General features: G+C 37.8%; 5 protein-coding genes and 1 long non-coding RNA gene across 6 annotated transcripts; 1 reads left to right on the forward strand and 5 right to left on the reverse strand.

Annotated features, from left to right (window-relative positions):
- The first annotated feature begins 7,101 nt into the window (after positions 1–7,101).
- Positions 7,102–37,974, forward strand: LOC145768340 (serine protease 38-like). Its single transcript, XM_082579818.1, has 8 exons — positions 7,102–7,159; positions 7,467–7,615; positions 20,885–20,999; positions 21,658–21,785; positions 21,980–22,175; positions 22,893–23,049; positions 30,310–30,463; positions 36,992–37,974. Exons 1-8 carry the CDS (start codon positions 7,102–7,104, stop codon positions 37,184–37,186), a joined length of 1,152 nt encoding a protein of 383 aa, XP_082435944.1. The 3' UTR covers positions 37,187–37,974.
- Positions 37,975–41,360: 3,386 nt separating this feature from the next.
- LOC145769282 (uncharacterized) lies at positions 41,361–46,859 on the reverse strand. The gene is made up of 4 exons (XR_014288997.1): positions 46,765–46,859; positions 42,701–42,814; positions 42,274–42,387; positions 41,361–41,845 (listed from the first exon to the last, which is right to left on the reverse strand). It is a non-coding gene; the product is annotated as an uncharacterized LOC145769282 (long non-coding RNA).
- Positions 46,860–47,858: 999 nt separating this feature from the next.
- On the reverse strand, positions 47,859–68,049 carry LOC145768341 (uncharacterized). Its single transcript, XM_082579819.1, has 11 exons — positions 67,968–68,049; positions 67,635–67,820; positions 65,701–65,898; positions 65,070–65,234; positions 64,410–64,574; positions 60,132–60,296; positions 57,968–58,351; positions 56,733–56,846; positions 56,078–56,194; positions 48,989–49,083; positions 47,859–47,912 (listed from the first exon to the last, which is right to left on the reverse strand). The coding sequence occupies exons 1-11, from the start codon at positions 68,047–68,049 to the stop codon at positions 47,859–47,861; spliced, it is 1,725 nt and encodes a 574-aa protein (XP_082435945.1).
- Positions 68,050–69,118: 1,069 nt separating this feature from the next.
- On the reverse strand, positions 69,119–82,593 carry LOC145768342 (E-selectin-like). Its single transcript, XM_082579820.1, has 6 exons — positions 82,562–82,593; positions 81,104–81,282; positions 77,438–77,548; positions 77,117–77,326; positions 69,633–69,824; positions 69,119–69,234 (listed from the first exon to the last, which is right to left on the reverse strand). The coding sequence occupies exons 1-6, from the start codon at positions 82,591–82,593 to the stop codon at positions 69,119–69,121; spliced, it is 840 nt and encodes a 279-aa protein (XP_082435946.1).
- Positions 82,594–107,862: 25,269 nt separating this feature from the next.
- LOC145768345 (uncharacterized) lies at positions 107,863–113,460 on the reverse strand. Its single transcript, XM_082579823.1, has 2 exons — positions 109,995–113,460; positions 107,863–109,733 (listed from the first exon to the last, which is right to left on the reverse strand). The coding sequence occupies exons 1-2, from the start codon at positions 113,458–113,460 to the stop codon at positions 107,863–107,865; spliced, it is 5,337 nt and encodes a 1,778-aa protein (XP_082435949.1).
- A 14,475-nt stretch (positions 113,461–127,935) lies between these two features.
- LOC145768349 (acrosin-like) lies at positions 127,936–134,874 on the reverse strand. Its single transcript, XM_082579827.1, has 8 exons — positions 134,808–134,874; positions 134,477–134,622; positions 133,035–133,161; positions 132,681–132,805; positions 132,100–132,304; positions 131,734–131,875; positions 128,805–128,955; positions 127,936–127,974 (listed from the first exon to the last, which is right to left on the reverse strand). The coding sequence occupies exons 1-8, from the start codon at positions 134,872–134,874 to the stop codon at positions 127,936–127,938; spliced, it is 1,002 nt and encodes a 333-aa protein (XP_082435953.1).
- Positions 134,875–144,179: the final 9,305 nt, after the last annotated feature.

Genomic DNA, 144,179 nt, shown 5'->3' on the forward strand with positions numbered 1-144,179 from the left:
ATTCTTTTTCTCCAAAGTGGTTTGTCACTAGCAAGTAGTTCCCATGAATCCAGATCAATTTTGCATGATTGAGGGAGACTTTCAGCTGATCTTTGTAGCTCATTTTTGGTTTTCCGGAGGGTCTTTTCCCTGTCTCTAGTTCACCATAAAGCATTATTCGTGGAAGCCTCGTTGGGTCCATTCGTATGACTCGCCCTGTTCAGCGAAGGCGGTGTTGCAATATGGTGGCTTCCAAACTGGGCAGCCTAGCGCAATCAAGGATTGCATCGTTGGTAAGACAATCTTCCCAACGAGTACCTAGCATTTGCCTCAGTTTCCTCTGCTGGAAATTTTCAAGACGTTTGATGTCACGGCGGTATAATGTCCAAGTTTCACAAGCATAGAGAAGGGTAGATAGAACGACTGCAGGGAAGACCATAATTTTTTTACGGATGGATATGGCATGGTTGTGGAAAACACGATGGTTAAGTCTTCCATAGGCACAGTGAGCTGCTTTTATACGTTGTTCAATATCCTTTGCACATGTTGGTGCTGTTGAAAGTATGCTACCAAGGTAAGAGAAGTAGTCTACTTCACCTAAAGGTCTTTCGTTAATATTGATCTCTGGGAAGGTGTGGTCAGGTGGCGTTTGGTTGAGTATCCTAGTTTTATCAGTGTCAACTTCCATTGCAAAATGCTAATAAGAGTTGTTGTAGATGGTGGCTATCGTTTGAAGGTCATCAGGAGTCGAAACAGGTGTGGCATTGTCATCGCCAAATTGTAACTCATGAATTGTATGAGCAGAGGTTTTTGACTTAGCACGGAAGCGAGAAAGATTGAAGAGCCCTCCGTCCATGCGACAACGCATGTTGATACCAGGAGAGGTTTGTGGGACTTCATTAAGCATTGCAGCCACATATAGTGAAAAACATGTAGGTGCAAGAACGCATGCTTGTTTGAGTCCGCCTGTTACGGGGAATGGGTCGGAGAGGATGTTTTGGTAACAGACTCTGCCAAGCATGCCATCATGGAGCGCACGGATCAGGGTAATAAAGTCGTCAGGGCATCCAAATCGAGCAAGAACAGACCACATAGCAGGTCGAGGAACTTTGTCAAATGCCTTCTTCAGGTCCCAAAAGATAAATGAAAGGTGTAGGTTGACCGCTATTTGGGTAATCCGCGAGCCGCGGCAAGCTGGCCAGATGAGATTTGCGGTGTCCGATGTTTACCCCACCTTTTCTAGGGGCTTCCCCATGTGGGGTGGGCTGCGGGAAATCGTAGATAGGCCAGCCCAGACACGGGTCTTGCTACCGGAACCCAATGTCACCGCAGTTCATTGGGAGACGATCATCATAGGTCCTCCGCCAATGTGTGAGACCGGGCTGGAGGCTTCCAACTCTACCAAGCTTGCCCCCGTTACCCGTAATATCATCGCCATTAGGCTTTGTTTGGTCCTGGTCCAAACCCAAATTTGAGACAAAGGCCATTCGCTTGTGTGGTTGTTTAAGGTGGTCGTGACTACGCGAGGGCTACGCACACACTCTTGGCCAGCTCCATGTTCACTGCGGTCCAATAAGATCGGAACGTGCAGATTCAGGGGAACCGGTTGCAACGGGCTGCCGGGTGCTCTGTTCATTGAGGCCCGCCTTGCAGGATGCCTACTCGTCAGACATTGCCCTCTTCCGCCAAAAAGAGATTGCCGTTGGGGACTTTTACGTGTGTCTATTAGCCCCAGGAGTTGCTAAGAATGAGCCTAGTTTTCAGCCTGGGTTCACCTCTACACCACGTTAGGGCATCTCCATAAGATGGGGGCTGAACAAAGTCAGCTCCCTAGACACTCCGATTTCGTAGAGGTTATACTTTGTACATAACAAATTCATCAAATTAAAATTGGATTGGGGTAGAAGTTTTGTTTAAAATGTTAGCCTACCATGTCAAAAATATTTTATTCTCAATCATAGAAAGATTTCAATATTTTTTTCTCTTGAAAGTTTGTTTAGCTTAGTGTGTCGTTGCCTTTCAGAAGACTAGAACTTTGAAAATTTTACCTGAGGTGCCCACGCCTTTACAAAATCATTTTCGCTTCATCACCTATCTCGATTTACATAGAAATTTATCAATTTAATTAATATTCACTAGGCTAGTTGAGTGAGCAGTGTTTACTTTGAAATATTACGCTTGCCTAATATGCCGCTTTAACTACGCTTGCCCAATATAGCTGAGATGAACAAAATGTGTGTGGGCCCTTGTAGTTAGAGGTAAGCCCCGTCGGAGGCTTGGAAGAACTAAATAAGGCCTTGCGTGCTTTAATTAGCTATTGATTATTATCGACCTTCTGTAGTATTTTTTTTTATTTTAAACAGTCAAAAAACATTAGCCTAAAATGACTGGGCCCTTAATCAGCGTGCCACCCACCTCCGGCTGGGGAGTACGGGAGGCGGTTTAATAGGACCCTAATTCAAGGTAAAACTTGAGGACCAAGGTAAACCTTGTACTCCTTACAAAAGTATACAAAACCTGTGTAAAGGCAATGGTGTTGTGGAAAAAATAAACTTGAAACTAAGGTTTGAAGGGAACCAGAGAATCACAATACTGACTGTTACTTTTGAATAATGACATTATCACTTTTAAATCACTACACGAAAGAAAAAAGAAATATTCTTATGTAACATAAACCTTCAAAGATCTGACAGTAAAGAACAACATGAAATAACATTCTCTTCTTCTTGCGTTTGAGGCCTCCACAGATCACGTTGTTACATCCAGGCGCAGCAGCCAATGGATTGTGTATTCATCGAGCATTGTTAGGTCCATATGTCTATCTTGTGGTCGGTATACAGGACATTGATAGATAATGTGGTGTGCAGTTTGAAAACCTGAGCCACACGCACAAGATGGTGAATCGGCGAGGCCCCACTAGAACATGTTGCTGCTAAAACGGCCCACTCCAGTCCGCAGGCGATTGAGCTTCACCCATTTCTTCCGGGGTAGTTCTGCTCCAGATGGGGTGTTGGTATTGGGAAGGACTGTGAATTGAGTTGGTCTCGCAACTTCTCTCCATTCACGGTTCCAAACTTCAGAAATGTGGAAGTTCGATTTGCAGATAGCTGCAGCATGTCTGGAGAACGGGCGTCGAGATTTCAAGCGCTGGGGCTTTTGGGAGTGCGATGAAATAACATGTAGCCTTGTGAAGTCAGCAGTAGTATTTGCAACTACTATGCCGGGTGTTTAACAACTTGTGAATCTCATTTACTCAAGTCATTTACCCAAGGTAAACTTAATCACGTCATCACAGATCTAAACTTGTCAAAATAAAAATCTAAGGTGTTTGCATCGACGCTGAGACAATAACTTTATTAGCCGTTCATCATCATTAAATTTCTTCATCGTATTGAGGCTTGGATACAATGCACCATTGTTATGAACCATGAGCTGTTCGTACTGCACTATCATAACTTAATTTTGTCCATTTAGTGATGTTTGTTGTCCAAATCATTCTTGGTCTGCTTTTGTTTCTGTCACCGTTTATCTTTTCTTCTATCGGATTCAGCTTGTGGTAGCCCAGTGCTGAGCGGAGGCCTTCTTCTTTTCTTACCAGTCCAGTTGATTGTGTATTTTTATGCACGGGACCAGTTTGTTGTGTAATAAATTATGCTTAACCCTTTAAAGTCACTTTGCTTTATAAGTTAAGTTAGTTTTAACGTAACTTAAGGGTGTTTGTTAACCCTTATTAGCACAGGGATTTTAGGTAACTTAATCGGCACAGATGTTGACAAATTGTCAACATGGCATTTCCTTGTGTTTTTCGATACAAATGCGCTGGTTTCAAAGTGAAGTTGTTATTTTAGATGATTTGATGTTGATAAAACCTTAACAAAACAATCATTAATCCTAATTTGGAGGTCTGCTTCCTACCCAGGACATAGTTTTAGCTTACTAGCTCAGAGATAAAATGCAAAGAAATCTTACCAAGCGACGTTTTGCCACGTATATTTCAAACACAAAAACGAAGAAACGTGGAGCACTACAACAAATCGTTCAGCATTCCTAGCAATATTGGTTCTTCTGAAGTTTTTTGTGTCGTGGGCAAACCCGCGGCTACAAGTGACACATGCAGATCGAGTATGCTTTGCACATCTGTAGCATCTTCCCCGTTTGATGCTTTGAACTGTGCGATTGAAAGTGCTTGAAGTAGCAGCATCGATGAACCCCGACTTTTCGGCAAGTAGTTCAGTTTTTCCAGCCAATTTTTTTTTGTTGACATACGGTTGAGCAAGCTGAAAGCTAAGTTGTTTGTGAAAATCTGTTTTTTTGCTACTTTTCCCATTGCCCCTCATTATGAGAAATGCGTTGTTAACGGCAACATATATCAAGTTGTAATTTATATTCATTGGCCACCGATTTGTTTTCCTCAAGTAATTGAATTCTTCACAGTTTTCACCAAGAGTGTCAACTCCACCATTATGCTTGTTATAATGCATGATAACTGTAGGTTTCTTGTGAGAGTCAGTGATGGAAACAGAAGAGTGTGAAGAAGACATCATGAGGACATTCCTGTTTCGTTTTGGTGCATATGACAATAGCAGAATCTTGTTCAAATGGTCATACAACGCTTCAATACTTTCCACCTCTCTTCTCTTGCTGATTTGAGCTGCGATGGAACTTCACGGCGATTAGCCATTACTTTTCCTACCAATGTAAGATTTTGAAGCAAAAGATTGCAAACCAAACTATGAGATGTAAAACATCTGACAACGTATATATCCCGACCACTACCAAAGTAAACAGAACACAGGTTCACCACTATATCATTTGCAAGATTTCTGTGAGGAACCGAGTCGGGTTCACTTCCGGAATAAATAATGCCACTTAGAGCAAAACCTGATGTGACTTCACACAGCCAAAAGAACTTTACACCATATTTCCTTGGTTTTGATTGCATGTATGTTCTTCAAGGAATTTTGCCTCGATATCCGACCAGTTGTTCATCCACAGTCTATGCTTCTTTAGGGATGTAGGCGTTGCGCAGATTGCTGTTTAATGTTTCCCATACCTCTCAAATAGCAGCTAACCTGTCGTCCCTTTATCTTTCTGGTCGATTGTGATAGTTATCAAAGCGCATGCATCGTAGCAGAAATTTGAAATCTTCAATCAATTTAGTGCCATAGCCACTCCATAAAATTGCCTACTATCAAGAGGATCCCAAAATCGACGTAAATCGGTGAAGTTGTCTTTGTCCAAGCCAGCAAGTATCATAATTGCAAGACCTGCCTCAACTTTTTCAATTGTAAAGTTTTTGTGTTTAGAATTAGGCAACAGCTTACATCCGTGTCTCACGTCCTTTGCTTTTCTGTTCGTCTCACGTACTATCTGAAGTATAATTTCAGGTCGATAAAATAATTTGAAGGTATCCAATTCAAGTTCAGGAGCAGCATCAATCCGAGGCTGTTGCGTCAATATATTTCTTCTTCTGAGCTTTCCTGGAAAAGGATTTGCATAATAGGTTGCATTGCCAGCTGTTATTGGTACTTGATCTTCATCTTCTGAGGAACCATCGTTAGATTCTTGATCTGCATCATTACCAGTCTCGTCATCTTCACTTTCTTCCTCAAAGACATCTATATCGGACAGTTCCTCTTCTTCCAAAGGCAGTTCATCAACATCTGGTATGGACTCAAATTCACTACTACTTTTAGCCTCAGCATGAGAGTCGCTATCAACATCATCAGAAGTTATTTGCAGTTGTCTTAGGGCCTCTTGATATGAAAATCTTCTCTGTCTGTCTATCAGTAAATTTGCACCTTACTGTAATTAACCGAAACAACCTTTGAATTTCAAATAGTTAGCATTTCATGTATGAGCTAATACACATGTAAAGTCTTGTAAGGGCTAGTTAGAGCTAAGGCAACCTTTCCAACACAACTGCTTAGGCAGTATTTTTCTTCTGAGTTATATTAACTGGCAGTTTAACTCCTCCTAAACTGGCAGTCTAGCTCCAACTGGCAGTCTAACTCCTCCTGGCAGTCTAACTCCAGTCTGACTAGGACCTACTCAGACAGCTATTTACTAAATACACGTGCAACTTTCCTGCACGTCGCCGGTTATCACTTTGTAATAATAGCTAGCTACTGTATAATGGCTTAAAATTTCAAACTCCTATAGTTTCTGATTGTTGACATTTCGTCAACAGATGTGCCGATTAAGTTAAAACGCAAATAACTCATTGTGGAAACAATTTAACGTTTTGAAATCGCTACAGCAGTAAGCTACTTAGAAGTTCTCCTTCGTCACTGAATGTTGTTGAGCTAGTGCATAAGGGGCGAGAGCAATCTCACACAAAAACGTCGATGTTGACAAAATGTCAACGCATGTGCTGATAAGGGTTAAAAGCAAGCTAACAAACCAATGTAAAACAAAAATAATGATTCGAAGATTGACCTTTTCGGTATGGTTGGAAAAGCGGAGTTTCGAGTCCAATCAATTGATAAATTTGCTTTAAACTTTAGCCATAATATGTGTCGCGGTTTCTTTCTATCTCTTACCAGGAAAGAGACTTGGAAAGATTCAATGACGTATTTAATGAGATATTACTGAAAGGCAGTCGATTAAATGTCGGATAGTTCTGCTGGTGAAATAATAATGAAAATTCTTGAAGGACTTTAACGAACGGCTTCTCAAATAACTCTAACTTCGAACACAATTTATATCAACACCAGTTCTCATCTACTTGTATTCAATTACTTCAAATCTCAATCAACAATAATCTCTGCACCTATTACCAATTCACAACTCATAACACAACTCTCACAATCAACTCATAATAATAATAATGATTACGCAAATTACACCACCATTTATAGAATGTTGTTCGGTCTAGTTACTTTGAGAAGGTTACGTAATGTTACACCATAAGGACTCATTGTTCTGTCAAGTTGCACTAAATGTAAACAAGCAAGTTTAAACAAGCTTTCAGATTTTTACGTAGGGTAGAAGGTTCTAGAAAATATGTTACATAATAAAGATTTTGCAATCACAGATCTACTGATAAACATCCTTATGACGTCATGACAAATGACATTTGGCAATTGTGAAAAACAAAAGAACATTCCAGGTTTGTTCTGAATGAAAGTTCTGGAAATACATTACATAATAAAGACTTCGCAATCAGAGGTCAGTACAGGTCAGTGACAGATAATAACACATCACTCAAGGATTCCACAATCAAAACAGCACGTTCGTTAAGATACAAAGCAGCCCGTCGCGAGACCTCGCAAATTGATTGTGACAATATGCCAGATTAGCCAATAATTAGCATCGAGGCTGTACTGTAAGAAAAAACTATCTCCAAATGTGCCACGAAGCCAATCAAACATGTATGGGACAGAAATTGTGTTGGCCAGTGTAATACTTGTAGCCTACTCACGAAAGCTATCAATTAAAATGGAAATGAATTTAGAAATTGCTTTTGAAATATTATTTTTTCAAAGACTTCAGCAAATGTGGTCAAGGTGGAGATGTAAAAAGCATCAGACGACAAGCCTCCCCCGGACGAGTGATCGGTGGAACACGAGTAGTTTCTACTCGAACGTGGCCGTGGCAAGTTCTTATTACTCTCTTTTCTGAAACAGTTGTTAAAGTAAGTACAATTATCCATTCCTGTCACAATATCTTAGAAAAACTCACTTATAGTTATACAACTCGAGAAGAGCGTATGAAATTGCTACACAAAGTTACTGCAATAATAACAAATCTTCAAGGACAGCTTTCAAGTTGCGCCCATAATATGAAAAGGTTACAGACCACAAAACTTCAACAACAACAGGAAACTTCACTTTGTCAATTTTGCTGACCGGGCCTGCGTCAGTGGTTTAAAGTCTCTACCAGTATGCAGAACTTCCTTCCAAAGGGTTTTTGTAATCGGCGAATATACCCATTATGAACACAACCATAAGAGACTAATATTTAACGTTCACCATATCTAATTTTACTTGTCTTAAAATTCAATGATGTGAATTTTGAAATGTTCGACTATACGATTGATGTGATGCAAGCTTATATATATCACGCAGCTAACTTTATAGGTTAAAGCAGTGGTTCCCAACCTTTTTTGTTACGTTCCCCCTTTGCCCATTGTGGAACTATTCAACAAAAAAGGAAGTCCTAAATTTTAGAAACCCAGCATTTTAACTAAATGGTTTATCTACAATTCCCCCAGATTGTAGTAGAAACCATTATGCTAGAGTTCTAAGCCTCCTTCCTCATTCCGATCGGAGGTAAAAACAGGATCGGGGACCGCACAGCCGGCAGTTTATAAAAATTATCAGCTAAGCCAGTTTTTGGTTTGGCTTATCAAAACCATTACTCGAGTCGAAGTACGGTAGTAATTGGCCGACTTAAAATATACCAAATTACAAGTGAAATTGCCCATCGAGTCAATTATCCTCATTCTACGCAAGCTGTGCCCAGGATGTATGAATTTTTTTTTTAGTCACGTGCAAGCAGCCCACATAACCCACTTCGGTTATTATTCTTATATTAGTCAATACTTGATGTTCACGGGCAATGACATAACGAGGCAAATTGTGCAATATTCCGAAAGAGTCATTGTAAGCAACAAGTAGTAGTTTTATACTGGAAGGTCTGAACTTGTTCTACAACTGGGATGCGTAACACGACATACAATAAGAGCAAAATACAATGTTTTTTTTTACAATGAGTGAGCATTTAGCAAATAGAATTTTGCATTGTATGCAGCACAGTACTGAGAGCGTACCTGCTTTGAAATATAATTTTCATCTCAGAGAGATCTCTCAATAAATACAACCAGGCATTTTATAGAGTCTGTGAACACAATTTCAGATTTACCTAGATAAGTTTATAGCAGAGGAGCACGTGAACAATAAAAGTTTTAGGGGGAAAATAACATACCAAATGACGTTTTAGAATTGGAAGTAATTTCATGTTCAACCGCATACTTGTGGCAAAAATCTAACAAATTTTGTAAGCCACACAAACTATGCGAGATGCAGCAAATGTCATCAGCAAACATAATGAGATTTAAACAAGAGTTGCTGACACAGCAACCAACTTTTGTTTTATTGAGCTGATTAGAAAGCTGATCAATACAGTATATACGGCAAAACGATAGGGGCTTAACACTCCACCTTGTCTGACACCATTGGACACAGTAAATGATTGGGACAGGTGACCTCCCCACCTCACTTGTATGGTTTTTTTACTATACTAGTATTCCAATAAACGAACAAAATACATAGGCACGTTACGTGGGATAACGTTTAAATTCTATCTGTAGCGACACGGGGCTTTATGAGGACGCCCCACCCTAGTAGTGAAATAGTTCTCAGAAGGATATATTCTAGAAATGTGAAATTTCGTGACTTTTAGTTTTTATTCTTTGCGAATTTTCTAAACCTACACTGGTCATTTTTCTACCTTCCTGCCTTTTACAACAAGCATTGCGTCTCAGGTGGCTAGACATTTTTGTGCAATGCCAGATATATGTTATAGTCGTCATCTACGTTGAATATATGTAACTCGTGACCAGCGTCACTACATAATCACCGTTCAGCGTTTTCTGGTACAGACGTTGGAATTGATTACCACCGCACTGCGCGTTAGGGTGGGTCGATTTCTCCATTTCTCATATAAATTTGAACATAGGTGCGGCTTTACCTTCTAAACATTTCCTAAAAGTTTAAAATCGTTCTGTGCACAGCAACCCATTACCCCAATGACCCTCTGTTTCTATAACAGGGTTGCCAGATTGGGCGAAAAGTTGCGGAAATTTTTGTCATTTTATCTCATTTTTTCGCCCAATCTGGCAACCCTGCGCAGTGAGCAAACTTCTAATAGTTGTGCGGTTTAACACGCCACAAAAAAAACTTTGTGAAACTGATTCTTTATTTTATTCATCCGATAATGATCCGAGTTTCATGGAGAGTGTCTCCACAAGTAGTGCCTACAATACCATCCCAATCCCTTGTGTTGCAAGGGAAGCCCATCAAAAGATGGTTTCTGACGAAACAGTTGCTGCTATTGCCACTGCTAATTTGCGGGATGTGTTAGGAAAAGACTTCTCCACAGACATCATTATTGACCCACGGAAAGTGAGACATAGCCGAGTCAAGAGGCGTACTGGATTGAAACCAACCCAACATGTCGTCAATAATTTTATATCGCTCTATTTCGATGGGAGAAAGAATGAATCATATGTCTTTGATGACTACCACCACAGGAGAAAAATAAAGAATACGATTACGTTTTACTGACACAACCTGGTGACATCTAGGCTACATCTCTCATGTCACAACACCAAGTGGTCGTTCAGTTGACATTTTAAAATGTATGATCGACGAGAATATGAACATGGATGGAATTCGAATAACAGGTTGTGACGGAACAGCAGTGAACGCTGGGAACCGTAATTGCTAGAATAGAAGATCATATCCATTATGAAGTTCAGTGGAATATATGTTGGCTTATGCTGCCCATCAATGAGTTACCATTGCAACATCTATTTATATTATTTGGAAAGACATCTGGTCCAGAAACATTCATTGGTGAAATTGGCGATATTCTGGGGTCAAACCTTATGGCCTTGGAGATCGCATTGTTTGATAAAATTGAAACTCCCCATTTGCCAAAATTGGATAATTCAAAGATCTAAGCACAGACCAGATGTACCTTTTGGAAATCTGCCATGCAATCAGTTCTGGGGAATGCTCTGAAGCACTCTTACAAAAAGATCCTGGGAAATATAATCATTCACAGGAGCAAATCGAATGTGCCGCTATTATGTTAGTCAAACGCATCCATCAGAAGCTGTTAAGACATTGGCACGATTTATTGCAACTGTATATGGGCCTGTATGGTTTGCACTAAGATGGCCACAGCCCACAGATATCAGCGATGCTCCAGCAGTAGGCTATTTTTCCTTATGATAGGCCTACAACTCAGTCGTGGACTTGAGCCAGTAGAAGTGCAATCTGTCATCGACAAATCGATCAAGCAAAATTGTTATGCAACTCACTCCGAAAACTTGCCATTATATATGCCATGCTTCTTGACAATACACCTCCCATTCGTGAAGTAGCTGTTAGGCGAATTCTGAAAGCACGAAAGCTTTCATCTACAATAATATGAAGATTCCATCGCCCTGCTGATCAACTAAATCAATGGATTATATTGATATGATCGACTGGACACAGATTGAGGATACTGAACCACCATTATTATTATCTAAGAACTGAGAGTGAGGATGAACTTTGGGATGCAATAAAGTTAGTCCCAGCAAAGTCGTCATACACACCACAGACTCAAGCCGTTGAAAGAATGATTTGTGTAGTCGCTGAGGTCAGCCTCAAAACTGTCGGAAAGGAGAAAAGGAACTCTATGAGTTATTCTATCTTAGATGCAAGGAAGTAGCGGCCTATATTTGAATCAAAGAAAGACTGTGTTGTTTAGTTTAACATCCAGGTGTGGCTTTAACTCATTGCAGTTCAATTATGTTTCGTTTTCACTGTAGCTCACCTATTGAATATAATTTACCGTGAAGTAGAAAATTGTATTTTTTCATACCACCTGGGGTAAGTGGTTAAGAGCACACCATCACATTGAAATTTTAACACTTTATTTAGTATGGCAAGCCTCACCTAAATACCGATTTATGCGACAATCAGACAATTTTATGTAAAAAATCGACCCACCCTACTGCGCGTGTAATCAATTGAGCGTTCTGTACCACGTTCCTTAGTTGATTGTTTTGCGTTTCTTTCTTTCTATATATTGCGTTGATTTCATACACTGAATCAGTAAGTAACAAGAGGTAAATGGTTTTCACACTTGGTTGGCTATCGCTACAATTATTATTATTGTTTATTTTATATTAAACGTCTGGAAATACAACAGACATTTAACTGGCGTCGCCGGCAGGATCTTTACAGAATTTCTACAGGATTTTAGAAGCATGGAGAAACTGATCGAAGTTCTGCAACAACAAATTGCCAACCAAGAACGCCAGACGAAGGAGCAAATTGCCAGACAAGAACAACGTCACCAGGAACGTCAAGAAGAACAAGAAAGGCGCCACCAAGAACAACTACGAGAAATACGAGCCCAAACTGCGAGATCACAGCCAACAACAATACAACAACAGGTATCTTTACCTAAGTTCGTAGCGTTCGATGCCACCACTGAACTATGGGCAGACTATTGGAAGAGGTTTAACACCTTTGTAGCAGCACATTCAGTCGCACAAGACAAAATGCCGCAGGTTTTTCTCACCGATCAATCACCTACAATCTACAAAATGTTAACAAATTTGGCTGCGCAGGAAACAAACCCAAAGGAAGTCAACGATCTCACCATGACGGAAATTACAAATTATATGGCTCAACAATTCGACCCAAAACTCTTCATCGTAAGAGAGCGATTCCGTTTCTGGAGCGAAATGAAGCGCAAGCCCGGTGAAACAGCTCAAGAACTAGCCATCCGCATACGCCAGGCAGCTGCCACCTGTGACTTCTCGTCCATTTCAAATCCATTGGACGAAGCTTTACGTACTCGTTTTATTTGTTCAATAGGTAACGAGGCGGTGCTTAAGGCGTTATTCAAAATCAGAGCTGATGAACTTACTTTCAAACGTGCGGTGGAGGTTGCATCAGAAACCGAAGAGGCAGCCAAGGTGGCCAAAGAAACTGTTTACGGCACTCCACCAGCACCAGTTGCGAAAGTAAGGACCATCAGCAAACCTCCAAAAACTAGGCAACTTACAGGTACTTTCTTTACTTCTAAAAATAAAGAATGCTATCGTTGTGGTAATTCCAACTACAACGCCAATGACTGTAGGTTTAAGAAAGCCACCTGCCATTTCTGCAATATTTCGGGACACTTACAGAGTGTTTGTCGAAAGAAAGCTAGACAGTTCAAACCTTCTAAGGTAAAATGTATCGAGGAAATTAACATGCTCTCTAATTCTTGCAGAAAGCCTCGAAATTCAAAGTTGGAAGTACCGATCTCTATTAATTCGGTAACTACACACTTAGAACTGGACACTGCTACAAATGGACATTTCCTTTCCAGCGACGTCTGGACTCGGGTAGGCGCACCTCAATTGCAAGCACCAGTGTCGCAGTTCCAATCTGCTACCAAGCATCTAGTACCAATCACGGGTTCTTTCACGGCCCAGGTAACTTGTTCTTCCACGGGAAGGTCAGATAATATTCCTTTTGTAGTCACGACAGTCAAAGGACTAAACTTGCTAGGTCGTGATGCAATCTCGTCTTTAGGAATTTCTATCGATAAATTCCTTCTATCTAACTATTCTACTTTACAGAGCATCCAGTCATACGACAAGCCTGATAAGAGTTTGGAGAAAGCATGCTCCCTCTTATGTGACGAGTTCAAAGATGTTTTTAAGCCTGAAGTCGGGTGCTTACGAGATTATGAACTAGACATAGATTTTAAGTCTGATGCTAAACCTGTTTTTCTCAAACCTAGGCCTGTACCTTTCGCGCTAAAGGAGGACTTAGCATAAACCTATGATTCGGGTATTGCACATGGTGTATGGACACCAGTCAAGTTTTGCGATTGGGGCACACCGGTTGTTCCAGTCCGTAAGCCTTCAAACTCTTCAGAAGCGAAGGCCAAGTTACGCATATGTGGCGATTATTCAGTCACGGTGAACCCTTCCCTGGAGACCCATCGTCACCCGTTACCCTTACCAGAAGACTTAATGCAAAAGTTGGGTGGTGGGTATGGTTTCAGCAAGATAGACTTGGCTGATGCCTACAATCGGATTCGACTTGGTCCTGACAGTCGAAAAGGACTCGCATTATGCACTCACCGTGGCGTACTTTTACAAAATGTTTTACCTTTTGGCATATCTTCTGCTCCAGGTTATTTTCAGAAAATCATGGACGACCTTCCAGGGGTCGCAGTCTACCTAGACGACATTCTTGTCAGTGGCACTACTGCTGAGGAGCATCTCCAGAATCTTAGACGGCTCCTCGATCGACTTCACTCAAAAGGCCTGAGGTGTAGAAAGGACAAGTGTAAGTTTGCACAACCTCAGGTAGAGTATCTCGGACACATTTTGTCCAGGCAGGGCATCTCCAAAGATCCTAAGGTAAACGCCATACTGGAGATGTCTGCCCCCACTGACGTATCTTCTCTTCGTTCATTTTTAGGTTCCTTACAATTTTATTCGAAGTTTCTACCGTTGAACACTTCTACTGTAGCAGAACCACTATACCATCTCACGAAAAAGGACATTCCTTGGAGATCGGGAAAACAAGAGGAAAACTCTTTTGTTCAGCTGAAGCAATATCTATCTACTGATGAGGTTCTTACACATTTCAATGCGTCACTTCCGGTAGTTATCGCAAGTGACGCTTCTAGTGTGGGCATTGGTGCTACTTTGTTTCACCGTTACCCAGATGGCACAGAACGGCCTATAGCAAACGTTTCAAAAAGATTAACAGCTTCGCAGAGAAACTATAGTCAAATTCAGAAAGAGGCTTTGTCGATAATTTTTGCGCTAAAGAAATTCTATCAATATCTTTTTGGTAGATCATTCATTTTGGTCACAGATCATAAACCATTGCTTAGTCTTTTTGGCCCGACCAAATCGACACCTTCTTTGGCAGCAAATCGTTTGGCTCGTTGGGGTCACTTTTTGTCGCAATTTACCTACACTATTGAGTACAGGAAGACGAAGGATCATCAAAACGCTGATGCTTTACCAGATGATGATGCAAAACGCTGATGCTTATCGCTTACCAGCAGGAGGGGATAAAGTCTTCGATGAAGAGGAAAGTGCGGATGACATTGATATCGTCTGCGCTATCGATGCTTTGGATTTGCAGGTCCAGACCCCGAATGCTGCCTCACTACGTAAAGAATCTTCTAAAGATCCTACCATTTCCATGGTAATGCGTTTCATTCATGAAGGATGGCCGGCCAAGTCTTCTCCACAAGACCCGGTCGAACCGTTTCGTAAGTACGCAGACTCTCTTTCTACTTGTTACGGATGTCTACTTTACGGTTCCAGAGTGGTCATCCCGTCCAAACTTCGTCCTTCCGTCCTTCAGTTGCTTCATAAAGAACATTTTGGCATGAGAGAATGAAGCAGTTGGCAAGAACTTCAGTTTACTGGCCAAACATCGATCGAGACATAGCGGAACTTTGTCACAAGTGCAGTACCTGTGGCGAATATCAACCGCAATCTAAAACCCAGGTCCAATCATGGACGGTTCCAGAAGCACCGCGGAGTCGCTTGCATTTAGATCATGCGGTAGAATTCATGGGTTACCATTGGTTACTTAGCATTGATGCTTTTTCTAAATACCCATGTATTCATGCTACTACTTCTTTATCTTCAACAGCTACTATCAACCTGCTAGAAGAAGATTTAGCTCATTTCGGCTATCCCCATACTATAGTTACCGATAATGCTACTACTTTTAAATCCACAGAATTTCAAACTTTCTGTAAGGAGAGGGGTATGGTACACATCACGGGTGCACCTTACCATCCGGAAACCAATGGAGCGGCGGAGCGCCTCGTACGTACGTTCAAGCAAGCACTTCGCAAATCTTCCCTACCCCCGAAGCAGGCCGTCTTAGAATTCCTACAGCAATATCGACGCACGCCCACTCCGAGTGGCTACTCTCCAAGCCAATTACTCAACAATCGTCAGATTCGAACCAAGATCGACACGCTTCTCCCTACACCGTCTCAAGTGGTACCCCGACAAAACCCTCACAACACCGACGCCTCCGAAGGTACCAAACGACATTTCAAACCGGGAGATCCCTGTTACGCGCTATCATTCACTCCACGACGGAGCCAGGATCCTCGTTGGGTTCCAGCCGAGGTGATTAAGCGACAGGGTAGCCGAATCTTCCTGGTACGTCTGCTGCCACATGGTCCGACGTGGAGGCGCCATATGGACCAACTGCAACCTCGCTATGCATCATCGGAGGACCAGGAGCCGGGAGATACTCCTGCACCAACAATCGACTCCTCCGCTGTCTCCACCTCAGCCCGAACGAATTCGGACGACACACCGACTGTACCGGAATTCGGGCCACACAACCCACGAAGGTCGAGCCGTCGCCGCAGACCTCCGGCTCGTTTCGGACTTTGAGTTTTATTGTTAATTCGGTGTCTTTTTCATTTTTTATGTTTGTGTATAACAAATTATCGGGGAGGTGTTATAGTCGTCATCTACGTTGAATATATGTAACTCGTGACCAGCGTCACTACATAATCACCGTTCAGCGTTTTCTGGTACAGACGTTGGAATTGATTACCACCGCACTGCGCGTGTAATCAATTGAGCGTTCTGTACCACGTTCCTTAGTTGATTGTTTTGCGTTTCTTTCGTACTATATATTGCATTGATTTCATACACTGAATCAGTAAGTAACAAGAGGTAAATGGTTTTCACACTTGGTTGGCTATCGCTACAATTATTATTATTGTTTATTTTATATTAAACGTCTGGAAATACAACAGACATTTAACTAACTTAACTAACATAACTTAATGATAGCGCAATATAAATGTTAGAGCAATTACTTTGAAATGTGAAAATGTGAAACGACCAAAAATGCCTTATATTTATGAGAAAAAGTAATTTTTTGTTTAGTTCAGCATTACTTTTTGTTAGAATTCAAAAAATTCTATTTAGAAGCTTTTTTCGGGAAATTAGAATAAAAACCGATTTTCAGAAGTATTTTCATCTCAAACACTTTACTTCAATAAATTTGTTGGGTAAAAATTTAATTTCTATACGCACAATACACATTGCTATCATCCTGTAAAATATTTTGGCTCTATGACTTTCATAGCTCCAGTTATTAGCGATTAATTTGCACGAGGCTGAGATAGCCCGTGACGTAGCCTACTTTCCGCTTAAGAAAACAGCTCGTATTAAGATAAGGTTAAACAATAAATGATGATTAACTTTGTCGAAGGCTTTTGAAGTTTTCAAAAAGACCAAATTAATAAAATTCTTCCCCTGAACTCGTTAAATTGTTCCCTAGGATGGAGTTCCTCCCCGGTTGGGAACCACTGGGTTAAAGCGTTGCTAGAGAGTAGTGATGGCGCGGGCAGGAAAAATCTGCCCGCTACCCGCACTGCACTGCAAATGTCTGCCCGCACACTGCACCGCACCGCAAAAATTCTGAAAATGTCACACTGCGCCCGCACCGCACCGCAAAAATCTGAAACTAAAAGTTTCAAATAACTCAACCACAGAAGTTGGATTAGTTGTTCTCACCTGTAAATGAATACCGGTAACTTTTTACTGCTACTGTAGCCTATTTAAATAGCAAGATGAAATAGGTTAATTGCATAAACTGTGTTATCCAATAAGGTTCCTAAATTTAAAATTAAAAGATAAATAGAAAATTTACAAAATCGAAAATTAGGTACGCAATTATGTGTGTGCCTGTATCTGAAAAAGGAAGAAGCAAAGTTATGTCACTGAGTTCCCTGGGCACAAATATGGCTAGAACAAGCTTTCTACTTTCTGAAATAACTGTTACACTTTACAGATAAAATATAATGAAGAAAAGCTCCTACATTCTCATAGACCTCCCATTTACTTTTTTCTAGACTTCTGCTACGTATTGTTTTCATTGTGATGGTTAAAAAAATTCTGAAATAAATACTGACAAATGACAACTGACAACAGGATTTTTTCTGACTGGTTTGACAAGGACTCAACAATCAACATTGCATTGAAGAGTGTTGCCAGTAACCAGATTCTCATAAATGAATTTCCCTGTAATTTTCCAAAAGATTTACTATTTTTTCTTATTATTATCCTGATTTTAACTCTCCAACGTGTAATGCTGAGCAAGGCTCATTAATTCTACAACCTTTGATTTACTAAAAGGTCTTAAATATGCCAAATTTATGTAATTGCGATTTTATTTCTGATAAAATGTTTAAAAGTTTAAAAATTTGGCAAAATAATTCATCTGGCAACGCATTTTTCATGATGCTTTTCTTTGGATTTACCAAATTTCCACAACCTGAACCTGTTATAAACTCGCTAGAACAGTTATCCCACTGGAATGTTCAATGATACAGTGAGTTCAAGCTTGAAAAGTTTGTTTAACCATGTTACCAAAAAAAATTTTTTTTCAGTTTTGTTCTTCATTATTTGTCCGCGCGGTGCCCGCGCGGCGCGGTTGGCACAGTCAACATTTCTACGCGGTGCCCGCGCGGCGCGGCGACGTCACCGCGTACGCGGCCGCGTACGCTGCCCGGTTGACAACACTACTAAAGAGTTCGCTTTGCTATTCCACAGACATAAAAAAAAACAAGTTAGTTCAAGGGGTTTAGCATATTTCATTTTATTACATAAAGAATATACAACATAAACAAAATAAACTATGTTTGGATTGACCAATTCAAAATCATCTTTCGAGGCAGATCGGAATACCAGACAAAGATCATGGAAGCCCTCAGAATCAAGCGTAATAATCCGTCACGAAACAGGCAGTTATTTGCCTGTGGCTCGTCCTTCTTTTTGTGTGTGTTCTAATTGCTATCACATACTTTCTTTTTTCACCTCATGTGATCTGTTTTTCGCCGTGTTATTTACGCGTAATCATTCGTGTACCACTTGTTGAGTTTGTGCTCTTCAGTCCACAGCATCGTTTGCAGTTATAATGCATAATCAGATATATCTTCAAGGTTCTCGCTGTTTTGCAGATGTAAAGTAATTCTTAATGAAGACACAAGTTCGTGTCAAAACGTTTGAGTTTATTTTATTTGCGTTATGTACTCTTTGTGTAATCATCATCATATTCAGTCTGTGGTAGCCCACTGCTTTGAAAAAGCCTTTCCCTGTTCTTGCCAATCCAGTCGATCGTGTATTTTTATGCATGGTACCAGTTTGTTGTGAAAAAATATGCTTAACCTTTTGAGGTCACTTTGCTTTATAAGTTAAATGCTGTAGAAGTGGTTAAGTTAGTTTTAACGAAATTTAAGGTTGTTTGTTAAAAGCAAGATAACAAACGAATAAAAACAATATATAAGTTGACGATAGACCCTTCTAGTATGGTTGGAAAAACCGAGTTTCGAGTCCCATCTATCGATAAATCTGCTTTAAAAATATTGAGATCAATAAATCTGACAAAAGATACTTTTTATGTCTTTCAAGTATTAGGCTAAAGGACATGAAAATGCTCTATCGGCGGTGTACCGTTACTATTTGGTTGGGTGTTCACATTTTCAGCAAGATTCAAACATGAACATTTGCATTAGTTTCCACTTAACAAGTCAATGGTAAAACCCACCTAATTAGTAAACCTAATATGATCCGGTTCAAAGTATAACTAAACTTTTTCCTGTAATAAAAAAGCCTGAAACCATTCTACTGTATACAAGCTCAATTTTCGATCTTATTTCGCAACACTGATGGCATCAGACATATGCCTTCAACATATGCCAGCAACTGTATCGTCACAAACAAATTATTTGTCCGGCACCAGACGGAAAATCAGCAAAGCCTATATTTCAAGTCTCCTAGAAGTCAGCAGTTGTAAACTAAGCAAGCGTCAAGTGACAACTGAACTAACAACATTTAGGCAAGTGGCTAAAATTGGTAAATGAAGAAACTTGGAATGTCACAAGTTAGCAAAATGAGTTTGACAAGCAATGACAGAGCAAGTGATTTGTTGACTTGGCAGTATCTGAAACGTTGTTGAGTTGCCGCATGCCGAGTGGTCCGACAACCAGATTTCAAAAACCAAAATGACGCCACAATGTTTAAATTTTAAATTGTTTGAAAAACTTGAAGTTTTACATAATGAAAGCTACTGAGCGCTGCCAAATTAAAAATACTGAGCTTTGTGCGATAACATTTGTCAGTTACTGTACCGAAGATAAGAATTGCACTGGTTTAACAGAAGTGAAAGGGAAATTCAAGCAATCAAAAGTAAATGAGAAAAATAAAAATTATTGTTTCCTTGATTTCTGTAAGTGTTCGTTCAAACAATCTAAACACATGGTTTATACGTCACTGGTAAAAAGAACCGTATCAAACTTTCAGCAGTCAGATATTAAAACTTAGGCTTCAGAATGCAGAAGCACCAAGTCTAACTATTGTTAGGCTAACGTTCAAAAAAATTTGCGTCAATACTACAAACTGCAACCAATTTTTAGTCTACAAAGTAAAACTAATATTTTCACAAATTAAACTTTAGGCTAACATCACGAAGGTATTTGGCTTAAAAAAGTATCGCTCGCCATACCGAGTTTCCATGTTTCTACCAGCAGCTGATCAAATTTGTAACTTTTTTTTTTTACCAAGATATTGGTAATGACACATGACGTAGTAGTTGTTTAAATTCTTTCTTAAACACCTTTTCCTATGTTAAAGCATGGACCGTTTTTTTTTTCCATTTTGAAGGTTCTTTATTTATTACCCCACGAATGTTTACTGCCACCCATTAGAATAGAGAAAGAAATATTAAAAAGTCTAGAGTTAAAAAGAGAGAAAAATACCACTTTAAATTTTTGAAGAAAACAGGTGAAAATTTAGTCAACTATAATTAATAAATTTATGAAGATTTCTAAAGGGCACGCAAACTGATTTTAAAAAATACTTTGGGGATCACAACAGTCTGGTAAATAAAAAAAAAAGTTGCTCTAATCTTAACAGGTGTTTTGTGAGCACCTGAAATTACACCACTGTTTATTATATTGTAATAACAATATTAACACTTTCAAACCGAATTAAGTGTCAGAGTGGCGTAGCCGTAACCTAATAATGTAGAAATAAAAACATTTAAAAGCGTATCATTCCTGGTTTTCTTTTATCCTTGGATAGTGAGAAGAAAAATGTTTAATTATATTTCTACAGGCTTATTCCAATGACAACATCCGCGGAGGAGGAAGCTTAATAAACAACAAATGGGTCCTCACTGCAGCCCATTCGTTTGGCAAAATTGACAAAACCAAGTATTTATTGACTTTTGGTTAGTGCGTTTAATAAAGTAAAATTTTTGAGTTGATACATTAACCATCATCCACTCGGCCGCACCAAGAAATCATCAACGCAGTTTATCCGAATGTCTGTCTTCAGCGCCCTTGGTACTGTAGTTCACTTGTCTGCACTTCAATGCTTCATCTAGCTTGTGGAGAAATGTTTATGCCTTAGTTTTATTTACCAGAAAGTTTAAGATTTCTCACTAACTGTAAGGCAATGCCCTGTAAGCTTTAACACTATTTTGTTATCTTTTTCTATGTTGTCTTGCAATTGAGTAAACACAAAATTTTTGGGTGTCAAGATGTTTTTATGAATCATTTTACTGCATGTTAGCTAGAATGCTCTTCTACATAATCTTTTGATTGTGATTGCAATTTTTACTTAGTTCCAAGAAACAGATAATATCTTAATATATGAATCGCTAAGTTGTCTTTTTGGCTTTGTTGATATGATAGTCTACTTAGTAAATAAAACAACCGATGACATTGATTTCAGCCACAAGCCAAAACTTTTGTTGATGTGTTTTCTAACTTGTCAGCTGCTTAGCCTAGTGATGTGGGTCACTGCATGCCGTCAAGAGGGGCGCGGGTTTGACACTCATCGAAAGCAAGTGGGTGTGTTTTTAAAAAAATTTATCATTATTTCAGGAATTTATCAACGTCCTAACCAAAGAAATCATCTTCTACCATCTAAAGTGAAAGCTTACACAGCCAAAAGAATCATAATACATCCTTCTTACGACGTTCACAGCGCATTTGATTATGACATCGCTTTGGTATGCACGAAAGATCTTCTGTGTAATTGATATGCTGTATGATCGTATGTAGATTCCCATTTAAGACACACGGCTATGCAGCACCAAACAAGGGTGAAACGCGAGTATCGCGTCTTTTATTTTTATTCGATTGGGGCTTGAATCACATCCAATAGTTGGTTTACAAAATTGTTTTTTTTAATTATTTTGGAAAGATTGAAATAGGGCTTGAATACAAACAAGATGGACGGAGTTTTGTACCAACTGGGATGCGAGATTGGTTGAACTACACTGACTCCATCAGACCAGTCTGCCTTCCTTGTATGGATGGGAATTGTGTGAGAGAACAACTCTTAAGAGATGGAAAGATGTCTGGAAATGAAACAGAAGAAAATAAATGCAGAATTGAAAGTATGGTTGGAAAATAATATTAAGGGAAAAAGAGCTTTATAAAAAAAATTGATTCATGTATAAAAACTAAAATTGAGCCGATGATAGGCGAATTGAAATATAATAATTATGAATTTTTTTTCTCTGATGGACAAAGCCTTGATAAATTATTCCTGGTAGTTTCGCATTCTTGTAGAGGCTTTTGACCCAAGACTGGTTTCCGAAATTGACAAAGTGAAGTTTTTCCGATAGTTAAAGTGTTGTTGCCAGAAATTGTTCCATCCATTAGGCGTCGCTGAATATAATGCAGTCTTGAGAATGCGTTGCTAAAGCGCACACCCCTAGAGTCGAAGTAGCGCTGCTTCTTCTTTCACGAAGTCACGCGCTCACCAACTGCGCTATCAGGGCGGACAATGCAAGTGAATTACCTCAGTGATCCTTGAATTTATGACCATCGTTTAAAAACTACTGAGAAGTCACATTTTTGATGTTTTGAGTTAGTTCTAAAAGTGTATTTTGAATTGTTAAATATCTTTCTGGGATTTTTTTTTGTAATTTGGTTAACATCCTACAATATGTTTCTGAGCGTGCTTTATTTAGTTATACAAAATCTTAACGACTATTTTTTTAAATATTTGTTTTTGTGAGAAAAAATAGTGAGCATTAAACTTTTCAGTAATCATGTTAATGTGTTTAGCTCAAATTGTAGTATTGTTAAGTTTTGTGCATCATTTGCAGCCAACTTTCTGCTGAACAAAGGCAGACTAGATACTGTTCTAGCAGTTTCAACCGGTTTTGGAATAACATCAATTCAAACACATGAAGATGGAAGAAATGCGGATCAGACAAGCGACTTTTTACAACAAGGATTGCACAATATCAAACATGGCAATTTGTAAGGGCCCAAGCTATCAAATAATATTATGTATCAAAATAATTGGACGATATAATAACCCTATTTGTAGCGACACGGGGCTTTTTGTGGACGCCCTACTCTAGCAGTGAAATATTTCCCAGAAGGAAATATGCTAGAAATGTGAAGTTTCTTGACTTTTAGTTTTTATTCTTTGCAAAATTTCTAAACCTACACTGGTCATATTTCTACCTTCCTACCCTTTACAATTAACATTTCCTCTCAGGTGGCTAGACATTTTCATGAAACCACCTACATTGTAGCTAGAGTTATAATGTAGTGCACTATAGCTATTAAAAGTTAGTGCAATTACTTTGAAATGTAAACATGCCCAAAAGTGCCATATATTTATGATCAAAAGTATTTTTTTGTTTAGTTTAGCATTACTCTATGTTATAATTCAAAAAAATGCTTTCGAACAGTCAATTTTGAAGCTATGTTTGGGAAATTAAAATAAAAACTGACTTTCTGACATTTTTCATCTTAACCGTATTAAGACTGGGGCTGGCATAATCTGCCCGCGAAAATTTTAAACGATTGTATTTTAACACTTTGCTCTTCAAAGGGAGGCCAGATTTGGCCCCACCCTCATATTTCCTTTGATTACTTGAAGCACAGTGACGCCATGCACTTGGTTTTTCTTGAATTTTCCTAAAATTGCCAAGCGGATCTGATGATATTAAATTTGATGCTGAAAGTTGTGTAGTTTTTTTGTAAATTCAAAATTTTGGTAAATTTTTGCTATTTTTAGCTAACTTCCAGCAAAGCGTGAAATGGATTACATTGCGATAACAAGCCATAAGCTCATGATTGCTTCGTGCATCGATATGCGCGAGCAGAGAGAAACATCTTCTTGTTTTCCATTGTTTGGTTTGACCTCAATAACGCAAAGCGCGTTATTTCTTATGCTACAAAGAAAACGCCAGTGATCACAAAGTTGTTAATTAGAAAAAATAATAGCAAACGTTTTTTGCGTTATCAGCTCTACGAAGAATAGCAATCCACGATCAAAATAGTATGCTATGTAGGCCACAAACTATTCAAAACAGTTGTTTCAACCAGCAAATATCCATTGACGAATAAAAAACGTCACAATAAGAAATCTTCCCTTAGTTATCGACACGAAAAACCTAGTTTCGAAATAAACGTTCTATGGAAATGCTCTCATTGACAAAACTTGCAATTGAGGAAATGTATCACTGCAAATGCTTTTAGAAGAAGCTGAAGAATTGGCGTTTTTGCAAACAGTAATTGTGAGATTTTGTATACTCAAAATTATGAGATCACGTAGCAGCTTACTCGATGACTGCATGTCCCTTAGCGGCTTTATGTCGCCTACTTGCTGTTATATGTTGCATTTTTGTTTCACGGTGCATTGTGTGTTGTTTCAAAGAGCGCAAAATAAAAATGATAATGCCTAGTCCTCACTACAAAATATTTTGTAATGTAGATGAGGCATAATGCTCGGCGTAACATAAGACAAACAACAGATCAGCTTTCTTGATCATTGATTCAACATCTGAATACGTTGAGCCAATGTATAAGAGGCCGGCTATTGTGAAGACCCGCCATTTATAATCGATCCGATTATACCAAAAGTGGGATAAACTAATGGATCAAAGAATGAATAAACAATGCTGAGAAAACTAAATCTAAGTGACGAACAATACCGATGTCTTCATTTATCTTGGAAAAATGCTGCCTAAACTTATCAACAAAAAATACAGTAAGTAACCGCAGGGATCCCGAAAGCAGAATTTGCTCGACTTTGGCATGAATCTAGTCAGACATCTAATAAATCCACAAATACTGTACAATAACGGCCACTCAACGGCTATAATATTCCAAATCAACCTGGTTCTGGTCGGTTTGTGTAACAGTTCAGGGGAAGATACTACTTGAAATGATGCACCACACAAAAGATTTTCAATGAACACTGAGTCTAAAAAGCGATGTGGATTGTAGAGCACAGTGACTTTAAGTTTAGGACAGAAAAGGCACAAAAATATCACGATTAAAAACAAAGACCTTGTGGGAAATTTGCCGGAATCATAACACGATGCAAATGCCATAAACGCGTAGTTTGCATGCTGCTCTAAGCTGGTCGGCAACCACAAAGGTAGACAACAAAGGCAGTTTATAACTCGATAACAGCGCAATAAACATTATAAATACGTAACCCGACAGTTTTCTTTTACAAACGTTTTACGTCTAACAGTAAAGTCTATGCAACAATTTTTGTGAAGCGTTTACAAACCATGGTTATGTGAAATTATTCATCATTATTTTTACTTTTCGGATGTTGTAAAACGTCATCAGAAAAAATCAAAAAAAAACATATCATTACTTCAATGTAGTAGGCCTAAGAATTATTTATAGAATTGTAGCCACGTTTTTTCAACCAAGAAGCCATTTTTCGGCAATATAAAGTTATAGAAAATAATTTGTAATCCTGCAAATATTTGGAAAGAATCTAGAAAGTCTTCTCACAATCTGGCACAAAATGATTATGTTTATTGTATCTCTGCAATATTTTTAAGACAAATTTTGAAGCTTCGTTGTAATCATTTTTATCTTTGAAGTGAAAAGTTAATTTTTTTTTGGCCAGAAACATAATCGCTGCCTTGCTCTTGTATCGTTTTGTCGCCTTTACGCCTTTTTTTGTCTTTCAAACAATAACGACCCAGTCAGCAATTCAGTCCTTTTACATTGATTCAACATTTGTAAACGTTAAATTAATGTAGGTTTGCTGATTGCGGGTTTATTTCACATTTCTTTTGTTTACCCATGATCCTTACTTCGCTGCTGCATTTTTTCGACGCTGGCGGACTAAAAATGCATTTTCAAATTGATTGACACAATCTTCAGTAAAAAGTGAGCTTCGAACTTAGCTTTGTTGATGTAAATTGTAAATGCTGCATTTTTAGTGGATGTAATTCATGAGTCATGTTTATAAACACCGGTAAGCGAAATAACTTATGATGTGGCCTGCATGATATTTGTGATGCGACTTGACACAAATCCACAATTCCAAAAGCGCCTAATTTGAGTTTAGAAATTTCAGATAATTTCAACAGCTTGTTCAATTGTCTTCTCTCTACTAAAAATGTTCATACTACAAATTCAATATTGTAGAGTGTAGACCTAAAATACACAAACGAAGATGTAAACAGCTATTCAAGTAGGCTAAGGTGTTACTTATGAAGAGTTTGGTTCCATAAAACTAGAAGCTGGCCATGAGTTTCGGAATGCATTAGTTTAGGACAAAAATATAAAACAACTAACGCAGTTTTGTTTTTTTCAAATTCGTGTAACAATATTACTCTGATTGTAACTATTTTAGAATTAATGAGTAGCCTACAATAAGATTTGCTCGCAAGTCGTAAATTTTTATCAATGCATTGAGTATGCACACCGCACACACACTTCGTGCGGCCGATCAAGCTCTTTGTTCTACAAAACTTTGCACGAAATCGGATTAGCACGGTAATTACATAGCGGCAAGATAAGTCAAAATTGTCGTTTTTGGGTTCCTTTGCAAAAATTGAAATATCAAGTTTAACATATGAAATTTTAGAGTAATGACTTTTTAAACTTTTAGACAAATGATTTTTTTTCACACCAGTGCAACTTCTGTTGAAATAGCACCAGCGGATCACACGTAACAACTGATTGAATTTGATCCAAAAACGGCCCCCCTTTGAGTAGTTAACTTCCAAAAAAACGTTGAAAAGCAAAGGGTTAATGGACATACAGTACGTGCTATTTAGCTAAAATTTCTTGACTTTTCCTAAATATTACTTGGCTAAACGTAGTTAAAGTTTCGTGGCTATACCTGATTCGGTTTGGGAGATATTTTACCGTTTTTAGCATGTACCTTGAAACAGGCGCGGATTTATGGGGGGGCCCAGGGAGCCCGGGCCCCCCCCGAAATGTTGTGAGGAATTATTGTTGAAATTCTCTGTATCCACATCAAATCGTTTGATGTACGGTACGTCTAAACAGCTGATATTAGTCCCAAAGCGGACTTAACTTATCTGGGGGGGGGGTAATTTTTTGTTATTATTATGGTTAAAATCATGCATCGATCAGACTCCTTTATTCCGTTATACAACTGTAAATGCATTTTAATAGCAACATTTGTTGGTGCTGACTCAGCTGAAACCAATGCTGAACCAAATGACGTCAGTTGAAACAATCTGAAACCTTGAATGGCTGTTTTATAGTTTTTAGCCTTCATTATAATTTCAATCAATTGCCGTCTATGCTTGCAAACATACAAACATCCAATTGGTCATGGACACTGCATACAGGGTTTTAAACCAGATTTCAAGTTTACTTTGCATGCTTAGCAGTTTTTATTCATGCAAAATGTATTTTTCAAACATTCACAATTGATGAAATGGCTGTTTCTTTTTATGTCTATTTTATTTTATGGCATATCGTATATGTCGTAGTATAGTGGTATAGTGGCGTAACCAAGGGGGGGGGGGAGTTACAACCCCCCCCCCCCCTTGGCACGCGTGTGACATCACGATATTGAGAATGAAGCTTTCAGTATCTATGTCTCTTAAACAAAGTTTTCCTAATTTTAAACGAAACTGCTTTAAAAGAGCGAGTTTTGCCAATACCAAACATTCAAATATCTCAGCCAGGAATTAGCAACAAGAAAACATAGAGATTTAGGTTTATTACCGAAAAATCCGAAGAAAACATGATCTTATCCTTTTGCTATGCCACCAGACAGCACCATTTTATAAGAATATTTATACCCACATTTTTGTTGAAAATGCTCTCAGAATGCACCAAATTCAAAGTAATTTTTCAAAATTTTCTGGGGGCTGCCCCCCAGACCCCCCGCCGGCCGTCAAAACCCCCCCTTTCAAAATTCCTGGCTACGCTACTGTCGTAGTATCATTGTTCATATATGCTTTATCTTTTTCTTTCTGTTTAATTGCTTTTCATATTTTCTGGCCCCCCCCGAAAAAAACTCCTAGATCCGCGCCTGCCTTGAAATATTTCGTTGATTTGCTCCTGGAGTGAGAACAGATTGCGCCTGGTTGGTTTCTTTTATAAAAAGAGTGACAGATCAACGATTATCTATTCAAAGGCGCCAAGCCGCCAAGCCGAGTCGCCTAATGAGGTTATCGCGCGTGTAATTTGATTAGTTGTGAAGAAGATACTGCATGATATCAATTACCGATTTGAGTCTGGCGTAAATTGCATACAGTTGCTTCTGTCTGTGACTGAAACAAAACCATTATTTTACGCTGATTGAACATCATTGCACAATAAATCAAAGCGAAAAGTGTGGCATTACAAGCTGGGAATAGAGTAGTTTACATGGACAAAACCGGATAGTCGAAATTGATGATTTTTTGATAGTAAAATTGTTTCATTTCGCAATCGTTCAATTTTAAAAGTCGAATATTTGTAAGTCGATTTTTGATGTTTTTTTCCACAATTTATGCAGCATCGGCAACCATTTTTATTCATTAATATTTTAGCCGACAAAACTGCGCTGTTATTTCGTCGATTCAACGATTAGCGACCGCTATTAGGTGTAAAAACATGAAGATTGGCTGACGGATATCATCAGTGACTAAGCATTGCGGCATTGTCAAGCTATAAGCAAATACAATTTATTATTCAAGTTCAATGGGATTTGATTCCAAGTGGTTGGGTATGCTCAACATTGCCAGATTTCAACGTCCTTAGTTGTTGAATTTACGTAAATATAACCAATTTTGTCGGCGGACATATTTTTCCTGGAATAACCTACTTCAAAGTTTGGTTGCTTTGTCTATATCAGTTTTTCGTCTTTAGATATACCTGTAATGTGAAATTGGGAAAATGAAGCAAATATCCACGGAAATCTGCTTACTTCTCAAGCAATAGTTGTTTCCGATCTTCGCATCTTTCCTAAGAAACTGAAGAAAAATAAACAATTTTCACGTCTAAGCACTGTGGTCAAACGTTGAGTCGATATAATAATGTCGCACTTTTGCCTGCTGGATAGTGGATAATTACAGAATAAGTAGATTCTCTGCAGTTGATGAGCCGTAACGGTTGTTAGTGTGAGAGACAGAGCGCACTCGGGATTACAGTGACGTCATTATCTCAAGCAAAACAAGCCTTATTTCTTTATTATAATTTACATCTAACTTTGCCAATTTGACTGCTGTCTAGTAAATCCATAACAGCTGTAGATATACACATGATTCGAAGACAAGTTTAAATTTTGTGGAAAGTCAGATAAATTTTCTTTCACTTGGCAAAATATGTAAGTGACACCATGCCTATCAAAGGCGTAACAAACGTTCAAAAACCGCTGGCGCTTTATGCCCCCCCAACTCAAGGAATCCCTTGAGAGCCCAGTCTGAATACGGTTAAACACTTTGTTTTAATAAATTTAATGGAAAAAAAATAATTTCTATACGCACAATACACATGGCTATTATCTTTTAAAATATTTTGGCTCTGTGATTTTCATAGCTGCCGTTATTTGCGATTAATTATCACTGGAATAAGATAGCTCGTGACGTACTTTCCGCGTGCGAAAACAGCTCGTGCTAAGATAGGGTTAAATTTGGAGAGATATTCTTTGTTACAAATAAGCTATTTTTTTTTTCCATCCCATACCATTGCTTCATCATCATCAAGGACACCATCAACATAGCTTCTCCAAACATCTCTTACATCATCAAATTTTAAAGTTTATATTTCTGTACTGTAGTGTCTTGTTCTAATTGATGAAGAAAGACTTTTGCCTGTTGATCCTCATTCCTAGTGCCATAGTTTGATTCCAAAAAGAATAATACCACTAATTTCCTGTTGACTTCTAAAGCAGTGACCTGCCAGCTGTAGTATTCGTTTTCTGATTATCTCAGTGAGAGGTAGCAGATCACCTTAAAAGTTTTTGTTTGTAAAGTTTTGCTTTCTGTATTGTCTCATTACCAAATTTAATTTAGTAGCTGCTTCCTAGGCTTTTGCTTTTCGAGACTTTAACAATACTTAACGGTTTTCATTATTGTTATCTATGAACTGATTGATGTTAGGCGAGAAAATGTTTTGTAGAAACGGAGAATTGTGTATTGCAGGCCTATTGTCAGAATCGCAATTGCGTTGGCTTTTGATATAAAACTAGATTACATCATCAACTCAAACATGATTACTATACTCTTTAGAATTATTCAAAGTATTACAGTAATATCTTTATTTCACTGAACTTATTTGTTTCAGTTGTTCTACAGTCACAGACGATTGGCTTCGTGGAAGGTGGGGCGCATGGGGAGCTATACCATACACCAACTCAATGTTATGCGCTACTAGTGGAAGACCAGGGCGTATTGTCGACACGTGCACTGGAGACAGTGGTGGACCATTAGTAACAGAGGTTTGTAACCAATAAATAACGTTGCTTAACTTTAAAAGGACGTAAAATATCGTTAACACAATTTAACCTACAATACACAAACGATTTTATTTCTGAAAACTGACAGCACAACAAGAAAATAGCATAATTTTTATTTGTCGAATCTCCCTGTTTTTTGATCAGTGACGTAACCAAGGGGGATATGAGGAGCAAAGAAGGACAATTGCCTCTCTGTAAAATGTCTTGCCCCTGTAAAAATGCAAATAATGAGTTATTAACCCTTTTTCCTGTGACGTTTTTTGGCCAGTTGACCTGCGGACGGGGGGGTTGGTTCGACACAATCACTTTGAGCTCATGTAACTCAAAAACTACGCAAGATAGATCGATCAAATTTTCACATGATGCTGATAATTCATCTGACAACACAGCATCGAAACTCTTTTGCAATTTGTTCAACTGCACAACTTGAAAAATCAAATAATTTGATGGTTGGTCATATTTTTTTATTTGACTTGAGAAATTGCTTCTTAATTAACTTATAATTGAGTGTGACGGGTTAATTCCATTGTGTTCGATTTTAATCTCTTACGCGGAGACATCGTCCACGCTTCAATGAAATCGTAATTGGCGTCCGACTCGCGTTTGCTTATTGTTTTGCCGGAGATTTTGTAAAAAAAATTTGCTTTGTTTCAACATTTGCAGAGAATGAGACAAAATTACCGCAAAAAAACTATTTCAAGTTCTTTTTGAGCCACATGTTTATAGTCTACACTTTTTCAAACGTAGTCATTACTTGATATTGGAACTAAATCAAGCAAATTTTTTTCACATTCACACTGTCGAAGTTGGTTATGCATGATCAAGAAACACTTTGTATTTCACAGCACATCTCAGGGAGCTATTTATTCGTTTTTAACATTATTTCAACGTCTAAAGAGGTTGAATCGATGTAAAAAGTGTCTGATTTGCTGTCTGGGTAGTGGTTGAATAGGCCTACAGAAAAGTAAGGTAGCCTAATGGTGTCACGTGGTATTTGAACAACAACCTATCCAAAGGTAGTGACTTGCTTCGATAGGAGCTTGTTCCATTTTAGGCCATCGTGCACTCCAAAAACAAAGAGCGTCTAAAACTCCTGACTGATAAACTATGTCACGATGCATTCCAAAGTGATAAGTTTCAATACTTACCAACAATGATCACTTTGAATGAAACAATTTTGCAATCAGTTGTGACAAAATGTAGTGATAATAATCGTTTAGTCAAATCGTGTTGGTAGGCTATAGAAGAGGTCGTTTGCCAAATGGAACTCCCGTTCAGCATGACAAACTCAAAGTCGTGGCATAACGATACAAAAAATAGAAAAAAAATCTTTTTCAGGCCGAGTGCTATTGTCGTAAAAAAACAAAAAATCACTAAAGTGTTGACGTTTTCCTTGGGCAAAATTGAAGGTTATTGATATTTTGTGTCAAAATGATTGAAGTGTTTTTTTCATGTTGTTAACTAGATTTGCAAAATAACGTTTTCTACATTTTTTTTCTAATTTGTTGCACATGCATTTTGTGTCAAGTTATTTATTACGCATTAGAAGATTTCTTTCTGTTCAAATTTTGAAATAGCATTTTAGATGCAGTTTGCGGTTGATGGCGTTACTGCAAAAGCCATCTTTTGTAATTGACACACATCCAAAAACAAAAAACGCATAAACTACTGCTGGCTGATAGACCACGTCACAATACATCATAATGATGTTTTTCCGAACCGAAGACCCAGAAAACCAATTTTGTTGTATATTAGTTTAGACGTCTACAGACGTTGAACCAATGACAAAAAGTGATTTGCTGATTTGAAACAAAGTGATTGCTGTTCCCAATGAGCAAACATTTTGATAAAAAGTAATCAAGTTTTGGCCACAGCTTTCTGGTCCATTTAGGCTATTATGGTCAATCAACTCACATTGCAAATAACTTGTTTTGTGTAAAGTCTTGCTTGTGAAAAAATCGAAGTAAAAACACAAAAATGAAGTAAGCTATATTTACAAAGTATTATATTCTTGAATGAACCATAGTTTTAACAAAATAGTTTGAACAGGTTTCATCTGACAGAAACTATAATTGATATCATCGCAAAGCATCAAATAGCTGCGAAAATCACTTCAAGCAATTCTTTGTGGTGGTTTTCAGTATGCAAACCAAGGTGAACCTCAATATACATATTTTTATGCCAAACGATAAAAATCGTTCTTTCTTTTTTTCAAGGACAAGGAAGACGATCCGTATAAAATATAATTTAATTCAACATATTTTCCTTGTTTTGTCAGATATGCATTTTGTGTAACAATGCTTTAGAAAAATTGCTGAGTATGGTATAGCGTTTGAGATGCAGTCAGAGAATACAACTCTATGGTTGATGGCGTTATTACAAAAGCCAATCTTTTGTTACGGAAATGTATTCGAAAATAAAAAGGCACATAAGCGCTGACTGATAGATTACGTTACGATACGTTACAAAAAACGAGGCATTGATTTCAGATTCTTTCAACCTAACAAACAACTTTGCTCCAAATGACACAAACGTCCAAATTTATGGAGAAAAAGATATAGGCCTACACCGTTTTGTGAAAATAAGCTTTTGAAGACCAACATTTGAATGAAAAGTTTGAAATTATTGCGTTGGTCCTAATAGTGTTTCTGCTGAGATATATCAAAACTTTTCAATCCTCGTATAAAAAAATAATTTTGTAATCTCTCAAGCAACTGCAAAATTACCATTTAGGTAAAGATTCAGTGATGATACAATATGCACAATGCTTGTCAAAGCACAATAATTTAGCTGCGCGTGTTTTTCCACAAAAGCCAAGCAGTTTAGATAGTCTGTGTCAAGTTCTTTTCAGTATCAATCAATCTCTCGTTTTCATAAAACATTTTCACAACATCCATAAATATTCATGTGAATATAAGTGTTCATGTACATGCAAAAGTTTATTGGCGGGTCAAGAACGCACTTCTTGCTTTCCGACAAGAAATCAAGAAACTTACCACATACGTCTATTTGTTTTATGAGATAAACAGAGTTTTCCTCGGCACCACATTCACGTTCAGACCGCAGACCACATCATCAATGACTGTACCATCTTCAAGCCACCTAACGGAGTGGAAGGTCTGCGCGTCATGGATGATGAAACTAAAGACTGGCTGCTCTCTAGCAGCCTTCCAGTGTAGTCCGGGAACATCGTGAATCTGGGGTGGTAAAAGGATAGACCCTCGGCCCCAGAAGCTCAGACGACGACGACGACGAACAGAGTTTTGTCAAGAATTTTCCTACTGCTTCTTGTTATAAGTTAGAAACAAAATGTATTGGCCATAGAAAACAACGTAAAATTACATTTTTTTCAGGATAGCTTATCGGATGCTCTCTGATAATTTCAAAGCAACTCAGATGTAATTAAAAGATTAATCAAAGCAACTCAAAACTCGAGTTTGCAAACAAAAGGCGTAATCATTACGGTTGAAAGCTTTACAACAAAACCAACTCATGAGATATCTGCGTCGCAGTTCCACGCACGGCAGCGCTCAGTAATCCTATTAATCCGTATAATTTGAAAACAAAAGGGCTAGCTAGTAGCTAGCTAAAATATTAGAGAATGTTATAAAAATCATGCCATATCTCTAAAACTATAGACAATAGCAACGTCATTTAAAGTGGAATAAATACTTCAATAATTTTTAGGAAAAGTCAAGAAATTTCAAAGCTGTGGATCGCGTAGTTCTTAAATGACATTGCTTTGAAAAGTACCAAGTCCCCACTGACCCCCCCCCCCACAGGAAATAGGGTTAAGCCCAAGGAGATCGATTTTCGATAAGAATTTCTTATCCCCGAGTGCAGTAAAGGCCTCATCGGCTTCAGCCCGTGTCCGAATAGTGTTTTTTTTTCAAGTTGTCGTATGTGGTTTTGGAGGGTGATGTTGGATTAGGCTTTGGAGGCCGAATCTGTGGTAGAATAGACGTGGGCAAAGTCACATTGTATGGTGGGAAACGTGGTTCATTTAACTTTATATTCTGATGTTTCGTTTATCCAGAATCTTCTAATTCCTGTTTTATTTTATTTTGTTTTTCAATTTTGTGCCATCCTTCTTTCTCTAGATTGATCTGTCACCGACAAGTTGTTTCCACGATTCCAGATCAATGATGGCTTAATTAAGGAAGACTTTTAGATGATCTTTATATCTCAGTTTTAGTGTTCCATTTTTTTTTCATGTCAAGGACCCTCGTTAGGTCTATCCGCACGACATGTCCTGTCCAGCTGAGGTTGTGTATTAATATAGTGGCTTCTAGAGTGGGCAACCTAGCATGATCGAGACTGGTTTGGTTGGTGAGCCGGTCCTCTCAACGAGTGCCTAGTATTTGCCTCAGTTTTCTCTGCTGAAAATTTCCAAGACATTTGAATCACGGCGGTATAATGTCCAGGTTTCACAAGTATAGAGAAGGGTGGATAGAACGACTGCCGGGAAGACAATAACTTTTGTCAGAATAGATGTAACCCGGTTGTTGAAAACGCGATGGTTAAATCTTCCACAGGCACAATACAGTACAATGCTTTTATGCGATGTTCAATATCCTTTGCACATGCTGATAGTATGCTACCAAGGTAGAAGAATAAAAACTCTAGTCTACTTCACCAGAGGTCTTTTGTTGATATTGATCACCTGGGAGGTGTAATAGGCTAGCGATTGGTTGATTATTATCCTAGTTTTGCTAATGTGAACCTCTGTTTCAAAAGGCTCATAAGAATCTTTGTATGTGTTTATTATCGTTTGGAAACCATTATGAGTTCGAGCAGGTGTGGCATGGTCATGGGCAAACTGTAACACATAGATTGTATGAGCAGAGGTTTTCGACTTTGCACAAAAGCGTCCAAGATTGGAGAGCCTGTAGGCTTTTTGAGGAATCTGTGTTTTGGTGTAGGCTTTTGCTCATTGTTCTGTTTTTAGCTTATTGAGAGACTCTTAGTCTCTAGTTACAAGTGGATAATTTAAGGCTTCTGTCTAGGGTATGATTGCTTACAAAATTACACAAGTTAAATGTAGTGTTAAATATATTTTTTGTTAATAAAAGTTACAAACTCTTATTCGGGAAATTGAAAAATACTTATCTTGTCTAACACTAACCAGTTTAGTTTAATGGGTATCAGAAAAGCGACATTCTTCCGTCGTCAATTTTACCTTCTTGTTTTTAAGTCGTTCGGTCTGTTCTCTTTTGAATGTCTCTCCTTAACCCTATCTTAATATGAGCTGTTTTTGCACGAGGAAAGTACGTCACGAACTATCTTAGCACCGTGCTAATTAATCGCTAATAACCGGAGCTATGAAAATCACAGAACCAAAATACTTTACAAGATAATAGCCATGTGTATTGTGCGTATAAAAATTAAACTTTTACGCAACAAATCTATTGAAATAAAGTGTTTGAGATAAAAAGACGTCAGAAAGTCGGTTTTTATTCTACTTTTCCAAAAAATAGCTTCAAAATTGAAATTTTTGAATTATAATATAAAGTAATGCTAAACTAAACAAAATACTACTTTTGCTCATAAATATAAGGCATTTTTGGGCGTTTTTACATTTAAAAGTAATTGCACTAAGATTTATATTGCACTTACATTAAATTATATATATCTAGCAATGCACGAAGATGTCTAGCCACCTGAGACGAAATGCTTATTGTGAAGGGCAGGATAGTAGAAAAATTACTAGTTCAGGTTTAGAAAATTTGCAAAGAACAAAAACTAAAAGTCAAGAAATTTCACATTTCTAGCATATTTCCTGGGAAGTATTTCACTACTAGAGTGGGACGTCCTCATAAAAACAGCTCGTGTTAAGATAAGGTTAACTGCTATTATAGTTTAAAAGTTAGAAAACATTAAAGCAACTAAACTATTGCCTACTTTGAGCAAAAAATTCTATGCTGGATCTTGAACCTAAACTTTGTCATTTTCCTGAATGCAATAGCTGACATCTTTGAAGAATTTTATTTAAGAGCAAATCCATGCACACAAAACTAAACCATCCTACTATAGGCTATAGCCTACTTGTAGGAAGGTTTAACTTTGTCATTTCCTAGTTTGCACAACGCACATTTGTACATGATTTCATTTAATCAAAGGCGCCTTCACATTCTCGCGTATTTCATGGAGCTTGCGTTTATCATTAATAGTGATCAATAAAACTTTTGCAATAAGTTATGGAAATCGCCAAAAGATGGGGTGATACACACGACGTTTTTGTTCACCTCAATAAACTTAAGATTACTGATAATAATTAATGCATGGGCAGGTTTCACTTAAAAAGCAAACATCGCAACCAACCTATCAGGTAACACATCAACTCCATTTGCAAACTTGTTGAGTCTGTAAGCAAGTCCATGGCTCTAGACAGAGTTTTCCTGGCCATGGTCTGAAGAATAAAGAAAAAGAAGATTGATTTTTGGTTGATAAAACTGTTCAAGCTGGCCACTTTTCTGCTTTTATTAGATTTTGTAACATATTTATTCGCAGGTTACTGAAGTAACTGGGCCGACAAGAAAATCATGTTGGGTCCAAATAGGAATTGTCAGTTGGGGTTGGGGCTGTGGCCAATCACTCACAATTAGAGGAACTAGGCAGCCGCTGCCTGGCTTTTATACCAACGTTACGGCAGTATCTTCGTGGATCAAGACCAAGATTGAAAACATTTCAAGCGAGTCGCATTGAGAAGATTGGCTCAATGGAAAACATACTTTTTTTTATAAAAAACAATAAACCAATTTATTTTTACACGAGTCATTTCAATCATAAACAGCTAAAAATCAATTTCGATCAGCTAGCAGCTAAATCATCTTCAGTTAAGCTGATTTAAATAGAATATGTTTTTTATTTGAATAAGTATGAGCTTAATTGAAGATGATTTAGCTGCTTGCAGATCAAAATTGATTATTAGCTGTATGATTGAACTGACTCGTGTAAAAATAAGATTGTTTATATTACAAACCATGTAACCGAGTCGTTCATATCAAGCTTTGTTGTGGGTTTGACACCTGTCAAAAGATATTTCATTTCCTTATTTTAGCAATCATCATACTGTATGCTACCGTGTGCTAAAAACGATAAATTTGTTTTTGTGGGTTATTTTATCATAACTAACTCTATTACGTAAACTAATGGCAGAGTGGGCTAACTTTTAACTCTATCTTAATACGAGCTGTTTTCGTAAGCGGAAAGCACGTCACGGGATATCTTAACCCAGTGCTAATTAATCGCTAATAGCGGGAGCTATGAAAATCATAGAACCAAAATATTTTACAAGGTAATAGTCATGTGTATTGTGCGTATCGAAATTAAATTTTTACCCAAAAAATTTATCGAAATAAAGTGTTTGAGATGAAAAACGTCAGAAAGACGTTTTTTTTCTAATTTCCCAAAAATAACTTCAAAATTGAAATTCTTGAATTATAACTAAACTACACAAAAAATGACTGATGCTCATGAATATAAACCATTTTTGAACGCTTTTACATTTCAAAGTAATTGCACTAACATTTATATTGCACTAACATACTGTATATATAACTACCATTGCACAAAAATGTCTAGTCACCTGAGACGTAATGCTTATTGTGAAGGGCAGGAAGGTAGAAATAATGATCACTTTAGGTGTAGAAAATTCGCAAAGAATAAAAACTAAAAGTCAAGAAATTTCACATTTCTAGCATATTTCCTTCTGTGAAATATTTCACTAATAGAGTGGGGCGTTCTCATAAAACCCAGTGTCGCTACATAGGGTTAAAAACCAACATCTCAATAAAGTCCAAAAAGGTCATATACATTGATATGGTGTTCAAACGCATGCGGTAGATATTTTTACTCTTTTTCACATAAACTATTCATCATCGATGTTACTTCCTCGTTTGGAGGATTGGTTGTGACATGGAATTGTTCACGATTATGAGCTTGTCGCACAGCACATTTCTAATTTAGTTTTGTGACGTGCAAATCATTTCTGGTCTGGCTTCAGTTTTATTTCCACTTCATTTAATGATCATCATTGCCGTACTATGTGTCCGAAATAGTTTAATATTTTTTATTAGCCTATAGATATCTGTAACAACATTATTTCTTTTGAGTTACATGATAAACTGCTGGAAGGTTACAAACGGTAAAGTACTGTATCACATATTCATGAAAATTTTAACAGGTTTTGTACAATTAATAAAAACATTTGTCATTTTTCTAACTGGAGTAACTAACTTCAAACTAACTCAACCAACTAACTTCAAACTAACTCAATATTTTTATTGGTCAAAAACCTGCACTTGATGTTTATAATCACTGTAGATTGAAAAGTTCTCTCAGTAGGCCTATCTGAATTACTTTGAATTACTGAGTTACTCGTTTCCAGTAAATAACAGATCAGTGTTTTCAAATGCTCAAGCGATGGCTTTGTTTACACTGGAATCACATTTCACATATTTTTCATGTAGTCTAGGTCAGGCTACAATTGAGGAACTTAATGCATTGAAGTGCCCCTGACAGGTTGGATCCAAGTATAGTAACTTTTTAAAGCATTTCCTAGCGCAGAATTACACTTAGCAAACTTTTTAATCTTAACCTCGTAGCTCGACTGGTTAGGGCGTAATTTAATCAAACGACTGCTCCGCAGCGCCACCACAGGCGAAACTCCATATTTCACTGCTCTGGGACGACTTTGGTGGTATTGCGTCATCCTAAGTGGACGTCGTTAGCAACGGATGAAACAAACGCTTCCTAGATGTAATTGGTGGATCACAGTTTGGTCGAAGTTGGTGCAAGCGGTTGCTTTTTTCGAAGATTTATTGTTTTTTGCAGTTTAATAAAACTGTACTGAATACTTTTCTACAAAACCTAAAATATAGCCTACTTGAAGTGAAAAATGAAGAAATCGTACGAATAATCATTCATATTTAATTCATCATCACTATTCAAAAATAAATAAAAGTTCTCTCTCTCTCTCATAATGTGCCTTCAGTTGGCCATTGAAATCCTGTGTAACGGCCATCTGGATCTGGAAAATTGTTTCGGATTCGCCAAACAATGCATGACGGCATCACAATCCGATTGTTGCTTCCGAGAGCATCACCTTGTAGTATACACTCCAACACATGCCTGTAGGCATTTTTACTTGAGTGGTATTAACAAAATCATCTTCAGTGAAGTGAACATATACGACTAGTTTTGTATGGCCCATCCCACTTTCGAACACTTGAAGAAAACTTTGACCATTTTCTTCTCAGTACCGTACCTTGTTTTGTGGGAAAGTGGGAAAAGAAAGCACACGGTCTTTGTCACTGACAATGTCACATAAACAGCAATTCGTTGGCATTGCCTCAACCATAAATTAAAGGTAGGCTACTGTTTGTGAGATACTGTTGTTAGTTGTTACACTGCAAATGGCTATAGCCAGATTAGGACAAATAAAAAAGTATGAAAATTGTAGCCCTATGAAACTGCAATTTCAATTGAATTGAGATGCTGTTTGATAAAAGTAAACTCAACCTATTTGATCGAAACCTGATAGTAATAATAAGTTCACTTTTTCATTTCGGTAATTCTTAATTTGCACATGCTTTAGTTTAGACCAGTGATTCTCAAACTGTGTGCCGCGGCACACTAGTGCGCCGCCACAGATTCTCAAGTGTGCCGCAAATCTTTTTGAAATTTTGAAAAAGAACTGTATTAATATTTAAAATAAGCCATTCAGACAAGCATAATGCGACTTAAAAGCGCTTTAACTCCTTGAATAGATGATAAATAAGCATACGTGACGATGAAACCAATTGTGGCATTGCCGATACAGCAGGGTAATTGCCACGTCACTATTGGGCTGCTATGTTAGATATTGCTATTGCTAACATTTCTTCCCACCATTTGGAAGCAATGAATCAAGCAATCCTTCTGCAGAAGAAGAACAGCTCATTGATTTACAAAACGACCCATTTTTTCAAACGCTGTTGTCACAAAAAAACTTGGATGCGTTTTGGCTGTCTGCTTCCAAATTTTATTTCATGACCCGTGCAAAAGCTATCAAAATTATATTACCATTTGCATCTTCATGGCTATGTGAACATGGCTTTTCTGTTTTGACTTATATTAAAAGCTGTAAACGAGAGAGACTGCTTGGAATTGATGATGAAATTCGGGTATAGCCTATGTTTGTCAACTATGCAACCTCGTTTCAGTCGAAGCTTATATTGGTATAAACAAGCACATCCATCGCATTGACACGTGAAAATAACTTTTTAAAGCAACTTTTCTTCTTTTGTAAGTGTGCCGCGTGCGTTTTTAATTTTTTCTAATGTGCCACAAGCTGAAAAAGTTTGAGAACCACTGGTTTAGACCAACAGAGCCCCACACATTCACGTTTTGCTGTAGCAAGTACCATACATTACCAAGTCATCACAGAGAAAGAATGCATCCTTCCCGCTTACTGTGACGTCACAGCAGTGTTGCTGTTTTTATTTTCGCAATTGAATGAGTGCCAGATTCGCCGATGTCAACGAAAGTTTGCAAGCGTGTAACTTAGTAGCCTGTTGATATTTTTTACGATTTGCTGGTCAGGGAAGTTTGTTAGTGTCATCTTTTTGGTATCTAAGGTAAATTTAGCGAATTTATTTACCTGTCAGAGGCACTTTAAGTACAGCTGCAACTGTACGGCGTGCAATTTGATACACATTATAAAAGTATAAGTAAATTTTTTTTTTACTTTATTAAAATGTAGCTTATACTAGTATTAACCCAAGAAGTTTTATTTGGTTATTTATATTTTAACCGACAGCGAGAATACCGAAGACACTTCATAACACGGTAGGCTGTTCGAACTGATTCTGTTCATTGAAAAAAAAAGATTCTCAGCTCGATTTATTTTTTCAGCATATACGCAGAATCACACAGCAATTGTTTGATTTACAGTAATTATTTATAACGAGAATACACAGCAGAAACACCAAGTGGCGAGCAAACCATAAGTTGCAGATCATTCGGTTTCTGAGTTTACTATAATTATTTGAAGTAAGCACGACGTGGCCTACACAAAGTGTGTCGCTTTAATAACGAAAATTATTGACTTCACAAAGGTGAGAATTTGTAACAATACAGAATGTTGAATGCATGAAGTGTGCTGAAAAGTACCATGACAAATGAGGCAAATTTATTAATCAAACTTTAAATCATTGACACTGATTGATGGCATCAACACGTTATGTATCCAGGTTCATAGAAGTATACACACGAAATTGTTTTAGCTGCAGATAAATATTATATAGATAAGTTTTCCAATATGACGTCATAAGAGTTGCAAACTCCATCTTCCATGTAAGACATGTCAATCGGTTAAAGCTTCTGCAAACACAAAAATCGGGTTTAAAATACATAACAATTTCAAGAGATCTCTTGACATAATGCTTTTTATTGCTTTATAAATGAGGTAAAGTAGTCTTATACTGTTATTTAGCTTTGGGCAATGAGAAGATAAAGTTCTCATTCCCTCCTAACAAGAGTAAGGTTGGCCAGTTTTTTCTCTCTGCCTCTTTTCCTTCAGCAACTATGTCCACCAATTTATTACACCCTGCGAAGAGGTAAGCGGTGTTTTTGACTGGTGTCGAACCAAATTCAAATAATTGGAAAGTCAACACCTTATGCGCATCGACATCCTACTGCTTTATTGATTTATAATATTGAACAACGATATAAATCACATTATTTTTTTGGTCAAAATCATAAACAATAAGCGTTGTCTCAAGGTTACAGATAAAAAACAGGATTTCTACCTAATTCACAATTCTTTCCATCATAACCTTCACGGCATTGGCAAGTATAAGAGTCTTCATTCCCACGACAAGTTCCTTCATTCTGACAAGGAGAACTCCAACACAAACTTTCAACTGCCACAACATGAAATAAGATAAGCTCACATCATCAATAAAGTTAATGTTAGGATTAGGCTATTTTGTGTTACTTGCATAAAAATATTAGGCTACTAAGTCGTATAAAATGTCATGTGGAAAACTAAAGCACATTTCAGATTTGTTGAAACTATTAAAGAATCTAATTTAGTGAAGTTCAAGTATTTACATTGACCTTTCAACTCATTGGTATCAGTCTATAAAAATATATTGTGAATGAAAATTTGTCATAAGTAATCAGTTTATGTGAAAACAATGAAATTGGAATTGTTCTGATGAAATAATGTTTTACTTATATCGCAGTTTTTGCCGGTAAAGTAACGAAGACAACCACACAAATAGTCGTCTGCCCTTCTGTTGCAAACCGCTCCATGCTGACATGGATTGTTATCACATGGGCTGGTTTCTGAAAAAAAAAAAAGATATTGTCATTCGAAGCATTAGTGTGGCAACAATATCTTCGTACATTACTTAAAACAAAAGTCTTTCCATAAAATGCACAGCGGATTGGTTAGCAAAACGTTTACTTGCAATGAAATTGCAACAGGCCTATATGTTTTTCAATATTTTCTACAGTGATGTTGCTCTTGTTCTAGATATGACTAATTGCTTTCCTTATGTAACCTCGTCATCGTTGCGTGAGCCTTTGGGGCCGAAGGTCTATCCGTTTACCACCCCAAATTTACGATGTTGCCGGACTAAGCTGGAAGGCTACTAGAGAGCATGCAGTCTTTTGTTTCATCATCCAAGACACGCAGATCTTACACTCCGTTGCATGGATTGGAGATGGTGCAATTTTTGATGATGTAGTCTGCAGTCTAATCCTTAGTAACTCATTCACAAGTAGAAAAATAAGCCATTCCACATTGATACATGGTTGAGCGGACAAGCCCGACGCCCTCACGGAGACGGTTGAGGCACACCCACGCCTGTCTTTGTAGTGTTAGGCCGGTGGGACGGGTGTCGATGGTGGGACGGATGCGAAGTGTCAGCCCACGCTCCCCAGCTGGAGCCTACCAAGCGCTGGAGCATCACAGGGAGCGATGAAAGTTTCTTGGGCAGTGACACCAAATTATGGCGGTATGTGAGCGATTTGTCAAATGTCACCCCGGGGTGCTGCTGCCACAGTTTTAGTATGGTTGAGTTTCAGTCGCCATTTCTGGTGATTAGGCGAGAGGGTTAGTATGTCCTAATTCAGGGGGTCTTTTAGGCTTTCCCACGACTGTGGAGTAGATAATTGACAGGTCGTCCACATATGCGTATTTTGCGGAGACCGCGTGCTTGGTAGGTCGTGGGTGTAAATGTTAAAGAGAATGGAGCCAGGACTGATCCCTGCATAATACCATTTTTCATGCGTCTCAGTCTGCTTCGCCGTGAGTTTCCAGTCGTGAGGGTGAAGCTTCGATTTCTGACAAGTTTCATCATCATATGGACCATACATCGGTCTGGAAGAAGACGAAGCAGTTTGCAAGTAAGGTCGAGGTGTCATACAGGGTCGTAGGCACCTGTAAGATCTAGAAAGACAGCGGCGGCCTTCCTTTTGCCTTAAAACAATTATCGATATCTTTCATCCATTGTGTGACCTCATCTACAGTGGAGTTTCCTTGCCAGAACCCAGCTTGCTCCTTTAGGAGGAGTGGATCGAGATCGGATTGACGCGGCATAGATCAGTCTTTCAAGAATTTTTCAAGGAACACCGAGGAAAGATATCGGGCGATAGCTTTGTGGGTCCTCTGGTTGCTTTTGAGGCTTAGGGAACCCAATTACTAAAACTCTCCTCCAGATTTTTGGGATTGTGAAGTGATGCAAGCATGAAGAAAGTAATCTACGTAGCCAGAATTTGAGAGCAAGCAGGTCCAGCATGGAGTACAAGCTCAGAGCAGATCTTATCCCGCCCTGGAGACTTATGTGGTTTCACTAGGCGAAGGGCGGTGGTGAACTCCTCTGTAGTGAAATCTTCGAATATTGTTTCATCTGTTGGTGTTTCCACTCGCCATAGAGCAAGCGATGCCTTGCGATCCTTGGTTTTGTAGACCCCATTCTGCACTAGCTAGGAAACGATGGCATTTCCAGAAACGGGGCACTGGCGAATGAAGTTTGCTGAGCGCGCAGTGAGGTTGTTGATGATGCTCTATGCTTTGCGTCTTGAGTGTGAGCAGTCGATGGTTTGGGCTGCGTTCCATCGATCAAGCATCTTTACATCCTGCCGTTCAAGTGAGCTGGTGGCAGCGGTGTTAGAAGCAGTATACCAGTTGTGGCGTTTAAGTATGAGCGATAGAGAATCTCACACTTAGCGTCCCAACATAGTAGATAACTGGCTCGATTGCCAGGAAGTATTGTGGTCTTAGTCCAGGTATGCCTTGTCTACATTACACGTTTTAGGTGGTGATAACTTTGCAGTAGACTGGTTGGTCAAAAGGCGGTATTGATTCCAATCGGCTGTTTTGAAGTTCCATTGCTTCACCAGTGAATTTGGGACAGGAGCCACGAGTTTTGAGGCAGTGATGAGAGACGGCCTGTATTAGGACCGTGGGAACTTCTCAAGCACACGTCTGTCTGGAAGAGAGCTGTCAATACTCGCGAAGGCCAAGTCAGGGTTTGCCCCTGTTCCTCAGCGAGCAGAGTGGAAACTGGCTAGTTTTTTTGGGTTGAATAGGAGGCCAAGATGGTTTGAACAGGTCCAGTCAACCAGCAATTCTTTGTTGCTGCTGATGTTGTTGTAGCCCCAGTCGGTGTGCTGGCAGTTAAAACCGCCAGCGTAGCGACTGGGGGAGTGAACGTTGGAAGGGATGATGGCAACACTCGCAAGGGTGGGGGCTTGTAGACATTGACGATGTTTTAGTCTGAGATACATATGAACACCCACTCAATCTCGGCATCAGCTCAAGATTGATCGACAATCTTCAAAAAAGGTCAACGTCAGGGTGTCATGCACAAACGTGGCAGTGCCGTGCTTCCTGTTTAGGGTAGACCAAGCCAACGTATAGTTGGGGATAGCTAGCCGGTTTGCAGAGGTGCAGTGGGTCTCTTGGAAGAGGTTGACGAATGCCCGTTCGGTAAGGGCAAGCTGCTCCACAACTTTGATCTTGCTTGTTGCGTAGCCTTCAATGTTGTGTTTTAGAATGGTGGGTCATCTGAACTTATCAGTTGCCCCTTGCAGCTGTGCCGTCCGCGTGGATGCTCTTGGTTGACAAATTGTGTTTCTCTTCTGGTTGAAAGCAGATGTTACTCACAGGACGGGGCACGGGGAGCCACTTGTTGTCTATCCATATGTATTCTGATAGCCTAATACTCGTTGCGTTATTCACAAAATAGGTGCAGGCTACTTTGACTGCAGCATTAAACCTCAATTTCGTTTCTCAACTATTTGACTTTACACAGATCGTGTCAACTTCGCCTGCGTGATGCTCTGGGCTACGGCCGTGTGACACACGATGAAGAAGAAGAAGAACTTCGCAGTCTCTACAAATTTAAAATATTTGAATACAAATCGTCACAATGAGTTTTAATTTAATGAAACATTATTGTATGCTAATAATAAAATAGATGTCCTTTATTTAACCCTATTCGGACTAAGCTATTTTGTGAGGTAATGGCCTAACGTGTGGATTTATTCCATCCACACTTTCATTTGCGAATAAGTTTTGATATAAAAACAATGCGAGGTTGCTTTTTTCGCAAAGTTAAAGCAAAATTATTGACAAACTGGTTAAAATTTTAAGTGGACACACATACTCTACCAGTTTTTTGCTATTGCTTTTTTGCTAAAAGTAGTCATTTATTTTTAAATTTTTTGATGTCTCCGTCATAATCTCCTGAAATCGCTAATATCTTCGTTGAAGGCACACGGTCCAGTCATGCATGTAATCCGAAATGGTCAGTGGTCATGTAGGTCACGCAGTAAATCTTGGAAGGCACAAAACAATACAAATGTTTGCTAACTTGCTTGTACAAGATGATAAAGTTTTTCAGATGACCTGGCAATTTTAGGAGTAGGGTATCAAAAACTGCTGATAACTAAAAAAATATACCACATAAAAATGTCATTTTATTACTAAAACAAAGATGAATAATTTTTAGGAAAAGTCATAAAACTTCAGCTAATTTGAGCCAGTAACTTTTATGTAATCGATGAAAGCTTTAGGTATGGACGGAACCCATCCACCCGTTAGGCCGAATAGGGTTAATAAACAACAACTACTCTGCAATAGACCACACGTTCATTAACCTGTTACGTAGTTCCATGCACTACTCAGGACGAAAAAACTAAAGCCGCCTTTTGCATAAGCTTGATATCGTGGTCTAAAAGCACAGTGATGTGTTATAATCACCAAAGGATAAGGAATAAATCCAAACCTTTTTCGCAGTTGATTCCCTTGTATCCAGTTTCACATTCACAATTATAACTCTCAGTATTCCCTCTGCAAGTTGCCCCATTCTTACAAGGTGAACTTCAACACAGGCTTTCAACTGTCACAACAAACGATTAAGTATCTTAGATAGGTGTGTATCGGGACAGGTAAGGTGAGTTCGTCGTCGTATCAGCCTCTGGGGCGGGTCTATCCTTTTGCATCCCCAGATTCACGATATTTTTGGACTACGCTGAAAGGCTACTACAGTAAAGAGCAGCCAACTTTTGCTTTGATCATCTAAGGCAGGGGTCACCAAACTTTTTTCTCTGAGGGCCGAATTGCTGTGAGATTAACAGCTGCGGGCCGAATGCAAATTGCGAAAAGATATACAATTATTTATAACCTCCATTGACTTTAATTGAGCGCAATAAATAACAAAGTTAGCGGTGGAATAGCAAAGTTGTGATGAAAATCGAAAAGTTGCTGGAAAAGTTATCCCCTGCTGTGATGATGTTCGTCCTTCGTTTCCGAAGACGGCCAAAGTGACTGTGACTGAGATCACACTTTTTTTTTAGTGTGGACTTTGGTCAGTGTAGGCTACATGAGTGCGGAGATGGCTGATGAGGCCTATCTGTGCGGTGAAGCTTCTACTGCAGGATGGACATTGGAAGGATGGTTGGCTAGTAGGGAGGGCCGTCAATGCACTTTTTTTGTCAAATCCCTTAGCAACTCGGCTCAGATAGAAGGCTTAGGTCACAAACAAATAATCTGAAAACCTTTTTTAGATCGGGCCGCGGGAAGACGCCGCACAAAAAAATCAATATCACCCAAATAAAATAAAAAAAATGTTTTTCCAAAAAAAAGTAATTAAAAAAATAAAAAATACACAAAACGACGTAAACAGTCAAAAACAATCACAGAACGTAATCTTTCTTTGACTCAAAACGTGGACGCTGTGAACGAGCAGCAGTTCGCGTCAGAATAAGTTCATGTCTACGACGTAAAATACGACTACTATAATGGCCGATGACTTCATCGCTCACTTCGGTGGCGAGTTTGACTGCGTGCTCAACTGCTTGTGTGCAGCATGGAAAACTGTCAATCGATGTAGGAACATCGGTTTCGACGAAAAGCTCTGTGAGCTGTTGGATGCTGAAATCGCGTAGAATTGATGGCTCAGTGAGTTTCTGCTGACTCCACCGGAGCAACTAGTATGTTGTCATTATTTGCATTCAATCAATCAACGTAAAATACGACTGGTAGGCTACCACTAGCACTATTACGAATTACATTTCTGAATACCTGTAATAATTGCGAATTGTGTTTTAAATATCCCTTCACTTCACTATTATGATTATATGTTTCACTGAAACAGAACCCAATTATGGTACTTACTTCAGTCAGTAGGGTAACACCCTATCTGTTCTGCCTTCACTGAGCACTGATACTTATCTGGTACCTGTGTCGTCCATATAGCCTACCCCAGGGGTCGGCAACCTTTTTGAGCTGCGGGCCAATTTGATAAAATAAAATATACTGGCGGGCCGTAACTGCCGGGACAGCTTTTCTGAAACGCGAATATCTTACCCTTAAATTGCACGGCGTTTTACACTCCTATTCATGCTTATATGATGTGTTCATTGATATGATAAAAGGAATTTATTACTTTGAAACCGATTATTAAAAGAACAAATGTGTGTAACAATTTAATGTGAATGTTGATGTTGTTTGCATTTTTTTGCCAAATTGCCAAAGTCAGTTTTGATATTGGAACAAGAAATTTGTAAAACATCATTAACATGTTCATCAGATCAACGTGATCGAAGTTTATTTTTTGCAAAGTTCATCTTGGAAAATAATTGTTCACAAATATAAGTGTTCCCAAACATGGATGCAATTTTTTTCGCATTATCTCGTAATTTTGGAAATAGGGTTGCAGATACATGTTCTTTGTAAAACACTTCCGGAGAAGTAACGTGAAACTTCGACTTTAACACTTTGCTCCTCAAAGGGAGGCCAGATTTGCCCCCCCCCTCAAATTTCCTTTAATTATTTGAAGCACAGTAAAGCCATGCACTTGGTTTTTCTTGACTTTTTCTAAAATTGCCAGGCGGATCTGATGATATTAAATTTGATGCTAAAAGTTGTGTAGTTTTCTTGTAAATTCAAGATTTTAGTGAATTTTTGCTATTTCTAGCTAACTTCCAGCAAAGCGTGAAATGGATTACATTGCGATAACAAGCCATAAGCTCATAATTGCTTCGTCCATCGATATGCGCGAGCAGAGAGAAGCATCCTCTTGCTTTCCTTTGTTTGGTTTGACCTGAATAATACAAAGCGCGTTATTTCTTATGCTACAAAGAAAAGCCAGTGATCGCAAAGCTGTTAATTAGAAACAATAATAGCAAACGTTTTTTGCGTTATCAGCTCTACAAAGAAGAATAGCAATCCACGATCAAAATAGTAGGCTATGGAGGCCACAAACTATTCAAAACAGTTGTTTCAAACAGATGATATTCATTGACGAATAAAAAACGTTATGATAAGAAATCTTCTCTTGGGTAAAGACACGAAAACCTGGTTTCGAAATAAACGTTCTATGGAAATGCTCTCATTGACAAAACTTGCAATTGAGGAAATGTATCACTGCAAATGCTTTTTGGAGAAGCCGCAGAAATAGCGTTTTTGCAAACAGTAATTGTGAGATACACTCAAAATTGTGAGATAGGCTCCATTTACACGTATAGCAGCTAACTCGATGGCGTCCCTTCCCTGCTTTATGTCGCCTACTTGTTGTTATGTCCTGTATTTTTGTTTCACAGTGCACCGTGTTTTGTTCCAAAGAGCGCAAAATAAAGATGATAATGCCTCATCTACATTACAAAATATTTTGTAATGTACAAACAAAATGTACAATGTACATAATGTACATTACAAAATATTTTGTAATGTAGACGAGGCATAAAGCTAAGCGTCACATAAGACAAACAACAAATCAGCTTTCTTCTTCATTGATTCAACATCTGAATACGTTGCCCCAATGTATAAGAGGCCGGCTATTGTGAAGACTTGCCATTTATAAACGATCCGATTATACCAAAAGTGGGACAAACTAGTCAATCAAAGAATGAATATAAACAATGCTGAGAAAACTAAATCTAAGTGACGAACAATACCGATGTCTTCATTTATCTTGGAAAAATGCTGCCTAAACTTATCAACAAAAAATACCGTAAATAACGGCAAGGATTCCGAAAGCAGAATTTGCTCGACTTTGGCATGAATTTAGTCAGACATCTACAGTAATAATTCTACACATACAATAACAGGCTCTCAACTGCTGTAAGATACATAATAATCAACCTGGTTCTGGACGATTTGTTTAACAGTTTAGGGGAAGACACTACTTGAAATGATGCACCACACAAAAGATTTTCAATGAAGACTGAGTCTAAAAACCGATGTGGATTGTGCTGCACAATAACTTCAAGTTTAGGACAGAAAAGGCAGAAAATATCACGATAAAAATAAAGACCTTGTGGGAAATTTTCGAGAATCATAACACGATGCAAATAACATAAACGCGTAGTTTGCATGCTGCTCTAAGCTGGCCGGCAACCACAAAGGTAGACAACACAGGCAGTTTATAATTCGATAACAGCGCAATAAACATTATAAATACGTAAACCGACAATTTTTTTTTACAAACGTTTTACGTCTAATAGTAAATTTTTCCCCAACAATTTTTTGTGAAGCGCTTGCAAACCACGGTTTTGTAAAATAATTCATCATTATTATTTTTTTACTTCTCGGATATTGTAAAACGTCATCAGCAAAATCACAAAAATTTTTTTCATTACTTCAATGTAGTAGGCCAAAGAATTTTTTATAGAATTGTAGCCACGTTGTTTCAACAAAGAAGCCATGTTTTGGCAATATAAAGTTATAGAAAATAATTTGCAATCATGCAAATGGTTGGAAAGAATCTAGGAAGTCTTCTCACAATCTGGCACAAAGTGATTATGTTTATTGTATCTCTGCAAAATGTTTTACGACAAACTTTGAAGCTTCGTTATGATCATTTTTATCTTTGAAGTCAAAAGTTAATTTTTTTTTGGCCAGAAACATAATCACTGCCTTGCTGATGTTGTCGCCTTTACGCGTATTTTTTGTGTTCAATTGTCTTCTCTTTACTAAAAATATTCATACTACAAACTCAATTGTAGACCTAAAATACACAAACGAAGATGTAAACAGCTATTCAAGTAGGCTAAAGTGTTACTTATGAGAAATTTGGTTCCATAAAACTAGAAGCTAGCCATGAGTTTCGGAATGCATTAGTTTAGGACAAAAATGTAAGACAACAAACGCAGTTTTTTTTTTTTTTCAAATTCGTGTAACAATATTATTCTGATTGTAACTATTTTAGAATCAGTGAGTAGCTTACAATAAGATTTGCTCGCAAATCTTTACCAATACAATGATTCGGCACACCGCACACACACTTCGTGCAGTCGATTGAGCTCTTTGTTATTCAGAACTTTGCATGAAATCGGATTAGCATGGTAATTAAATAGCGGCAAGATAAATCAAAATTGTCGTTTTTGGGTACCTTTGCAAAAATTGAAATATCAAGTTTAACATATAAAATTTTAAAATAATGACTTTTCAAACTTATAGACAAATGATTTGTTTTCACACCAGTGCAACTTCTGTTGAAATAGCACCAGCGGATAACACGTAACAGCTGATTGAATTTGATCCAAAAACGGCCCCCCCCTTGAGCAGTTAACTTCCAAAAAAACGTTGAAAAGCAAAGGGTTAACGTTGTATTATTCTGAAGTTCAATCAGTTCCATCTGCTCGCTATTGTCCACATCGGCTGGATCCACATCAAAAGGTGTTGCCAGTAACGCGAAAACAACTTATTTATCGTCGTGGGCCAAATTGCGTGCTTTTGCTTGGAACTGCTCGCGGGCCGGTACGAAGCGCCTGGCGGGCCGGATCTGGCTCGCGGCCGTAGGTTGCCGACTCCTGGCCTACCCTGACTTCACTTTTTATAGGCCCTATAGGCTACTAAGTAGCCTACTTACTTACATACCGTTCCTTCACCTTTTATTTAGGCTACCAAGAAACCGATTTACGTGCATATCATGCCCGCCTTATATATAGGCTACCAAGTAGCTATCAAGTAGCCTACTTACTTGCATAGGCTACCCTTTCATCACCTTTTATACTGTATATGCTACCAAGTACTAAGGCTACTTGCATACTCTGCCTTCACCATTTATATAAGCCACCAAGTGGCCTACTTATTTACATACCATGCCTTCACCTTTTATATAGGCTACTTTTATACCCTGCCTTCACCATTTATATAGGCTACCAAGTAGCCTACTTGCATGTTTAACTGTATGATGATTGATGAATCAACCATGTTTGATGGGTGTGCGGCGCACAAACTCTGAATATACGCCACTGCAATATCTAGGGTTGCCATCGACATGAACCCCAAAATAAGGACAACAGAAAAATTAAATTTTCATACAAAGTAAAACAAACGTTTTTGAACAAATCTCAGCATTTATACGAGCCATTATATATCACATGCCATATTGTTTGCCAGAAACAATGTGTTCCAGCAACTCATTGTTCGTAAAAAAATACTTTGTGCATCTCAAGACAACTCAGGTCTAGGTTTACTTTTACTGTAGTAGGGATTTGGCTGTCATTCCACTAAGTTTATTCACTAATTGTTGAAAATAAGACAGAATAAGGACTCAAGTCGAAAAGAAGGACATTTCCTAGCAATAAGGACAGTAATATTTTTTAAGATAGAGTTCTTCAAAATAAGGACAAATCTTAGAAATAAGGACGGTATGGCAACTTTGTCAATATCCCTGGAATGAGGTGATTTACCGATTAGGTCCCTGTTGTGCGCCGTCTTCCTGGCGTTCAATTAAAAAATGGTTTTCGATTTCGCCATTTACTCCACAAACCTCCTAAGAAACTCGAGTTGCTAAGCGATCTGTATCCGACGGCCCTCCCTATTGGCTAGGGCCAGGGTTGTTTGAGGCTCGGGCCTTGCGATGTTCTCGTTTTCTGACAGCAGATAGCGTACGGTGTTTCTCAGCTGATTCTGCGCCTTTATAAATAAGACTTCGCCATGTTGGTCGTTCTGCGGCTAAGTCTTCCCACGAATCTACGTCGATGGCGATTTCTTTCATGAAAGCTTTTAAAGTGTCCTTAAAGCGTTTTCTTTGACCACCTACATGACGTTTGCCGTTAGTCAGTTCTCCGTAGAGCAGTTGTTTTGGAATGCAATGGTTCGGCATCCGGTGGACGTGGCCAGCCCATCTTATTTGTGCCTTTTTTACGAAGGTAAGAGTGCTGGGCATGTTTGCTTTGCTGAGAACTTCGGTGTCTGGGACTTTGTCCTGCCATCGAAACTTGAGAAGCTTTCGGAGGCAGGAAAGGTGGAAGTGGTTCACCTGCCTTTCGTGTCTCCTATAAAGAGTCGAGGCCTCACACGCATACAGAAGGGTCGTGAATCGTGATACACTATGATACACTGCTGTGATATGATACCTTGCTGTAATACACTACAGGGCATCGTGCTCTTGAACAAACATTACATCTTTCCAAATTTGACCTAGGCTGTCCCCATTTGTGGTGACCTAATGATAAACAGCAACATCAGACCTTTACAAAAAGTTTGGGTCAACTTTTTTCCTTTAACAGTTGTGGTGCAGCTGTTACTTCCGCAGCACGTGGCGGGCCGGATGAAATCAATTCACGGTCCGTAGTTTGGTGACCTCTGATCTAAGGCGCGGAGACCTTTCACTCCGTTATGTGGGTTAAAGATAGTACAATTGTTAATAATTTGTTCTGCGGTCTGTTCCTCAACACTACACTCACAATAAAAGGAAGAGTTCCTTCCCAATTATTAGATGGTTGAATGGAAAAGTCCGACGCCCTAGTTTACTGTAGTTACGGTAGTACCGGTAGTCAATAGCAGGGCCCGATTAACCATGAGGCACACCAGGCACAGGCCTCAGGCCCCCTGGCTTTGGGGGCCCCCAATTTTTTTACCTTAGTACTGTAGGCGTCAATACTTTTATAGGTTTCAAGCAGTGCCATTTAAAGGGGGCCCGGACCTCGGGCCCACCATCTCAGGGGCCAACAAATAATAGATTTTTGTGTTTCAGTGAAGTTTTTTTTTAGTTGCTAAAGTTCACTGCATGTACTTGTCCATTAAGAAGATGACTTAGGCCCTTATTATACTAAAACATCTCAAATTTGGGCCCTATTATACAAATTTGGGCCCTAACTACAACAAAACATCTCTAAAAACAAAGTTAAAATGCGATAACGTTAGTAACATGATCTGCAGAAATGTATTTAACATATATATAACAGGTTTGATGCAATTGAATATATGAATTCAAAAAGGGCCCAATTGCCACAAAGTGTTTTTGGCACAACTGTTTTGATTATTTTGGTCATTTACATTTGTGGTGAAACTTCGGTAATGGTTATAATATATGCTTAAACATACTGGTAAGAAGCATCATACCTAAAAAGTTCACTCAGTGGAGGATTGAAGTGCAATTGCTGTAGTTCGGCTCATTTCAAAATCAATTTAAAAATTGATAGGGTATTTTTTATGTGTTTACCGATGTGTTATAAATTTGGCTGTTTTTTTAAGTATCATTTAGTTTAGATGGCAATGAAAGAAAACGGAAAGCACAAATAGTGAAATAAAATAAAAAAAAATTGGAAGGCCCTTTTTGAATTCACATATTTAATTTCTTTTCATTGAAAGAAATCGGAAAGTACAAAAAGTAAAATAAAAAAAATGGGGTTAGGCCCTTTGTGAATTTACAGATTCAATTTATTTTCACCAATAAAAGTGTTTTGTTTTAAAAAATTGTTAGGTATCCTTGACTGGTGATGCTGTGAGCAGGAAAAACCTGTCCTGTACTTTTAGCAGAAACGTTCTTCTGTATTTACTTTTTCTGAATATATGCACGTGAAATTGCTCTTATCTTATACCTTATAAGCCTGGCATATCACATGTTGTACAATACAAAACAAAAATCATTCTTAACACGAGGGATCTGTTTATTCTTGCCACTAACCTAGGCTACCATACTCTAAAAACTTTAATTAGACTTGAATGCCTGCATAAAATTATGAAAGCTTTGCCTTGGAATGAAATAATGTTGAATGAAAATAATTTAACACCTGATCCTCAAAACGCTTTACACTACTTTTGTTTAGAAATTACAATGTTTTTACCTTGGTTGACAGAACAAGTAATGTTGCCAGATAAAAAATAAAAATGGGGAAAAACAATAATGTTACCAGATGACCAAATCTGAATGGAAATTGATAATTTCTACAGTTTTGGTTTTATCTGCGCGGTACCGGGCGGCAAAGTTCAAACAGTCAAAATTTTGTACGATGGTATTACCGCGTCGTGACCGATATGTTTGATATGTTCCATTGCCAGTATTTTTTTTATTAGAAATTGTTAACACTTTTGGCTTTCATTTCAAGCAAAGGTGTAGCTAAGAAATGAAAGACCTGTGTTTGCGGTTACTTACACTTGTGTTGTTTTCTAAACTGGTGAGAAAGTTTATTGAAATGAACCACATTTCCATGTCGGTGCAGTGAAAATATACACAATATTATAGGTCTGCTTAACGATAGAGGGCCCAAAATTATTCTGGCCCCGGGGCCAACAAAAGGTTCAACACAGCACTGGTTTCAAGGATCAATTAATAAACTCTGCTAGTTCAAATTCAAATGTAGCATATATTTTGCTAGTGGTTCCAGTATGAAATTGAAATGAGCTCAATTTCCAATCTGTTAGGGAGATTTTTCATCCAACAATTTTTGTAACAAGTATAAGAGTGTTCACTGTTCATCTTGTTAGAAAGTTGTAGGTAAATTGGCTAAATTATTATTTATGAAGTTGTAGTTTTGCTTGAACTATTTGTTAGCCCATATTTCATCATTCGCAGAGACTACATGGTATTGCATTGGAAGCGATTACCAACAGGGGCCCCTAAACTTAGCTGTGCCTCGGGCCCCCGGGAGCCTTAACCAGGCCCTGGTCAATAGCATTACATGCATGTTATTTATAGATCAATAAAAAAAATAATCTGCCTGATTAATTATACAAGTTACAGACCAATAGTCATAGATCTGCTTGACAACACAATATTACAAACAGTTGCGGTTAAGAACGGTCATTCAATTAACTTGCGAACATGACAGTGAGGTGGGTCTCACAATTAAACGTTGGCTTACTTATTTGGCAGTTTTTTCCTTTCAAGTGCCGGCCACATCCACATAAATAATCATCAGCTCCTACTCCATTACAAAGTGCTTTGTTCTGACAAGGGTTGCTGTCGCATGGAGCAGATCCTTAGCACAAGAATGGTAATGATAAATATTTTAAAATCTATGTATAAACAACAGGGATTAGTTAAATAAAAAGCTGTCTAATATCTTAAAACATTAAGGATTAATTAGCTAAATGAATAAAGAACATAACAATCTTACATTTACATCAGAGATCACTAACGAGGAAAAAAATCACAAAAGCCTGTTGCAAGTTTGTAGCCGAATTGTTGTGGCTAATGTAACGTTACTTTTATCAAGCTGTAACGTTATTTTTACGGAACAAATTTTCCACCAAATTTGATTGATTCATACGGTTTGGTCGGTGTTGTAAACATACCAATATTTGCTCAACCCGAAAACTTGTTACCAAAAATAAACATTAAATTAAACTACTTTTTATTTTCACCCAAAAAATGTGGTTAAAAGCAGTATAGCCTACACAAACAAAATATGCTGTTGATGATGTAACTAATCGGTGAACAAGTATTGTACAATACCCAGGTAAGTATTAGGTTGTTCACAATCATCGTAGACCTGAAAAACAGTTGGATCTGCTTACTTTGCTCGCAGTTGTCCCCTTTATATCCACTTTGACATTTGCACGTGTACATCTCTGCATTTCCACTACAAATTCCTCCATTATGACATGGTGAACTCCAACATAGGTCAGTGACTACAAACAGAAAAACTTTTCTACAAACTCAAGAAATGTTTATTTATAGTTAAAGCCTAATATGGCTGTAGAAGGTGACTCCATTAACCTCAAGTAAAAATAATATTTTGGTTAATTGCCAGAAACCACGATACAGATACAATCTATGAGAAGCCTGCCGTAGAAAACTGGCTAAAGCTGGGTGAATGGCTTCAATTGAATTTAAAAGTAAAAACATCAACTACTGTAACAAGTCTTCGCAATTCCAAAAGTCGGGGAGCTTTGCTTGTTACTACCCTTGAGCAGTGGCGGCGACTTGGGCTAAATATGTAGACAGATGTCGAGCAACCAGTGAATTGATTCGTCATCCAGTCTGCGCAGACCACTCATACCGTTTGACGCGTGATGGATGGCGCAGTTGTGTTGATGCTAGATCTACGTTTTGTTTATCCATGCAACACTTACAGATTACGAATGGAACCATATCTCATTTATTCCAATTGGGACGGAATGGTCCGACGCCCATGAGCAAACAGAGACTTTTTAGGCAAAACAAATTTGGTTGGATTGGAAATGATTCTTTGGAATCTTGAAGAGTTCTTTTTCCAGTCCAAGCTCCATTGGTGGCCGCATTGATGGATTGGTTCTCGATGGCTTTCAGATGGATTAATTCTCTTCTGATGAGCACTTCATATTGAATTGATTTACTGCATAGCCGAAAGGTAAGAAACCCTTTCAGGAGGCTCGAGTTAAAAACCGGTTGAGAGCACATGTTTGTGTCTTTAGTAAGACACTAAATCACATGCTTGAAAGTAGACGCAAATATTGTTTATTTGCCTTCGGTCTATTTAAACTGTAGCTACCTGGCAGAACCATGGATACAACTAAAACTATTGTTTTGTGTTTGGAAAGTTCCGAAACTTCTTCAACAAATTTCAAAATTTTGTTTATTCCTTAAAAACATATAAAGCTAACTTACTGACTGATAGAGCAAAATGTTGCTGCTTTGTTTGAACATGAATATTTTAATATTACAGATAACGAAGCAACAAGACTTCAAAATACTAATTGAATTCTTGTATTAACCATAATAGCCTACTCAATTTCAATATAGATTCTAGTTCTTTCGATCAAAAATTTACCTCGTTGACAGATGAAGTTCAGCTTACTGTAACAGTTGACATCATTCCACAAACCAGTGTCACGATACATCATGCCACAATGTTTCCTCCACCAATAATTGTTTGGCTCTCCGGCATCCCATTTCGAATATTGACCAGTCCTGTGCTTTGGAATGTCAACTCGACTGCCATCTTCATAAAACCAGTTTTTTGTATTTTTTCCTGTCATGCCAACGTAATAACCCAATTCACTCCGCCAACGTGTGGCTGAATGGATTTGTTGTTGAACACTTAGTGATTTGATCATCGCTAATGTGCCGCCTGAGGATCTTTGTTCGCAACTTGCCTTAGCATTCCGATAATTCAGTTTGTTTTCACTGATGGTATACGTGATTCCACCTACCCCTGAAAAAAATACAGACTCTGAGGAAAGTAGCCTACAAAGTTAGTTTCTTTAAATCGCATCTAATTAAGTAAAGACAAAAATAAAAATAGCTACACAACAGCCATCACCATCGAATTTTCAAAAATTATATCAGAGTTTGATGAAAATTTGTCTGATTGTGCATAAATGTCTTACCCCCAATATAATACACTCCTAATTTTTAAATCTGCTTTTATGGTTTACAAATGCTTTCATTCATTATATCCTTGTAGCTTTAACTCTTTCGCGCCCAGCGATTTTGCGCGGTTTGACCGCAAAACCCAGGCATTTTTGCTATTTTTTCTCTAACTTTAACGAGTTGACACGCATGACACCGATTGTGTATCTTAACATGGAATATTTCATTGGAAAGGTAATTTCATGTTCTAACTATAAATGTTAGAACCTACTTTCCTAATACAACATATTTGAAGATACAGTATTTTCAAAATGTGTAACTTTTTCAACATTTTTTTTGTTAAAAATTTTGTGAAAATGAAGCATCTTACAAAAAAAATACTCCCACCTTTTCTATAGAACCTAAAAAGATTTTTTTTTTCAGTGGACTTCCTAATGTTATAAAGTGCCAAGGAAAAATCAAATATGCCTTATTCCTTTAGTACATACTTTTCTTTTAACTGCTGTTGTCTAAAGTAACCAAACTTTGTCAAATTTGAGCAATTTTTTTTTTTAAAACATGAGAATATCAATAAAATAAGCATTTTACAAGGGACCAGTAAATTTATAGATATTCTGCTACAAAGACAAAGTTTTATATCACACATCAGACAACATCATTTTAAAATGATACTGGGCGTTTCGCATTAAACCTCAAATCATTTTAAAATGATGCTGGGCGTTTAATTAGCATTAAACCGCAAATCATTTTAAAATGATGCTGGGCGCGAAAGAGTTAATATTAAATGATGTGCATTGTGCATTTTGATTTAACTGTCGTTGCGATTTTTCCGATTCTTCTTCTTCTTCAATTGCCTTGCCTGAACCAGGCATCGACGGCCTCAGATGAATAATTAGACCAAATGTTCCTATTATATGTTGCATGGATGGTTGTTTCTGTCTTGTCGTTAAATTGTTCCAGATGTGTTTGTCTTTGTCTGCCAGGTGCCCGCTTTCCAAAAATTTTACCAGTTAAAGAGAGATGCTCCAGTTTTTGCTTTCTTACCACATGGCCGAGAAATTTATATTGTCTGGTTTTCATACTTTTTAACAGAGTTCTGTTTTGGTTCACTTGGTGTAGAATTTCTTTATTTGTTTTCTTTGCCAGCCATGAAATGCGTTGCATTCTACGGAAGCACCACATTTCAAAAGCATTAATCTTTTCTGCCATTTTTGTTGAAATATTCCAGGTTAACGTATCTTAATACGAGCTGTTTTCATACGCGGAAAGGACGTCACGGGCTATCTTGGCCCCGTACTAACTAATCGATAATAACGGGAGCAATGAAAATCACAGGGCCAAAATCTTTTACAAGATAATGGCCATGTGTATTATGTGCATAGAAATTAAATTTTTACCCAACAAATTTATTAAAATAAATTGTTTGAGATGAACAAACGTCAGAAAGTCGGTTTTTATTTTTATTTCTCGAAAATAGCTTCAAAATTGAAATTTATTCACAAATGTAGAACTTGGGACAGTGCAGGACACTTTGAACGATGATAAGGTTTATGAACTCAACATCTAGTTCATCGAAGGCAGTATCGGTTATGGTACATACGACGACGTCATAAAATACTTACTAATTTCTCCTGGGCAAGGTTGTGCTGTGCAATCTTGCAATTGTGTAGCTTTTCCTAGACAAGTCGGTCCAGCAGATCCTGTACATAGTCTACTTCGAGTCTGCTGTCCACTGCCACAAGTAACTGAACAGTCTCCAAATTTACTCCATTCATTCCAAGAATCTTCTAAAAAATGTAAATGAACAGTTCAGTCCATAGAAGTTCTAACAACAAAGTTTTGATAATCACGTTCTCACATTACACACATCCACGCCTCCAAATATTAGTTTGATCAAAAAATAGTAGCAACATTATGCCTATTTTTGTAAGGGTCTTTGTTGAAAGCCTGAACACCGCGTCAAGGTGTCGCCCAACTTCCAGGATTCTCTTATTTGCAGTTAGATCAGGCAAGGAAATCCTTTTCACAATTAGCATGTAATTGCGGTGATGAGGCAAACGAAACTGAACTAAACTCCCAATACGTCAATAATTACATCTTGGAGGATGACAGTGTGGCTTTTTTGAAGTATGGATAATCCCGCCTTGTCCTTTCTACACAATGAAGAATTACATTTCTTTCTTCTGCATCATGGGTTAAAATCCCTTTGTACTCTTCCATAATTCTCACTCCTCGCTCTGCCACATCGTTTACAACTTGATACTCTTTATCACTTTTTCCAATCTTTTATAATTCTGAAACTCCGGCCATCTTTCTCCTGCATACTTCACGAAACCAATGTCTCCCATACTGAATTGCAGCTTATGAATCAATAAAGCAGATCTTGCACCAACAAATTCATGGAATTTTGTGTCAGAAGAGACCGAAGGAAATACTGGCTTTTGTGGAGTCAAATGAACATCATGATATTTTTGGTAGTTGCCTGGATGTCAACATCTGTTTACGCATTGAAGATGCTGTGGTTGCGAAACCAACTATACTTGGAGCCACACATTTTGCAAAGTCTTCAACAATTCTGAAAATTCGTTACAAAAATCTAACAGCAAATAAGAGAAACCTGGATGATGGGCGACTCCTTGACGCGGTGATCTGGCTTTCAACTAAAATTGCCTTTACAAAAATAGGCATAATATTGCTACTATTTTTTGATCAAATTAAACTTTTCTTGCATCTTTTAAACATCGATTGATACCGGATATGTAGTGATTTCAGTCAGAATTGATTATTTTAGATGTTAGCAAGGGCATAGAGATAAAAAAAATCACTTAAAATCACCAAAAAAAAAAATCTTTTTGTTAACATACGTTGTCCCATAGCCTATCATGTTCCTATACTGAAAATTTCAATTGGCCATTGCTTGGCGAATACTTGAGCAAACCTGCTCAAACGTTTTTTGGGGAGATTCTATGACCAACCTTATAATATGAGGGGGTTGCCACCATGTTATGGAATAAAAAAAAAATTTGACCCCCCTTACTATCCATCCTTTTTAAATATCAGCAATAATAGACTAAATGGGCTTTCTGTTGTGTAGCCTAATCAAGATGAAGCAACATTTTATTGATTTAGAAATAAGTAATGTTTCTGCCTAGGCGGCCATTAGCCATGGTAAACAACAAACAACATTGTTTTTCAATTTTTTAGCGAAATAAATCACTAGACCTACCAAGAGCACGTTGGGGCAGTGCAGGACACTTTGAACGATGACAAGGTTTATGAACTCAACATCTAGTTTACCGAAGGCAGCATCGGCTATGATACATATTACGACGTTATAAAATACTTACTAATTTCAACTGGGCAAGGTTGTGCTGTGCAATCTTTCAATTGTGTAGCTTTTCCTGGACAAGTCGGTTCAGCAGATCCTGTACATCGTCTATTTCGAGTTTGCTGTCCACTGCCACAGGTAACCGAACAGTCTCCAAATTCACTCCATTTACTCCAAGAATCTTCTAATCCCAATTAATATGCAGAATGCAAAGTAAGAGACGTTCTTAAATTTTTACTAATCTGTGAAATGAATTCAGGTTTTAGTAACATGTTAAAATTTAACAACAAATCAAATATTAATGCATGCATAACACATATAATTAATCGTTGAAATATGACTATTAACTTTTGTAAATGGTCGTTAAAAACGTATAATTTTATTTGTTTCATTGAGTAAAAGCAAATAATTAAAGGCAACCAAACAAGCTCCCTGTTTGTTTTAACAAAATAATTCAATTCAATTCTTTAACCCTCTCTGTAGCGACACGGGGCTTTATGAGGGCGCCTACTCTAGTAGTGAAATATTTGACAGAAGGAAAAATGCTTGAAATGTGAAATTTTTTGACTTTTAGTTTTATTGTTTGCGAATTTTTTAAACCTACACTGGTCATTTTTCTACCTTCCTACCCTTCACAATAAGCATTTCGTCTCAGGTGGCTAGACATTTTCGTGCAATGCTAGTTATATATATGTTAATGTTAGTGCAATATAAATGTTAGTGCAGTTACTTTGAAATTTAAAAACGCCAAACAATGGCTTATATTTATGAGAAAAAGTAAGTCTTTGTTTAGTTTAACATTACTTTATGTTATAATTCAAAAATTTCAATTTTGAAAGCAATTTCTGGAAATTAGAATAAAAACCGACTTTCTGACGTTTTTTCATCTCAAACAATTTATTTCAATAAATTTGTTGGGTAAAAATTTAATTTCTATACGCACAATACACATGGCTATTATCTTGTAAAATATTTTGGCTCTGTGATTTTCATAGCTCTCGTTATTAGCGATTAATCAGCATGGGGCTAAGATCAGGGGCGCCGGAAGCGGGGGGGCAGGGGGGGCGAATGCTCTTCCTGCCCTCAATTTTTCTGTGGATGGGGGGGGAAGGGGGGGCAATGGTGCCCTTTTAAAGTCACGTAAGCCACTGCACATTTTGCAATACGATATAACAATTTCAGCTACTCGCTTTCAGCCTAATTATAATCTTTCATTTCTGCATCGAAATAATATTCAAGACACAAAATTCTTTATCACACTAGGTAATTAGACTACATCATCATAACATAGCATGATGCCCTCCCGTGTCATTGTTCTTTGTATACCGGACACTTGTATCATTACTCGATGATGAGCTGATGGATGAGCATTATCGCTACATCTCAACTTAAAACTTACAAAAAAAGGCCTTTCAACAACAAAAGTGCCCTTTTTTCATAATCCTGCCCCCCCAGTCAAAAACCATTCCGGCGCCCCTGGCTAAGATAGCCCGTGACGTGTTTTCTGCGTGCGAAAACAGCTCGTATTAAAATAGGGTTAAATAAGGGAAGTGCAGGACGATTTGAACGGTGGCAAGGTTTATGAACTCAACATCTAGTTCATCAAGGGCAACATCGGCTATTATACATATGAAGAGCCCAGTTCCAAAACCGCTTAGGCGCCACTTTTACCAAAATTGAGTTTAGAGTGTCATTAGGTAGAGTATTACCATAGGTACCTACTATCCATTCCTTTTTTTCCAAAACCTTCTCTTTCTGCTTCAAATTCGACACTAAAAATTGCGTTTTCTTCCAAAACCGCTTACGCGCCATCACACTTTGTTTCCAAAACCACTTGTATCCACAATTAACCAATCATATTAAGCCATTGTATGACGTGACATATCGCTGATTGTTAAACCGTTTTCGTCATCGTTTGGTAATAAGCAGCAGTGTTACCATTTGGCAAATTTCACTATCAAATTCGAGATTTGGCAGAATTTTACGTTGTTTGGCAGTAAATTTTGAGTTGGCAGAACTTTGGCAAACATTTTTGGTGAGTTGACAGTCAGTCTCTGGTCAGTTTGGCAAAATTTGAAATGTGTTTGGTAGTTTGAAGCATCTACTATCTGGCAACACTGATAAGCACTGTTATAGGCTTGCAGCCTATTGTTGCAGCTACCAACGGTGCTCAGACTGCTTAGTAGCCTACTTGAGTTTTATAACTGTGTTTTTTTGCTTTGTTTAAAGTGAATTTGGATTGTGGTGATGAATTAGTGGTGGTCAGCTTGGAAAATTGGTTTCTGTCATTCTGGCAATTTTTATTCTCCAGTTTATTTCCAAAACCGCTTATATCCACATTTCTAATTTTATAAAAAGGCGATTCTAAGCCTTCTAATATTCCTTAGATCTGGACAAACGTCATGGCTCAATTCAGTAGGTAGTTATACATCGTTAGAAATCAAAAGCGCATTACATTTACCAAGCGAAACTGTCATAAACGTTTTTCGTGGTTTTCTCGAAATCACCGAAAGTGGATGTAAGCGGTTTTGGAAACAAGCTCTTCATTTATGACGACGTTGTTAATACTTACTAATTTCTACTGGACAAAGTTGTGCTGTGCAATCTTGCAATTGTGTAGCTTTTCCAGGACAAGTCGGTTCTTTAGATCCTGTACATCGCCTATTTCGAGTCTGCTGTCCACTGCCACAGGTAACTGAGCACTCTCCAAATTCACTCCATTCACTCCAAGAATCTTCTAAACCCAATTAATATACAGAATGTAAAATAAAAGGCGTTCTTAAATTTTTACTAATTTGTGAAATGAATTCATGTTTTCCTACCATGTTAAAATTTAACAATAAATCAAATATTAATGCATGCATAACACATATAGTTAATTGTTAAAATACGACTATTAACTTTTGCAAATGGTCGTTAAAAATATTATGTAATTTGATTTGTTTCATCGAGTAAAAGCGCATAATTAAAGGCAAGCAACTAAGTTCCAAGTTTCTTTTACAAGGGGTTTCTAAGGAAAACAATTAGGACATTTCATAGTTCGATATAGTCTACTAAACTCAACTTTAATTTTCCCATTGTAGCTTTTCTTTTGTAACCGTTGAAACACATTTCAAAAAAGTTAATATTGGTTCAATTGCATTTCATCAAAGTTACCCAAAGAAAAGACAGACTACTAACAAAACATATAAAGACTTATATCGTTTTTTTCTTAATTAAATAATATACTCACCAGTACAAGGTTGGCAGTTCCCCCACCGGTCACGTGTAAATGTCGCCTTGTAGGCACACCAGGGTATTCCTTTGTTGAGAAAAGTTGTGCATTGGTTGTAGGAAACTCCTTTGAATGTGAACGGGAAATGACAACGCTCTCCATTGTTTCCGCAAATGTTGTCACCTGAACAAATGTTACAAACCTAATGACTGTCTCAGTCAATGCATTGCGATCAATGTTTGCAAAAGCAACTTCTTCTCTGGCAGAGGTTTAACAATGAAATGTTTCAGAAAGTTTCAGAAGGATAAACAGGATTCCGGAAAGGATTTGTGATAAACTACATCAGGTGTATTCCAAAGTACTGGCTATGTGGGGCACTGTTTTGTCTTAACTCGGATTCTATCTTTCTTAAGCCGAGGTTAAGAAAAATTCACATTAAGCCAACAATACGGTCCTCCAAATCAATAACCTGAAAGGGTTAATCTTTACGTATAAAACAATGCTTGGATTAGATTGTTTTGCTAAAGTTAAAAGTTGGAATTAGAGTAATATTATTAATACAAAATAACAATTTGATTGTGTGCAATATAATAGAAAATGAAATAATATCACTTCAAAATTTATTAAAACGGAAATGCGCAAAACTCACGTTTGTAACACGTTGGGAGTGCGGTAGACCATGTTCCGTCATTCTGGCAAGTTGCTGTCAGTTGGTCAGAACTTTGGTCTATCATGACGTACGAGTAAGAAGCGCAGGTGTAAGTGATTGTCTCGCCCTGTCTTAGAGTTCTCTGTGTGGTTGATGCGACAACATTGAGAGGAACGCTTGGAACACTGCACTGGACAACTAAACAATAAGGAATTCTTGTTTAAAAGGAGGCTCGGCTATAAACAAAACTAAACATACTAACAAACAGAGATGGGCGTGATTTTGATCTTGAAGATCACAAGTGATCTTGAAGATCACAATAAGTGATCTTGATCTTGATCTTCAAGATCACTTTTTTTTTGGTGATCTTGATCTTGATCTATGATCACTTTTTTTTGTGTGATCTTGATCTTGAAGAACAGTAAGATTAAGATCACTTTAAAATTGAATTTTACTTCCTAAATAGAGGCATTATTTTAGAACTCGTACTGTACAAAGCAGTTAGTGGCAACTACTAACATTAAGCCACTGTTAATATAATATGTGTCCAACAAAAGACGATTTAAAGTCTCCGTCTAATCTGGTCAGTGTTGCCATTTCGAAATTGAAAACAAGTCAACTACCGTGTACTTTATGTTGCCGTATAATAAAAAATGATTTAACTTTGTTCACAATTTCCATGTGTGAATTTAAAAAAAAATGTTTTCTTTCTTTGACCCAATTTTAGATGTTTCAAAACTCTAGAATGGTGGCGTTAAAAAATCTGGACTCTAGGACGCCGACTTTGGTCATGTAAAGTGGTTTATTGCAGCAAATCAACCAGACCAAGACTTGTTTAGCCAGTTTAGGGTCGAGTATGGAGCGGTTTGTCTGACCGCGGGCCTCTGAACTTTTTTGATAGCAGACAACAGCATCAAGGTTGCCAGATAGGTAAATGGTGCAATAAACATTGACATAAGACAGTGAAAGTTAAAACTGCTTAGTAACACGAATAAAAACTCCCACATGAACCAGACAAAAATTTGGTAAAAAATGATGCAGTTCAAAGTTTATTTTTATTTATTTATTATAAATAAAACGTATAAAACTAATTGCAAATTTTGCGACTTTTTTAGAACTACTGTAATTAACCTCGGCCTTGGGTGTGACGTTGCGATTCTACGCAAACTACATCAACAATTGATAGGCCTAATAGCAACAGTCACTAACTTATCACAATTCTTAGGCCAGCGATCGAGTAGTTAAAAGTAAAAGTTAGCAATACCAACTATATACCTTTACCCAGGTTGCTTATAGTAATTATTTTTTGCAACATCACTGATCAAAAACTTCATTTTTTTTTTAAGTACACAAAAGTGATCTTGAAAGTGATCTTGATCTTCAAGATCACGATCTTGATCTTGATCTTCAAGATCACATAGTTTGGTGATCTTGATCTTGATCTTCAAGATCACCTATTCTTCGTGATCTTGATCTTCAAGATCACCAGTACTGGTGATCTTGCCCATCTTTGCTAACAAAAAACAAATCAAATAAAAAGAGCTCAAAAAATGCCAAAAGATGCCTCGGCTCAATAACTTTGCGTTTTTTTCTTGGCCTCCTGGTGCGCTATCTCGTTTGTGTGTATGTTTTGCATGTCGTATGCTTTACATTCCTATGCATCGCTGTTTTTGCGCAACAAAATAAACTTCTAACTTTTGACTCCGTTTAATTCGAGTAAATTATAGTATTATTGTTTTAAAAATGCTTTATGTCTTAGGAAGTATCTTACATACACAATAACAACGTGAGACAATGCCTGAACGACATGGTAGCTGAAACATTTAAGAATTATTGAATCATAAAATGAAATACAACTTAAAATTTAAACTTTAGATATCACTAATAAAATTTGATACATGTTTTGTCTATGATAATACGTGTCTATCGTATACCTCTACACCTTGGAATTTCGTTTGACCAGGTGCCATCCCTCTGACAAATTGATTTCTCATCGCCTATCAGTCGATAGCCATCATTACATCTGTAAGAAACACTATCTCCTAATCTTGCATTTTCTCCTTCAAAAGTTCGAGAAAGATTTCCAAACTCAGGAATAGTTGGAACAGGACAAATGATGACTGAAATTAAAGAAATATTTTCATGCTCATATACTAAGATCTTTTCTTTACCATTTTATTTACAACGGACTTCTAAAGTTATTTAATTTTTTTTTTAAACAAACAAAGCTACCAAAATTTAACAAAAATAGCAATTGTAGCGATTACGTGTGCAAGTCGGACGAGTTGAAGACCAATGTCTACTTTTGCGACAAGTTACTGCCAGATGATCATCAGCTTGCCCCTCCATTCTATAGCCTTTTTTGCATCTGTATGTGAACTTCTCATCAAGCAGTAACTTCTTTTTAGTTGAAGAGATTGTCCCATGTGCCAAGCTTTCAGGAACATTGCATTGGATTACTGTGGAAGAAATATTAAGCATCGATATCAATGAGCATTTGTGAAAGTTGGATTACATGAAAAATACATTTAGTTAAAATTTGTCTGAAGCACCTCTTAGATTTGTGAAGTCAGATTATGTTTGTTGTTAATAATACACAATCCATAGCAACTATGACTAAAGAAATGTTTTGTTTCTAGGCGGAATTTTAAGCTGATTACTTTTCATAACAATGAGAAAATGTTTTAACTGCCAATAGCAAACAAGATATATTTTTGAGCAAATTTGTTTTTGGATATTACAATCTTGTTTGTAAACACGTACGTTTGTTCAACCATTTGAAGATAAATTAAGCAACGGCCACTCATTTAACATTATGCAATGCTGTACATGCAGATTAAAATACTGTAATGTCAACTAAAACGTAAAAGCGTTTTAGCCATTATTAAGGATCTAAACAACCAAACTAGGCTACATACATTGTATGAAATAAGAAGAGCACTAGAGTGAAGTAAACGTTGCAGGAGAATTTAGGCACATCACATATGGGAATATGGGAGCACACATATTGGAGCACACATATGGGAGCACACGTGTGGAAGCACACTCACATAAACAAGTTGGAACTTCTTCCGACCACCGGTTGTAAGCTTGGCAAGTCATTGACAACTTTCCATTTGGTCGATCTTCTATTTCGTAACCATATTTGCAGGAGTAAACGATGGTTCCACCTAAAATAATGAACCCCGGTCTTGTGTAGCTTGCTCGACGAATCTCAAATCTTCCATTCTGCAAACGTCTGGTCCGACAGTCAATTTCTGAAAAAAAAGGATAATTGGATTTCATATTATATTTAAGTGGTAAGGAGCACATATTTAACCGATGTTCTCTACTGCAAAATCATCATCATCATCATCCAAGTTTTAGTTTGTTCCCTGCAAGAGCGAGGGGGGCATTTTTTCATAGCGGACCTACATCATTACGTGTTGAATAAAAGAATAGCTTGTATAGTAAGAGACATAATGCATATACTGATGTAATACACAAAGCATCTCATCTTTACAATCTCTTTGTTTACAGGCCACTCAGAATTTCCTAAAAGGGAAGTTCTATCACAAATAACCATAGAAAACCAATTGAACACCAGACTGAAAATGAAGGCTACATGTCCCTATCTAAAATTAGTCCCAATCTAAAATAGAAATTTGTAAGTGTCAACGATAAACATCAAACTTTATAACATATATACTTCTAAAGCTTGAAAAACTGCTCACCAAATTCATTTACTGCTGTAAAAAAGAAACAATACTCCTGGACTAAAAATTTAGTTCTTTTTATAATTTACAATAAGTTGACATTTCATGCAGTAAAGTTCATTGGCTAGGTGAACATTATTTCTTATTGATTTCTTAAAGTCAATTTGATGGTTATATTTATGGTATTTAAGAAAGGATGGTTCTAGATCTGAGTGTAACACAAATAACTAAACTCACCGACACAACTTGGAACACTTTCAGACCACGTGAAATCCTTTTGACATGTTGCAGTTAGCCTTCCACTTGCATGGTCTTCCATTCGGTATGTGTCTGCACACCTGTAAGTGATCTCATCATCCAGAGTAAAAGAAGATCCAGATGGAATCATCTCTACAGATGAAGGAAGATGTGGAACAATGCACTTGATTTCTGTTAAAAAAACAATTATATATTTTTATGTTGGTAGCATTGTAGCCTATATCATGGTGTTTTAGGTTTGCTACACCTGTGGCACACGTTAATTATCTGTTTTTGTCTTCAGTTTGAGTAATAAAAAAAAAAACTTCAATATAGTTGAACGTATACAGTAGGGTGTACCATTTTGCAAAAAGTTTTTAAAAATTATAGCGGCTATGTAGTACGGGTTTCCACTTTTGTTAAAAAGTATTTTGGTACAGAATTTTTCCGCCAAAACAGTGGTTCTGCCGCCATTTTGAAAAAATGGCGTCCAAATAAGATATGAAAATCTGCAGCCTTAAACTGGCGTAATGTGATCATATAATATGTCGATTACGGGGTTTTTGGGGTCGTAGAACACAAATCTGAAGTCAAAAACACTCTACGACAACAGTTTTGCAAAGTGAAATTTTACCACTTGAAATTTATGGTGAAATTTTGCAGACATGGACACAACCTGACCAAGAATACCTCACCCCAGAATGAGCATTCCTGAAATATTGTCAAACTGTTGAAATAACAGCACGATTCATTTACAACCAAATTGAGTTAATCACTCTCAAACACGATCCATCCCTGTTTCTTCTGCATGCTATTCCTTATGCTTCAGTCCTGATTGATTTCAATTTCCATTATTTCATCAACACAATAGCCTATCAGAGTTATGCAAACACTCAATTCACTGAATTTTTGACGAATTTCTTTAACAATTGAGTTTGGCTATACCCAGCTAGAAAGCTACGTATATTACACGTTGATTTTTGGTTGATTTTAGGTAGTATGGTATCTTAGGTAGAATTCAGGTGTTATTAAGGAGTTTGTGTACACCAACACAAATTCACTTGTTTAAAAAACATTTTTTTAAAGACATATTTTAGCTATCATTTAGTATGACTAGTGTGTAAATATGATTCTAGAAGTTTTATCAGGGATTATTTTGTGAATATAACTCTTGCAAAAATAACACGTGTTTTCCACGTATATTACACGTGTTCAAAATCCTATGATTATTTGACTAATTTTTAAGGTATATAAGGTAAAATCACACCCAGAAGAGGGCATACAAAAGAGAAAAAATGTTTACCCCAGCAGAAGGATGTTTTACCGGAATTTTTTGTATGTTGATTATATGTTGTTTTCACGTGTATTGCACGTTTCCATCTGTTGAAAAGTAACACGTGTTTTCCACGTATATTAAACGTGTTGAAGTTCTTTCGTTCATTTGGGCAATTTTTAATCTGTGTTAGGTAAAACTACTTCCCAAGGACGGTATAAACAGAAAGAATTCTCCACTCAAGTGGATTGGTGTCAACCACGCTCCTCCGCATTTTTTAGGATATAATAAGTTAGATTATGTGTTTTTGTAGGTGTCTTTACACGTTTTTATTACGTTATGTAAAAAGGAAACTTCATGACATTTTTTAGTCGCAAATTAATGTGATCTTTTAACGATAGTTCTTAGTGTAAATTTAAGTGGTCTCGCTTACTGATATTAAACAATTACTTACTAAGGTTTGGTACGGTAGCCACTTTAACAAGTCGAAATTCTGCCACTAAAAATGACTAGAATGAAACCGCCAACCAATCATAAGCCTGGTTTAAGTGACGTAAAAATGACGAAAAGAAGATGATAGAAAGCAAATTAAGTGATGGATTTTTTGTCAGCTGGTTGGCTTAGGGGTTAAGGTTAGGGCTAGAAAGTAGTCATTTCATTGACGCGGGTTCGATTCCCATCACTGCTATTTCTCGTTTTCTTCTCTAATTCCACATAAAGTTCAAAACAAGCATTAACTCTCCGAATGAGTGCTAGAAGGGTCACAATTGGACAGTAGCCTCTTATAACAATATGTGTTAAATAAATACAAATGTGTTATATTGTTGATTTCAGATGCGGTACGCGGAAATTAAATAGACTGTGGGTGTAAAAACACGTAAAATCCACCACCAAATATACCTGAAATAGTGTCGACACTTATACGTGTATTATACGTGAAAATTAACCTATAATACACGACCCAAGGAACGTAGAATCTACGTGTCAGATACGACAAAAGTAGGTGTAATGTGGGTGTAAAACACGTAAAATCCACCACCAAATATACGTGTAATACACGTGAAATAGTGTCGACACATATGCGTGTATTATACGTGAAAATTAACCTATAATACACGACCCAAGGAACGTAGAATCTACGTGTCAGATACGAAGAAATTAGGTGTAATGCGGGTGTAAAACACGTAAAATCCACCACCAAATATACGTGTAATACACGTGAAATAGTGTCGACACATATGCGTGTATTATACGTGAAAATTAACCTATAATACACGACCCAAGGAACGTAGAATCTACGTGTCAGATACGAGGAAATTAGGTGTAATGCGGGTGTAAAACACGTAAAATCTACCACCAAATATACGTGTAATACACGTGAAATAGTGTCGACACATATGCGTGTATTATTCATGAAAATTAACGTATAATACAGGACCCAAGGTACATAGAATCTACGTGTCAGATACGAGGAAATTAGGTGTAATGCGGGTGTAAAACACGTAAAATCCACCACCAAATATACGTGGAAAACACGTGTATTAGTGTTGTCAGATACGAGGAAATTAGGTGTAATGCGGGCGTAAAACACGTAAAATCCACCACCAAATATACGTGTAATACACGTGAAATAGTGTCGACACATATGCGTGTATTATACGTGAAAATTAACGTATAATACACGACCCAAGGTACGTAGAATCTACGTGTAATACACGTGAAATTTCTAGCTGGGTAGTAGCTTTTTTGTAATTTGAGAACTGTTCTCTGTGCCTTTGCACGACAAGCAAGAGAGCTTGCCGGTGGTTTTCGTCAGAACACCTGTCAATAAAATCAGTGATTAGCTTCCCAGCTAGAAATTTCACGTGTATTACACGTAGATTCTACGTACCTTGGGTCGTGTATTATACGTTAATTTTCACGTATAATACACGCATATGTGTAGACACTATTTCACGTGCATTACACGTGTATTTGGTGGTGGATTTTACGTGTTTTACGCCCGCATTACACCTAATTTCCTCGTATCTGACAACACTAATACACGTGTTTTCCACGTATATTTGGTGGTGGATTTTACGTGTTTTACACCCGCATTACACCTAATTTCCTCGTATCTGACACGTAGATTCTACGTACCTTGGGTCGTGTATTATACGTTAATTTTCACGTATAATACACGCATATGTGTAGACACTATTTCACGTGTATTACACGTATATTTGGTGGTGGATTTTACGTGTTTTACGCCCGCATTACACCTAATTTCCTCGTATCTGACAACACTAATGCACGTGTTTTCCACGTATATTTGGTGGTGGATTTTACGTGTTGTACACCCGCATTACACCTAATTTCCTCGTATCTGACACGTAGATTCTATGTACCTTGGGTCGTGTATTATACGTTAATTTTCACGTATACTACACGCATATGTGTAGACACTATTTCACGTGTATTACACGTATATCTGGTGGTGGATTTTACGTGTTTTACACCCGCATTACACCTAATTTCCTCGTATCTGACACGTAGATTCTAAGTTCCTTGGGTCGTGTATTATACGTTAATTTTCACGTATAATACACGTATAAGTGTCGACACTATTTCACGTGTATTACACGTATATTTGGTGGTGGATTTTACGTGTTTTTACACCCACATTCTACCTAATTTCCGCGTACCGTATCTGAAATCAACAATTTAACACATTTGTATTTATTTAACACATTTGTATAACACATATTGTTATAAGAGGCTACTGTCCAATTGTGACCCTTCTAGCACTCATTCGGAGAGTTAACGCTTGTTTTGAACTTTATTTGGAATTAGAGAAGAAAAAGAGCAATAGCAGTGGTGGGAATCGAACCCGCGTCAATAAAAGCCAACCAGCTGACAAAACCCCTAAACCAACCAGCTGACAAAAAATCCATCACTTAATTTGCTTTCAATCATCTTCTTTTCGTCATTTTTACGTCACTTAAACCAGGCTTATGATTGGTTGGCGGTTTCATTCTAGTCATTTTTAGTGGCAGAATTTCGACTTGTTAAAGTGGCTACCGTACCAAACCTTAGTAAGTAATTGTTTAATATCAGTAAGCGAGACCACTTAAATTTACACTAAGAACTATCGTTAAAAGATCACATTAATTTGCGACTAAAAAATGTCATGAAGTTTCCTTTTTACATAACGTAATAAAAACGTGTAAAGACACCTACAAAAACACATAATCTAACTTATATCCTAAAAAATGCGGAGGAGCGTGGTTGACACCAATCCACTTGAGTGGAGAATTCTTTCTGTTTATACCGTCCTTGGGAGGTAGTTTTACCTAACACAGATTAAAAATTGCCTAAATGAACGAAAGAACTTCAACACGTTTAATATACGTGGAAAACACGTGTTACTTTTCAACAAATGGAAACGTGCAATACACGTGGAAACAACATATAATCAAAATACAAAAAATCCCGGTAAAACATCCTTCTGCTCGGGTAAACATTTTTTCTCTTTTGTATGCCCTCTTCTGGGTGTGATTTTACCTTATATACCTTAAAAATTAGTCAAATAATCATAGGATTTTGAACACGTGTAATATACGTGGAAAACACGTGTTATTTTTGCAAGCGTTATATTCAAAAAATAATCCCTGATAAAACTTCTAGAATCATATTTACAAACTAGTCATACTAAATGATAGCTAAAATATGTCTCTAAAAAAATGTTTTTTAAACAAGTGAATTTGTGTTGGTGTACACAAACTCCTTAATAACACCTGAATTCTACCTAAGATACCATACTACCTAAAATCAACCAAAAATCAACGTGTAATATACGTAGCTTTCTAGTTGGGTTTATCCCGTGTTCCGCAATATCGTTGACCATCCTTACGTTCAAAACGAATTTGCTTAGTGTCTTAAAATCACTGAATTTTTTTCCATTCTGATACTGGCATTTGTTGCCACTCTTGATCAATAAGTTTCAAATTGCTTTCCCAATTGTTGCCTCCAGCAATGTAGCCTAAAAGTACCTTGCCACTTCCCTGAATTGACGGCAGTCGTATCTATAACGGCCTGTTCCTGAGTTGATCTGGTGCCGTCTGGTATCTCATGCACCCCCAGAAGCTTTCATTTCTGCATTACCTTCATCATCAAAACTAACGCCAGATACACATACACAGCCCTGTTTTGATGAAACGTTTCCTCCCATTTTCAGAATCTTACCGGCCCTGTGAATTATTGCCAAATCAGGAGCCTGGAACTCATCTCTGATAATTAATTTGGGAGTGAGAAGACCTGTAGTCTTATTAGCCAGTCTATGAGCTGTTGTGACTGATATTAGTATCTTCGACTTGTCTGCCGGACGCTTGAGCCACATAGCGAACATTGTTCTTTGCCGATAGCTCATCCAAGTCGATCAGATGTTAAAGGTATAGGCTAGGCGACATAATACCCATTTTCTTTTCCATTTAAGAGTTTTCCAGTTGTCACTGTCACTTTCTGTTTCTTCGTCTGTACTTAAGTCCAACTTCACGGTTTTCAGATTGTCAGCAACATCCTTTTTCTGTTTCCTTTCACCAGCTGCACTGTGTCGTTTTTCTCAAGCTCAGTCCCGTCTCTTCTACAGAGCATCTCTGCACAATGCGCAACCTACTTGAGCTCTTTGGAGCTAATTTTTCAGATGTATCAAATCTGTCTCCCAGTCAATAATACCGGAATGCATGAGAATTGATCGCGAAGTAGTCTTACATATATTCGGAGAATCCTTGAGCTTTTCTTCCATATCATGCAAACGTTTTTTTAAATGAATCACTATTATTCCTCTCACGCCTGGAATCAAGTTCTAGTTGATACCAAGTTTCATACAAATTCTTCAGATGCCGGTCTATATCCACATTTTTAACAATAACCTTTCACGATTACTTCTCTGTTCCAGATTGTTTCTTGTTTTTCTTACCAAATACCTAACCCACGCCAAAATGATGTTTCCATACCAGGGGAATTTCCTCCCTAGCTATCACGATGGATTGGTTGATTGTTCTGTGACTTTCGTCTCTGAGGAACAACAGCCTAGCAAGAACGTCAGAGCTTTTAGGAAGCTTTGGAACACCTAGTCTTTCGCTAGTGTTCCCAATGAGGAAGAACTTTCTTTTTGGTTTTTGTGCCAGTGAGCGGTGTGCTTCACCGGCCGTCTCATTCAGTGGCATTACTGATCTGAATCTTGTAACTTGCGTTTGCGTACGATCACTAGCTACTCTTCGAGTCACTGAGCTAATGATGATCTTTGTCGTGTAGAAGTAAGGCATTTACCCAGTTGGGAGAGTTCACTTCGGCTTTTCGAACTTTTTGGTCTGCCGTGGGGTACTCTGTTGCCGTCCATTAGTTAATAAGCAGGTAAATTAGTCATTAAGTGCAAGCCATAGGCTATACTGTGGACTAGTTAGTAGATTTTCATCGGATGTGAAAGTACACGAGAAAGTAGCCTACATGTTAAATTTTTTCTCATACCGGTACTGATTGATATAATCACACCGACTAGAAAGTTTATGCATAGCCTACATGCATTTCAAGGTTAAAATGACAATAAGATGCTCTTTTCATGTAAATCTGCAGTCCAAAACAGTGTGGTCACATCTACATGTCAAAATTCACTTTGCAAAATTGTTGCCGTAGAGTGTTTTTAACTCCAAATTCGAGTTCTGCGACCCCAAAAACCTCGTAATCGACATATTATATGATCACATTACGCTATTTTAAGGTTGTAGACTTTTATAATATCTTATCTAGACGCCATTTTTACAAAATGGCGGCAGAACCACAGTTTTGGCGGGAAAATTTTGAAACTCTACCAAAATACTTTTTAACAAAAGTGGAAACCCGTACTACATAGCCGTAATAATTTTTAAATTTTTTTTGAAAAATGGTACACCCTAGTATACAGTCGTACGACACATTTCAAATTACTTGCTTATGAAGTAACAGTTCAGATGACATTTCAACTGTTGCAACCAGTGTATTGTCTCAGCGTTAATAAGGCATTGAGGTTTTTTCTGTACATCAAAAAACTATGCAATGATGGATGATGTGCTGTTTAAAGTTCACTTCAGGCGAGCAAACAGAAATAAAAAATAATAATAAAAGATACTTCCCCAAACAGAACAAATAGTTCCAAGATTAACAATGTTTTAGGTGTATAGGATATGCTACCTACCTTCGCAAACTGGCCTTGTGTGGGTCCATCGCCTATTAAGTTGACACCTGGCCTGCACTTCACCTCTGGCAACGTCGACCATATAGTATTTGTAGTTGCAAGTGTATTTGATCTCACTTTTGTAAAAGAGAGATTTCGTGGTTATAGGTCTTCCATTGCTAAGCATTACTGAACCATAACGAGGCGGGTATGGTGTTGTGCATCGAATTTCTGAAAAAAATTACTTCAAAGTTATATCACAATTAACAACAAGGGAGAGGAAAAGTATGGTTTCATGTTTGTGATAATTTAATCACCAATTTTAATTATGCAGTATCGTACCAGTCTCGCATCTTGTTCCTTCATATCCATCCCTACAGAAACATTTATATCCATTGATTCTGTTGAGACATGGTGCTCCGTTCTGGCATGTACCTCCAGCACATTCGTCGACTGCGTACAACATCAAAACGATCAATAATTATTTACTTTTCTTCTGGATGACTAAACCTCACAACAGAGGCATGGTTGTTACAGTGAAAGATAATTTTATTGTTGCAGACAAACTTAAAATATTTCAACTCGAACTACTTGCTTAACATATTGAAGCAAGTAGTTTGAGTCTGCCTTTTGATTTTAGCAAATGCAACCGCTTTATATTTTAACCCTTTATCCTGTGACGTATTTTGGCCAGTTGACTTGCGGACGGGGCGGTCGGTTCGACACTATCACTTTGAGCTCGTGTAACTCAAAAACTACGCAAGATAGATCAATCAAATTTTCACATGGTGTAGATAATTTATCTGACAACATAACATCGAAACTCTTTTGCAATTTGTTCAACAGCGCAACTTGAAAAATCAAATAATTTAATGGTTGGTCATATTTTTTTATTTGACTTGAGAAATTGCTTCGTAATTAACTTATAATTGAGTGTGACGGGTTAATTCCATTGTGTAGATTTTAATCTCTTACGCGGAGACGTCGTCCACGCTTCAATGAAATCGTAATTGGCGTCCGACTCGCGTTTGCTTGTTGTTTTGCCGGAGGCATTGTAAAAAAAATTTGCTTTGTTTCAACATTTGCAGAGAATGAGACAAAATCACCACAAAAAAACTATTTCAAGTTCTTTTTGAGTCACATGTTTATAGTCTACACTTTTTCAAACGTACTGTCATTACTTGATATTGGAACTAAATCAAGCAAATTTTTTTTCCCATTCACACTGTCGAATTTGGTTATGCATGATCAAGAAACACTTTGTATTTCACAGCACATCTCAGGAAGCTATTTATTCGTTTTTAACATTATTTCAACGTCTAAAGACGTTGAATCGATGTAAAAAGTGTCTGATTTGCTGTCTGGGTAGCGGTTGAATACAGAAAAGTAAGGTAGCCTGTGGTGTCACGTGGTATTTGAACAACAACCTATCCAAAGGTAGTGACTTGTTTCGATAGGAGCTTGTTTCATTTTAGGCCATCATGCACTCCAAAAACAAAGAGCGTCTAAAACTCCTTACTGATAAACGATGTCACGATGCATTCCAAAGTGAAATGTTTCAATACTTACCAACAATGATCACTTTGAATGAAACAATTTTGCAAACAGTTGTGACAAAATGTAGTGATAATAATCGTTTAGTCAAATCGTGTTGGTAGGCTATAGAACAGGTCGTTTGCCAAATGGAACTCCCGTTCTGCGTGACAAACTCAAAGTCGTGGCATAACGATACAAAAAATAGAAAAAAAATCTTTTTCAGGCCGTGTGCTATTGTCGTAAAAAAACAAAAAATCACTAAAGTGTTGACTTTTTCCTTGGGCAAAATTGAAGGTTATTGATATTTTAAAAATGCACGTTTGTGTCAATATGATTGAAGTGTTTTTTTTTTCATGTTGTTAACTAGATTTGCAAAATAACGTTTTCTACATTTTTTTTCTGATTTGTTGGACATGCATTTTGTGTCAAGTTATTTATTACGCATTAGAAGATTTCTTTATGTTCAAATTTTGAAATAGCATTTTAGATGCAGTTTGCGGTTGATGGCGTTACTGCAAAAACCATTTTTGTAATTGACACACATCCAAAAACAAAAGACGCATAAACTACTGCTGGCTGATAGACCACGTCACAATACATCATACTGATGTTTTTCCGAACCGAAGACCCGGAAAACCAATTTTGTCGTATATTAGATTAGACGTCTGCAGACGTTGAACCAATGACAAAAAGTGATTTGCTGATTTGAAACAAAGTGATTGCTGTTCCCAATGTGCAAACATTTTGATAAAAAGTAATCAAGTTTTGGCCACAGCATTTTGGTCCATTTAGGCTACTATGGTCAATCAACTCACGTTGCAAATAACTTGTTTTGTGTAAAGTCTTGCTTGTGAAAAAATTGATGTAAAAACGCAAAAATGAAGTAAGCTATATTTACAAAGTATTGTATTCTTGAATGAACCATAGTTTTAACAAAATAGTTTGAACAGGTTTCATCTGATAGAAACTATAATTGATATCATCGCGAAGGATCAAATAGCTGCAAAAATCCCTTCAAGCAATTCTTTGGGGTGATTTTCATTATGCAAACCAAGGTGAACCTCAATATACATATTTTTATGCCAAACGATAAAAATCGTTCTTTCATTTTTTCAAGGACAAGGAAAACGATCCGTATAAAATATAATTCAATTCAACATATTTTCCTTCGTTTGTCAGATATGCATTTTGTGTAACAATGCTTTAGAAAAATTGCTGAGTATGGCATAGCGTTTGAGATGCAGTCAGAGAATACAACTCTATGGTTGATGGCGTTATTACAAAAGCCAATCTTTTGTCACGGAAATGTATTCGAAAACAAAAAGGCACAAAAGCGCTGACTGATAGATTACGTTACGATACGTTACACAAACGAGGCATTGATTTCAGATTCTTTCAACCCAACAAACAACATTGCTCCAAATGACACAAACGTCTAAATTTATGGAGAAAAAGATGTAGGCCTACACCGTTTTGTGAAAATAAGCTTTTGAAGACCAACATTTAAATGAAAAGTTTGAAATTATTGAGTTGGTCCTAATAGTGTTTCTGCTGAGATATATCAAAACTTTTCAATCCTCGTATAAAAAAATAATTTTTTAATCTCTCAAGCAACTGCAAAATTACCATTTAGGTAAAGATTCAGTGATGATACAATATGCACAATGCTTGTCAAAGCACAATAATTTAGCTGCGCGTGTTTTTCCACAAAAGCCAAGCAGTTTAGATAGTCTGTGTCAAGTTCTTTTCAATATCCATCAATCTCTCGTTTTCATAAAACATTTTCACAACATTCATGTGAATATAAGTGTACAAGTACATGGAAAAGTTTATTGGCGGGGCAAGAACGCACTCCTTGCTTTCCGACAAGAAATCAAGAAACTTACCACATCAGTCTGTTTGTTTTATGAGATAAACAGAGTTTTGGCAAGAATTTTCCTACTGCTTCTTGTTATAAGTTAGAAACAAAATGTATTTGCCATAGAAAACAACGTAAAATTACATTTTTTCAGTATAGCTTATCGGATGCTCTCTGATAATTTCAAAGCAACTCAGATGTAATTAAAAGATTAGGCTAATCCAAGCAACTCAAAACTCGAGTTTGCAAACAAAAGGCGGACTCATTATGGTTGAATGCTTTACAACAAAGCCAACTCATGAGATATCTGCGTCGCAGTTCCACGCACGGCGGCGCTCAGTAATCCTATTAATCCGTATAATTTGAAAACAAAAGGGCTAGCTAGTAGCTAGCTAAAATATCAGAGTATGTTATGAAAATCATGCCATATCTCTAAAACTATAGACAATAGCAACGTCATTTAAAGCGGAATAAATACTTGAATAATTTTTAGGAAAAGTTAAGAAAATTTAAAGCTGTGGATCGCGTAGTTCTTTAATGATATTGCTTTGCAAATGAGCAAGTCCCCACCGACCCCCCCCCCTACAGGAAATAGGGTTAACATCGATAATTACCACAGTCTTCAGCATCGTCTTGTGTAATTGTGACGTCATCCAGATCTATCGCGGTCGAAGCGATTTCCTTTCTTGCTTTGAATTCAATTTGAAGTATTCCATCAGATGCTTCAAAGAGATGGTCTGTGCTTAACCATTTGGACTTCGAGTCTCTTGGTTCATAGAAGCTCCAAATTTGACTGAAATAAAATATAATGATAAACAAATTTAAATTTAATTTTGTAAAAATCAAAAGATATTTTTGAAAGGTAAAAAAACGCTTGCTCGTTTGTAGGAGAACTTTAGACAAATTTGATGAGATTGCCACGTTTTGCTGCAAGCTGACATCAATTGACCGACAGTGTAAGTTATTAAAGATTCGATGTCAATTGACAAGAATGTGATAACATGTCTCAATACAAAGAGATTGTATAACTGGAAAGAGATGAGCAGTTTTTATTTCAGGCGACATTGCAGTTGATTTTATATTTCGTCACTGTAATCCAAAGCAAGGTTGAGCCACGTTACCCAAAGAGTTCAAGCAAAGACTGAACACATATGAAGTCTGAGGGACCAAGTTTTAACCCTATCTTAATACGAGCTGTTTTGGTACGCGGAAAGTACGTCACGCGCTATCTTAGGCCCGTGCTAATTAATCGCTAATAACCGGAGCAATGAAAATCACAGAGTCAAAATATTTTACAAGATAATAGCCATGTGTATTGTGCGTATAGAAATTAAATTTTTATCCAAAAAATTTATTGAAAGAAATTATTTGAGATGAAAAATTTCAGAAAGTTGGTTTTTATTCTAATTTCCCAAAAATACCTTCAAAATTGAAATTTTTGAATTATAACGTAGAGTAATGCTAAACTAAACAAAAATTATTTTTACTCATAAATATAAAGCATTTTTAGGCGTGTTTAAATTTTAAAGTAATTTCACTAACATTTATATTGCACTAACATTGACATATGTATAACTAGCATTTCACGAAAATGTCTAGCCACCTGAGATGAAATGCTTATTGCGGACGGCAGGAAGGTAGAAAAATTATCAGTTTAGGTTTAAAAAATTTGTAAAGAATAAAAACTAAAAGTCAAGAAATTTCACATTACTAGCATATTTCTTTCTGTGAAATATTTCACTACTGGAGTGGGGCGTCCTCATAAAGTCCCGTGTCGCTACAGATAGGGTTAATAATCAGGTTCACTATGTCAAAAAAAAGAGTTTCGTTCAAAATTTTTGGAGATTAGCAAACCTATACATTTTCGGAAAGCTTAGATCATGAGGAATCTGAAAAACGTTGATTGCATTTGCAGAGATGTCCCCATGGCCGCCATTTTGAATTTTCAAAATGGCCGCTGCAAAATATATATATTGATATATCTTGGCTCCTAATAAATTTAGAAACTTTATCAAACATGCTAATTCTATGTTTTAAAGGTCAATAAATCCATTAAAAGCATACCTAGATACCTAGCGTTAACCACTTTGCAATTATCCGCCATATTGGTTTTCAAAATGGCCGCCGAAATTATATTTTGTTACATTACTACTTGCTAGTTGAGATATAAACTTCATTCAACATGCTAGTGCTAAGTTATGTTGACTAACGAATTCATTAGAAGCAAGCCTGCACGTCATTGTCATATTTTGGACAAACAAAAAACAATTCAATTTTCCAACAGCTGTCCTGAGTCTTTCCAGCATTACAGTCAACGTCATTTTTGCAGTCTGTCCCACACAGGCACAAGTCGGTGTAGGTTAAGTTGTTCCTTTGACACGAATATCTCTGGGTTGAGCAGTTGGTTTTGCATTGGCATCGGTCTAGCTGAATAATGGCTTGTGGTGCAGGTAGAATCTTTGAGGTGATAGGTGAAATCTCACTTTCATGCTGATGGTAGCCATGCCCAAGTGAATCAAGGAGCTTCTTCTTCTTCTCTCGTTTGACTTGTAGTAGCTTAGATTGGCAATGCCTCCTCGTGCAGCAATGATACGGTAGTTGGGTCCAGTTGTCGAATACCAACTACCGTATCATGGCTGCACGAGGAGGCATTGCCAATCTAAGCTACTACTATTATCCATTTGACATGATTGGTCAATGTTTACTGTATCTCAATTGATTTATTTTATGCATGATGCTAAAGAAGAAGAGGGATGTAACAGATATAATCGATGCTGCCTCCAACAAGGAGCTGTTGCCACATGACATTGGCTTGGCACCAGACACGACTCTGAACTCGCATGCGTTCAACGAACTCCTCTAATGCACCAATTGTTGGAGGCAAGTTTTGATTCTCAGCCAAGTTCTTGCAAAGCAGGTGCCATCTCAGTTCTGGAATGTTGTTTACGTGGACACCCTTCTGGCAGTAGGCTACATTGTGCAGACAAAGTTGGCCAGCATTTCTTTCACATTCTGAGATAGTGTGCTGTCCTCAAGTAATTGTATTAGTGCACTGATTGTTTCCATTCCTGCCTTCAAGTACTGTTGGAACCACTTGGTTTTATCCTATCCTGAAAATCTGCCAACATTATCAGCTCCACTGAAAGTATGGAATACGGGTAATGCTTTCGCTTTCTCTTGTCCTAAAGCTCGCCATATTGGTGCGATCACCAGTGTACCAAATATCATGGAAATGGACGAGTTGTCGTAGTTTGCAGCAGCAAAGACAAGAACGTCTGTGTCCAGACTGAAGAAGACTAACTGCGCACCAGGACTCCGCTGTGATGTTGATGCTGCGAGGCAGATCATCAAGGTGTCAGCTTCTTCGTGATTGTTCACTTCAAACGTGATGTTCCGATTACTTCTGGTGTGGCCTGACGCTGAAGTTATCACCAGCTTTGGAAAATGCTTGTTGTATCCGATTACTTCTTCAGCAAAATACTGTGTCAAATCTGCTTTCGTTTGGTCATGGGACAGGAACATACTCAGTGGTATGTGCTTGATTTTGGTGTCATCCATGATTTGGTATTAGACGGGATCTTTATCTTTTCGTCGTCTTGCTTTAGCTTTCTGTTTCAAAGAGTCAGACTTGTACATGTCGAACACCAGAATAATCTCGTCAAACTCTGCTGTCAACGTCATGAGCTTGTCATTGAAATGTTGGCTAAGATCTTTGATTGACGTGATGGCCCCGCATTCTTTGTCATCTTCTGGACGACCACCATGCTTTTGACAATGGCAATTTTTTGACTCATGTGCGATGCCGATGGTAACAGTTCTGTATTAGCAGTGTCAACTTTCTGTCTACCCGATGCTGGTTCATGCGCATCATGCTCTGTTCCATCAGTTTCAACCAGATGCTGCAGGCGATGGATGAGCTTTGATTTATCAGTGCATGGTAGAACTGATCCATCTGGAGCAAATAGTGCTCTCGGTGTGAGGGTGAACTCATAGTTACCGATATGATTCTTCTGGTCAATGTCCCAGCTTGATCTGGATAGGACCATGAAGCGCCGTAGAAATCTTTTGTTTCTTTCAGATCGACCGAGTGGTCACGAACCTTGACTGTTTGCTTCTTGTTTCTTGACATGTACATGGAGTTGTTCTGCTTCCTGGTGCCCATAAGCTGACATCACCATTAATGCGTTCTGCAACATACTCTTTGTAAAGCTGAGGTCCTTGCTCATCGACGGTCAAGATCTGTTTGACATATTCTTGTGGAACACATGCGTGTGTGATGAAGTTATACAATTCATCACCTTCAATTGCGAATGGATTTCCGTGACTCAGTATGGTAGCTTTTATCTTGTCAACAGCTTCATGCTCTTTCCTGACAATGGCTGGTTGTACTTCAGGGTGACTTTTTTTTCGAAGAAGTTTCTCTAAACTGCTCTTTGAACTTTCCTGAGAGGCGCGACATCTTTGGTGCAGCCAGGAAGAACCGTTGCCGGCATTCGTGTTGTTAGAAATGTCAATTAGTCAAAAGCGGACTTTCATCATCTTGTTGAACTGCTCGCATGCACGATCTGCACCAATGGACAAAAATGGGATCTCGCCCTTGGTAACAGACACATTGCCATCTTGAAGTTCACACCAAGTCTTTGGGTGGTTGATCTTCAGGTCATACATATCTGCAATATACCGTAGCCAAAGGCGCTTGTAGTTTATCCGATCTAGGGCTTATTCAATTCCTTACAAGCTTGCAAATGGAGATTGGGATCTGCATTCCGGGATGCTTCGACAAAGAATAAGATCGTTTCCACACGGTGAACATAGTTCATCATTGACTTGAACATTGCATTAGAGGACTTCTCCGTTTCCCATGCTTTCGATTGCTGCATCACATCTTCATCTATAAGGATTCGTTCCAGATGGTCATGAGCAGTCGAGATGGATTCAGGACAAATGTTTCTGTTATCAGATGACGATGTACATGCCTCTTGGACCTTATCTGCTGATCTTGAGCAGATAATATTCAGATGTGACTTCTTTGTGAAAAACTGATCCAAGGCCAGTTCATACAAAGCTATGCAAGCGTGGATGTGTGCACGAAGAGTTTTCTTGTAGTGCGCACACTTGAGAATTTGTCTTGTGGTCGCAGATCCATACACATCGGCTTTGATCCAAGCATCATCAATTCCAGAGTTCTCTATGGAAAATCCGAGAACTCTTAGTGCAGCCATCACAGCATGCAACTCACCCAGTCTAGAAACAATTTCTCTTTTCAGGTCGACTCGTGCGTCTAGCAACTGCACTGCCTTTTCGTAGAGGGCCATGTCGAAGGTTATCACAGTTGGGTGCCCCTGACCAACGACTAACGTCTTCAGCTGGGATACTTGTAGAATCACAGTCAGCATAGTAGGCCACTCGTGAGCAACTTCAGGTAGCAGGGACAGTGCACTGCAAATGTAAGCAACAACGTGAGTGAGTGGTTGGCAAGATGAGATGAGTGACTTGTATCCTGCCCATCCGGGGATCTTGCTCTGTTCATCATTTTCTCTTGCCCTGGACAAAGTAGATGCTGTAACCCACCCTAACTGGGTCAGTTCATACGACTGAGCAACACCTGTTGTGTTGGCCTCAAACCTCCGCGCTCTGTCGTCAAGTTCTGGTTTTGGCTTGGCACATGACTTAATGGGCACATGATATGGAAGGATTGATAAGTTATTAGCGGTAGTAAGTTCGAGCTTAGGTGCGACTAGTTCTTCTGGAACAATTGAAGCGTTTAGAACGAAAAGTGACTAAGTCACAAAATACTACTAAGGAGATATTGACATGTACAGTTTTCAATTGCATTGTAAAATCAAGATTTAAAATTTTTTTTTGTTTTTACCATATGTCAGTGTCTACAACCCCAACCTAGTTCTGATTGCACTATTAATTGATTTTTTAGTTGAACTTGTCAAAAAATATTGATAATATTCTTTTTTGGATTTATGCACTTTTCTTCAAAATTGCTGGACTTAGGCACTTTTAGACACAAATGATGGACTTAAGCACTTTTAAGTGTTCTATAGGCCTAACAGAATTTGCCATCTCTTACTCCAGATACTACTGTAAAGTAAGCTATTTAAATATATTTCTTTAAACCTCGCACTAATATGACATTGGAATAAACTGCAAAGAATTATTTTAGGTTAGAAATATCTTGAAAAAATTAGGCTGGTAGCACATAATAACTGGTACTGGTAATTAACGGGGTAAGAAACAGGTAAAGTACAGAGACTTTCCCACCTTCATTGGCAACGTACAGTAGAATAATAATTGGGTTAGGCCTACTAGACTACATAATAATAATTGGGTACACTCTCAAAACCTTCTTCCCTTCATTAGTAGTGTAGTATAGAAGTAAAGAAGACTGGTAGATAGGCTAGGACCTTTACAAAATAAGTTATAAAAATAATAGTCCAATCTAATAGGCTACTTAATCTTAAGTTAAGTGTACTTCATTTCGTTATCTGCTGGCACCAACACTCCATCGAATAGCCTAATCATGTCCCAGGGATATTGAAGTCTGCACTGCTAAACTTCTTGCAAACTGGACCTGTGGACTGCTGAATTTGATTCGAAAGCAGTAGGCCTATAAATACTACCGGTATTTGATCACTTATTTGCAAAATATCTACAATTAAAAGCTGATAAAAACACTACCGTTTTTAACACTACCAATGATCCTAATCCTTCACCTACCCTACCTAAACCAGAGGCAGTGTCCTAGTCTAAATAACCGGTAACCAGCTAATGACTTTATATCCTCTAAAATGGAAACCGATCAAAAAGCAAAATAAAAATCATGTCACGTGGTTAAATGACTCGACGCTATTGGTCAGAACGGACTTAGCTACTTTTAGAAGAAAAAAATACTTTTCTGCTCAAAACCTGTATTCGAAAATGATGGCTTAGCAACCTTTATACCAAAATATTTTTGTGTCTGGTGACAAAGGACAATGAAAGCAATACGTTTTTGTACTTAACTCAATTCGAGTGAAAATGTGACTTAGTCACTTTTCGTTCTAAACGCTTCATTTGCTTTCTGATACACTGCAGTGATTGTTCCATGTGTGGTGCCTTTCCTGTATGCCGACAACAAATACGAATAAATACTTTTTTATTTCATTATTTTCATTTTTGATACTTAATTACGAACAAATACTTTTTTGTAGGCGGACAAATACGACGTAACACTGTATATAAGTAGTAATGTAACGAAATATAATTTTGGCGGCCATTTTGAAAACTAATATGGCGGATAATTGCAAAGTAGTTCACGCTTGGTATCTAGGTATGCTTCTAATGGATTTCTTGACCCTTAAAAGATAGAATTAGCATGTTTGATAAAGTTTCTAAGTTTATTAGGAGCCAAGATATATCAAAATATATATTTTGCAGCGGCCATTTTGAAAATTCAAAATGGCGGCCATGGGGACATTTCTGCAAATGTAATCAACGTTTTTCGGGTTGCTCATGATCTAAGCTTTCCGAAAATGTATAGGTTTGCTAATCTCCAAAAATTTTGAACGAAATTACATAACGAACCTGACTATAAGTAATTGATCATATTCTGAAAAAGTTCTGAAAATTGAATGAGGTTGTTCACCAGGCATTTAAATAAATAACATAATGCGTTCTACTGGTGCAAATTAAGCTAAACTATCACAAGATGTATAAAGGGACAATCTGCTTTTATTCCGACGTTTCGTCAATCAGACACGACTGACTTCTAAAGGGGGCTAGATCAGGTAGTGACTACCTGTCTAGCATGGCAATTGGACAATGCGCGCGATAATTTTTGTCCAGAAGTTGAATTTTTATTTTGCATATTTTAAAGTTCTGTTTGTCACCGGAAACCATTCATCTCCTGTCGTGTATACTACTGCTCGGTTACCTTGAGCAGCTCATCCAACTGGGTGTTAGAAACATTTCTGATCAGTAGTTTTTTACTAGATATTTTCTTAAGTAGCCACAATTCATAGAATTAACTGTTTGTTAGATGACGTAGCATTGATCATGCTCCACAAACCGCGATCGTCCTTGTTGGATTGTAGATACCGTGAAGTCACTCGATGCACCAATATCATCAACCTTGTAGTAGAATCTCAAACACCATGCAGAGTTCTCCTGTGGGATTTCTGGTGACGTCAGAGTTGACTCCATGGTTCCTTGTCCGGAAGTAAAACGAATTTTAGCCACGTAACCTGAAATAACTAAATGCTTAATACGTTGACATGATGTTGTATCTGTATCTTTCGCAAATGCGTAGTTTTAAGATCTTTACATAACAGACAGTTTCAGTGCAGGTATGTATATTATCACCACGAAGCCATTCCTTTACTGAAAGCCAAACACAAAGTTCAATATAAGGTTTCCAAAATGTCTTGGCTTGATACGCATGGCGTCAAACCAGTGACTGCCGATTCACAAACCGATACTCAAATCACTAATCTTACATATATTTTTACACTGATCTTGCATAGAAGCTGCAATCTTCATCGCATTTATTTCAATCTCACATCTTGTATTTGTAACTTAACATGCTCTGCATCGAGTATTTTAGTCTAGAAATGCAGTTCTGGAAACGCGTACAGAGAGAAGTTCATTTATTTGCATCAACAGCACATGTGGAAAAAATGGAATGGAAACCTGATGTAAGAATGGAAACGTAAAGTGCGTAAAGAATGGAAACCTGGTATAACTAATTGTAGCTATTTAATACGTGAGGTAAGCTGACTTGCTTTATATTGCAGATAACTTTTAGAAGAAAAAAATCTGCAATTAAATTTATTTAATTGACATTTTAGTTTAAATTTTATTTGCAACTACGAGGACAAGAATCCAAAAAGTCTTATGCTATAAACTCCACGTTGAAATGTTGGATTTTATTTTGTGACAACTTCGATAGCTTATAGTTTAGTTGGGTAAGCACCCAGCTTTGTGAATAAAGAAACGACGAAATCAAGCAAGGATGGCTCAACTCGGATGGAGCATGCGCAATTGCGCATAATAATGCAATTCAATGATAGCTCATCATTCAGCCCACCTACAGTAGTGTTTGAAATAATTTACCAACAACAACGCTTCGATAAGCGGAAACTTGACACTGTCAAGCTTAGGCCTACCATATTTTCGTAGCCCAAAAAGAGGACACGTTTCGTCAGCAAGTAAAATGCAAGTAGAATGTTACGTTTGGACAATCTTTTACATCTTTTGGATAATTTTACGCTTCTGCAGTAAAAGTTACAGCAAAAAAAAACAAAATAAATTTATAGGTCTATATAATGCCAGATTTGGCCTATCAATATTTTGCAGCCCCCTTATACGGCCTGATTTGTTAACCTAAATTCTGCAACACGTTTCCAGATTTTTCCAACTTTTGGTTACTGTCTAAGTGAAATTTTCAATTATCATATTTTAACATCTTTTGGTTTCTTTCCCAAGTGACACAATGAGTTTCAACATAAGGGTTGGAAAAACGAAGACAATTTAATACTAGAATTACCAAGGTGTCCTATAGGACACCGGATCTTCTTTAATCTGCAATTGCCGCTTCGGATTAAGAGCTTTTGTTTTGAAATTCTTTGACTTTTAACAAAATTCACTTGACATAATGTTACCGTGTTGCCCGAATTCCAAGGATATTTGTTAAAGAAATTATATCATATTTTTGATTTTACACCCTAGAATTACCACGGTGTCCTATAGGACACCAGAAAGCATTTTACACTGTATTGGCTTAATAACCTAATTTTAAGTCTAAATCTCTTTTGCTCTCAATAGCTGCCTGTCGAAACTCACTCATTATGACGCAACAGCAAGTCTTTGATTTGTAACACAGCAACAGCAAGGTTTACATTTCACGCACTATAGTATCTATGTAACGTACCAACAAAAAGCTAAAAAACAATGTGTCTGTTATCCACCATGCATTCTACGCCAGATGTGGATACCACCACGGCTGCCAAAAAGCCATGTGTGATCGGTATCTACAATGAGAACAAAGTTGGCATCAACGTTTTTGATCAAATGGCTCGTTTGTAAAGTACGCGATCAGTTTCCAGGAGGTGGCCATTATGGGGTTACATCCTCGATATAGCGGCAATCAACGCATGTGCCCTTTTTATAAAGTCGACTGGTAACCATATATCACGAAGAGACTTTATACTCGAGCTCATTGAATGTTTGTGCCACCAACTACAAAACAACACAACTATTGTCATGACACCTGAGTCAAGTAAACGCAGAAAATGCTATAGATTCTATAACATAGTATAGAAGAGGTTGTAACAATGCAACGACATTTACGTGTTCCAAGTGTCAAAATTCTACCTGTGGAAGGTGTTCGCAAAATGATTCGAAAGTTATTTTTGTGAAATTCAGTGGGTGTTGCAAATGATACTGTGATGCATTATATATATGGCTGGTCACAAGTGTGCTCATTTATGTTTCTTTTACATCTGTAGGCTAGTCTAAGGTTGCTAAACCGTGTCCCATGGAGTTCTTATTTCATATGCTTTTTTGTTCGAAATAGGTTTTCAACAATACAAGTTGCATGCAAATGTGTTTTTTAGGAAACTGCATTCATTTAGAATGCATAATAATAGTTAAAACACTAGCAGTTACACAGAAAAACGCTGCAATACTGAAGGTGTCCTATAGGACACCGTGGTAATTCTAGGGTGTAAAAAATCCTGGTAATTCTAGTGTTAACCTATAAGATTTCAGTCAAACTGGTAACAGGACTTGCTTACAAGGACTTTTTAACAGTCTGCTTGAACGTTTTTTAATATAGTTTTTCTCATTTTTGACTGCTTCCTCAAGGCAACAAAAAGCTTTCATATTATTACGAGTCAGCAAAAAGTGAAAATATATGATTTTTGGAAAATTTACGTCAAACTGCAACGATCGCAAAAATTTACAAAATGTGACAAATCAGGCACCATCTCCAGGTAGCAATGCCGTAACTTTTTCAGTGAGAAAGGATCAGCTTTGAAATTACAAAATTGTTGGCATGAATTGATTGAAATTGTATGCTACTCGATAGTTAAGATTCTGAAAACCGACTGAGATAACTAAAAGGCTGTTTGCTTCCATGCATCATAGAGGCTGAAACGAGAATCGTACTTTAAAAAGCGTTTTATTTGCATCTAGCAAAAACTGAAAGTATCTATGCCACGATTTATTTTTTCAGTAGCCTGCCGTAAGCTATGTTATTCATGGTGTACTTTTGAACATTCTTTCCTACTTTCTTCACTTTACCAACGAACCAAACTCTTAAGTTGGTAATCATAACGTCTACAAGCGAATCAATTTTAACCCTTTGCGGTCCAATTTTTTTTACCAAAAATTTCCCCACAGGTCCAAATTTTTTTTTTATACTAAATCATTTCCTTTCCATGTTCTAAGGCGTATTCTGTGTGAGTTTTTTCATATTTGAGGAGAAAAAACGAAAAATAGCGATTTTTAGTTTGTGCTATTTTTGTTTGGCAAGGCACCTCCAGCGGTGAAACACTCGCATTTTGTGTTTGTACTTCACAATTCTTAGCTTATATCCCATACTACTGTTTAGGCGACACTGTTGCTAATTATTATTTACCACTATCAATCAATCTAATTATTATTTACAACAAATATTGCTGAGGCTGCAGTTTTAGGGCATTGTATAACTCCATATCAGTTGCATTTTTTGTTTTGTATTTGAATTCTAAGAACAACACACACTACAAACATAGAGACGGCAAAACACAGGTAAGAAAACACGGAAAGTGAAACCACAGGTAAGAGGCAGTAAACAATTTTATTGTTTGTAGTTTCTTTGGGTGTGGTATGCTTTGAAGCATGCACCTGGGTGCAATCCAGGTTTTCTGACACACGTCTCGCAATAAAAGAGGGTTGTTTTCCTGGAATGCGGTTTGCTGCATACCATACAGTCTTTGTTGTGTCCACGAGCAGCCTTTGCAATAAAATGCTGTTGTTTGTTCAACCTTTCTTCCAAATCGAGGGAACTTGGCCTGCCCCTTTTCTTGCTGCGATTATTCCTAACGTTCCCGACAAGCTGCTCGACCAGTCTTTGTCTGTATGTCAATTGCCTGGAGGCTGCATGTGTTGCCTGTTTGTACAAAATAAAAGAGTTTACAATACAAACTTCCAGCAACCAGAAAAAGATCTTTCTCCACCACTTCAAAGTCTTTCTGGTAAACGAATAAGAGGTGCAGTAATGGTCTGAGCGGTCAACAGCTCCCATGTGCTCTGTGTAGTCACAGATCACCAGGGGCTTTTCAAAGTCTTCCTGCTGGCCTCCTCTTTTTACTCGTGAAATAGATTTTACATCTGCATTATGCCAGCTGCTGAGCATAAGCACAGTACGCTTGTCGTGCCAACCTAAAGCCATCAGCATCTTGCTGGAGTGCCGGTAAACTTTTGTTTCATGGTTCTTCAAGCGCAAGCGTTTGAGATCCTCTGGAAGACCTTTACGATTTTTTTGAACGGTTCCAGTTGTATGCATTCCCTCTTCTAAAAGCTTCACCGCCAATGTTGGGCTGGTATAAAATCTATCAGTGTAGATGTGATATCCAGCCCCTTGAGTTTGAGTTACCAGCTGATCCACCAAATGCATTACGATTCTGGTAGTAAACGGCTCTCCAGGCCTTGGCAGTGCATCAGTTGTTGGCTGCCCGAAGTACGGTTCAAAACAGGAGATGTAGCCAGTCTCACAGTCCGATAGCACGTAGACTCGCATGCCCCATTTGGTGGGCTTTTGGGGGTTGTATGTTTTGAAAATTATTCGTCCTTTATATCCCACTGTGCTTTCATCAACTGCAACATTTCTTCCCGGAGTAAACAATTCAAGGCATTTTTTTTGAAGATAGTTTACGAAGTGATGTACTCTTCCTCCTCTGGTGATTGGAGCAGTTGTGGGTTCAGGCGACTTCATGTGAAACATCCAGTGGATTTGCAAAAAACGTCGCCGGGAAAAAATGTCAAGAAAGAATGGACAATACTGTGTCCAATTCCGACTAAAAAATAATTTTACGTCTGGCTTGTCATTCATTGCCATATTCATAATGACACCTAAATAGGCCTTCATCTCAACAAGAGTTACATCCTTCCATTCAAACCAGACGGAATTGTTTGAAAATGCCTTCCCGCTGAGTTTTATAACTGCATATGCATTGGTTGCAGTCACCAATTCCATTAGCAGCTCGTCAGTAAGAAAGTGTTGGAGTGCTTCTAACTCTGATTCGGGTTGGGATGGAAAACGCACTCCTGGATTTTGAACTGTAAATGGACGATGAGGAAAGTCAAGGTCATTTGATCTCCAAGCATTCCAACCATTGTTGTCAGAGCTGTCACTGTCTTCGTCACTGGATCCACTGCTCTCGATGTCGGTATCCATAGGTTCACTGTCGGAATCATCAAAAATGCTTTCGTCCATAGTCAGGTCCAATTCATCATCACTTTCTGATTCAGAAAGATCCACTTCCATCAGCACTTCTTCCGCAGATAAAACCCTTCTAGCCATAATAAAATTATAGAATACGTAGCTACAAAAGGAAACAAAGCTTACAAACACCACATAACTTTCGCTATAACAAGCAAAACACAAACTATTACAGAACACTGCTGTAAATCAATTCAGCAGTAATGCATTCACAGCAGCTGCTAACTCGGTTTTCCAAATGAAATGGTTTGCACTTATCAGCGCGCCTCGCTTTTGCACACGGCACCAAATCAGCTAGAATTTCACCAAACGTACCAAGCAAGAAACTAGTCACGCGTAACTGCGCTATTAACATCCCTAGGATGACGTTGGACTTGCTGTAACGATTGAAATAAATGCCTCATCCCAGGGATGAGGTTGGACTAAATTACATAATTTTATTTCTCATCCTAGGGATGAGGCTGGACCGCAAAGGGTTAATAAAATCTGAGTAAAAAGATTATTTTTTTGTAAAAGTATGCAGAGGGCCGTAAATTATAAATACGATAAACTCTTTTGCATTTTTCTGTTTTTAGGTCACATTTTTTAATGTATTTCCTCGTGATTTAGCCTAAATAGCCTGCTCATTTTTTTGATTTCAAAAATTTTTTTTACATCACAAATTTTCTTATAAAATTCCAAATTCCAAGTCAAAAATTTCGATATCCGCGAAACAATGGTTTTTGATATGTTACAATACAGCAGGTACATGTCAGATTGTTTACAACAACGGATCAACAAGATAGGCTACGCCAATTTTTTGAATTGTCTTTGAATATTACATAGGTGCAGAAAATTGTTTTCGAAAGCACATACAAGCCATCGCCGAAAATTCGCACAATAATAAAATCTTGTTAAAAATTTAAGCAAGAAAACTCAAACTACCAAAAAAAGAGGACATCTGAGCATTTCTGAGTGTCCTCGGAGGACTATTCATTTTTATTGAAAAAAGAGGACAAATCCTCTAAAAAGAGGACATATGGTAGCCTTAGTCAAACTCGGTGGTCTGGCCTGTGTCAGTGTTTCAAAGCCTCTACATGGAAAACAGCTAAGTTTAAGCTTTTAAGTGAATAAACAAATATCGGTAACCTCTCAATTACATGCAGCTCTATACAAAGTGGAAATTACATAACTTTAATCTCTTTTTTATTTATTCAAAGAAACTGACTTTGTTACCTGCGAACAATGGCCAACGCTGTGACCTTGGGAACTCTTCAGTGGATGACATGAGAGTAGAAAGTAGTTTTGGATTGCTTCAAAACTTCGAATGACATGATGGTTTTCATGGATCATTTCATGTATTCAAGATGTTATGGATCATTAAGTTAAGGCTATATTAAATTTTCAAGATCAATTCAAATAAGCAGGCAAAGGACAGCATGTTTCAAATTCCAGAAGTCAACAGCAAATAATGAAGAAAATGAGACAAAAATACACCTGCACGAAAAACCGATGAAACAAGTTTCAGATTTCAAATATCTTGGTTCGACAATTCATCAGAACGAAATGAGTGAGAAAGAGGTAGCAAAGAGATGCCAGGCAGGATGGGGACCGTGGAAGAAAATAACAGCAGTCATGTGTAACATAAATCTGAAAGAAAAACTTTACAAAACGATGGTAAGACCAGCAATGGTCGAGTGGCCGCAGCAGTGGCCGCAGCAGTGACCGAGTGGTTAGCGCATTGGGCTCGCAGTCGAGAGCCTGCATGTTCGACTCCAGCCACTCGCACTTGCTGTTGTTTCTCTGGGCAAGAAACTTTACGATAATTGCCTCTACCCTGTGATCGATTTCGAGTAATGGGTAGTACCAAATTTAAGTCATAAGTAGAGTAGACAACCGGAAACAGACATTGCCGTCGGCTGCAGCGTGGGTCAGGTGTATGTCCGAAGGCGTACACCGATGCATAACGCACAAGTCCGCTTTCCCGCAATGCAGGATAAAGATAAACAAACAAAACAAAAAAAAAATGTTGTATGAGATACAGGCGGTCTCTCTGGCGAAAACCTAGGAAGAGAAATGGAAAGTGGTAGAAATGAAATTGTTGCGATGGTCTCTAGGGTTGACAAAGAAGAACAGAGTAAGAAAGGAAATCACCAAAGAATGAATGCAAGTTGAAGAGATGAAGGACAAGCTGAGAGAGACACTCTTTAAATGGTTGGGTCATGTAGTAAGGAGAGATGAAGATTATCTCGAATAAAAAATAAAACAATTGGAAGTTGGTAAAAGAAAGGCTTTCTGGCTTTCTGAATCCGAATTCTCAATAAGCAAAACTAAAACAATTGTTTCAGAAAAATGATGCGTCAAACAACCACACTAAACTGTTGTTTGCTTAGTTTTTGCGACATTACCTCGTGGGCCTTTAGGAACGCTGCGAGAGAATGTCCGATCCCATTCTTCACCTTGGTTGGTGTAACCACACGTTGGTTTTCTTGAATTTTCAAAGTCACAGTCTGTGTCAACTAGAAAACAAAACATAAAATATTTAGATAGTTCAATTCCATAAAATGAATTAGAATCAAAAATTTCAAGTTGACGTTTTGTGGCATCAGCGTTGGGAAAATCAGTCGAGTGCATTGCGAAGTAGTCAACCGTTGTGCCCAGGCTCCACAGCGTATAAGTTCAACACTCATTTAAAAATATGGGACTTTTTATAACAACATGTTATTACGTTTCTTCGTGTAATGTCTAAATATTAATCCACACAGTGGATACCACCGAACAATTGTTGGTAATGAAAATATTTGAGCTACAAATGGTGTATAATCAAGCAACACAGCAGGGCCATTTCTGGTTTGTTTATTCTACCACTTTGCAATGGTAGCTTTTGTAACAATTTTGTATTAAATTGTTTTTGTAGCAGTGACCCTACTTTTGGCCATGCCCGTTTTAAGCTTCGCATCCGTGTGCTTCTAGATATCTCTGGTTTTGCCTTGTCAACTGTTAACCCAACTAAGGAGGCCTGCAGCAACGTTTCTTACTCAATTCAGGCACTTTTTGTTACTTTAATGCAGGATTTTAGCTATGAAAATTTACCAGTTTTATGTCGATTCGACGGACATAGCATTATTGCAAATAGACCAAACTAGAAAAATGAAAACGGCTAAGATTCATTGACATTGTAGGCTACTATACATGTAGGCTAAATGCGTTTATTAAGAAATAGGTAAAATTTCGAATGTTATAGAAATAGACGAAAATGTGTTTAAAGCTAAATATTTATGTCAAGCTAAGCGTTTATGGTGTAAAATAAATGAGCAAAGCCCATAATAAACATTTTTACCTTCAGAAATTTTGATATGGAGGAGATTTTTTACACTTAATTGCACATAAATAAATACAAAAGTATTCATGCACTTCACCACACCAAAGAGCGAAAAGCCTGTGGAAATTTCGAAATGAATTTTGGGTGGATGTGGTTATATTTATTCTATTTGTTATAGGCTATTCGGTAATTTAGCTAACTGGATACAAAATTCCAAAATATAACTCCGTAACTGAGTTATTCATTAAAAATCTTCCTTTAAATTTATTAATGGGCCAAATAGATTCGCAGTGAGATAAGTATTAACAGAAATAGAGAAAACGACACTAAACTAATAAATTCAAAAGTATGGAAAAAACAATTCTCCTCATAAGTGTCGCTTCAACAATTAGCTCCTAGGCTACATATCTACTGTATCTTATCAAAGAAGAAGGTTTAAAGTTTTACTTTGGTAAAAATAATAGTCTATGTGCTGATGAAGTCTGCACATAGTTGTGTACCAAAAACTGTACAAAACCCTTTGATCATTTTAATGCAGTAGTCTTATACTGTCCATTTGTTCAGAACAAAATATTTGTATTTCCGCTACACTTTCACACGTGTGCGTAACGATACGCACAAATCGAAGTGACAGCTTTATCATGTTTTACGATGAAACCAACTCCAGAAACATTGTTGCGGCTGTCTTGGAATATTTTTATGGTGTTTTAGTAAAGTAGCAAATAATTTTTAAACTTTACATGCCATAAACAAAAAATTGAGGTAAACTACTTTCATTAAAATCTTACAAATTCTCATACAGTATGAGGAAAGTTTTACGTGACATCAACAATCAAAATCATCAAAAAGATGGTTAAATTAATATTTTAATATTACATATTATTAAATTAATATTAAAATGTCGGCTGCATTGCTAAAAGGTAAGAGCCCTGGAACGACGTTCGAAAGGGTGCCGGCTCGACACTGCTCAAGAGCATGCGGCGTCGTCTTTGGCAAGATATCTAAATCTTCAATCACCGGGCGTAAGCCTGGATACGACAAAAAACAAAAAATTTAATCACTTTCTGAATTCTTACTTATACAATTTGGTTCTTTCCCTGACCATGTTCCATTACTTTGGCAAGTGAGCTTTTCGGAGCCAGATATAAAATATCCATCTTTGCACAAATATTGCACCGCGTCTCCAGGTCGCCATGGTTGAAGTTGGGAAGTAACAAATCCATTAACAGGCGAATAAAGAGTGGAACACGTCACTTAAAAATCCAACAACAATAAAACGTTTTCAATAATTTTTTTAACATGTTGTTGCTTATAAAACAGTTTGCACACTTAAATACCACTTTAATGAGTATCTAATAGTCTACTTCCATTAATAGGGAGTTCATAATATAGGGCTGCAATATTATTAACTGTACTCAACTGACTGATTTTGTTAAAGTATAAAGTTATAAACTACGATCAGAGATGGGCAAGATCACCAGTATTGGTGATCTTGAAGATCAAGATCGTGATCTTGAAGATCAAGATCACTTTTTGTGCACTTGAAAAAAATGAAGTTTTTGATCACTGATGTTGCAAAAAATAATTATTATAAGCAACCTGGGTAAAGGTATATAGTTGGTGTTGCTAACTTTTACTTTTAACTACTCGATCACTGGCCTAACAATTGTAATAAGTTAGTGACTGTTGCTATTAGGCCTATCAATTGTTGACGTAGTTTGCGTAGAATCCCAACGTCGCACTCAAGGCCCGGGTTAATTACAATAGTAAGCTACTGAAAATGTCGCAAAATTTGCAATTAGTTTTATAAATTTTATTTATAATAAATAAATAAAAATAAACTTTGAACTGCATCATTTTTTACCAAAATTTTGTCTGGTTCATGTGGGAGTTTTTTACGTGTTACTACGTAGTTTTAACTTTCACTGTGTTGTGTCAATGTTTATTGCACTATTTATTCATCTGGCAACCTTAATACTGTTGTCTGCTTTCAAAAAAGTTCAGAGGTTTGAGGTCAGACAAATAGCTCCATACTCAGACCCTAAACAAGTCTTGGTCTGGCTGATTTGCTGCAATAAACCACTTTACATGACCAAAGTCGACTAGTGTCCAGATTTTTTAACACCGCCATTCTAGACTTTCAAACATCAAACATCTAAAATTGGGTCAAAGAAAGCAAACATTTCTTTAAGATTCACACATGCAAATTGTGAACAAAGTTAGATCATTTTTATTATACGTCAACATAAAGTACACGGAAGTTGACTTCTTTATTATAACCAACACAGAAAACTTTTTCAATTTTAAAATGGCAACACTGACCAGATTAGATGGAGACTTTAAATCACCTTTTGTTGGACCCATATCATATTAACAGTGGCTTAACGTTAGTAGTTGCCACTAACTACTTTGTACAGTATACGAGTTCTAAAAAACTGCCTCTATCTAGTAAGTAAACTTCAATTTTAAAGTGATCTTGATCTTATTGTTCTTCAAGATCAAGATCACACAAAAAAAAGTGATCTTAGATCAAGATCACCAAAAAAAAATGATCTTGAAGATCAAGATCAAGATCAAGATCACGATCTTGATCTTCAAGATCACTTGTGATCTTCAAGATCAAGATCACGCCCATCTCTGACTACGATAGACCTACTTTTAGTGTTTTCGCTTTGTCCGTTATGCTAGCAGACAGCGGTTGTTGTTTTTGCATTGGTGTATTTTTTTTTCTTCTTTGTTTTTTTCCTCATACTACTTTTGTAGGGCATGATATTTTTGATGTTAGAATAAAACCACAGGAATTCACTTTTTTGATTACATTTTTACTGAACTTATGCTAACCTTGTTTCCAACGTAATGCCGATGCTTTACAGTTGTCACTTTAAAAACACGGGAAGCAGCTGACTCGATGACTAATATAGGCTAGTCTTTCGCTGCTTCCTGTCTGTTGTTGAATATATTTGTACCGGTTTAAAACAATGAAAACTATCAATACTACAAAAAAGTGCTCAATGCTAAGCAAAAAAGCAAAGCAGAGCAAATTAAATCAAATATAGTTATTACTATCTGAAGCCTTCCAGATAGTAATAACTATATTTGATTTGTACCGGTTTATATTTGTACCGTATACTATTTTTCGCAGCAGACAAAATAAAAGGTTTCTCTCTCTATCATACCATTTATATATACTAAATAGCCTATCAATTCAAAAAATAAGTCTCGGTTCAAGCAAACAGTCTACTTATAATGCCTGAGTGGCCCATATCAGATGTAACTAAATTGCACAAAATTTTCAAAAAGACAAAAATCTTGGTTACAAACAAAGTAATAGCGCAGGCTACTTTACACATTTTATCTTTTTTGGTTTGATAGGCTACTGCGCAGTATATTGAACTATGATAATCCCTGCAAACTCACAATACCTGGAACACACATGGGAACTTCCCCACTCCATTTTCTGTCTGATCTGCAAGTCCTCTGCGCGTTGCCATGCAACCTGTAGCCATAGTTGCAGGAATACGTCACCCTCTTTCCATAATTTTTTTCTCCGAATACTTTTCCGTCAGGAAAATCATCATCCATTTTACAAGTTGCTTCTAAAATGAATATGGTTGGTTGGTTGGTTTGGTTGGTTGGTTTTGAATCTTTATCTTCGGACTGACAAAGCCTTGATTCGTTATTCTTGATAGTTTTGCATACCAGTAGAGGCTCTTGACGCTGGGCCGGTTACCGAGATTGGCAGAGTGAAGTTTGCGATTGTCGAAGTGTTGTTGCCAAGGAATTATTCCATTTACTAGGGGCCGCTGAATGGAGAGCAGTCCTGAAATGCGTTGCTCAAGCGCACACCCCAAGAGTCGAACTTGCACCGTGTGATCTTGAGCCGGGTGCGTAACCACTGAGCTAATGGCTTTACAAACTATATCCACAAAGAATAAAATTAACTTTCGACTTGTTTAAGCCACAAGTTAGTTTAAACTTTTCATTTTTTACCATCTTTCGAAAAATCAAAGATCCTATTGAATAAGTGCAATCACATACACATTGATGCAGTTTTAGTTCCATATAATAAGTTTTCTCTTATCAGCTCGATAGAAAAATACCTCTAAAATGTAAAAATTTAACAAGTTAAAAACAAAGCAATGCTGTGCAGGCTAAGGCTCGATGTTTCAACCCTTATCATTTACATGCATAAATAAATGATTGACTACATTTTGTAGTCACTGTTTAAAAACCTATTTTTTCATAAATGCCTATTGTTTGTTAAAATGCTGTAGCCTATATGCCATAAGTTTTCGGCCTTGTGATAATCCTCTGTGATGCCATGCTGAGCGCATGTAATGCAAAATATCAATGGCTATTTCATAAGTAGGAGAAAGCAAGCTTTTATCTGCAGTACAAAATATTAAAGTATCCTATATAGTCTTATCTCAATAATAAAAAAAAACACTGATAAAATGCAAAGCAAAGCTATCAGTTGTAGCCTACTTTGTATGCATGGGCAAAAACTACTTTCAGCTAAAGGGTTAAGCAAATTATTTGCTTGCAAAAGCTAGCAAGAAGTGTTGAAAACAGCTTCAACTACAGTGAAAGTAGATAACCTCTGCTAAGTTATGAGCAGGCTAAGAAGCATTGAAATGTAGTAAATTTCCTCAAAAGAAAAGTAAACCCACAGCATTCAATTGTTGCTCAAAACAGATAACAGCGAAATGATGATATTGTTACTACACCATTGTTGTTAAAGAACTGACCAAAGAACCATGTACGTAATAGCAACCCAGCCAGCAAGCCTGACTGGGGCCCAGTAAAAATTCAAGTGGGCACTTGGGCTTGTGGGCATACCATTTGGTTTATCAATGGTCACAAATGGGTTCTCACAAGTCAAAATTTTCATGGTTGTTTAATTGCCCCAAACCGAGCCCCATCTCTTAATTTAAACTTTTTATTATTTTAATTTAGTTTGAAATAGAAAGCAGAAAATATGAGCACTAACGTGGGTTGAATTTGGGCAGCCCAGTTGTAAAATCATCTAAACATGGGTGGTAAGTGAGTTGCCCAATATTAAAAAAATGTTTTAACAAAACAAAAATATTTTTATTGGCAGCATAAAAACAATTTTGTGAGTATTGTTTTTATACTGCCAATAATTATTGAAAGGATTAATGTGAAATCTCATTTGGGTTCAATCTGGGCAGCCCATTTGCACAACAACATTTTACAAAATTTGGTCTGAGCTGAATTTCCCATATTAGTTCAAAATGTCAGCAATTTAGATTATAATGGCAATAGCCTATAGATATTTTTACACAATTTCTTCTTTCACCTTTCCTTCAACTACGAAGAAAAGCTACTTTCCTTACCTCTGAATTCGAAGTCTTTTGGCTTGAGGTTAGATGGCGCATCGTATCTTTCTGGGATTCAGATTCTAAAGAAATCAGTTCGATACCGCTCGAAGCCGTTTTTATTCAAATATTTTCAAACTTGGCTGTCTAATTGGGTTGGAACTTGAGCCCGCGGACAAGTATAACTGAGACCCAATCGGGCAGCCCAGTTGGGGCCCAATATATTACCCTCTGGTTCCTAGAAGGCCCCAGTTGCCATTGCTGGCTGAGAAGTGAACAATTGCCATTTTTTGTGGTCTATCGCTTCAGAATAGTGAAAAGCCCAGCAGGCTATATTTTATTCTCTTCAGTAGCTTACGATTTATCTTGCTTTGCAATAAGCTTACAGTTTGCAGTATTTTTCGCACTATACAATGACTGCATTTTGTAGTCAAACAACCTTCAACGTTACTTTTTCAAATTATTTAAACAATGAAAGCAAAGAAGTTTTTGCACAAAAGATATAACTCATAAAACTTTCATTATAGTCGGAGGCCACCTGTACAGCTATACCCACAATAAAAGCGACAGCACTGCCAAGCAGGGTATGGAGTGAAAGACGTTTTTTCCATCTTCCATCCTGATATTTTCTTCCATCCCATATTCCATTCCATCTCAATCTTTTTTTCCATCTTCTATTCCATGTTCCATAATATGCAAATTTTGTTATTCTCGAATTGTATATGTCACAAGTAATTCTACGAACTATACAGTAAATTTGAGTTAAACATTTAACAGCAGTGTTTTTCTAAGGAATAGGCTACGTGCAGTTTGGAGTTTGAAGTTAAACTTGAATATCTACAGCATAATTATATGTAGTCTGTTTCGGCGCAACTTCAAGACTTGTTGTACAAAGAGTCGCAGAGAGATGAAAAGCGTTGGATTGTGTTTTGTGAATTCATGTGAAACATCAGGGGCATTTCATTTAGATGTTTGTTTATTTTTTTTCGACGCTTCCAAGTGTATCGTCAAAATGTTTTTGCGGGCTGGTAAAGCGTAGGATCGGCTGCGTTTATGTGTTCTGTTTTCATGGTGATTTCTATCAAATGTGTGTTTAGAGTTTGTAGCGGGGCAAGCTTACTCTCTATTGTACCGTTTAAGTTTTATTTATATTGCGATAGTGTAGCGTCGATATGGATAAAAGTTAGGTTATGTGTTTGATACAACCTACTATTTTTGTCTCGGACTTTTGTTCAAATGTACCGTAGTGATGCCGGTATGTGAAGCTATACTAAAAATAAACTTGATTGATTTATTATCATTATCACAGTTAGCGCTTTGGCTTTCAAGGCGGTCTGCTTGCTACCACATAATATTATTGTTTCTCAAACTATTTGATTGATTGTTCACGTCTTCACACGAATGGAATGATTCAAGGGCGATTCAGCACATTTAAATGACTGAAGTGAAACTATGATAGGCCGGCTTACGAGGATGCTTGTTTCAATGTGAATGTTGTCGACTTCCCGTTCTTGAACAACCATCCGGCAACAGTCGCGTTGGTTCAATACGAACCGAAAATCGAATGAAGTTTAATTCAAAAAAATATCAAACGGAAACTTTTACTCAGGTTATTTTAAAAACTTTTTTTATGTCTTAAACCGAGTTAGGCTAGAAAATTAATGATGGAACTGAGATGGAATGATGGAAGACTGTCTTCCATTCCATCATTCAAATCTTCCATTCCATTCCATCTTTTACATTTTCCATCTCAAAATATGCCTTCCATTCTATTCCATCTTCCATTCCATCCATCCTTGCTGCCAAGTTGCGATAATTACAGAATGTTGTCAATCGTGCTGATGAGGGGTGGTTAGAGTACCTTCTGAATCAGTAGGCATGAGTAAGATGGCCTACTCTGTCGGTCATAGAAATGAATGTTTAAAGTGGGTGGCCTACATCTTAATCTTTTTTGACACTCGGTAAGGAAATGGATTTATGGCAGGGATGTCCAAACTTTTCTCTAGGCGGGCCAAATTTTATAATGCGGAAGAGGCCTCGGTCAACCAATATCTGATAAAATCTTGTTTTGCTTCAACAAAGGGACATTATATAGTAACATTGTGTTATGTACTATAATTTTCATACAACAAAGCAATATGCATGTTTAAGTATTTTGTTGTACAGCATTATTAAGATGTATAGCCTATCACCAGATGTGATAAGTAAGGATATAAATTATCTCCTGTTCCGTACTTATACCGTAAATTAAAACATTTAGGAATTTTTTAAAAAGCAGTTGTGTTAATGTGAAGGGTAAAATTGGCGTCTTGATATCAATACTCAGGTCAAATTTGTTTCGAGGTTACTGGTGGACAAGCAACAAGGCATAAATATGTTGAGCGGAATAAGCTCAATGTTTGCTTTATAAACTTTCGCCTGTTTGGATTTTTTTTATCCATCTGCTTGTAAAAAAACACAAGGGTGATATGTTGCTGTCGACTTCGGCACTCGGCGTCACAGTGAAGCCCAATAACCTGCACATGAGGTGGAGCCTCATCAGGGCTGACACGGAAAGAAGTGAATAGCAATAAGTCCTTTTCAATTGCGGCAAAATGCCGAATTCGCTAGAAAGAAAATGAATAAATGCTCGCATATCAGTCAACTCATTTTTATACTCTTAGAGACAATGTTGATTTCGCAATTATGACGCAAAAATAATTTTAAATTTTCTCTTGTCTGTAAGTAAATGATGTCTTATTTAATTTTTTTAATAATGCAAGTTGAATTGACATGATTTCTGTGTGTCTGCAGGACAAAAATAACACATTGTGAAATAACAGGCGGAGACCATACAAAAACGAAAAACGTATCGCGGGCCGGACTTTGGGCACCCCTGATTTAAGGTAAAATTGTACTCGGCTGCGCCTCTATGCGCTATATGCTCTATGCCTGGTATATGGCTAAGCTTGCCCTTGCAGCTTTAGTAAAGCGCTGAGAGCAACGCATATACAGAGCTATATAAAAACATACATTGTAAAATATTACAACAGATTGAAAAATAAATCAACTGCCTAATTTTAGTTTTTGGGTTCCAATTTTTGGAGAGTCAATAAAATTTACAAAGTTCGATAAAATAAGAAGAAATTTGCAACTATTTCTCTAGCTTAGTATGATTTATAGCGGCAATATTGTTCCGCCAGAAATTTGTTCTCTACCTGGGTTGAAGCAAGACATTCCGCACACATTGTCACATCTGCATTTCCTTCGCGATCCCTTGCAATCGCTTTCAGAACGACAGGATTTCTTGCATTTTCTGCCTCTTTCCAATGTTGACAATTCTTTAGAACAGCCAATCTCTAAAATGATGAAATATTAATTTATTGAGCAGCAGAACATACATAAAGAATTTTGTTAGGAGCAGTAAAACTCTGACAAACCAAAATTTGTAAAAATAAATAAACAGTTAGGCTACTTCTTGATCCAGTATTGCTCTTAGTTATCCTATAATTCCTTTGCAGTTAAAACTTCCACTCCCAATTTCAAATCCCTTGGGTCCATGATTTACAAAACACTACTACTTTTACCACAAAGGATTGCTTTCAAATTATTGTTTTTTGGTTTTTGATATGCGCATGACCAAATTTCTTTAGTTTTTAAATCTGGAAGTGATTAAAAATACACGTACGCCCGTACGGTGTGCTTTTGACTCTAGTTAGACTAATACAATGTGGTGGAGCGAGAGACAAAAGTTTGCAAAAACGCAAAACAAATTAGATGTTGTTATTTGTTTTTGTCTAGACACGTGACTAAGTTCCCCCTTAGATCCAAGTTCCCCCTACAGAACGTCACAACTTGTGGATTACCTAGGTGGTATCCCCTTGATTCGCTTCTGATATTAAGGTATCAAGCGTACCTATGAAAAACAAATACTCAAGTTGTAAGTCACACTTTGTGCAAGATAAGCGATTTGAACGAACTCATACATAACTTGAGGCGCGCTGTATTTAAGACAATGTTAAACAAATACAAATGCAATCGAAGTCAACCATAATCACTGTCTAAAACGTTTTCTGCCTAGACTGGATAAAGTGCAGGCCTTACTTATTAGAAGAAATGGTGTATTGAAAACGACAATAATAAAACAAAACAAACAGTTGCTTACCGAATTCTTACATATTCCCTAGTCACTCCAAATCTCCAGTTCTCCAGATTTATAAAACAATGACCACTCCAGTCCATGCCAAAACGTAAAAAGAAAGATCAACTAGCAAAAATTGTTAATGCATGGCCGGGTCACTCAAGCATGAAAATAGAATGGAGCAGAGATACAACAATAATATTAAATGGGCGGGGAATCGTTTCTAACATACCCACCCCCAAAACCAGAGTTTAACAAATGAGGGTTTTACCACTGTAAAACGATTACAACGAAGCAAAATACAAACCAACTAATTGCCACAAGGTGGCCAAATAAACGACAATGAACATGAATTATGCAAATATCGACCAGAATCAAAAATATTCGCGGTTAGCAAGGATCACAATTGCAACACAAAGGCTGGCTTGCATTACACACAAACTTAATAGAACATGCATAACAGTAGCCTACAGAAGGACATCGAAGACACGCCCAAGAGGAGTTAAAAAACCCTTTTGACCAACATGCTTAGCGATTGCTAAAATTAAGCACAAAAACATAAGTCTACCGACAACTGGAAGTCAGCATAAACGGATACACGAAAAAACAAATGATAGCATACATGGTACCAGTGGCAGAAGTGGGGATATGGCATAAACAAAAGCACACATACAACCTAATACTGCACAATGCTATGACCAGCGCAAGTGACATTAACGTCAGAGCAAAAGTAGGCTACCAGAAAAAACACGCGACTGTTAAGTCGAGTCGTGATAGTTAAGCAATGAATTGACAAAACACAAAAAATAATATCGCACATAGCAAAAGCTTTAGTAGTGAGACAGGTGTGTGAAATAGTCAGACCAAAAACAGAGCTAGACTGCTACAGTGTAAATAACTGCAGGATGCAAATAGAAACAACACTATTGATGGGAGTCAATAACACAGTTATGGCAGAACTGCTGGATGCAAATGCATCGACGACACCGCGCTAGCTGCGGTAGTGAGGAGCACAAGAATAATAATAGTAAAATAAACACAAACACGCAATACAATTCAAATATGAAACCTAAGCAGCATGAGCAATGTCAGTTGTGCAATCGTGCCAACCAGCCAGCCTAGAAAACAAAATTGTCATTTTAAAAGTCCATACTGCCCTCTAGCAGGCAGATCTTTCTGATGTCGCGAACAAACTCTGTACCGTCAGCAACCTTTACTCGCACGCGTCTGACAAGTTTGTTAGTGTCCGGCATAACTTCCTTTACAATAGCCTTGGGCCAGTGCCCACGTTTAGTTGCCTCGTCCGCTACCAGTACCAAATCGCCTGGTTTCAAGCTTGGAGATGTGCCAAACCACTTTTGTCGGGGCTGCAACAGAGGGAGATATTGCAACAGCCATTGTTCCCAAAACTTGTTTGTGAGGTATTGGGTCTTTCTCCAAGAGCGTCGATAACCGTCAGCCTTCATAAAAACATCTGGCGGTAGGGTGTCACAAGCTGATCCGGTGAGTATCATACTTGGAGTCAGGGCTTGCAGATCATCTGGTGACGATGGGAGCGAAGTGATGGGACGATCGTTTAAAATTCTTTCAATCTCTGCTACCAGCGTTAGAAGGTCGAACTCATCCAACGTAGCGTTTCCTACCAGCGACCGCATCAATTTTCTTAATAAACGAAAAAATATTTCGTAGAAGCCGCCTTGATGTGAAGCACGCGGAGGGTTGAAGTGCCAGTTCGTTTCATGCCGAAGTAAGGCATCGGTGACTTTCTTTTGATGGAGGTTCTTGAGTCCTTGCCGAAGTTCGCGGTCTGCAGCAACAAAGTTTCCTCCGTTGTCACTGTACAGATCAGTAGGACAAACGTTTCTACGGCTGCAGAATCTTCGGTAGGCTTGAATGAATGCACTTGCCTCCAGGGATTGCACGACCTCAAAGTGCACAGCACGGGTCGCCAAACAATTAAAAATACAAACATATCGCTTAACACTGCTGCGGCCGCTCTTTACCATCAATGGACCAAGAAGGTCAGTGCCAGCAGCTTGAAAAGGAATGGATTTGTTTACGCGTGGAGCAGGTAAGTTGCCCATCTGCTGTTTTCCGGCGGTAGCTTTCCAAAAACGACAGTTCATACAGGAATGCAAGACCCTTTTGACAGCTGATCGCCCTTTGACAATCCAATAACGGGAAGCAATGGCGGTAAGGACTTGTGAGCATCCCATGTGTCCTTCTCGTTCGTGATACCTCATGATCACTAGATCGGTGATTGGGTGCTGATATGGGAGAATGATCGGATGCCTTCTTCCGCTTGACAGAGAAGATTGTTGCAATCGCCCACCAACTCTTAACGTTTCGTTAACAACATAGGGGTTTAGGGACTGTAGCTCCTTCAAAGCCACATGCTTCTTCAACTGCAGGTCGGACACGAGTTCCACCGGGGCGTCAAATCCTGGGTGGTTATGGAGAACTGCGAACACCGTCGGGTATGCTTGATGCTGGGCGGCTGTGACAATGGCAAGTTCAGCTTCGTCCATCTCCTCGACACTGAGCGAATCTGTCTTAACAGTCAAGGAGTCATCTCGGCATTTCCTTTTCAGGTACAATTTGAAGCGAAGCAACCATGCAACCGTTCTTTGCAGATCGTGGAAATGCGAGTAGCGGGTAAACAACCGACAGAGAGAGTCTGAGTCCGTAATCGCGTGTTGCTGAGCTGAGCAATGTTCAATGCTTTTAACCTCTGGATCGTCTGACGAAATTCCGCCAACAAAGTCGGGCTGGTTTGGCCAATTGCTCGTGACATCATGCAAAAACTTAGGACCATTAAACCAAAGCTTAGCGGTATTAACTTTATCAGGCCAAACTCCCCGAGACGCGAGGTCAGCGGGGTTTAAAGTAGTCGGTACATAATGCCATTGATTGACACTGGTAAGCATGTGAATAGTGCTCAGCCTATTAGCCACAAAGGTGTGGAAACGAGTCGAAGTATTATTAATGTAACGCAGCACAACAGTTGAGTCTGTCCATAAGACAACACAATTGAATTTAAAATCACACTCCGTCAGGATAAAATTGCAGACTTTGGCAGCGAGCACAGCAGCAGTGAGCTCCAGGCGAGGTACGCTAACAGGCTTTAATGGAGCCACTCGAGCCTTGCCAAATAGAAAATTACAAATTACTACAGAATTATCATAAAACACTTTAACATAAAACACGACCCCATAGCCACTGGTACTGGCATCACAAAAACCATGCAATTCAAAGCGGATAGCACATTTACCAAAAAGAGTCAGGCTTCTAGCGATGGAAACACATTCAAGCTCTGGAAGGGCCTTTAACCAAGCTTCCCAATTAATGTTTACTGGCCCAAGGCCATTAAGGGGTTCATCCCAATCAAGTTGAGCGTCACATGCCTGCTGCAGGAGTTGCCTAGCAGGTAAAATGAAGGGTTGTATTAGACCTAGTGGGTCGTATGTTTGCGAAATCATGGAGAGAACGCCTCTCCGGGTGTTAGGCTTTTGTTGGATACTCACCCTCACCTCCATGCAATCGCTCGCAGCATTCCACACAACACCAAGGGTTTTCTGCGTTGGAAGCTGGCACTGAGGCAAATCGACCTTCGACGCCAAGTCTTCCTGCAACACAGAACTCAAGACCTCTGCACTGTTAGACAGGAATTTAGTTAAATGGAAGCCGCCACTTTGTAATAGTTCACGCAGTTGTTGTATTAGTTCGATAGCCTGGTCCGGCGATTCACATGAATGACAAATATCGTCAACATAAACATTTTTTAAAACTGAGTTAACAGTGTTTTGATCGGCACCTGTTTCATTGTCTTTGGCAGTCATCCGAAGTGCGAAGGCAGCACAGCATGGCGACGACTTTGCTCCAAACACATGAGTTTGCATACGGTAGTCGACAGGTTCCCGCTTGAGATCATCGTCCGGATACCATAAGAATCGAAAGGCATCCCTGTCTCCTTCGTCTACACGTACTTGGGAAAACATGGCCTTAATATCGCCCACAACAGCGATCGGATGTTGCCTGAAGCGAAACAATGTTCCTACAAGGTTATTGGTGAGATCTGGGCCATGAAGCAGCTTGTCATTTAATGACACGCCTTTAAACTTCGCGCTGCAGTCGAAAACGACTCTAAACTTGGCCGCATTGGTCGTGCAGTGATGGGGCACATAGCACGTCTTCCCTGGTGTGTCTACCACACCAGTTTCAAGTGGCACAGCATAGCCACATTTAACATATTCCTGCATTTTATCACGATACTTATTGAATAACACCGGGTCAGTAATAAATCGGCGCTTCATTCCCTCTAGGCGCTTGAGTGCCATAGAGCGATTATTGCACAAGTCCGGGTCTTCATCCTTCCACAACAGCCCTACAGAATAGTGTCCATCCACCTTCTTCACCGTGTCCTGCATGATCTGCAGCGCACGTTTATCCTCAATTGAAGGACAGGGGGCCTGTGGCTCATCGATGTCATTAAAATCCTGCAACAATACATTTAACATTCTATCGCAAGACTCCTTTACGCTAAGAAAGTTTACCATTACTGGTGAGTTGAGTTGCCTGTCGCCACCATCTTTCCCATAAATGGTCCAACCCAGAAGAGTGTGCAGTCCACATGGTTCTCCTGGTGCGCCAGTACGAACTTCCTGCAAAAGATAAGCCTGGTGAAGATCGCTACCCAATAACAACTCAACCTTCCTATCTTTTAGTTCAGGGAACTTTAAGTCCTCCAAATGACTATATGCACTACTAAGTGCTTCGGTGGGAATACTGTGGCTGACATCCACAATCTGGTCCATCACCAGAGCATCTGCAACGGAAAACACAGCCTGCTCTTCCATTCCCTGCACAGCCAAAAAATCAATTTTCTTGTCATGAAAGGAGACAGCATTGGTGGTCAGCAACTCCACATTGCTTTTTGTCGCAGCAACCCCTAAGCGAGATACGAGGCTTGAGGAGCATAGACTGACGCTAGAACCTTCATCGATAAAAGCATAAGTATAGGTATAGTTGGAGGGGTCCCCAGCCCATACCTTAACTGGCAAAACCTTAAAAATTGTTGTCCCAGATGTTGCTGGCACAGTTGCGGACGTTGTTGCTGAGATGCCCTTCTTCAGAGCAGAGGGGCTTTCCTCTTCCACACGGTTTACATGCAGAAGTGAATTATGCCTCGATCCACACGTTGCACAAGATTTCTTAAATCTGCAATCAACCACTCTGTGGCCTGCTCTCAAGCAACAAAAACACAGTCTATGCTTTTGCACCAGGGTTCTTCTTTCTGCAACAGGCTTTTGTTTAAACATCTCACACTTCCATAGGGCATGCGACTCTGCACACAAACAACAGGACTCTTGCTTATGGTTAGCAGATTGGGAAATCTGCTCTTGGGTTGTGCAAACCGAAGCACGCTTGTAGCCACCTTGCGGATTAGATCGAGCCATCGTTGGTTGTAGAGCTCTCTTAACATCTTTGCCTGGTTGCATAAGATGGCCATATTGGCTGTCGGCTCGAGAGGCTGCATCCTCGACCAAGACTCTTAAATCGCCAAACGTGGCACAGTCCGATCCCAAGTGATTAACATTAACAAACTGCTCCTTTAACTTATAAGGAAGTCGCAGGAACAGCCGTTGAAGCACCTCATCACTGTTTAAAAGATGGGACTTACCCCAGCCATCGAAACTGACTTCACACTTATACATCTTGTCGCAAAGCTTTGTGAGGCCCGGCGCATCCCACTCTGAAATAGGGGGTCCTTGCAGCAAATCTTCCTTCACTTTGGCCATGAGTTTTCCAGGGTTGCCAAACCTTTTTCTCAATCTATCCCATGCCATTCCATATGCTCTTTCACTATTTTGCAAGCAACTCAGGCCAGAAATTACTTCCAAGGCCTGGCCTACACAATTGTCCTCCAAAAAGGCGATGCGATCTTCAAAGCTTAGATAGTTTGACTCAATGTATCGTTCAAAACGCCTTTTAAAGTTAAAGAACTTTAACACATTGCCGTCAAACTTCTCCAGCGACAACCGAGGACCATGAACATTTTGAAACCCTGCACTGAGCTGGGGTTGAGGCACGACGATGGGAAATTCACTACTATTATTAGCTTCAGTGCGAAAGGGAGATGTGTAAGGATTAAGAATATTACTAGCACTACTGCTGCCCTGAAGGATACCCTGTTCTGCTTTTACAGGTGGTATCTTTACACCACTCTCACGGGGTGTCACGTGACTGCTAGACTCAGCAGCTTTGCCTGTGTCACTGCCTGCATCCATAACTACCGATGATGTTTGATGTGACACTTGCTTGGATTGTTCTCGGCAGCTTCGAAGGAGGGTAGAGCAGGCTTCAAGCAAACCATAAATGCTTTCCCCCATACGGTTGATCCTAGATTCCATTGAGCCTGATTGCTGTGGTTTGCATTTGAGTAAATCTAAACGTTTAAGGGAGAGCTTCCTTTGAAGTTCAAGGCATCTTTTCTTTACCTCCAAAACTTCAGAAGAGCTCAGGAAATCATCACTTGAGCATAGCTCCATGTCGATGGAAGTTATGCCAAGCTCGATTTCAACCAGCTCTTGTTCTAACACAACAAGACCTGGCAGCTCTTCGCTACTGTCATGTTGACCACTAATATTAGAGGCGGCCTCATGCTGCTCTGTTGAGCCACTAGCATAACCATTTGGCTTACTCCGTCTTGGAGTTTGCTTGGGCTTTTTACGAGCCATAATTAACACACAGCAATATACAAGCTACAAAAAACAAAATCTGTATGGTACTTACCTTTGGTGAGGTGACAATTGACCTTCACGATGTTACGGAGAATGTCAGTAAGCAACCTACTAAAATTACAGGGTTTAACGGTAACCAGTTCTACCTGACTAGAACAATGGCCTGACAGAGTACAGGCTTAGAAGCTTCAATCTTTGGCAGACCTGACAAGACTGCCCAAAGTGAAGATCTATTTACAAAATTTAAACCAAGTTTACAACGTGGCGGGCTCAAAGGCACAAACCAAAAAATGAATCCTTGGCAGACCTGAAAAGACTACCCTAGGATAACAAACAACTAGTTACAAAGTTCAAAGAAACTTTACAGCATGGCAGGCTCAAAGGCACACACCAAAAAAAATGAATCCTAGGCAGACCTGAAAAGACTACCCTAGGATAACAAAACAACTAGTTACAAAGTTCAAAGAAACTTTACAGCATGGCAGGCTCAAAGGCACAAACCAAAAAGTTAATCCTTGGCAGACCTGAAAAGACTACCCTAGGATAACAAAACAAATTACACAACTAGCTAAAGTGAGCTAGACAAAGGCACATACCATAAATGAATCCTTGGCAGACCTGAAAAGACTACCCTAGGATAACAAACAAATTACACAACTAGCTAGAGTTAACTAGACAGGCATAACCTTGCACCAAGCAAAGGTATGTTTTATAAATGATGTCTAAAACGTTTTCTGCCTAGACTGGATAAAGTGCAGGCCTTATTATACTTATTAGAAGAAATGGTGTATTGAAAACGACAATAATAAAACAAAACAAACAGTTGCTTACCGAATTCTTACATATTCCCTAGTCACTCCAAATCTCCAGTTCTCCAGATTTATAAAACAATGACCACTCCAGTCCATGCCAAAACGTAAAAAGAAAGATCAACTAGCAAAAATTGTTAATGCATGGCCGGGTCACTCAAGCATGAAAATAGAATGGAGCAGAGATACAACAATAATATTAAATGGGCGGGGAATCGTTTCTAACAATCACCTTTATATGTTTTCCTTGCCACCCAGTCAATCAATGCTGGGACGTTTGTATAAAATCCAGGGTAATATTTTCTGATCCCATTTTTGAGGTAGGATGAAGCACAATCCTCTGGTCCCCAACTGGTAATCCCTAATTGCACCCAACAGTTTTTGAAAGCGCCAGTTATAACCTAAAGAATTAAAAGCAATTTTATTTAAAGCTTATTTTAGTACAGCTGATAAACTCTCATAATCATAAGAATTGTGCAAATTATGGCTAAAGCATGAAATTTTCACCAGTATTAGTACATACCATAAGGGTCATTTTAAGATTGGGAGGTAAGTCAGATTTGACCTCTGATGACCTTTAGAGGTCAATGACCTCAAAGTATCAGAATATTGATATTTGGCGTCATTGGTTAATCTTAAAGGTGTATATGATGTACAAACCATGCATATGTGTTATAATAAAAGTGTCTACACATTCTACAGAGTGTTGACTGTGTTAGTGTGTTTTTATTATTATCAGGGTTGCCAGGTTGGCCTTTTTACGGCTAAATTTAAAAAAATTGGCCCTTTTCGAAGTCGCTTGACCAAAAAATTTGGGTTTGGCCTTTTGGCCTTCTTTTGGCTTTTTTTCTTATTGGTTTGGGTCTATTTTTTCTGTTTGGCTTTTTTGCATTTAGCATAGCCTACTGTATTTTGTAAAATTGAAACTACAATGGCAACGCTTGTATTTTCTTTATTCAGTAGTGGTGATTGTTATTTGTTCACGCGCATGTGCAGAGCGTGCAGGCAGCAAGGATGGAAGTATTGCACTCATACTCTTGTAGCGATGGTTGTTAGTTTACAGTGCTCACTAACACCTACCATGAAACCGAGAGGTGTTGGCTATGCACAATCAATATCACAATCAATGTGCAAGGCCTCGCGACGGGCTGCTTTGTATCTTGACCGAACGTGCTGTTTTGATTGTGGAATTCGTATGCTATATGTTATTATCGGTTACTGTCCTGTAGTCATTCATTCATAGCTTGTCACGCCAGTGTCGGAGCCAGGTAAGAGCATTGTTTGTGATGTTTTTGAGGTCGTTGTCATCACATGAAGGGCTAAGGGGGCAGTTGGTGAGGATGTGCTTCATCGTCTGATTGTCTAGGCCGCAATCACACATTGGGTCAGGAGTCATCTTCCATCGGAAAAGATTGCTTTTATTTCTCCCGACTCCGCAGCGGGCTCTGTTTAGGCAGCACATGGCCACCTGGAGATGCGGCCTGATTTGTCACATTTTGCAGATTTTGATTACAGCTACTGCTAGTGCTTGACTGACATTTTTTGAGATGTTTTTACTTTTTGCGGTTTCCTAATGACATAAAACTTTTTTTTTGCCTTGGGAAAGCAGTAGCAAACGAGAAAAAGTAAGTTGAAAAACGCAAAATCAGACTGTTATTGAAAATTAACAGTCTGACTAAAATCTTCGAAATCAAATTTTTTTTGTTTTTCAACATGTGAGGATGTTAAAACCTATTGTGTCATATGGGGAAAACAGTAAAGAAAGCGTAAAAATCTAATTTTTAGAAAAATTTATTTAAACCTTTGCCCAAAGTTAGAAAAACCTGGAAATTTCTGCAAAATGTGACAAATCAGGCCGTATCTTTAGGTGGCCATGGGCAGCACCATTCTCTTCTCTCAAGGGTGGGAGTTTGTTGTAGACTTTCGGAAGGACTTGGGATGGCAGGATGTTGTGTCCTATCGGGCTCAGAGGTCCACATTTCTAGTCGTGCAGCTGTCGCGCTTGTGTGTTCCAATGGGCCGACTTTGATGAAGCTTTTGCGTGACTTGAGTCTTGTAGTAACCTCTGATAACAAAATTTTTATTATGTGACGTATTTCCAGATCATTCTACTGCTACGTGCAAATCTGGAAGATTCTTTAACTTGCTTTTTTACGTGTAGTGCAACTTGACGGAACCATGGCCACCTGGAGATCCGGCTTGATTTGTCACATTTTGCAGATTTTGATTACAGCTACTGCTAGTGCTTGACTGATATTTTTTGAGATGTTTTTACTTTTGGCGGTTTCCTAATGACATAAAACTTTTTTGTTGCTTTAGGGAAGCAGCAGCAAATGAGAAAAAGTAAGTTGAAAAACGCCAAATCAGACTGTTATTGAAAAATTAACAGTCTGACTAAATCTTCGAAATTAAATTTTCTTTGTTTTTCAACATGTGAGGATGTTAAAACCTATTGTGTCTTCCTGGGAAAAGAGAAAAGAAAGCGTAAAAATCTAATTTTTAGAAAAATTTATTTAAACGTTCGCCCAAAGTTAGAAAAACCTGAAAATTTCTGCAAAATGTGACAAATCAGGCCGTATCTTTAGGTGGCCATGACGGAACCATGAGTTCTTATGATGTAACATTACGTAACCTTTTCGAAGTTACTAAACCAAACAACCAGCTATAAATAGTGGTGTAATTTGCATTATGATTATTATGAATTATGAGTTGTAGATTGTTGTTGTAATAGTTGGTAATAGGTGCAGAGATTATTGTTGATTGAAAGTTGAAGAAATTGAATACAAATAGATGAGAGTTGGTGCTGATATAAATTGTGATCGAAATTAGAGTTACATGAGAAGCTGTGAGTGAACTTCGTTGAAGTCCTTCAAGAATTTTCATTATCGTTTCACTAATAGAGCTTTCCGACCATTTAATTGACTGCTTTTTGGTAATATCCTATTAAACTACGTCATTGAATCTTTCCAAGTCTCTTTCCAGGTAAGAGATCGAAGGAAATCGTGACATTCTGGGGGCTCGTCGGGGAATAACCGAAAGAACAATATATCAACAACAAGCTGTCAAAATGGCGGATACCGTCAAAAATGAGATGATCGAAAACTTACGGAGTATGGCTGAACGAATGGGGCTGAGTGGCAATGAGAAGTCTCAGTTTGTGATGGAAGAGTATCACAAGATAATGGACCAAAAAGCTCAGCAAGAAGCTGACGAAAAAGAAGAAGAGCTGCTCGTGAAATAAAGAAAGCAGAACTTGAAGCTGAAGAAAAGAGAGCACAGCGCGAAGCAGAAGCTGAAGAGAAACGGGCAAAAGTTGAAGCTAAAGAGAAGAGAGCAGAGCGTGAAGCTGAAGAAAAACGAGCACAACGAGAAGCTGAATAGAAACAAGCACAACTTGAAGCTGAAGAGAAAGGAGCACAGCGCAAAGCAGAAGCTGAAGAAAGGAGAGCACAGCGCGAAGCAGAAGCTGAAGAAAAGAGATCACAGCGTGAAGCTAAAGAGAGAAGAGCGCAATAAGAATTGAAATAGTTAAGACTTGATTTGGAAAGACAAAAACTGGACATTGATGAGCAATCTGATTCTACTAACAATAATGTGGCGCAATTTAGACGACCAGATTTGCCATCGTTTGTTGAGAAAAAAGATGATTTAGATAGTTATTTGTTAAGATTTGAACGATACGCTACAATAGCCAAATTGGAGAAGTCAAAGTGGCCTACTCAGGTAACCCTTTGAGGACCGTTGGTACATATGTGTACCATGAACTTTTTCCATGATTTCTAATCAATTTCTTATAGTTATCAAAAAGTATTTGTCTCTAAACGTTTCTTAAATAAATAATCTATTTATAAAAAACAAAAATTGGAAACTGTATTTTGTTTTAGCTTTGCTTTAACTGGTAGGCACTTTAACATTACCCACTCGTCGAAAAGCGTACTCGCGATTCAGCTGATTTCAGTCATGTGACTCGACACGTGATATTCTGATCGAAAAATTTTGATACAAAGAAATTTAACTGAATGCTTTGCTACAACCAGCGTTGCCTAATGATTAGGGCAGAGGAGTAGTAATTTCGATTTCGTGGGTTCGATTCCCACCCTCTGCTAGTACTATTTTTTCTTCTGCAACTGAACTGAGTGCAAGAAGGATCTTAATGACTGCAATCAATGGAGTTTATAAGGAAAATTGTGACTAAAACACACAGCAATTTCACATTGAAAAGCAGGCACTCTTCGACGAGTGGGTGATGTTAAAGTGCCTACCGCTTTAACTGCTTTTGTTTGGTGAATTGGTAAGGGTTTGAAGTGGTAAACTTTGAAAGATCAACAAGACAAGTAAAAAAAATAAAAAAAATATAATTTTTATTCTAAATCAATGTTTAGTGATTAATCTGACTTATCCCATCCGTAAAACCATAAAAAAATTAAAAAACATGTTGCTAGACAATGCTAAACTTTTGTGGTACACATATGTACCAAAGGTCTTGAAGGGTAAATTCTATTAGTCTAATGGTGGGATATAGTAATGAGGAAAAGACTTAAAAATTAAGACTGTTATAAAATTTTAATATAAATGACATGTAATATTTTAGGAATGTATTTTAAATCTACATGCAAAGGTAAATTTAATTGATAGCATTACTTCCGGTTGAAGACTTTTTGATAAATTGACGCGAATTATGTCAATACTGTACAAGCAATTATGATTTGCGGCGTCGTCGCCGTGTGAGCCTCTGAGGTCGAGGGTTTATCCTTTTACCACCCCAGATTCACGATGTTCCCGGACTACATTGGAAGGCTACTAGAGAGCAGCCAGTCTTTGGTTTCATCATCCATGACACGCAGACCTTCCACTCTGTTAGGTGACTTGAAGATGGTACAGCCATTGATGATGTGGTCTGCGGTCTGTTCCTTGCCACCACATTCACAGGAGGTAGAGGCCATTCCCCATTGGTGTATGCCCAGCGAGGAGGGAAGGGGGTTGTCCAATGGTGTGGCACGCAGGCATCCGGTCGCTGTGCGCTGTTTATGGCAGTGTCAATGTTATGGCAGTGAGCACTGCGGCACCGGACAGGTGCACAGTACTCTGCAGAGGAGTAGACAAGGGCTATAATGATTTAGTTATTCAAGAAAGAATAGGAAAGAAAAAGGTGCAAGTTCTGCACTTCCAAATAAGTTCAAAATCGAACAAACGATAAATGTACGGAATGCGGCATTCATTTGTGTTTTGTCAACGGGAGAAATTGTTTTCAAATGTAGGCTACAATGTTGAACTGTAACTTGATGAAGATTTTAAAAACATTTGCGTTATTGCTTGCTACAACGCATTGATGTGTTTATTTTTAGTTTTGTTGTTGTGTGTTTGTTTGTTTAATAGATTTCTGACCTGTTTACGGCAAGAGCTATTTTGTTTGTAGAGACATTAGAGTCTCTAACACCATACCAACATTGATACTAAAACATTAACCTTAAGGTCCAATGGTATACATATGTACCACAGCGTAACTTTTATTTGAAATAATTTTTATTAATTTTTTTGTCAAATATCTCTTTAAAGTGACAAACTTGTGATAAAAATCATCAATAGTACAATAAAACATGTCTCAAAAGTTAATGGTTCCCAAAGGGTTAAGCATGTTGTTATCGGGACAAGCTCTTGATGTATATTCAAGACTTTCACAAGAAGATGCCATGAACTACGACAGATTGAAGTTAGCTTTGTTGAAGCGTTATAATTTTACCGAGCATGGATACCGTCAAAGAATCCGTGAAGCAAAGCCTGAACTACATGAAAGATCAGGTCAATTCATTGAACGTTTAAGAAACCTTTTGTTAAACTGGTTTGAACTTTCATGGGCTGCACAATCATCGGACGGGTTGGCAAACCTTATAGTTAAAGAGCAATTTGCAGACTCATGTTCAAAGGATCTTTCTGTTTATTTAATGGAGAGAAGTCCAAAGACTCTAGAAGATATAGCCAGTGTGGCGGAACAGTATTTAGTTGCTCATGATGAGAAGTTGTCGACAGAAGAGACGTTGTTACGCGATAATAACGAGGAGCAAACAAATAATTTTATAGGAGGTGCTGTTTCAAAAGAAGTACGTTGTTTTAACTGTAATGGCTTAGGTCATAAGGCAGTTAACTGCCGGAGTAAGACTAACAGAAATCATCAAGATGCAAGGAAGTGGTGCAATCGTTGCAGTGGGCAAGGACACGAAGCGAAGGAATGCAAGGACAAGTCGCTTTCCCTATCCAATCAGCAGTCTGGGAAGAACGGGAAAAGCTCAGACGTTTATCGAGGCGGTTGTGCGATAATGATTCATGAACCACAGCTTGAGGAGAGACCGGATGAAGATGGTCAGTTGAAGAAGAAAACGGGAAAAAAGACAAAAAAGATGCTTGCGAAAAAATAATACCTGAAGATTACCTACCAGTAGTGACTGGGACAGTTGGAAACAAAAAGGTAAAAGTTTTACAGGATTCTGGTTCTACGGGTATGATGGTGAGGAGAGATTTGGTTAAAGAAAGTCAGTTAACGGGAAAACTGGCCATGTGATGTCGATGAAAAAACACTTTAATCTAAGGACCGTTAGCAAGGATATATATCGAAACTCTATATTGTAGTGGGACTGTGAAAGCATTATGTTTACAAAACCTTTTAGTTGATCTTATAATCGGAAATATTACTGAGAAAAATTCTGAAGTTACTTGTTATTCCTGTGGCAAGAATGGTCACTTTGCTCGAGATTGTTCTGCAGATAATCAGCGACGATCTCACGATCACGGATACTACGAGCGAGAAGAACCGAGGAAAAGAGGCAGGCGACGACCATTTGGAGTTTGCTATAGATGCGGTAGACGCGGACACTTCGCCAGGGAGTGCGTTGCTGACGGCGGACATTCGGAAAACAGACGTTTCCGTAACAACCACTGCTACCGATGTGGGGAGATTGGACACATAGCCAGGAGCTGCTCGTTTGATGAAAAAGCTTGCTACAACTGTTACAGAGAAGGTCATTTGGCCAAGGATTGTCCGGAGAGGAAGTGTTTCCGATGTAAGAAGATGGGTCATCTTGCTCGCCGGTGCACTGAAGATATTGAGGACGTTGGAAACTTTCACAGTAAACGTGATAATTGTTTAGAGAAACGCTGTCGTTGGTAGATCATGCAACGATGGACTAATGAGTCGTTGGAAATAACTTATAAGAACTGTTTTATTGAGTAATTAATTGTTTCGTAGTGTGTTGTATTGATTGTATTGTTATACTGTTTGCAACAATATTCTAAGGGGGAGCGTATGTCACAATCAATGTGCAAGGCCTCGCGATGAGCTGCTTTGTATCTTGACCGAACGTGCTGTTTTGATTGTGGAATTTTTATGCTATATGTTATTATCGGTTACTGTCCTGTAGTAACCTCTGATAACGAAATTGTTATTATGCGACGTATTTCCAGATCATTCTACTGCTACGTGCAAATCTGGAAGATTTTTTAACTTGCTTGTTTACGTGTAGTGCAACTTGACGGAACAATGAGTTCTTATGATGTAACATTATGTAATCTTCTCGAAGTTACTAGACTAAACAACCTGCTATAAATAGTGGTGTAATTTGCGTTATGATTATTATGAATTAAGAGTTGTAGATTGTTGTTGTAGTAGTTGGTAATAGGTGCAGAAATTATTGTTGATTCTTTTTCTATCGAGTCTTCTAAAGTTCGTTGATACACCACAGATTGACACATTCTTCCGCAACGGAGTTATACACTGACAGGTCCCACCTACTGCACCGGGTGGCAAGCCAAGGGCAAACAAGAAGGTAGTCCGCTGTTTGGGGCTCGGTGCCACAGATACATGCAACAGTGCCCGTGTCGTAGCCCCACTCCACCATTGCAGACTTAGTACGTCCAACACCGGTTCGGAGTCGATTTAATGTTTTCCACTTTGCCCAAAGAGCGTTTGCTCCTGGGGGGAGGGACTCTGATGGTGGGATCTTCATTTCAGTGTATGATGGGTCATTTTCGAAATGTTGTTTCCATTGCTTAAGTCTTGTTTCTTCTTTTATTGAGGTTAGTGGCTGAACGTGTGTTAGGAAGCTTTTTATTGATTTCAATCGGGTTTGTGCAGCAGCTTTTCCATATAGAGGATTTTTTTCATCACATGTTTGTTTTAGCCTTTCTGCTTGACTGTTAACGTCTCTTCTTATGTGTGGTGGTGCAATATCAGCAAGCAGATAAAGTTTGTTGGTATTTGTGGGCTTCAGACACCCAGTAATAAGACGACAAGAATGATTGAGTGCCGAGTTAAGCTTCGATGAGTGACAGGACCTGTTCCAAACAGGGCATGCATATTCTGCTGTGGAGTAGCACAAAGCCAATGCGGTCATTCTGAAGGTTTGTGGATTAGTGCCCCACCCAGAGTTGGTAAGCTTCCTCAGGATATTGTTTCTGGTGTTAACCTTAGCCTTTATCTTTTCAATGTGCTTTTTGTAGCTGAGAGTACGGTCCAGTGTCACTCAAAGGTAGACGGGATTAGGGCAATGTTCCAGCTATGCTCCCGACCAGGAGATTTTGAGGGTCCTTGTAGCTTCTCTGTTTTTTAGGTGGAAAGAACATAGTTGTGTCTTTGAAGGGTTAGCTTTGAAGTGATTGTTGGTGTGATATTGTGTTAACTCCTCGAGCGACTTTGTGAGGTTTTGTTCTATAGCAACAAAGGTCTTTTCTTGTGATCATAAACAGACATAACTCAGCAACAACACTACATTTAACATTATAAAAACAAAAAACAAAAAGCGAACGTTTTCGGCTAGTCATATAGCCCTTTTCAAGCCTATAAGAAAATACATTATTAAAAGAAATGCTAAAGAATCATATAGTATCACAGCAAAAATATGGTCAAAGCTAAAACATTTGAGAAACTGCCTCGCTCACACAAAATGATAACTGAAAATTACACAGCACAACGGGTCAAGTATTTCAGAGGTAAAATTAATTGATTGTTCAGACAGACATTTAGCATTTCTTTTAATAATGTATTTTCTTATAGGCTTGAAAAGGGCTATATGACTAGCCGAAAACGTTCGCTTTTTGTTTTTTGTTTTTATAATGTTAAATGTAGTGTTGTTGCTGAGTTATGTCTGTTTATGGTTTAAAAGAGTTACCTCTCTACTCAAATTGTATTTTCTTGTGATGTTATGCAAAGATCATCGGCGTATATAAACCGCTTATTGTGTTGATTGAAAGTTGAAGTAATTGAATACAAGTAGATGAGAGTTGGTGCTGATATAAATTGTGATCGAAATTAGAGTTACATGAGAAGCTGTGAGTGAACTTCGTTGAAGTCCTTCAAGAATTTTCATTATCGTTTCACTAGTAGAACTATCCGACCATTCAGTTGACTGCTTTTCGATGATATCCCATTAAACAAAGTCATTGAACCTTTCCAAGTCTCTTTCCTGGTAAGAGATAGAAGGAAATCGTGACGCTCTTGTAGCGATGGTTGTAAGTTTACAGTGCCCACTAAGATCTGCCATGAAACCGAGCGGTGTTGGCTATACATCATTGAAAGAAGACCTCGTCCAGTTCAAGGGACTTCGTCACATGCCAATGGAACTCGAAGTCAACAGACTGGAGGATGGCGATGGCATAGAAGCTAACTTGAGAAGACACAGTGCTCAGTGGCACAAGAAATGTCGTTTAAAGTTTAACAAAAAATGTTTGACCAGCAGAACAGAGCAGAATCCGTTTCAGGACAACAATTTGGTGCCGGTACTCCAACCCTGCGCACACGATCAGCAGCTGCCCACATTATACAACAAAGTTAGCCCAATATCACTTAAACCATATCCTCCTACCGTCAGTTTAAACTGACAGCACATTTAGATGGTTTCCAGATTGCAAACCGTTTTGTCGAAACCCAGTTAGTATGTTATGAGGTTTGTAAGGTCTGTACCTAACACTATAGTACATTTAGTGAAATTCCGTTTATCCTTCGACTGGATATAACGGATCAAATTTCCAAAATGGATATTTTTTGTTGTTCGTAATTATAGCGGTGTCAATTTTTACTGGATCGCGTTATAATGACATAAGCCACGAAATTAGTTAGAACTAACATTGCTGTATCCATATTTTGCATACTTAGAAGAAATTAATTGTTTGTTTAAGTTTTGTACCATTTCCGCTTCCGTCAGTTTAAACTGACGCTAGGGGCAGAAGGGAGCATGTAAATTGTAAATGTTTTTACAAATTATGTGCAGAATAGTTGAGTTTAGGGGTTATTTTGCAAACATTTTGATTCTCAAGCAAAACGTTGACATATTAACAAATGAAAACTTAATCTAGGTCAATTGGTGAACATAATATGGTATAACTGTTTCATTTTGAAGTTAAAAGTAGTGATATATCATACATCTTGTGATTTCATACAGCATAGCAATGGCAAAACATTTGCATGATAGCAACAAATTGACAGTTTTTGAAGCATTGGAAGCTCTTAAAAGGTTAGAAACTGATGAAGAATCAATATCAGAAGTTGTGTCTAAAGCAAATTTAGTTATATTTCCTCCTGAAGATGATGGCATGGATACAGATGAAGATGATGGTGGTGAAATGGATTGTATTCCAGACAATCTATGTGGTAGACAGTTGTTGGCTAATGCTGAATTGGATATCGTTGGGAATGGTGGCATTCCAACAATCTCTCTGACAACCAGCAATTAGACAAAAGTGACAAATTTTCCAAACTCCGGCCATTCTTTGCTGCAGTGAACAAACAATGCCTTGCAAACTACAAACCTGAACAACATGTGAGACGTGAATGTGGATGAAAGCATGATACCATACTTTGGGAAACATGGCGCAAAACAATACATTTATGGGAAGCCTATAAAGTTTGGCTATAAGCTGTGGGTGCTAGCGAAGCCGTTAGGCTACTGCGTACAATTCCGCCCTTATGCAGGAAAAGACTTCCAGCTGGAAGAGTACGAGGATATTGGGCTTGGGATGGGTGCTGCAGTAGTAGCTCATTTGATGCAACATCTACCTCCACAAAGCGAGTCCAGTTCCAACTATCATGTGGTTATGGACAATTTTTTCACAAGTCCGGGACTTCTGCGATACCTTCGTGAAAAGTCCATTGCAGCTACAAGCACAGCCAGAGTTAACCGCATGGAAAATCCTCCCCTCAAGCGAGTTAATGAAGTTGACAAGTTACACAGAGGTGCCTCGGATGTTGCTGTGGAGACATCACATAACATTGCTGCTATCCGATGGAAAGACAGAAAAGTAGTAAATGTTCTGTCAACCTTTGCAGGAAAAGACCCACTGCAAAAAGCGAAGCGATATAGTAAGCAAGAGATAAAAGATTGGTATTCAGCAGCCAAGAAGAAACAAGACTTAAGCAAAGGAAACAACATTTCGAAAATGACCCATCATACACTGAAATGAAGATCCCACCATCAGAGTCCCTCCCCCCAGGAGCAAACGCTCTTTGGGCAAAGTGGAAACATTAAATCGACTCCGAACCGGTGTTGGACGTACTAAGTCTGCAATGGTGGAGTGGGGCTACGACACGGGCCCTGTTACATGTATCTGTGGCACCGAGCCCCAAACAGCGGACCGCCTTCTTGTTTGCCCTCGGCTTGCCCCCCGGTGCAGTAGGTGGGACCTGTCAGTGTATAACTCCGTTGCGGAAGAATGTGTCAATCTGTGGTGTATCAACGAACTTTAGAAGACTCGATAGAAGAAGAAGCACGCAAATGTAATACACGTTTACAACCAACACATGGGTGGTGTTGACCGTTTGGATCAAAATGTTTCAAAGTATACGATCAACTTGAGAAGCAAAAAATGATGGTGGCCATTATTTCGTTTTTGTATTAATATGGCAGTCAACAATGCTTTTCAAATATTTCGCCATCGCAAGACCGATGCTGGTGAAATTCGTTTAGATGCTCTGGGATTAAGAAGAGCAGTTGTTGAAGGTTACCACCAGCTTTATCGAAAAGATGTTCCAGATATACTGTTTCCGGGACCCAGGGCATCTCCGCAACCCCATATAAAATACAGCACTGCCCAACACTGGATCATAAAAGGGAAGCAACGCCGCTGCGTCAAACCAGGATGTTCTGGAACATCCTTTTATTTTTGTGAAACCTGCAATGTTGGCCTACATTCTCAGTGTTTTAAGGAGTACCACATGAAATAGATGATGTCAGAATTGGGCTCTTTCAGCTGAACTCAAGCCGGGTGAACATGTGAGACGAAATGGTTTCAAGCCAATATAAAGTACATTTTTACGATAAATCAATATCGCCAGACGTTGAATCAACCAAGAACATTCCTATCTTTTGATACTGTGACATTTATTTGATTTGTTAACATGTAGTGATTTCTTGACTTTATTGTCCTTTTCCATTATTGCTTTGGTTGAATACGTATTAGACTAAACACTGACCAAGAAAACTTTTTCGTATTTATTTTATATGCCCCTTCCTGCTCCTAACGTCAGTCTAAACTGACAGGCCAAAAATTGTTGATAATTGTCCCCACCAAATTTTTTTTTCAAAAATATTGTTCAATTTGGTTAAGATACCTTAAAAATAATATACATACAAAAATTGCAAAAAAAAATTTTGATTCAGGAGGATATAGACGAGGACGATGATCGATTGCATGGCATAGCCTTTGCTGAGCTGGTGATTCTTCTTCTTTCTTCTTTCGTTTGAGACTAGATCAAATTTCAGGGCGGGTGGTGGAGAACCAGGTGAGTGTAGCTTCTTCCAGCGTTCGTGTACAGCGGCTGTACAACGTCTGGCAAGACCTCTCTACCGGCTGACTGCCAAAGCTGCTGTACACGAACAGTATTGGTGGTTGACATTGACGTCAGCCCTAGAGAAGCAACCCATAGAGGAATGGGTGTCATGGTCTGCCTCCATTGTCTGCGGCGCTGTTACTAGAGATTCACTCGCTGGTGTACATCCGATCGCTTTGTGAAGGAAACTTTGAGCTCTATGTGCAATCCCTGACACAGATCATGCCCTGGATGTTCGCCTTAGATCACATTCACTATTCCAGGTGGTTTTCTGTGAACATCTGTGCTATGATAAATCTCATTGACAAGCACCAAGATGTCCTTGCAGAATTCAACTCTGGAAAGTTTGTGGTATACAAGACCAGCAATAAGTTCTCTGCTATGGCGATCGACCAATATCATGAGCAGAACCACGCTATGGTCAAAGGGTCTGGTGGAGCTATTGGACTGACAGGAAACCCTGGAGCACTCAGGCGCTAGATGGTGGCAGGGTCGGAAATAGCCAAGATCATTGCAGATTTTGAAGAGCAGGCCACTAGAGGACATGACGACATCAGGCATCTTCACCATGACCAGAAACCTGGAGTAGAGAGAGCCTTTGTGAAAGATGTCAGGGCGCTTATGGAAGTGTTTCAAGACATGGGAAATTCCTTTCTAGAGAGTTCTCAAGAATTACTGGTCCTTGACACGAGGGACATCGTGAAAACCCCAGTGGCAGAAACTGTGAAGAAAATTGAATCCCTTGGTAAGAAGCAATATACATTTACAATGTTTGTGGAAGAAATGCTGGAACTATGCACGATTGCACGAAGCCAGTTACAGACACACTGACCAAGAACAAGTTGCCGCTCTTCAGTCGGCCACAGACCAAGAGTTTGATTTCTTTATGAGCTGAAAGTGGTGAACCATTCGTCAGTTCAAGAATGCTCATCTATCATCTCACATGTGGAACTATTCCACCACTTATCTGACTGTTAAACGTTTGATATTCCATTAAATTACGACATTAATCTTTCCAATGTCTCTCTACGTGTAAGTTCTAGAAAGAATTGTGACAGTGAGCCAATCACAATTTACAAGAATACCGCCAGAGATACAATTCACAGGGTCTCAAAGACTGCAATCTGAAAGTTAAAGCAGCATATGCTTTCCACAAAAATAAAGTTTACAATAATGCTTTTTAATCTTCATCGACTTGATAGAAAATTATTAGGTCATCAAACAATGTGTCATAATGTGATTGATTGTGCACTCGTAGAAGGTTAAACTTTTAATTCAGTTGACTTTAAGTTTAAGTTCATGTAGCTATATTTTCTGTTTTACTTTTTACACCTGTAAAACTTTAGTTTTTTTTATCCTTTATTCTTCTGATTATGATAAAAGGTTGTGATAAATATTTGCCGTCAATCTAGCCTAATACAACAAAATATATTCTAATTGATGCAAAACATATTTATAACAAATAATAAAGTTTGAAACGCTTTAGTCTGAAAGTTAGCAGCATGTGGTTTTCACAAAAATAAAATTTACAACAATGCTTTTTGGTCTTTATCCATTTGATCAATTGGAAATTATTAGGTCATCAAGCATCAAGCACTAGTTTGATTATAGTTGTGCAGGAATAAACTTTTAATTTAGTTGACTTTTAAGTTGAAGTCGTTTTTGCTTTAAAAATATATCTAACAAATCAGAAACTTTGAAACTCATTATAAAAGTCTTACCTCTCTAACAAGAGGGCCCCCACTATCACCGTGACAAGAGTCGACAATCTTTGCCTTGTTCGATCCAATTCCACAAATCATGTTTGTGGTGAACTTTATGCTTTCGTCAATTACTCCATTGTCCAACAACGTTTCATGATCAGCCAAACATCTTAATTATATCAACCAAACAAAGAAATTTGTAAAATGATATATTCTAAAAGTTAAAATGGACTATGTGACTATGTGGACTATGTGCAAAATGGTTGTGCTTTAACATTGATTAGGGCATATTTATCTCGAGAACCAAGCAAACAAAGAAATGAAAAATATTATTATAAATTTCTAACATTGTAGGACTTTTCCAACAATATGGAAAGAAATTCCACACGAAATACGGACACTTTCTAACATCAAAACCTTCAGTGATAAATAAAAAATTACACTATATATAAATGACGACAAATCATTCCCAGACATAAAAACAACTTAGCTTACCTCTACAAAAGTTTACCCTGCTAAAAAGGTCACTGATACATCGTAATTATTTTGTTGCCATTAGTCATTTTGACTGTTTCGACACCCGGCTACTGGTTCGACAACCCAGGGTGTATTAAATTGGGTGGCGTAGTTGCTGACAAAAAAAAAACAGCCGATAGAAAGGAATCGGCCACCATACTATCGTTAGTGCCGAAAGCTTAGTATAAAAAGAACCTTATCTTGTCATCCCTGGATGCTTGGATCAAGTATGGGACTCAACTTTACCTTTGCTTTAGTCATTTTGAGTGCTTCTTCAACCTATTTTTATTTTAAACAACATGATGCGTTCTACTGGTGCAAATTAAGCTGAGTTATCATTTAGAAACTAGAAACTGAATGTTAGTTGGTCTTTACGTTTTTTATTTATTTTTTATTTTTTTACAAAGTTTGCGCGCGATAATTATTTTGTCTGGAAGTTGAATTTTCATTCTGAATGTTTACGTTTAGTTGATTTCAGCAACATGGTCCTGTGTTTTGCCATGCTAGACAGGTAGTCACTACCTGGTACCCCTGAATAAGTGTCTGTTTGACAAAGCGTCGGAATAAAAGCAGATTGTCTTTTTGTACATCTTGTGATAGTTCAGCCTAATTTACACCAGTAAAACGGATCATGTTATTCAAGTAAACGCCTGGTGAACACTGAACAGCCTCATTCAATTTTCAGCACTATTTGTGTTTTTTTTTTTATAAATATAACCAGTTGGGAGCAGCTAACTAGAAGACCAAATAATCGTTTGCAGCTCCTGGCTAATCAGATAGAATTATTCAAAACTGAGCGTACTTATACGTTCCTCTATGTTGGTGAATTACATGTTATTGTGATGAAAGCTTATTTTGTACCGTACTTTTATAGAATCTAATTGGCAAATGAAGTTATTTCTCGCTCTCTTGTATACCGAAGTTATTATTTCTGAATAGTATTAATTTGACCAATCAATGTCTGAGATTGCAAATTAAAGACTTATGTAATAATATGTACATCGCCTACTAAGATGTGACAAGACAGATTATCGTCATGAAATTGCAATCGTAGTAGGACTGCATATGATTTGATATTTTTTCTTCTCTTTCAATAAACAATTATAAACGTTGAACAAAATGTAAGAGCACTATCCAAATAATGCAAAAAAGATTGCAACTCTATTTTCGCCAACGCAATGTGGATTTTAGCCCACTGTCTACCGTGGGGTCCAATGGACCCCAAAACAAATTTCGCTCTGCGATTTCTCAGGACATATAGCAGATGCGATATTGATATACCTTGACTTTTCACAGCTTTGCTTGATCTTTAGGACAATATAATAATTATTGATCTCAAACAAAAGTTGGTAGCATAGAAAAAATAATAGCATCTTGTACCGTGGGGTCCAACGGACCCCAAGCCTGCTGTATTCGAAGTAATCTTGTATTACAACAGCACTAAAAGAGGAGTCGATACTGTTGACAGAATTTTTAGGAAATACACTTCCAGAAGAATGACGAGAAGATAGCCGATAGCTCTATTTTACAATATGATTGATGTTACTGCTGTCAATGCTTTTGTGATATGGCATCAATTGCAAAGCGAAAAAAGCAGCACAACATTGAAGCATGCATGCATGCATGAAAGAGAAGAAAATTTTAGATCCAGCTATGAAAAGAGCTTGCTGGATTACCAGCTTCGACTTCAATATCAACAAGACATCTAAATCTGCAACGAAATAAAAGAAACAGCTGTTGAAGATCAAACGCCAGAATCAAAGAAGACTACATGCTATCGTTTCTAGAGATTCAAAGCCCAAAAATGCAGACAATTCTTTACTACTTGCAAACTCAACGTTTGCCAGAACATTCGCAAATCATTTGCAATGAATGCGATAATATATAAACTCACAATATTTCTTGTGGACTAATATGTAGATTGCAGGCCTAATATGCGTTTTGTAGCCAAATCTTTAAATAGTTTGACCATTGTTCAAGAATATACTAATTCGGTATCAGTCTGGTCTGTGCATGGGCTACTGTATGACTTCTATGTTAGATTTCAAGTATTTTTGGTTTTTCTACAGTGTTTATAAGTTATGATTTTTGTAGTCTGTTATGTCCTTTCCTATTGAGCTTTAATTTCATCATCGGAGCAGAACAAGTACTTTGAAATTTGGGGTCCAATAGACCCCAATGGTAAAACTTGCATATTTTTTTCGGTAGACAGAGGGTTAAGGTTTTATAATCAGATTGACGTCAGTTGAAGTAGAATGAGCCTTTCATGCTGTAGGAGTTCGCTTCTTCTAGAACTAGATTGTTTTAGACACACAGAGCAAATATTATGGATATCTACAGTACAAATGTAGTATCTATAGTACGAACTATCTATAGTAGAAATGCACACTAATCAAATCGAAATGGAGAGCAACCTAAGTTGATAACAAACCTTTTATTGTTTCGCAATCGAATTAATCCTTGTTTGAGTTTGTTAGAAACTTTTTCGACTTTTACGTCTGCTATGCCAAAGCCAGTGATAACGGCAAGAATATCCTTTTCTTCTCTTTTGTCTTCCTGAAGCAACCACTTGCCTAAAAGTTTACATAACAATGATTTAAATCTACAGTATTTGTGATGTTATTTAGACGTCGTTTAAAACCAAAGTAAATAATTCAATAATGCAAAGATTCTACCAGGCTAGTTGGACTTAGCCAAAGTAAGTCAAATGTTCTTACTATGGATCAATTGGACAAATTCTGTTTTGTCTTGTTTCTGATCATTCTGGTTGCGGAGTATAACCAATTACAGTACTTACTTTCCTTCTGGCACTGTTCTTCTGACGTTTCATTTCCGTGAAGAATTCCACTTTGATAAAGAAAACTACCAACGCAATTTCCTTTAACACACGGCAGACACACGGGCCTAATAAAAGACGAGTATTCTACAAAATCGTTCTCCATTCTGTCCGACGACACGATCCACTTGTCATCAACTATCTGCATTCTTTGTCCAAGTTTAATCTTAAAAAAGTTGCACAATTGAAAAAGCGTTCACAATTTTGAATCAAAAAACACCAAGTAACCAGGTTTCTCTCGCTTTCTTATATCATTTCTATTTCACAAAAAATGAACACTTGTGTTCTGTTGGATAGCAGAGGACAAAGCACTGTTTCTTGGGTGTGATCAACAAATATCATTTGTAAAATTTGTCAAAAATCTGTGCACCAACTACTTCTGATATAATTTTTGTTGTGCAAATTAAAGTTCATGGAGATTGGATCGAGGGCACAAATTTTTTAAAGGATAAAAAGTAAATGTGGATTAGTTTATCAAATAAAAGTCGAGAGAAAACACATTAGAAATTATTTTGCCCAATACCAGTGGTCATGCAACTTACAAGAGCAATGTCGTAGTCCAAAGTATTGTCTGAGAAGTCATCGTGAATGATAATCGTCTCTGGCAAATAAATTCTTGAGGAGACTGGTAAGGCAACTGGCGTTTGGAGAGGAAGTTGTGAAATTCCTTCATTACAATACCAGTCAAACTCACATTAAGATCGCCACATTGTTACACGCACAATCATTAAACAAGGAATAAGGAACGTTTTCAAACACAGCATAATGCAAACTTGATAAAGAATTTACAAAAACAAGTTTTGGTTGTGAGGTAGCATAAAGCAAAACAAGCATTACAAAGAAAAGATCAAGAAAAAAAATGTCTACTCTGCTTTACAACAAAACTTCTCTCTTACCCAGTGTGACCAGTAGATTGCGAGGCCAACCGTGTTGAATATAGTAAGAGGTGAAGACGTGTGCAGCTGTTAGGATCCAGCGATGGTTGATTAAAGATCCGCCTCCGAATGTACTATCGTTGTACGACTAAGCAGATAAGTATCAAAACATACGTTTTACGTGAAGCGCATTTGAAAATCTCTTCCCCTTGTAGCAGGGACTATTCAATATGTGATGCTATCGAATTGATTTAACTTATTGCGATATCTACTGTAGACCAGTGCTTTTCAACCGGGTACAGCCTACTGTATACCCAAGTGCATACCAGATCAAAACTAGGGTATACAGCTGGAGAAGGGTATACGAAGGGTATACAGTTTGAGGACGTTTCTACTGAAGATAACTTGTCTGCCCTAGTTGTTGGTCACCTGAAATTACTTTCCGACAATTTGACTACGTATTTTCCTGAAGATAACGACAAATGTCTGGAAGCAAACTCGTAGATTATCCAACCATTTAATGAAGAACCAACTGAGGATGAGGAATTATTGGAACTAAGGGCTGATTTAAATCAAAAATACTCATTCCGAGAAGTGGATTACACAGAATGTTGGGTTTGTCTTCTTAAATTTCCCGAATACAAAAATCTCGCGCAAATAGCCATTGATGTCTTGGTGCAGGTGCCTACCACTTATTTGTGTGAAGAAGGATTTTCCAATCTTGTTGAGATCAAGTCAAACAAACGAAACTCGATTGTTGACATTGATTCTTTAATGAGGGGAGGAATAGAGAAAGAGCTAACACCACGTTATGTCCAACTTGCCGAAACGATGCAACAACAAGCTAGCTAGCCATTAAATCAACTTCAATTTTGACGTTTTTTGCACTTTTGCATGCGTAGTTTCTTGTGCCCAGTTCAAGACTACTATCATCACTTTAACAAACAATTATTTTTTTATTAGTTTTTTTTACTTCCTGCGCACAATTAAACATTGCTATTTGTGAGGTACAGTATACGAAGTTATTAAAAATTGAAAAAAGGTGTACCACGGACAAAAAGGTTGAAAAGCACTGATCTAGACTACTGGCATTCGTGACTTTGTGATATCAGAGACTTAGTTGGAAATATTTAGTTTAGCAAATAGATGTCAAAATGAACAAAACACATGTCAATTCATGAGCAATGTCATGAAACCAATAACCTCACAAATTCACACTCAAAGGAAACAGAGATTACAATTTTAGCTACTGCATAAATTATAACAACTACATATTACATTGTGTTTTATTTAAATAAGTCAAACAATTATCTGATTAAATTTATGAATGTTCTTTTCTGCAGTACGCTATTTAATATTTCTAAAGAGTTCTACTGTGTATTTCGCAATAAATCTAATGCTGATGCAGTTTTTTGCAATTGTCGATAGATTTGGTTTGAAAAAGTTTATTTCACTTCACATACATTAAAGACACTGGATTCGTATCCGCAAAGAACAGCTTGCCAAGGCCAGGCTCCTCCAGCAGCATATTCCCCACCAATAACTCTTCCAACAGATGCTTGGTTCTGAATGTTTCTAACATTTCCAGCTTTTCCACATGAAGTTTGTTCTAAAAACATCGAGTTTTCTCTTGATATCATTTGGTTCTGTTAACCTAATATCAATCAACAAGTATGCAACATTTTTGCAAAGATCGCTGCTGTTGTTTATCGTACAGTAGAATGCAATAAAGTGCTGTAAGGTGTATTGCTACATATTTGTAATTCATAGCTGTAGCATCTAGCTTTTACTTACCTTGTCCATTGGTTAAAACAATGCTGAACGCACATAGAACGAGAATAGCCATATCTTTTGCTACCATCCTTGTCTGTTGTGTTAGAGTGATGTATGGTCAAATTTTATTAGGATACAAAAAAAATAATTATAGTCTTCGATTTTTCTTTACACAATCTCTCATTCGCTTTGTATTGCCCAGGTAGACTAGTGCAAGCACAATTAAGACTTTATATACGTAAAACTAGTAACTATCACCTTCCTTTCCAGTATACTAAACATGACTTGCATTGTGTAAGAATCTACGCGTAGATATAGTGGAAACTTTGCGGAAGGAACTCGGTAATGAAGAGGCAGTTGAGACAACACTGCTCTACAATTGAGCGTCGTTGATGAGAAAGAATAAATGGCTTATTTCGATTTTGTACACCTACGTTTAGCTTCACATAACTAAACTTTAGAATTTATAAAATGATAAACGTTTCACTTGTTTAAGTTTTTATTGGGTAGTCCGGATACTGTAGCAGTAAACGTAAAATACCATTACCAATTAACCAAATAAACAAAATGGATTTGACGTTGGCTAAAAACTTTATCTATTCCCATGTCAAATGACTTTCCAATAATGACCGCGACAATAAAAAAATATCACCGCTACTACTTCCGCTATTCCAACAACAATGTAGCGCTGCTACAAAAGTATCGCCCATCTCTGCCTATGTTTTTTTTATCACCATCATTATTTTTGTATACAAATCCACCACATCATTATTGCTAACTTAATGATGGGATGGGGCGCAAGTTGTTTCCGTCCATCCCATAAACTGTCAGGCTTTGGTCGTCTTATTGAAGTTCCTGCAGTCAATGAGCACAATCAACACATCATTATTCCGCATACAAAATTATTGATAAAAGCATTACACTGGGAGCAAGGCCGCCGTCTGGAGTCTTGACCACACCCATCGGCTTGCAGTTTGGGCCAAAATTTTGGCAGGTTCCACCATTAAGGCAAAGCCTTGACAAGCACAAATCTGTACAGTACAGTGCAAAAAAAGATAAGAAAATTAAATTCTTTTGATTATTGTTTTTTTTCACTCTATCTGAAAGCACATTAACATAACATTTAACAAGAATTTTTGCAATGTGGCGTGAATCGTAATGTATGCTAACTTCAAAAAGCGAAAATGTGTCAGTTAGTCTCATAAATTTGGCAAACAACTTTGGTTATTCCACACAAGTAGACAAACTTTCAACAGGGAAAACGTTTGTGTTACATTTCGTAATTTCTTTCGGGCTCTTCTGGAATAAGCTATATTTCATCAACAGAAGGAAAGAAATGTTCTCTAAATATTTCTTCATCACCAGTTACACAGGTTAACGAGCACTGCCCCAATCGCCCCATATCGACCATCGACCTGGTACACATGAGTTAGTTACTAGCCGGCAGATCGGACATCATTTATTAATCAAAAATTCCTTAACCCTATCTAAATACGAGCTGTTTTCGTATGGGGAAAGTACGTCACGGGCTATCTTAGCCCCGTACTAATTAATCGCTAATAACGGAAGCTATGAAAATCACAGAGGCAATATATTTTACAAGAGAATAGCAATGTGTATTGTGCGTATAGAAACTAAATTTTTATCCAACAAATTTATTGAAATATATATAGTGTTTGAGACATAGACTCCTTAAGTAAAGGACTGGAATGTTGCGATCTCGGGGTTTGCAACTTGAGTCTGAAGCATCAACGAGTTCTGGGCTGAAATGACTTCTAGAGAAGCTAGAAATACAATCTTAGAATCCATACTAGGGCTTTTGAGGATGGCGAGTTCAATAGAGTTACTTTCAAAACCATCTGTGGTCATTTTCAAGGTCAAAACATTATATTTTAAGGTCAAATTACAGAATTTTGGTGATTTTTGCCCATTTTTGCGTCTAAATTGTAAAGCAAAACTGTTTGAAAGAAGTTTGTGACGAAATATGCTATTACATAAACAGCATATATATTTCTCAACACTATGGCTATTATCTAAAGAAGTCTATGATTACAATATAATACACAAATTGACAATACATAACAAGATGACACCATCATGGACAATGTCTAATTTAGGGTGGGCCGTTTTTGACTTTTTTCAAAATTCAAAAACGGCTAGTCATAAAAAGTGGCACATGCATGAAAAATTACGTGTGCAAAATTTCAGCAGTTTGGGGGTGCATCTTCTTCCCTCGCAAAGGGGTCAAACTTTCAATTTAAAAAAAAAAAAAAACGTGAAAATTCACTTTCTGTTTTAACATAATTTTTTTTATAATTTTTCTACTGGCTAGTTATAAATTGGAAGTGGGATGTACCCAGAGCTTTCCTATGTAAAGGCATGTTCGAAGCTTAAGGTTTACTGCCCCCGCATCGACAACCAAAATGCTGAATTTTCACCAATTTGAGAAGCTATTTTGTCTTTGCTCAATAAACAAACTTGTCGCAAAAGGGCGAGATGGTGTTAAAGCTGTACGCTCATTTATGTTCTGTCCATTAACTTTGCAGGAAGGTGCGAATGAAGTACGAACATCAGTACATATTTATGATAAAGAGTTACAAAAAAAATGAATAACCTTTTGAAGTCAAATTCTAGAGGTGGGCCTAAATTTCAGAAAAATTTGGACCAAGTGAAAAAATCTGCAAATTAAAAATATTTGAAATCGGTTATTGTAGCCTAAGTGTTCCAATTTTCTGCAATTTACTTGCCCGCAGGAAAATCGTGTCCCTGTTACAGAACAACAGTTCCTTCTTGATCAAAGAACAACTCGCATAATGGTGATTGATAAACTTAATAAATCGGCCACAAAATCTAATTTTATACGTTTTCCGAGGAGAGTCGCAAGATCAGAACAATTCCGTTCTTTACGTGAAGACCCAGGAGCAGGCACAAGTAACGCTTTGGTTAAAACACCTTTAACTTATTCAAGCTCAGAAACTTTGTCATCCAATGAAGAACGCTGCGAAGATTTTGATTATCAACCCAGTTTTGCCTCGGAAAACACCCAAAAAAGCAAGGTTACTTCCAGTTTAATAGTATTTGCTGAATCATGCGATCGTACTGGTATTTCAGATAGGTCTGCAGCACTTATTGCTTCATCATTTTTACAAGATGCGGGAGTTGTAACGGATAGCGAATCTCAATCAGTCATAGATAAAAGCACAGTGAGAAGAGCGAGAAAAAAAATGAGGTTTACAACTCAAATGGAAAGTACAGTAGGCCTATCATGTGCATAAATTTGCAAAGCATATATTTTGATGGCCGAAAAGATTAACCATCAAACAAAATGAAATTGCTGGGCGACTTCGAAAACATTTCGGTGTTGAAGAACACATTACTTTACTTGAGGAGCCAAGTTATCATTTCATTGGTCATTTTACTGCAACCAACTGATCTAATGTGTCAATAGCTACCGGGATTCTTGAATATCTTGGAACCAATAAATTAGCTACGATAATGTAATGGCAATTGGATGCGATGGAACCGCAATGAACACAGGTCAAAAAGGCGTCGTGATAAAGCTCCTGGAAGATCATTTCTAAAAGTCACTTCAATGGTTAATATGCCTACTCCATAGTAATGAATTATCTCTTAGGCATCTTATAAAAGATATGGCAATACTAGCAGACCTGATAGCTTCACTGGGCCCATTGTAAAGCAGCTAGCTACTGTCACACAACTAAATGTTGTAAAATATAAAGCAGTTCCTGCACCAGAGATTGAAATTGATGAAAATGACCTCAGCACTGACCAAAAATATCTTCTACACATGCACAGAGCAGTGAAAATTGGAGATATATCAATTCATTTCGCATGAGTCCAGGTATGATGAATCACTCAAGATGGTTGAAAACAGCCAATAGAATTCTACGTTGATATGTTGCATCTAACGCGTCAGCTGTATTGGTGGAACGTGTGGACTATATTATGAATGTTTATATTCCAGTATGGTTTGCCATTATAAAGGAAAGCAATTTCACTAATGGCCAAAAACATTTCTTTAAAATTCTACACTCTGCTCAGAAGCTATCGAATAAACCCCCAATATTCTCAACAAAGTAATATAGAGGAATGCGTTTTATGCCCATCCTGAAAACATTTTGATTGCAATCATATGTTATACCAAAGAGTATGTAAGGGAACTAGGATGGAGAAGAATTTTTAATTCAAAAATATTATCATCTCACAGCACTCGTCAGCAAAAATTCACCCTGTCAATATTGCAGTTCAGTTCCGAACGTTGCTTTGAGATGATAGACTGGCAAAATATTCCAGTTACGGAACCCCCAGCGATGCGTGGTGTTGACAGCAATGTGATAAAAGAGCACATCAAAACAAAAATGCCTTCAAAACAGTTGTTTTCTACGTTTTCTCTGCCACACACAACAGATGCTCATCACATGTGCTGGACAGCGTTGAAGGAGGCAATATTACAATCAAGGAAAAAAAATTCCTAGTTTCCAGTCGAAACAAGATTTTATGATTCATTAGACTTCAGCCAGAACTAAATTTGAGCAATAATCTGGGGAACTGGCTAAAAGACTTTGTTGTTTGTTGTATTTTTGACACAATTTCGTTTTTTTTTTTTTTTTTGTTAACACAAGTTCTTTTTTATCGTTACATTGCTGTCAAACAAAGTTTACTCTTGTATGTGGTTCTGTAGTAGCCTATCAAGTGAACGTTTAATGGTTTGTAAATGACAAATTTGTGTAAACCAAATCATGATAACAATTCACGTGGAACTGTAGCCTACACTACAGTACATTCCATTTAAGGAACCTAAAGATCATATTGCTTTTATTCTGAAGTAAATTATAGGTTGCGTTTTATAGCTGCAACTGATCAAACGTAGGCTACTATTGCTTTTAATTTAAGCAAGACTACGTCTTATAGTTTGTCAGTTCGTATCATCCTGCAAAGTTAGTGGACAGAGCATAAATGAGCGTAGGCTACAGCGTTAACACCATCTCGCCCTTTTGCGACAAGTTTGTTTCTTGAGCAATGACAAAATAGCATTTCAAATTGGTGAAAATTCAGCATTTTGGTCGTTGATGCGGGGACAGTAAACCCAGTGCTGTGTCAAGGGGGGCCGGCCCCCGGGCCCACCATCTCAGGGGACCCACAAGTAATAGACTTTTGCGCGTCAGTGTCATGTTTTTTAGCTGCTAAAGTTTACTGCGTGTACTTCCATTGAGAAGATAATTTAGGTCCGATACCAATGAGATGCCGGGCCTGGGCCCTTGTACCAAAATATCTAAAAAATCACCATATTATCTTGAATCAAAGTTAAAATAGGCTGCGACAACATTAGTAAAATCATTTGTATTTGAAACAAAACAGGTTGGTTGCAATTGAATACTTGAAATCAAGAAGGGCCCAATTCCCACAAAGGTGTGTTTAAGATAAATGTGTTTTAATTATTTTGGTTGTTTATTTTTTTGTATTTTGTGGTAGAACTTTGGAATTGGCAACTGTTGAACTGAAACCACTTTATACACTGGTAGGATCACCATACTTTGTAAGCTACTGTTAAACCACAAAGTAGACAGCTCATTTTAAATTGATTGTCATAAATGGGAAAATTATGTAAGACATTTGCATAACTTTATTGCAATGCCTTGTCTAAATTTTGCAAAAGCATAGATTGAAACCTTTCTTTAGCATACCGGGTAAGGTGAAAGCGTTCATGTTTTTGTAGGTTAGCTTCTCTTTAGCATAAACTTTAAGAGTGAGGTACGATTGATTTTGAAGTCTGCCAATAACTAAACAAGACACATAAAATACTTTTTGTAATACTGGACTAGCTGAAAGTTTGGTTAGTCTATTGATATCCCTTTTAACAATAAAGTATTTTTCTACATCTACTGGTATAACTTGCAAGGTAAAAGTCTTTTTTGAAGTGTCATAAGCTGCATTAAGGCTGTTGCACTTTTAGCTTAACGTTTTGGTTTTACAGGGTGTTTTGTTTTCTTAAGCTTAACTTCAAAGTGAATGTTACTGGTTTACAACTGGTAGTCTAGTTCTAGAATGGTGTAACATTGCTATGTACCAAGATTTCATTCAGCATTTCATAAAGAAGATGTCTTGTTTGAACTAGCGACATTCTTGCTTTGAACATTTCAGATTTATAAACAATACTCTCAAAGAGGAATTCTTTGAAATGGCTGACCATGGAGGTTTGTCAGAACCAAGCAAACTTTGCTTTGCCATTATTGCCATTGAAGTACATTCGTTTACTATGATTACCAATGGTGCAGACGTGCTGCAAAAGTTTTGCAGATGTTCCAAACAAGGGAATGTTTTTCTCAAAGCTCTTTGCATAGTTTTTTTTTTCAAAAGTTATGTTGAGCTAAATGTTAAACCTTGAATGTACCAGAAACCATGAAGCATTTAATGCGGTCTTTACCCATGTCTTTAATTGCTGTGGTAAGAACCAGATAAAGTGACCAGCAGGCCACAAGCTGAAGAACAACCACCAAAAGTAAGGCAAACAATTCAAAATCTGACCTCAAAGGTCAGCAAGTAATAAGCGGACAGCGGACATTGAGTAGGCCTTGTGTAATAATCAATTCACCTGCCTTTAGATGTAGGCCATAAAAACGTTTGTCTTATTTGTAGCCTATTCCATTTCTGCAGTCATATTTTGTTTACTGCTAAAAAATTGTAAACAGTAAACAAAATAGCATTTCTCATAGATTAATTAGCATTTCATTTTTAGCATTTACAATCCCGTAATTATAAATATCCCTGACTTTACAGAGGTAGCTATCGGCAAGTGTAACCAGCATACATTTAGACACCAGTATAATAAGTATTTTATGACAGTTGCCAGGATTTTGTTTGTGATTTCAAATCGTTGCTGCTTTATATTTCATTTCTTTCATTCCAAGCAAAGATGAAGGTATAACTTGATAGACCTGTGTGTTTACTATAAATTATATTTCTGCTGTGTTCTGTACACTGCTGGGTTGATGGTTGTTTATGAAGTTATAAAAGTTTAACTAGGTAGTAGTTATTGTGCAGTAAGCATTACAACACTTCATTAAGCACCAGTAACCTATGAAGGCTTTCTGAGTACTGCAAAGTTGTTAGTGAGTAATGAAGCTGTTAAACCTTACCTAGAAACCTCCTAGTGTTGCACTGTAAATATTGCTCCGTTTTGTTAAAGTTCATAGTAATTTTCTTATGTATGCTGTGATTCCTGTGAAGTAGTTGCAACATGTGATAAAGTTATTAAACTTCATCTACATAAGTCAGCATTCATGCCCATGCACCATTCCAATAACAGCTGTTTTTAGCATGACCAATGGTGTTTGCATGTGAAAAAAATAATTAAATGTAGTAAAGTTAATTCAATAGTTAGATTACAGCAACTGCTGCTCATAATAATTGTGCTTCTTAAATTCAACAACCACAATGTTCCAAAAATAAAGCAATTAATAAAAAAAATGTTTTAGTGAAACATAGCATGATTAACAACAGGTTTCTAATAATAGTGTATCTTGTGTGAGTAGGCCTAGTTAATAAACCATCTACGCCATTCTGTGCTGTTATAAATTACCACTGTTCTGTTGTGAATTGAAAGTATATCACTAGATTGGTAACTACTGTTTTTATCATACTAAAGTTTCTGATTATGCACATTTGAGTTTTGAGTACACTTGAGTTTTCATGTTAGCATTTTGAATGGGTAGGCTACTTGGGTAGCTTTTTGAAAGTATTGTAATGGTGAGTGGTTTAATCAATCAATCATTGGTTTATGTTTTTTCACAAAATATTACACCAAATGCACTGGTACATTGCATAAAAGTGAGAGAGGAAGGAAGCGAAAGACCTTATGAGGTCACCAAGTCAGCCTCCACCCCAGTGATCCTATAGGGCAAAACATAATTACCACTTGGTAAAAGTGTTAAAATGTTGTTTGTTAAAGCATTTGTGAATTCACTTTATTTTTTGCACTTCTAAACTGTTTTGCTATGTTATGGCTATACATTTAAAAATAATAGGTTAGTGAAATTTCAGATGCCAATTGTAATTTTTGGAAAAAATTGCTTTCAAATGTAACTAACCAATTTAAAATTCTCATAATTTTGTCAATTCTTGTCCGATATAAAAGATTGTATGAACTCAATGTGATAAGCATGTCAAATTTTTATGCTAACTTCTACTGTGTGATATATACTGATATAAGATCTGGGTTGAATGACCCCTACGCTTCATGACCGTTGCCAGTATGTTTAGAAATCGTTAACACTTTTGGCTTTCATTGCAAGCAAAGGTGTAGCTATGACTTGATGGACCTGTGTTTGCTCTTATTTATATTTGTATTGTTTTCTCAACTGGTGAGAAAGTCTAGTGAAGTGAACCACCTTTCCATATCAGTGCAGTTAACATACACACTATATTATCATATGTCTGCTTGCCGATAAGGGGCCCAAAATTATTTTGGCCCCGGGGCCCACCAACGGCTTAACACAGCACTGAGTAAACCTTAAGCTTCGAACATGCCTTTACATAGGAAAGTTCTGGGTACATCCCACTTCCAATTTATAACTAGCCAGTAGAAAAATTATAAAAAAATTATGTTAAAACAGAAAGTGAAATTTTCCATTTTTTTTCAAACAATTGCAAGTTTGACCCCCCTGCGGGGGCAGAAGATGCACCCCCAAACTGCTGAAATTTTGCACACGTAATTTTTTCATGCATGTGCCACTTTTTATGACTAGCCGTTTTTGAATTTCGAAAAAAAGTCAAAAAAGGCCCACCCTAAATTGTCCATCACTAGTTGTAAAGCTTTTCTTGCCTCCTGGGGCATCCCAAAGACTTTTCTTTGTCACTTACATTGAGGACATAAGCTGTCAATAGAATGTTAGCTAAAGTAGTACAAACAGCATTATTACTAGCTAAAGGTGCATCTACAAAATATGATAACAACTCAGCAAAATGAAACCGGCAACGCATTTCAGTCTTGTCATGCAAATTACAGCTATGATTTCACTAAATTGTTACGTCACAAAAGCTTGGAACCGCAATATTTTGCAAGGGCATATGAAATCACTAAATAATTTCCAAAAATAAATAAAAAGAACTTTAAAGAACTTACGCAGTGTAGAGAAAATATCTTGCACAATAGATGCAGTAGGTGCACAATATCATATTTCGTCACAGCCTTCTTTCAAACAGTTTTGCTTTACGATTTAAACGCAAAAATGGGCAAAAATCACCAGAATTCTGTAATTTGACCTTAAAATATAATGTTTTGACCTTGAAAATGACCTCAGATGGTGTTGAAAGTAACACTATTGAACTAGCCATCCTCAAAAGCCCTAAAATGGAATCCAAGATTGTGTTTCT

The sequence above is a fragment of the Aplidium turbinatum genome, chromosome 4 (assembly GCF_918807975.1).
Source record: "Aplidium turbinatum chromosome 4, kaAplTurb1.1, whole genome shotgun sequence".
Taxonomy (NCBI): domain Eukaryota; kingdom Metazoa; phylum Chordata; class Ascidiacea; order Aplousobranchia; family Polyclinidae; genus Aplidium; species Aplidium turbinatum.

What these genes read in the sequence shown, in the direction of transcription:
- LOC145768340 (XM_082579818.1), top strand. Translation starts at nt 7,102, where the DNA reads ATGAAAGTTCTGGAAATACATTACATAATAAAGACTTCGCAATCAGAG. An exon ending in CAAGTATTTATTGACTTTTG is followed by an intron (nt 21,000 to 21,657) that starts GTTAGTGCGTTT and finishes TCATTATTTCAG; the next exon opens with GAATTTATCAACGTCCTAAC. An exon ending in TTGATTATGACATCGCTTTG is followed by an intron (nt 21,786 to 21,979) that starts GTATGCACGAAA and finishes TATTTTGGAAAG; the next exon opens with ATTGAAATAGGGCTTGAATA.
- LOC145768341 (XM_082579819.1), bottom strand. Translation starts at nt 68,049, where the DNA reads ATGGAGGGGCAAGCTGATGATCATCTGGCAGTAACTTGTCGCAAAAGT. An exon ending in ACTCCCAACGTGTTACAAAC is followed by an intron (nt 65,235 to 65,700) that starts GTGAGTTTTGCG and finishes ACATTTGTTCAG; the next exon opens with GTGACAACATTTGCGGAAAC. An exon ending in TTATGGCTTGTTATCGCAAT is followed by an intron (nt 47,913 to 48,988) that starts GTAATCCATTTC and finishes ACGCGATTTCAG; the next exon opens with CATCCAACAGCTCACAGAGC.
- LOC145768342 (XM_082579820.1), bottom strand. Translation starts at nt 82,593, where the DNA reads ATGGCGGATAATTGCAAAGTGGTTAACGCTAG. An exon ending in AGACGATGCTGAAGACTGTG is followed by an intron (nt 77,549 to 81,103) that starts GTAATTATCGAT and finishes TGTTGTACGCAG; the next exon opens with TCGACGAATGTGCTGGAGGT. An exon ending in AAGTGTTCCAAGTTGTGTCG is followed by an intron (nt 69,235 to 69,632) that starts GTGAGTTTAGTT and finishes CTTCCCTTTTAG; the next exon opens with GAAATTCTGAGTGGCCTGTA.
- LOC145768345 (XM_082579823.1), bottom strand. Translation starts at nt 113,460, where the DNA reads ATGGCTCGTAAAAAGCCCAAGCAAACTCCAAGACGGAGTAAGCCAAAT. An exon ending in TAGAAGCCTGACTCTTTTTG is followed by an intron (nt 109,734 to 109,994) that starts GTAAATGTGCTA and finishes TCTTATGGACAG; the next exon opens with ACTCAACTGTTGTGCTGCGT.
- LOC145768349 (XM_082579827.1), bottom strand. Translation starts at nt 134,874, where the DNA reads ATGGTAGCAAAAGATATGGCTATTCTCGTTCTATGTGCGTTCAGCATT. An exon ending in CAATCTACTGGTCACACTGG is followed by an intron (nt 132,806 to 133,034) that starts GTAAGAGAGAAG and finishes ATTGTAATGAAG; the next exon opens with GAATTTCACAACTTCCTCTC. An exon ending in CGATTGCGAAACAATAAAAG is followed by an intron (nt 128,956 to 131,733) that starts GTTTGTTATCAA and finishes GATATAATTAAG; the next exon opens with ATGTTTGGCTGATCATGAAA.